General features: G+C 40.0%; 4 protein-coding genes across 12 annotated transcripts; all 4 read right to left on the reverse strand.

The window, feature by feature from the left end:
* Positions 1–488: 488 nt before the first annotated feature.
* LOC130872905 (olfactory receptor 7A10-like) lies at positions 489–1,460 on the reverse strand. The gene has a single exon (XM_057767275.1). It carries the CDS (start codon positions 1,458–1,460, stop codon positions 489–491), a length of 972 nt encoding a protein of 323 aa, XP_057623258.1.
* Positions 1,461–23,000: 21,540 nt separating this feature from the next.
* LOC130872626 (zinc finger protein 883-like) lies at positions 23,001–46,134 on the reverse strand. 4 transcript variants are annotated; one of them, XM_057766789.1, is made up of 7 exons: positions 45,835–46,134; positions 37,508–37,659; positions 35,837–35,925; positions 34,922–35,048; positions 28,119–28,199; positions 27,106–27,173; positions 23,001–26,692 (listed from the first exon to the last, which is right to left on the reverse strand). In XM_057766789.1, exons 2-7 carry the CDS (start codon positions 37,533–37,535, stop codon positions 24,866–24,868), a joined length of 2,220 nt encoding a protein of 739 aa, XP_057622772.1. In that variant the 5' UTR covers positions 37,536–37,659; positions 45,835–46,134; the 3' UTR covers positions 23,001–24,865. The 4 variants fall into 4 exon arrangements, with proteins under 4 accessions (XP_057622772.1, XP_057622773.1, XP_057622774.1 ...); XM_057766790.1 differs by lacking the exon at positions 45,835–46,134 and adding an exon at positions 45,720–45,824; XM_057766791.1 differs by lacking the exon at positions 37,508–37,659.
* A 15,279-nt stretch (positions 46,135–61,413) lies between these two features.
* On the reverse strand, positions 61,414–72,253 carry LOC130872628 (zinc finger protein 26-like). The gene is made up of 5 exons (XM_057766793.1): positions 72,099–72,253; positions 68,354–68,439; positions 66,644–66,770; positions 63,824–63,921; positions 61,414–63,607 (listed from the first exon to the last, which is right to left on the reverse strand). The coding sequence occupies exons 2-5, from the start codon at positions 68,354–68,356 to the stop codon at positions 62,213–62,215; spliced, it is 1,623 nt and encodes a 540-aa protein (XP_057622776.1). The 5' UTR covers positions 68,357–68,439; positions 72,099–72,253; the 3' UTR covers positions 61,414–62,212.
* A 2,700-nt stretch (positions 72,254–74,953) lies between these two features.
* On the reverse strand, positions 74,954–103,913 carry LOC130873241 (zinc finger protein 26). 6 transcript variants are annotated; one of them, XR_009057014.1, is made up of 13 exons: positions 103,735–103,913; positions 103,401–103,479; positions 95,733–95,868; positions 94,673–94,764; positions 93,979–94,087; positions 92,031–92,111; positions 91,272–91,369; positions 90,253–90,379; positions 89,052–89,135; positions 88,444–88,526; positions 85,902–87,243; positions 80,355–81,175; positions 74,954–76,507 (listed from the first exon to the last, which is right to left on the reverse strand). XR_009057014.1 is itself a non-coding variant. In XM_057767921.1 (12 exons), exons 3-12 carry the CDS (start codon positions 95,755–95,757, stop codon positions 81,099–81,101), a joined length of 2,118 nt encoding a protein of 705 aa, XP_057623904.1. In that variant the 5' UTR covers positions 95,758–95,868; positions 103,401–103,479; positions 103,735–103,913; the 3' UTR covers positions 78,567–81,098. The 6 variants fall into 6 exon arrangements, 5 of the variants coding, with proteins under 5 accessions (XP_057623904.1, XP_057623899.1, XP_057623900.1 ...); XM_057767921.1 differs by lacking the exon at positions 74,954–76,507 and having other exon boundaries at positions 78,567–81,175; XM_057767916.1 differs by lacking the exons at positions 74,954–76,507; positions 80,355–81,175 and having other exon boundaries at positions 81,200–87,243.
* Between the last annotated feature and the right edge of the window lie 20,710 nt (positions 103,914–124,623).

The raw sequence follows: 124,623 nt of genomic DNA on the forward strand, positions 1-124,623 counted from the left end.
GCAAGGTTGGAAATTTTCAGGCCTAAAATCTCAGCAGTGAGATCTAAGTGGTGCTTACAATCTTTCATGGTAATTTTCAGCCTGTACAGAAAGATACTGTCTACTAGTAACATACATTCTAGCATGTGCCTCATTAATGAAGCATTTATAGCCACAAGTATTGAATACCTATACATGGACTTAAGTCCTATAAATTAACTATTTCATAATTTTTGTCAAACAATTCATGAGTTGGTATTTTAAAGGTTGTATTGACCTACAAAAATGTAAACATTATAATGAAATCAAGAAATGTGTCACAAAAAAAGGGAGAAGGATAAAACTGAAGATAACAAAGGAGGCATCTCATAAGTTTCAGATAAAGTACTCACAATATAATTTTTATCAAAATAGAGGAACAAACTGAATAGAATTTCTACATGATTAATAAGCAGAATTTCTTTAGCCTGTTGCTTCTATCAGCTCAGAAACCTAAATCAGTGACCTTATCACTTAACAAAAAGTATTCTCCCAAGTGTTTGTAAGGCCTTCTTAATGTCGTTGTTCCTCAAGCTGTAGATGAAAGGGTTCAGCATGGGTGTGACCACTGTATACATTACTGAGGCCACCATGCCCTTCCAAGAAAAGGAAGTTTCATCAGAACTAAGGTACACACCAAGACCTGTCCCGTAGAATAATGAAACCACTGAGAGATGAGAACCACAAGTGGAAAATGCCTTATATTTTCCATCTGTTGATGGAATTCGCAGAATGGAGGAAACAATTTGATAGTAGGAATAAAGGATCCCTGAAAAAGGAACAAAGCCAAGAATACAAGTCACAATATAAAGAAGGATATGGTTGAGCAGTGTGTCTGAACAAGCTACAGTGAGGGCCTGAGCAAGTTCACAGTAAAAGTGTTTAATTATCTGATTCGTGCAGAAGGATAATCGCAGCACCAACAGACTCTGGACCAGAGAGTATAGGCAACTGATGAACCAGGACACAAGAACCATCAGGCCACACAGTTGGGGGTTCATGATTACTGGGTAGTGAAGGGGGTGGCAGATGGCCACAAATCTGTCATAAGCCATCAGAGTGAGAAGAAAAGTGTCCATGCCTCCAAAGACCATGAAAAAATACATTTGGGTGATGCATCCTGCATAGGTGATGGACTTGCTCTGTGTTTGAATGTTTACCAACATCTTAGGGATGGTTGTAGAGATGAAACAAATGTCAGAAACGGACAGGTTGGAGAGGAAGAAGTACATGGGAGTGTGCAGGTGGGAGTCAGAGCTGACGGCCAGAATGATGAGTAGGTTCCCAAGCACAGCAACCACAAACATGAGTAGAAACAGTCCAAATAGCAAGGGTTGATACTCTGCATCTTGGGAAAACCCCACAAGTAAAAATTCTAAAATAATTGTTTGGTTTCCTGTTTTCATGTTGTTGACATATGGGAGAAAAAGAATGGAAAACATATACCACACAGTCTCTAAACTGTCTTTTTATTTATTGAGATGAAAGACACAATAAAGATTTTACTGTTAAAACTTAAGAGTCCAACATATTCTCATTTATTATAACTATTGTCTCACAGTGTTAACCAACCTTTCAGAAACTTGCCTTTTTTTTATCTGTACTTAGAACCACTAACTCTACAAAGTTAAACCACATGAAGACCAGAGAACCTTCAGATTTTTCAAGCCAAAATAGTCGTTTCTAAATGCTGGAAATCCTTTCTCTAGAATGGATCCACTCTGACCTCCAATCTCATTTTCAAAACTTTTCAGTGATTACATTAAATTCTGATCATTCAAAAAGGCTTCGCTTTGTGAGCATGATCATACTCTCTCCTATATCCATTTCTTTTGAAATTTTTCTCTTCTTTTTAAAAATTTTATCTTTCTTAATGCCTGCCTGTTTTCATATATGTGATACAGTTCTTGGCTGTTCAGATGACTCCCAATTCCATCAGGTCTCAATACCAGCTGATTCTTTGACAGAGGAAGATTTCATACTGTTTTGGCAGATGAATTAATGAATCAGTGAACATATGAAAAAATAATTTCCACTTCTGTGGCATCTCACTGTAATCTGGGTATCTGTTCCTCCAAAATCGTCAACAAACACTAGCTTTAAAGAAAACTACTATAGAGAGACAAGGTAAGTAAGAACAGAGAAAATGTATAGAAAAAAACCTGTTTCTACTTTTTACCCAAGTAATTCAATCAATTCTAAGCAGTACATTCATTCCCCAGCACTAACACCTACATGTCTCAACAAGATATCCTATTTTACTTTACATCAATACTTTTATGTAATCTCACCAGGTATCTTCCCCTGAAGTAGCATCAACAATAGATGCTTTCTGAGTCATTAACATACGGCCCTGTGGTTCTTCCCTAAATCTCTTGCAATTAAAACAAAGGTAATTGGAAGAATAAATATGGAAATTGAATGTTAGAAGATATTTACAAAGAATCAATAGTGATGATTAGAAGGATTTGGTGGTGCTTAGGAGCTACATGGACTGGGGTTATAACTCAGCGGTAGAATGCTTGCATGGTATCTGCAGGACCCTACATTTCATCCAAGTACTACAAAAAAACTGTTGTTCATTTCAAGGTTTGCCTACCTTGTGAAATCCTAGCTACGGTAAAAGCAACAACCAAATTATTACTTAAAAGAACTGTAGCATTATAAATAACATCTTCTTAAGTTGCTCACATATAAGAAATCATCTACCTGTTCATTTCCTAATATCTGGTATTGCTGGGAAATTTTGTTTAGTTGTATCAGTAAGTACCAAAGACTTAAGTTAGACTATATAGGATATCGAGCAATCTGGGATGATGGAGTCAGGCAAGAAGTCCAGGAGGAGGGATAATTGACAAAGGAATTATCTAGCTGGAGGTATGAGAATAGAAATTTTTAACAGAGAAAAGGAAAGATCCAAAAGCAAAAATCAACCAAGGAAGCAAGTGTTCTTAACAAAATCCTGTTGTTTAAGTGCACAGTGATAGATGGAATGGTGAAGAATGATGTCACAGAAATGGCCCAGGACTGCAACTCCAAGAATACAAAGAGATACATACCTGGAAGTGGAATGCACAGATGATATATAAAGCTGTGAAATGACTGCCACTGAAGAAATAACATGTTGTGAATTATGATTTTCCTTGTAATTTAGAGCCAAAGATGGGTTTAAGACAGCAGCACTGCAATATAGAGTTAAGACAAAAATACAGCAACATGGAATCATTAGAAATGAAGGTACAAACTCAAATTTTCTTTAACAGAAAAATAAATAAGAAATAAATGTTTGGATAAGTAGAAATTGTCAATATCTTGTTAACTGGATATGTTTGAGAATGAGACACACTCAAGTGAATAAAGAAAATTAATGAGGAGCAATGATTCTCTAATATGTCCAAATCTAAATAGGAAGAGATAAAAAGACTGAATATTGGACTTGCCTCCATTTTTCTTCTTTCACCCACATAATTTCAGTGCTTATGTACTAAAACACTTTGTGCTCTCGCTCTTCAACATCTATACATCCATTTTTCTGAAAAGAGCAATAAAATGCAAGTGGACATAGGCCTCTGCACCTGCATAAAGGATTCTTAACAAACAGAGAAGAAAAAGTTGGTGTCAGAACAAAATGCCCCATCCTCAGCTCCCCAGTCCAGTTCTGGACACCACCTTATGCCTAACACTCATCTGTTTTGGCATATGCAAAGATGCTGATGCAAATTTTATCTTCTACAAATATTTACTGTACTTCATAAGAGTTAGTAATTGAAAGTATTTTGTGAATTCTTCTTATTTGAGAAATGTTTAATAAAAAAAATAATAAGCCCTTACCTGGCAGGAGATATACCATGAAGAAAAAAAAGAGGTTTTCTCAGGAAAAGGATAAACATTGGAAAATCACTGCACTCCAGATTGCTGATCCCTGAGATTTCTCCAAATGTGGAATACTCAACTGCACACTTTGTGATAGTGGGGTACTGCATGCATTCAGCTGTCCCGAAATAAAAAAATTACATAAATCATTTTGGTCTCTGAATCCGTTCTTAGCTTCACACTGTATACTTTTGATAGAGATATGTTTTCTACAAATATATTCTGGTTTTAGAAACTAATTCCTTTGGTAAAAGTAAGTAGACTCTTCTTTCTTGAAGAGAGAGTCTAGTAAACATCATGTGCAAAAGTAAACTAGAGGGAAGAAGGGAGGCTAGTCTATCAGAAGACTGAGATCGTCCCAAGCATATGAGAGTGAAATATAGGTCAAAATGCCTATAGGCTACTGAGGTGATAAGATAGAAGAAATAAGGGATAGAAACTTCCCTGGAAATTATGTACAGTTCTGTTGGTGACCAGGCTCTACCACAGACAATTCATAGTGGTAACTAAGTAACCAAACTGTTATGTCCAGGGGAGAATTTTGGTATCTTACTGTCATGGGATACGTACAAAAAAAAAATCCCTACATATTCTCCTCACCTATCTACCAACAATAATGGATATTCAAAGTAAATGGTCACTGTGAAAATGCAGCTTAAAGCAAATACTCTAATGAGTCTTCTTTCCCAAAAATTACTCATAAGAGTACCCTCTATGTGAAATAACAGGGTTTTCCCTTACCTATGCTTAGGAATTAATACTCTTCCTATAAAACACTTCATTTTCCTTTTCCTTAAGATCTGCTGTACCATATAGGCAAAGCATACTCACAATGGATCAACTCCTTTGAATCTTACTTATTCAAAAAACATTGCTTATGAAAGGTAGAAGATTTTCCCAAAAGAGAAAAGAACCGGATGTGTGGGAAAGAACCTGAATAATTTTCTCTAGAAAGACATGAGTGTGATCAATCTTAGTAACTATAAGAGTTACAGGTGTGCCCTGGGAGTTGTATCCCTCTGAAGCTTATTATACAAATTGATCAATAGTATGTTCATTCCCTGATTGGTTTGGCTCCTCAAGGGCAGAGACTAACACTGGAAAGAGGCTCCAAAATCCCAATTTCTATCCCTGGGAGGATATTAGTGGGTATACCTGTGATTACTCCCTCCTGTGTTCGTTCTCTGTGAAGTGTCACCATAATTTCCTAAGATCACCTACTGGTGATAATTGTCAGCATTTTCTCACCTACAGTTTCCTGCTTTCACTAGCTTTGGATTCTTGGGAATTAACTTAATGTTGGGTCCGTTAGGCATATGTGAAGGAGCAGTGTAGATGGGTCATACAGTAGGTTTTTTGAGCATTCTTCATGCTAGAGCATTTCTAGAGTGACTGTACCAAATTTGCATTCTCACTAACAATGAGTAAAGATTCCGCTTTTCCCACACCTCTCCAGCATTCGCTGTCAGTTTCTTTGTTGACCTTAGCCATTCTGAATGGAATGAGATGGAATCTAAAAGACTTTTTTATTTGCATTTCCCTAATTACTAAGGATAATCTAAGTGGTTTGAGATATTCCTTGGTCATTCTGATTTCTTATGTTGAGAAATTGAGACCACTAGCCCATTTTAGTTGGGTTCTTTATTTCCATGGCTTTGTTTTATTAATTCTTTGTATAATCTGGATATTAATCCTCTGTCAGGTGTATAGCTGGCAAAGATTTGCTCCCATTCTGAGGGGTTCTTCTTTACTACTTTGAGTGCTTCCCTTCACTTCACAGAGGCTCTACTAAACCCTACTTGTCAATTGTTGCCCTTAATTCCTGAGCATATAAAGTCCTATTCAGAAAATCCGTTCCTGTGCATATACTTTATAAGGTATTGCCTATATTTTATTTTAGAAGCTTTAGCATTTCTAGTTGTAAATTGAAGTCTTTGATTTACTTGCAGCTGACATTTGTGCAGGGTGATAGATATGAGTCTAATTTCACTCATCTGAAAATGAACATCCAGTTTTTCCAGCACCATTTGTTGAAGACGCTATCCTTTTTCCAATGTACATTTTTAGACTCTCAGATATCAGATCACTGGGATTTTTGCATGCTCATATTTGGGTCTTTTACTTTATTTCAATGGTCTACATGTCTGTTTTTATAACCATATCATATTGTTTTTATTACTATAGCTCTACGATATGTCTTGAAGTCTGGAATGGCAATCCCTTCAGTATTATTCTTATTACTCAGGATCTTTTATGATCTTTCCTATCAGGGTCTTTCTGGTTCCATCTGAATTTCAAAAATGTTTTTTTATTTATGTAGAAAATGTAAGCATTTTGATTTGGATTGCATTGACCTGTAAATGTATTTTGTAGGATGGTTGTCTTCACAATTTTAATTCTGCTGATCCATAAACATGAAATAGCTTTCAATTTTCTAGCACCTTTCCCAATCTCTTCTGAGACTTGAAGTTTTCTTTTCTTCCCTTTCCAAACAGTTTATTGTTTTCATTTTTAAATCAGCCCATAAATAAAAAGTTAAAAGCACACCTTGCCAACTTCAAAGAATGCAAAATCATATAAGCCTAAGAGTTGCCTTCCATTCTTTCCAACTTCTCAAATGACGCATTATTATCTTCCTTGTCTTTTCAAAGGTGAGAACTTCTGTGTGAACAGCGCTCTTCAAACTTTTCATTTGTTCATTTGGTTTCGGTTTTCCTCAGTTTACAAATATGGTAAACATTATTTCATGTTATTAACTATCAATTTTCAGACATAGCTTTATGTTGTCTTTATATTCTTCTATCAAGGCTAATCCTTTAATGAAGGTTCTTCTGAACATATTCATGAACTATTTTTACGAGATTATGTTTGTAGACCATCCTAAGAAGTACAAATTCTGACCCAAAGGATTTCAGTGTTCTAACTAACCATTATGTTTTAGACAGGTAAATCTGAATTATTTTTCAGTGTTTAACTGAAAAAATGCTGTAATAATAGCCTTTGGCTACAACTTTTAATTTTTTAGCATTCATTCTTTTCTCATTAGTGATTTGAGAATTTCATACAGTATGTTTTTTTCATCATATTCCCCTCATACTCCTACTTCTCCCAGATCCAACTCCCAAATGTATCCTCTTTCTTCAGCTTTTATTAAATAGTTTTAAAATTAAAATATAATTGCACCACCTACCCCTTTCCCTGTCCTCCCTCCAACCTCTCCCACTTTCCCTACTGACTTCCAGACCTTTCTACATCTCCTCCTAACTCCTACCAGAACATTTCTCCCCCTAAAAGGGATTCTTAAAAATCTCATCTCAGAGGAGACCTCTAATAATTCTGACCTTGAAATAGCTACCTCTGGAGAAGAAAATGAAAGGGGAAAAGAGACAAAAGGCCATCAAAAAACTGAGTGCATTCAGTACAGCAAGTATCTGTACACCCCACGCCACCTCCTAAAAGAAGCAATGGGAGCCAGTGGGTTTCACTAGAGTGATCAAGCAGGCCCACCAACAGGGCAAAATGCTGAAATGCTTTCCCATTATCAGACAGGGTCAGGGAGAGGATGAAAACCCCATATGGGAACCCCTCTCATTTAAACTGCTAAAAGAGATTAAACAGGCTACATCAGCCTATGGACCAACCATTCCATACACTCTCACTCTTGTGGAAAGCCTAACCTCCCACTGGCTCACTCCCTAAGATGGATTTCGGCCGGGCGATGGTGGCGCACGCCTTTAATCCCAGCACTCGGGAGGCAGAGGCAGGCGGATCTCTGTGAGTTCGAGACCAGCCTGGTCTACAGAGCTAGTTCCAGGACAGGCTCCAAAGCCACAGAGAAACCCTGTCTTGAAAAACCAAAAAAAAAATTAAAAAAAAAATAAAAACTTAGTTCAACACTGAACCTGATAGAAGAGAAGTGGGAAGTACCCGACAACATATGGGCACAGGAGATCGCTTCCTATGTATAACCCCAGCAGCACAGACATTAAGGGCAACATTGAATAAATGGAACCTACTGAAACTGAGAAGCTTCTGTAAAGCAAAGGACACTGCCACTAAGACAAAAAGGCAACCCACTGACTGGGAGAAGATCTTCACCAACCCCGCAACAGACAAAGGTCTGATCTCCAAAATATATAAAGAACTCAAGAAACTAGACTTTAAAATGCTAATTAACCCAATTAAAAAATGGGGCTCTGAACTGTTGAGAATTCTCAACAAAAGAAGTTCAAATGGCCAAAAGACACTTAAGGTCATGCTCAACCTCCTTAGTGATCAGGGAAATACAAATCAAAACAACTTTGAGATATCACCTTACACCTGTCAGAATGACTAAAATCAAAAACACCAATGATAGCCTTTGCTGGAGAGGTTGTGGAGGAAGGGGTACCCTCATCCATTGCTGGTGGATATGCAAATTGGTGCAACCACTTTGGAAATCAGTGTGGCGATTTCTCACGAAATTCGGGATCAACATACCCCAGGACCCAGCAATACCACTCTTGGGAATATACCCAAGAGATGCCCTATCATATTACAGAACCATTTGTTCAGCTATGTTCATAGCAGCATTATTTGTAATAGCCAGAACCTGGAAACAACCTAGATGTCCTTCAATGGAAGAATGGATGAAGAAAGTGTGGAATATATACACATTAGAGTACTACTCAGCGGTAAAAAATAATGACTTCTCGAATTTTGCATGCAAATGGATGGAAATAGAAAACACTATCCTGAGTGAGGTATCCCAGACCCAAAAAGATGAACATGGGATGTATTCACTCATAATTGGTTTCTAGCCATAAATAAAGGTCATTGAGTCTATAATTTGTGATCCTAAAGAAGCTAAATGCGAAGGTGAACCCAAAGAAAAACATATAGTTATCCTCCTGGATATGGGAAGTAGACAAGATTGCCGGGCAAAAAATTGGGATCTTGGGGGTGGGGTGGGATGGGAGTAAGGGGAGATGGGGAAAGAAAAGTGAGAAGGGGAGGATGGGGGAACTTGGGGAATTGGGATGGTTGGGATAAAGAAAGGATGGTTATGGGAGCAGGGAAGCATATATCTTAATAAAGGGAGCCATCTTAGGGTTGGCAAGAGACTGGAACCTAGAGGGGCTTCCAGGTGCCCAGGGGGATGTCCCCAGTTAGTTCCTTGGGCACCTGAGGATAGGGAACCTGAAATGGCTCTATCTTATAGCCATACTGATTAATATCTTGCATATCACCATAGAATCTTCATCTGGCGATGGATGGAGATAGAGACAGAGTCCCACATTGGAGCACCCTAACAAGCTCCCAAGGTCCCAATGAGGAGCAGAAGGAAGAAGAACGTGAACAAGGAAGTCAGGATCGTGAGGGGTGCACCCACCCACTGAGACAGTGCAGCTGATCTATTGGGAGCTCACCAAGACCAGCTGGACTGTGACTAAAAAAGAATGAGATAAAACCGGACTCTCTGAACATGGCGGACAATGAGGGCTGATGAGAAGCCAAGGACAATGGCACTGGGTTTTGATCCTACTTCGTGTTCTGCCTTTGTGGGAGCCTAGCCAGTTTGGATGCTCACCTTCCTAGACCTGGATGGGGCGGGGGGACCTTGGACTTTCCACAGGGCAGGGAACCCTGACTGCTCTTCGGACTGGAGAGGGAGGGGGAGAGGAGTGGGGAGGAGGGAGAGAGAAGGGGGAGGAGGGGGAGGGAATGGGAGACTGGGAGGCGGCAGAATTTTTTTTCTCTCAATAATAAATAAATAAATAAATAAATAAATAAAAACTTAGTTCATCAGATACTGTCTAGAAAAAGAGGCAGAGGGAGAGGAAGACATGATTTTGCATATGATACGTTCATTGGCACTGGTAATGGTTTGAAATGTCTCATCAATTAAAACTAACAAAAAAAGGCTTTCAGGCAATTTCCCCTGCAGCCCTAGGAACATGGAAGTGTTTATTGTCACCTAATGCTAGTACCAAAGGGCTTGCTACTGTAACACAGAAGCCAGACAAGCCTTTTTGCAAAATTTCTTGCCAGACTGATGGAGGACGTGGAGAAAATGGTTCCCAGCACCAAACCAAGAGAGATCATTTTGAAACAATTGGCCTTTGAAAAAGCTTTTCCCAATATGATGAACTTTTCATCAATATGTCATCCCTGCCCTACCCATAAGCATATGAGGTAGGGACCTGTTAGGACAGATAAGAATGTTGCTGCTTTCTTCAAATGATATTGTACCTGCCCAAATGCTACAGGTGGGGTTTAACCCTGAAAAGGTCTTGGGCAAACATGTCCAGGACAGAACTGAGCCCATTATTCCAAAGGTTAAAAATGATAGATATGGCTTTGGGTACCAAAATTTATCATAGGGGCCACTGTTCCTCTAAATGCTGATTCCATTACATGAAAGTCTGATATTTCCATCTGGGTTGAACAGTGGCCCTTAACCAATGATAAGATTAAAGCAGCTATTCATCTGGTGGAAGAGCAACTTCAAAAATAGTATAAGCAGCCATAATTTTTTCATGTGTTCAGGTAAATGTTACCATTCTAGTGGTATTTTCTTCCACTAGCAGGCAGTGGGTGTGTACTCAGTACAAAGTATAACAAGACTGTCGGGCGGTGGTGGCGCACGCCTTTAATCCCAGCATTTAGGAGGCAGAGACAGGTGGATCTCTGTGAGTTCGAGGCCAGCCTGGTCTACAAGAGCTAGTTCCAGGACAGGAACCAAAAGCTGCGGAGAAACCCTGTCTCAAAAATTCCAAAAAAAAAAAAAAAAGTATAACAAGACTCCATTGTTTATTATAATCTGCATGAAGAAGTCTTTGAAAATTAAGTTTCTTTTTTATAAGAGCCAAGGAATTTTTTACTTTAGGTGTTAGCTTCTGTGGTGACCTAGGATTGGCGTCACCATTGAGAATGTCATATAAAGGTTTGAATACAGTCGTGGGTATTTCTTTATAGGAACAAACTTAATTAATACTTCTAATCAGCCTTTGGATGTCATTTCAAGTTTTTAAATGATCCATTTGTAATTGAAAAGGCTGGGGAGAAACAAAATCTGTGTGGATAACATGCCCCAAATAAGAAAAGGGAGGTTGGATTTAGATTTTTCTCAGGGGCCATCTGAAGCCCAGGTAAAGTTAATTGTTGAGTCAGGAATTATAATATCTCTTGCAATTAAATTAGACTCTGTAGGCATGAGAAATCAATATATCATCATATAGTAAATGAGAGATACATCAGAGTACTTTTTATGAACTTGTAATAGGGTTGCATCTACAAACTTTTGACACAAGGTTGGGCTTGTTTTACTGCCTTGTGGCAAGGGTTTTCATTGATACCGTTGATAAAGTCTCTGGAAATTAGGTGAAGATAAACTAAAGGCAAAACACTGTCGATCTCTGGCACGCAAAGTTGTGGTAAAGAAAAAATCCTGCAAATCTATTACAATGATATTAAAATGTTTGGGGGTGGCCATTGGAAATGGGAGGCCAGGTTGTAATGTCCCCATAGGCTCTATAATTTCATTTATTTTTCTAAGATCCTGTAACAATTTCCACTTGCCTGATTTTTCTTAATAACAATTATTGAGGTGTTCTACGGGCTGGTGGAGGGTTCAATATGACCTTTTTGTGTAGTAATGAGGAGGAGCGGGCCGCTTCCCGCCACCCATTAGGCTAAGCATTCTGTAGGCAGCCACTCCCTGGGCCAAACCTCTTGTCATAACCTTCAAGGAGCAAGAATTGGCCTGAATTCTCTGACCTTTGATCAAAGTGGAACAGATGCACATCCATGGGCTCTCACAATGCCATTATCCTTTTTGCTGCCCTCATTCTTTTATTAATTCATCAATTTATTTTATAACCTGGCCTCAACATTTTCTCCATCCCCCCTCACAGTTCCACCTTCCAATTCCCTCCACCTCTATTTCTATCCAGGAAAGGGCAGTTCCCATATGAGTATCAATAAAACAGGGCCTATCAAGTTACAGTAAGACTGAACACATCCCCTTGTATTAAGGCTGGACAAGGTGACCCAGTATGAGGAGTAGGGTCCTAAAAAGCCAGTAAGAGTCAGAGACAGCCCCTTTCCCACTGTAAGGAGTCTCACAAGAGGACCAAGTTCACAACTGTAACATATATGCAGAGTACCTAAGTCAGTTCCATGCAGGCTCCCTGGTTGTCAGTTCAGCCTTTGTAAACTCTATGATCCAAGGTTAGTTGATTGTATGAGCCTTCTGATGGTGACCTTGATCCCTCCAGCTCCTACGCTCCTTTTTCCTCCTCCTCCTCCTCCTCCTCCTCCTCCTCCTCCTCCTCCTCCTCCTCCTCCGCAGAATTCCCAAACTCTGCCAAATGTTCTACTGTGGGTCTCTGCATCTGCTTCAATCAGTTGCTGGATGAAGCCTGTCTGATGACAGTTAGGCCCAGGTGTCAATCTAGTCTTAATGGGTCTGTAGATTGCAGTATAGTTATACTTTATTTTACAGTTAATATCCACTTATGAGTGAGTACATACCATGTTTGTCTTTCTTGGTCTGGGTTACCTAACTCAAGATGATTTATTTTTATTCCATCCATTTGCTTTGAAATTTTCTGGTGCTCTTGCTTTTTACAGGTGAGTAATACTTCGTTGTATAAATGTACCAACCACATTTTCCTTGGCCACTCCTTGATTGAAGAACACCTACATTGTTTCCACATTTTGGCTACTATAAATAAAGCTGATATGAACAGAGTTGAACAAGTGTCTTTGTGATATGACTGAGTATGCTTTGGGTATATGCCCAAGAGTGGTATAGCTGAGTCTTGTGGTAGGATGATTCCCAGTTTTCTGAGAATTCACCACACTGACTTCCAAAGTGACTGTATAAGTTTGCACTCCCACCAGCAGTGGAAAAGTGTTCCCCTTGCTCCACATCCTCTCCACCATGAACTATCACTTGCATTTTTTTTTCTTAGCCATTCTGACAGGTGTAAAACTGAATCTCAGAGTCATTTGATTTGTGTTTCCCTGATGGCTAAGGATACTGAACATCTTCTTAAGTGTTTCTTGGCCAAGAGATTCTTCTGTTGAGAATTCTCTGTATAGATCTCTATCCTGTTTTAATTGGATTATTTGATTTGTGGTTATTTAGGGAGTAAGGAATATGAAATGCCCTTCTCCATTTCATTTGATTAATTTTGGTTGTAAGTCTACTTTGTTAGATATTAGTAAAGATACACCAGCTTGCTTTTTAGGTGCATTTGATTGGAAAATAATTTTCCAACCCTTTACCCTGAGTTAATAACTATCTTTGATGTTGAGATGTGTTTCTTGTATCCAGCAGAATCTTGGATCCTATCTTAATATCCAATCCATTAGTCTGTGACTTTTTATTGGTTAATTGGATTCAGTGGTATTGATGGATATTAATGATCAATGTTTGTTAATACCTTTTATTTTTACGTTGATGGTGGTAGTTTTCATGTGAGTGTGTGCACACAAATCTACATGTTTCCCTTCTTTGAGTTTTGCTGGTGTGAGATTCTCTATTGCCTATGATTTTGTGGGTATAGTTAACTTCCTTGGGTTGGAGTTTTCCTTCTAGTTCCTTCTGTAGGTCTAGGTTTGTGGATATTGCTTAAATTTGACTTTGTCATGAAATATCTTGTTGTCTCCTTTATGGTAATTAACAGTTTTGCTGGGTAGTCTGGACTGACATCCATGGTTTGTTAGAGTCTGCAAAACTCTGCAAGCATCCAGGCTTTTTGGGTGTGATTCTAATAGGTCAGCCATTATATGATCCTTGGCATTTTTCCTTTACAGCTTTTAATATTCTTTTTTTCTGTATGCTTAGTGGTTTATTATGTGGAGAGGGGATTATCTTTTCTGATATAATCTATTTAGTATTCTGCACGTTTCTTGTTCTTTGATAGAGATGTCTTTATTTGGGTTGGGAAAATTTTCTTCTATGATTTTGTTAAGTATCTTCTCTGGGTTTTGAGCTGGGTTTCTTCTTATGTTTGGTCTTTTCATAGTGTCCCAGATTTCCTGAGTTTTTGTTAGGAGTTTTTTATATTTAACATTTTCTTTAACTGATGAATCTAATTTCCTTTATCATGTCTTCAACTCCTAATATCCTCTCTTCCATCTCTCATATTCTGTTGGTGATGCTTGTATCTGTAGTTCCTGCTCGCTTCCCTAGGTTTTCTATTTCCAGGATTCCCTCCATTTATATTTCTTTATTGTTTCTATTCCCATTTTCAGGTCTTTAACAATTTCCTTTATCTGTTTGCTTGTATGTTGTTCCTTGTTTTTCTTTGAGAGATTTAATGATCTCTTCCAATTTTTAGTACGTCTTTTTCTCAATTTCTTTAAGTGATTTATTCACATCCTCTTTCAGGACCTCTAGCATCTTCATAAAGTAATTTTAATGTCATTTTTTTCTGCTTCAGCTGTGTTGGATGGTTCAGGTCTTGTTGTAGATTGCTGGGCTCTGGTGATGCCACATTGTCTTTTCTGTTATTGATAGTGTTCTTACACTGGCATTTAGTCATCCAGATTTGGGATAGTTTAGTTCCAGGGGTTGATTCCTGCATTTGACTTTGTTAGATGAATGTTTTGTTCCTTGGTTTCTCTTCCCTGCCTGGTCCTCTAGCATAAATGGCCAAGTGTTCTGGTGACTAGTGTGTCCTCCACTAAACAATGACAAACATCCATAACCCACTGAATGACCAAAACCACCCATCCCACCTCTTGGGAATATGGGTATCATATTCTCTTGACTCCTTCCTGTTGTCAGGGATGATGACATCTTTAAGGGACCCTGAGAAAATTAGGGTAATGATCAAATCTTGGGAGAGCTAACTATAATTTGGACCATCTCAGTCATCAGTTTTGAAGTTGTTCTGGACACAGAATTTTGAGGAAATTATGATACAGGCATTCCTAGAGGCTAGATCACTTGGGCTACTTGTCTTTATTCATGTTTTGTCCTTTTGTTTTGAAAACATAAAAATGTTTAAAGCCAACATACATGTCTGCATTAACACAAGTATGGAATGTGCGGTGTGAATAAGTCAGCTAAAGATGATTTGTGTTCTGTGTTAGGGCAGGTAAAAAACATCTGTCAACTTTATAAATCCATTTAGTCTGTATAACCAAACTGTCATGGGGACTCTGTAGCCAGCAAGATTTATCATGTCTCATTCAGTCTCCGAACTATTTCCATGTGGAGAGATCATCACCTGTCTTGTAATTTTTCTTGTTTTTTTCTTCTTAAAGTCTGTAGACAAGATTTTCAAGAAGTCTCCCTGATCAAAGCTGGTCTTTATTAATTTTGAAGAACCTCATAGTTTTTTGTTTCTTGTGGAAACAAAAGGAAAACCTCTCCCCCTAACACAACATATATTTTGACTTCCATTCTGAAATTAAGACATTCTTAAAATATATAAGATGACTTAATTTAGCAGTTTCCATAATCCAGTGTCTCTCAGCAGCTTTTGTTCATTAGCATATAAAAAACTTAAAATCAACAAAATACCATATAGGATCCAGAAATCCTGTGTATTTCCCATATTTATGTGGCCTTTTTAAAATATTACTTTATTTTCTCTTTAAAGACTTTATTCATTTTAAACTATTATTTATTAAACTTTATTATTATTAAATTATTATTTAAAGTATTTTTCTATGACTGTCTATACCCATTTTCTTTTCTTTCTTCAGCATCTAAGCACATTTTGAAGCATATTCTATCTGTTTAGAGGTTTTTCTCGGTCTGTACCTGATTTTCTCCAGCCTCCTCTGAGCATATGAGCCAAATCTTAAACTACTAGTCTACCACTGAGTATAACTCTGCTTAGCAGATGGTTTGCTGGTAACTGACTTTGCCCCCACTCAGTTCTGTGAGAACCTAGCCTCATGACTGTGGATGCCTTCCCTGGAGCCACATTTACCCACCCCAGCTCTGGGAATATTTTTTGTCCACCTGAATCAGGAGTTTGTACCTAGTACCAGCAGCTCAAGTACTCAGCTGCACATCAGGACCTCTTAAAAGAGCCATATCTCTGTACGAAACTGAGTCTAAGAGAACACAGTTTCCAGGAAGTTGCATGTTTGAAATTTTTTTAGTTTTCTCAGGTCAGACACTGGGTGTCATATGTAGCAAGCTTTCTTGCTGAAAGTTTTTTAGATCACCAGCCCCCAAATATCAACACAGCAACTTCTTACTAATTATGAAAGCTTGGCCATTAGGTTAGGTTTGTCCCACTAATTCTTATAACTTAAATAAACCTGCTTTTATTATTCTATATTCTGCCACATGGCTCAGTTACCCCTACTATATACCATATAGCCAACCTCTTCAATATCTTCAGACCTTGTATTTCATGAATAGAGAAGCAGATGTGTCTCTACCTCAAACAAAAGTCTTAGGATACAACAAAGGTTTCAGTTCCTTTAAGGACATAACAGTGGATTACACCCCAGAAGTGGTTTGCCTACAGAATGTTTTGGTCTAGGGCATAAGCATGACTTCTTTTATTTTAGCAACAGAATGTTTAACTATGGATATAGCCCATGACTTTTAACTGGTCTGTTCACTTCCTTGTATCATGTTAATGCAGTTTTTTTCTACCTCCTACTTTGGGGGTTAGTGATATTTTAAGCGATTGGAAATTAAACACAGACAATTTCAGTATTCAATGGAACTCCCTCCCAGTACTATTCTGTTTTTCTGTTTTATTATTTTCACACACATCTTCATATCCTTTACAAATATTTCTAAATCCCCATGCCCCTTCTCTAGTAAGAGGTATTTTTGTCGAGGCTGGTCCATGACAGGGATTTTTATAGGGACTGAATTGAATCCATAGATAGCTTTGGGTAAGATTGCCATTTTTACTATGCTAATCCTACCTTTCCATGGTCATGGGAGATCTTTCCATTTTCTGATCTCTTTTCCAATTTCTTTCTTCAAAGACTTAAAATTCTTGTCACATAGGTCTTTCACTTCTGCCCCAAGATATTTTATATTGTTCCTGGCTATTGTAAAGGGTGTTGTTTCTATGACTTCTTTCTCGGCCCATTTATCATTTGTATATAGGAGGGTTACTGATTTTTCTGAGTTAATCTTGTATCCAGCCTCATTAATGAAGGTGTTTATAAACTGTATGAGTTCCCTGGTAGAATTCTTGAGATTACATATATACTATCATATCATCTGCAAATAGTGAAAGATTGACTTCTTCTTTTCAAATTTGTATCCCCTTGATCTCCTTTTATTGTATTAGAACTCTAGCTAGAACCTCAAATACTATATTAAATAGATATGGAGAGAGTGGACAACCTTGTCTTATTTTAGTAGAATAACTTTGAGTTTCTCTCCTCTTAGTTTGATATTGGCTGTTGACTTGCTGTATATTATCTTTATTATGTTTAGGTAAGTTCCTTGTATCCCTGTTGTCCACAGAACCTTTATCATGAAGGGGGTGTTGGATTTTGTCAAAGACTTTATCAGTATCTAATGTGGCTTTTTTTTTTTTGTTCAGTTTGCTTATATGGTGGTTTCACATTGACACATTTTTGTATGTTTAACCATCCTTGCATCTCTGGGATGAAGGCTACTTGATCATGGTGGATGATGATTTTGATGTTTTTGAACTTGGTGTGCCAGTATTTTATTGAGTATTTTTACATCAATGTTCATGAGGGAGAATGGTCTGTAATTTCTTTCTTTGTTGCATCTTTGGTTTTTGTATCAGGGTATTGTGGCCTCATAAAAAGAATTTGGCAATAAAATTGAAACAGTCAACAATACAAAGAATCAATGAAGCAAACAGTTGGTTCTTCTATTAGACTGTGTCTGTTTATTGGTGAATTGAGTCCATTGATAATTATGAGAGATATTATTGACCAATGATGGTTACTTCCTGTTATTTTTTGGTTTTGGTGGTGGTGATGGTTTCTCTTCGGGTTTTGCTGTTGTGAGAAAGCTATTATCTGTGTTTTCATAGATGTAACTTGGGTTGGGGTTTTCCATCTAGTTCTTTCTGTAGTGCTGGATTTATGGATAGGTATTATTTAAATCTGCTTTTGTCATGAAATATTTTGTTTTCGATGTCTGTGTTGATTGAAAATTTTGCTGGGTTGGTATCCATGGTCACTTGGTATCTGTAAAACACCTGTCTAGGATCTTCTGGCTTTTAGAGTCTCCACTGAGAAGTCAGGTATAATTCTGATAGGTCTGACTTTATATGTTACTTGGCCTTTTTTCTTTGTAACTCTTAAAATTATTTATTCTTTATGTTTTGACTATTATGTGGCAATGGGACTTTTTTTTTTTTTTGGTCCAACCTATTTGGTGTTCTGTAAGCTTCTTGTACCTTAATAGGCATGTCCTTCTTTAGGTTGGGAAAGTTTTCTTCTATAATTTTGTTGAATGTGGTTTTATGCCTTTGAGCTGGGATTCCTCCCCTTCAATCCCTATTATTCTTAAGTTTGGTCTTTTCATGATGTCCCACATTTCCTGGATGTTTTGTGTTGGAAATTTATTGGATTTAACATTTTCTTTGACTGATTAATCTACTTTCTCTATCCTATCTTCAATACCTAAGATTCTCTTTTCCATTTCTTCCTGTGTTCTGTTGGTGATGCTTATATCTGTAGTTCCTGTTCACTTTCCCAGATTTTCCACTTCCAGAATTCCTTCAATTTGTGTTTTATTGTTTCTACTTCAGTTTTCAAGTCTTGAACTGTTTTCCTTCACCTGTTTGTTTTTTGTTTTATATGTTCTTTTTTAATTATTTTTTATTCTTTTTTAATTAAAATTTCCGCCTCCTCCCCGTTTCCCATTTCCCTCCCCCTCCTCCCACATATTGCCCCCTCCCCCACTCCCCTCCCCCTATCCCCACTCCTCTTCTCCTCCCCCACTCCATTCCCCCTCCCTCTTGATACTGAAGAGCAGTACAAATTCCCTGCCCTGCGGGAAGACCAAGGTCCTCCCACTTCTATCTAGGTCCAGGAAGGTGAGCATCCAAACAGGCTAAGCTCCCACAAAGCCAGTTCATGTATTAGGATCGAAACCTAGTGCCATTGTCCTTGGCTTCTCATCAGCCTTCATTGTCCACCATGTTCAGAGAGTCCGGTTTCAACCCATGCTTATTCAGTCCCAGTCCAGCTGGCCTTGGTGGGCTCCCAATAGATCAGTTCCACTGTCACAGTGGGTGGGTGCACCCTTCGTGGTCCTGACTTCCTTGCTCATGTTCTCCCTCCTTCTGCTCCTCATTTGGACCTTAAGAGCTCAGTCTGTTGCTCCAAATTGGGTCTCTGTCTATCTTGATCCATCACCAGATGAAGGTTCTAAGGTGATATGCAAGATATTCATCAGTATAGGATAGGGTCATTTCAGGTTCCCTCTCCTCAGTTGCCCAAGGTACCAACTGGGGACATCTCCCTGGACACCTGCGAGCCAGAACCTGGAAACAACCTAGATGTCCTTCAATGGAAGAATGGATGAAGAAAGTGTGGAATATATACATATTAGAGTACTACTCAGCGGTAAAAAACAATGACTTCTCAAATTTTGCATGCAAATGGATGGAAATAGAAAACACTATCCTGAATGAGGTATCCCAGACCCAAACAGAGGAACATGGGATGTACTCACTCATAATTGGTTTCTAGCCATAAATAAAGGACACTGAGCATATAATTTGTGATCCTAGAGAAGCTAACTAAGAAAGTGAACCCAAAGAAAAACGTATAGTCATCTGCCTGGATAGGGGAAGTAGACAAGATTGCTGGGCAAAAACTGGGAACTTGCGGGTGAGGTGGCATGGAGCTAAGGGGAAATGGGGTGAGAAACGTGAGTAGGGGAGGTTGGGAGGAGCTTGGGGGAATGGGATGGTTGGGATATAGGAAGGGTGGATACAGGAGCAGCAAAATATATATCCTAACTAAGGGAGCCATCTTAGGGTTGGCAAGAGACTTGACACCTGTTTGTTTTTTCATAGGCTTTCTTTGCTTTAAGAAATTTATTGATTTCTTTCATTTTTGCTTTTTTTCTCAACTTCTTTAAGGGAATTTTTTTCATTTCCTCTTTAAGAGCCTCTATCATCTTCAAAAAATAATTGTAAGTTTGTTTTCTTGTGTTTCAGCAGCATCAGAATGTTCAGGTTTTGCTGTTGTAGGATCGTTGAGTTCTGGTGATATTATATTGCTTGCTCTTTTGGTTGAATGTATTTTATTAGATTTAAAAAAAATACCAATCCCAATGAACTAACTGGGGACATTGCCCTGGGCTTCTGGTAGCCATTCCAGGTTCAAGTCTCTTGCCAACCCTTAGGTGGCTCCCTTAACTAAGGTATGAGTTTCCCTGCTCCCCCATCCAACCTTCCTTTACCCCCAATCACCACGATTCCCCCAGTTCCCCTCATCCTCTCCTTCACACTTTTCTCTCCCCATCTCCCCTCATCCCCATCCCACCCCACCCCCCAAGATTCCCATTTTTTGCCCATCAATCTTGTCTATTTCCCATAGCTGGGAGGATATCTATATGTTTTTCCTTGGGTTTACCCTCTTGTTTAGCTTCTTTAGGATCACAAATTATAGACTCAGTGGCCCCTATCCATGGCTAGAAACCAATTATGAGTGAGTACATCCCATGATCTTCTTTTTGGGTCTGGGTTACCTCACTCAGGATCGTATTTTCTATTTCCCTCCATTTGCATGCAAAATTCGAGAAGTCATTGTTTTTTACCGCAGAGTAGTACTCTAATGTATATATATTCCACACTTTCTTCATCCATTCTTCTATTGAAGGGTATCTAGATTGCTTCCAGGTTCTGGCTATTACAAATAATGCTGCTATGAACATAGTTGGACAAATGCTTTTGTCATATGCTAGGGCATCTCTTGGGTATATTCCCAAGAGTGCTATTGCTGGGTCCAGGGGTAGGTTGATCCCAATTTTTCTGAGAAACCGCCACACTGATTTCCAAAGTGGTTGCACAAGTTTGCAGTCCCACCAGCAATGGATGAGGGTACCCCTTTCTCCACAACCTCTCCAGCAAAGGCTATCCTTGGTGTTTTTGATTTTAGCCATTCTGACAGGTGTAAGATGATATCTCAAAGTTGTTTTGATTTGCATTTCTCTGATCGCTAAGGAGGTTGAGCATGACCTTAAGTATCTTTTGGCCATTTTAACTTCTTCTGATGAGAATTCTCTGTTCAGTTCAGTGCCCCATTTTTTAATTGGGTTAATTATCCTTTTAAAGTCTAGTTTCTTGAGTTCTTTATATATTTTGGAGATCAGACCTTTGTCTGTAGCGGGGTTGGTGAAGATCTTCTCCCAGTCAGTAGGCTGCCTTTTCATTGGGGCACCTGAGGATAGGGAACCTGAAATGAACCTATCCTATAATCATACTGATGAATATCTTGCATATCGCCATAGAACCTTCATCTAGCAATGGATGGAGATAGAGACAGAGACCCACACTGGAGCACCGGACTGAGCTCCCAAGGTTATAATGAGGAGCAGAAGGAGAGAGAACATGAACAAGGAAGACAGGACCATGAGGGGTGCACCCAACCACTGAGACAGGGGGGCCGATCTATTGGGAGCTCACCAAGGCCAGCTGGACTGCTACTGAAAAAAACATGGGATAAAACCGGACTCTCTGAATGTGTTGGACAATGAGAGCTGACGAGAGGCCAAGGAGAATGGCACAGGAACTTTCATCTGGCGATGGATCGAGAGAGAGACAGAGACCCAATTTGGATCAACCGTCTGAGCTCTTAAGGTCCAAATGAGGAGCAGAAGGAGGGAGAACATGAGCAAGGAAATCAGGACCACGAGGCGTGCACCCACCCACTGTGACAGTGGAACTGATCTATTGGGAGCTCTCCAAGGCCAGCTGGACTGGGACTGAATAAGCATGGGTTGAAACTGGACTCTCTGAACAAGGCGGACAATGAAGGCTGATGAGAAGCCAAGGACAATGGCACTAGGTTTCGATCCTAATACATGAACTGGCTTTGTGGGAGCGTAGCCTGTTTGGATGCTCACCTTCCTGGACCTAGATAGAAGTGGGAGGACCTTGGTCTTCCTGTAGAGCAGGGAATTTGTACTGCTCTTCAGTATCGAGAGGGAGGGGGAGTGGACTAGGGGGAGGAGAAGTGGAGTGGGGATAGGGGGAGGGGAGCGGGGGGAGGGGGCAATATGTGGGAGGAGGGGGAGGGAAATGGGAAACGGGGAGCAGTTGGAAATTTTAAGTAAAAAAGAATAAAAAAAATACCAATCCAAATTCCCACTCCCTCTCCTCCTCCCATCCCCTCCACACACCCTCCCACCCCACCCCCACCTAATCCTAAGAGACAGTAAGGCACATTGCTTTGTGGATGGTCCAAGGCCCTTCCTACATCTAGGCTGAGCAAGGAAACATCCAAAGAGAATAGAATCCCCAAAAGCCAGTACATGCAGTAGAGATAAATCCTGGTGCCTCGGTCTGCCCCAGCCATACAACTGTGTTGAATGTATTCTTACACCGGTGTTTACACATCTTTATTTCCAATTGATGCGCGTTTTGCCTGTGCTGGCTCTTCCAACTGGTGTGGTTTGCACCTATGTCTATGTAGTCTGCTGTTTTTCCAACTGGTGTGGTTTGCGCCTGTGCTTCTGTAGTTTGCTGGGTTGCAGGGAAGGGTTGGCTACAAGGAGTGTGTTCGGGTTCTTGGGGTTGGGCAGCAGAGTGGATCTTGGTGAGACAAACCTCCGGTGGGCAGCAGTGATGGGGGTGCAGCCTGATGGCAGGTATCTCACCTGCTTGCAGGTTTGTGGGGGCTTATGCCTTTTATTTTCACATTTATTTATTTTGTATTTGTGCTCATGTGTCACAAATGTAGAGGACAGAGGATAACCCACAGGAGTCAGTTCTGTGTTTTATGGGAATCAAACTTAAATTGTCAGGCTTGATGCTAAGTGCCTTTAACTAGTAAGTCATCTTTCAGTCTAAGTCTGTCTTTTGACAGATGAATTTAATCATTCCATTTAAAGCACCAATATACAAGGATCATACACTGTGGTTTTGATTCACACCTATAATGCAACATTTATTTATTATATGCAATAATCAAGTGTCACACATCACATAATAGAATAAATAAATCACAATAGAGAAAATTACAAAATAAACAGCACTTAAAAAGTCAATACTCTTTCATAATACTCTCAACAAATTTAATATATAGAGGATGTACACAAATTTATCAGTGACTATATATGTATGAAAAGTCAGTGGCAGTCAACACACTCAGTGAAAACTCCAGAGCTTTTCCTTTAAAATCAAGAACAACAGTATCCCTGCTTGGAACTTATATCCATCATAATTCTGTAAGTTGAGCCAATTGAGTAAGAGAAATAAAAGGCATCTAAATAATAAAGATAAAAATGTTAAAAAAATGTTTACATAAATTATCATTTTGAATAGAATAAAAACTAGTAGAGCTATCTGGAAAACGGTATTGAAGCTCCTCATAAAACTATATATACACCAACTAAATAATCCAACAAACTAATTATGGGCATACACTCAAGAAATGCTTACAGAGATATCTGTAATCTATGTTCAGTGTAGCAGTTCAATTTGTTTCCAACAATACAGTATGGAAATGACCTAAATGTTCCTTTGTGTAAAGAAACTTTCATAGGGGCTGGGGAGATGAGAAATTGACTCTGTCTTAAGGTGGAAGTCTAGCATGAAATCCAAAGTTTTCCTGACCTCTACATGTACATTGTAGAGCCTACATTCATAAAAACAGATGCATACAAACACATCACATATATACATACATACAAAAATTTTGAGTGTGCATAAAAAGTAGACTGTCTACCCTCTTTTTAAAAAATTCTTTCATGCAAGATAACAGGGATAAAACTAAAGACATTTTGTTATGAAAATAAACCAGGCACAAAAATTAAAAATACATTATCATATTCAAATACGGAGTGTAGCTGGGTGAGGTGGTGTATGCATTTAAACCTAGCACTTGAGAGGCAGACGATCTCTGTGAGTTCAAGGCCAGGCTGGTTCACATAGTGAATTCCAGGACAGTCAGAACTACATAGTGAGATCCTGTCTTTAAAAGAAGGGGATATAGTCAAACAGAAGAAAATTGTAGTTGTGGTTATCAAGAGCTAAGAGTTAATGTTTATGAGTTATTGTTAAAGGTTATATACTTTCAGTTACAAGAAAGGTAACTTAAGAGTGCAGCTGATGAATATAATTAACAATGTTCTCCACCTGGATTTTCTTTTTTTTTTTCTTTGAACCACTTTTATTTGTATTTAAACACAATATGATGACCAGAACCACCTGGATTTTCTAAGGCAGTAAAAAGTGCTTCATAATACCAAAATTACTACATCACATTTTAATTATCCTGATAATTGCTTTATATACATATATTCCACAGAATTTTGTACATCTTGAATCAATATTAACACTGGGAAGTCATTAAGTGAAAATATTAAAATATCTCAAGTATTGAAAATGCAAAAAATGGTCAAAACAAATTTATAAAACTATCAAGAAAGCCAAGTTTCTGCTAGTATACAAGGTCTTAAGACATAGAAGCAATTTTCACGCTTACTGAATGTTGATAACTAATGTAAATAATTACTTTCTAACATTTCTTACTTTCCCAAAGTCCTCCACTGTAGTACTGTAGGTAATCAAAGCACTGAGCAGAAATACAATTTTCCACATTGTATCAAGAGTTTCTCTACCAGACTTATAAAAAAAAAAATCCATGACACAGTGAAGGCTTTCCATCTTTCTGACATTGTATAGCTAGCTTCAAAGTGGGCTCATGTGAACTGGATTTTGAGCATTCTGATGACTTCCCACTCTTTTCAGTTCACAAGGCATCTATGCAACTTCAATTGTTTCATATCTTTGAAGTCAAATATTATATAAATAATCACTTTACAAATGGCTTATACTGATAAACTTTCTTTCCACTGTGAATTTGAATGTACTCCTAAAGTAACAGAACTTTCTAAAGCAGTCTCTCCATTCCTTCCAATCAAAGAATTTATCTCTAGGGTTTCCATGTGTTCTGTAAGATGAGAACTACTGAAAGCTATTCCGTAACCTTTACATTTATAGGCCTTCTCTCCACTGTGAACTCGTACATGTTTACTGAGATGTGAGTAAACAGCAAAAGCTTTCCCACACTCCTTACATCCATAGGGCTTCTCTCCAGTGTGCGTTCGCATGTGAATGTGAAGGTAGGAGGAACATGTAAACGCTTTCCCACACACATTACACTCAAAGGGCTTCTCTCCAGTATGAATTCTCAGGTGTGCAATAAGATAGGAGGAAGAAGCAAAGGCCTTCCCACACTGGTCACATTCATACGGTTTCTCTCCTGTGTGACTTCTTATATGTTCGAGGAGGCCTGAAGATGTAGTAAAGGCTTTCCCACATTCTTTACAGTTATAGGGCTTCTCCCCAGTGTGAGTTCGTATATGTTTTGTGAGACCAGAACGCACAGTGAAAGCTTTCCCACATTCCTCACACTTATGGGGTTTCTCTCCTGTGTGGATCCTTACATGTTTACTTAGATGTGAAGAAACAGCGAAGGCTTTCCCACATTCCTTACACATGTAAGGTTTCTCTCCAGTATGAGTTCGCATGTGATTATGAAGGTAGGAAGAACATGCAAATGCTTTTCCACACACATTGCACTCAAAGGGATTTTCTCCAGTGTGTGTTCGTAAATGCTTAGTAAGGCTTGTGCGCTCAGTGAAGGCTCTGCCACATTCTTTACATACATAGGGCTTCTCTCCAGTGTGAGTCCGCATGTGAATATGAAGGTAAGAAGAACATGTAAACGCTTTCCCACAAACTTTACACTCAAAGGGCTTCTCTCCAGTGTGTGTTCTCAAATGTGTAATAAGGGTTGAGGAAGAAGCAAAAGCTTTGCCGCAGTGGTCACACTCAAAGGGTCTCTCCCCCATGTGACTTTTCATATGTTTAATAAGGCCTGAGGTTGACGTGAAGGCTTTCCCACATTCCTTACACTCATAAGGCTTCTCTCCAGTGTGTGTTGGTAAATGTTTACTAAGACCAGAGCGCCCCGTGAAGGCTTTGCCACAGTCCTTACATTTATAGGGCTTTATTCCAGTGTGAACCCGAAAGTGATCATTAAGGCATGAGGCATTTCTAAAGCATTTTCCACAAACCTTACATTCAAAGGGTTTCTCTTCAGTGTGAGTTTTTAAGTGCTGAGTTAGTGGGTAACACCTAGAAAAGGTTTTTCCACACTCCTTACATTCATAAGGTTTTTCACCAGTGTGGGTACGCCTATGAATATTAAGGTTGGCAGAATATTTAAAACTTTTCCCACATTCCTTACATTCATAGGGTTTTTTTCCAGTGCATGTTTGCCCATTCCCAGCATGGCTCATAGGTGGGTTAAAAGCATCACCACACTGTGCCCATTTAAAGAGTCTGCCTTCACATGTCTTAAGGGCTTGCTGAAATTCACTAGATTTGAGGACTTTGGCTGGTTTACATGTTGTTTGGTAAGCAGCACTTGCAGCCAGACTGGTGTCTTTTCCACACTGGCTTAACTCAGGACCTTTGTCTGCAGAAGAGGCTTCGTCAGGGTGCACAGGAAAGGCTTGTCCATGCTGAACACAATCATAAATGTTTCCTCTGTTTTCAATACCTATGTGTGCCGGACTACATGAAGGCTCTTTGATGATTTCTCCAGGTGGCTTAAAGTCACAGAGCTCCTTTCCATCATAGCTATTTGACTGTTGATTAAAAGGAAATAAGATACTAAAACTTTTTCAAATTTATTAGTATATCTTACTCATCTAAGATAAGAACATGATGATGATGATGATAATGTTTCCCATAATTACATGTATATGACTTAATGTAAATTTAAAAATCCTATTGCAAGGATCTTATGCCATCTATTCTAATTCTGAAAGGTTTCCTGTGTTTTCATAAAATTGTTTTAAAAGTCCAATATCTATAAGTAGGAATATGTGTTTATGGGAACTCAAGTTTCAAACTAGGATTAGAACATCCTTCTAGACTCTATGAATATAGGCTATTTCTCTCTAATACTTCTTTCTTTTGAAGGATTTTGATGAAATTTACATGAAATACCTAGCATATCTCAATGACGAAAACATGGACTAGCTCTTGTGACTCTTACCAGCTGTGTCTCATTTGACATTTTTAACTGAAACGTTGTCCCTCTGGTGTTAAGTCGCATAGCCCATTCTGAAGTTAAACAACAACAAAAAACATGTAAGTGCATCCACAGTGAAAAAGAAACATTAACAGTTATACAACTCATATCAATTTGTTTTTATATTAAGCAAGTTAAAAACAAAGTTATGTTAAATGTTAGCAATTTGGCTAGGTCTAATGTTTTACAGGCTGGGATTCAGGTCCATGTCAGAATAAAAGGGCTCCGAAAGGCCAGAGAGATGGCTCAGAGGCTACGAACACTTGCTGTTCTTATTCAAAAATAAATAAATAAAACACTCAGATTCAGTCCCCAGCAACCATATCAGACAGTTCACAATTACTTGTGACTCCATTCCAGGAGACCTAATACCTTCTTCTGGCCACCACAGGCATATGTATGCTTATGGCACAGGCCCATAGTCATACACATAACAAAAACAACAGCTGGGCAATGGTGGCACACACTTTTAATCCCAGCACTTGAGAAGCAGTGGCAGGTGGTTCTCTGTGAGTTCAAGCTCACAGAGTGAGCTCCAGGATAGTCTCCAAACTTTATCTCAAAAAAAAAAAAATTAAAACAACAATAATAAATATTTTTAAAAGAGGCCCTGAATCCAGTAGTCAATAATAATGATGATAGTGATAATAATATAAACATAAAATACAAAGAAAATAGGCAGTTGAAATTTAAAAATGAGTAATTTACTTACTCTGAAATTTAAATGCACTGGTAAACAGGGAGAAAAGAAGGAAAGATCTGGACTATTGAGATTGTAAAAAAGTCTACAGAGATGGAAGTAATAGAGTTTAGAGATATAAAGATCTCCTAAAACTCTCAAGTCCAATAGCCTCAGCCTCCTGATTGAAGCTTTCACTTGTTGGTAGAGCACTTGCTTAGCTTACCACGCCATCCACAGAATTGGGGTGGGGTGGGGTGTTGCTACTGTATTCCAAGTGGACTGAACTCCCATTTACCTTGGTGAACTCCTCTGTCGATTACTCCAAACTCTTCTGTCTCCAAACAAGAGCTTGAGATGGGTTTGATGAGCTGACATCCTATACGAAAAGAAAGACACATTCATGAAAGCAGATCAAGCAAGAAAGGATATACCTTTCCATGACTTAGAAACAACGGTTCCAATAACAACAATGAAATGCTGCTAAAGACCCCACTGTGTACACACCCCTTAAAGCCTAAAGTGATGGTTACAAGGATAAGACAGAAACACTAATATTGAACCAGTGGGACAAGTTCCCCAGGTAAAAATGTTGGACACTAAGTATGACTACCTGATTTACTTGTCTAGGACATGGTAGAAGGAAAGAACTGACTCCCACAAATTGTGTATTGACTTTTAGATGTGCACTGTGACAAAGAATAACTGTAGACATTTTTAAGCACTAATATTAACCAAATTGAAAAGAAAGTGAAAGAAAAATTTGAGACAGGTTTCTTCACTGTGTCGCTCTAATTGGCCTAAAACTTTGAGGACCAGATTAGCTGTGAACTTATAGAAATATGCCTGTCAGTCTGTTTGGATATTCACCTTCCTGGACCTGGGAGGAGTGGGGAGGACCTTGAACTTCCCATAGGATAGGGAACCCTGACTGCTCCTTGGACTGGAGAGGGAGGGGAAAGGGGAGTGGGGGGAGGGGAGGGAAGTGGGAGGAGGGGAGGAGGTGGAAATTTAAAAAAAAAAAAACACTAAACAGGGACGGGTGCTGAGGGCAAAGGGGCCAGCAGGAAGTACTTTGCTTCAATAGCCTGTCTGCAGCAAGATAGGCCCTATCTTAGCAGGGTTCCTGGCCACCAAAGGAACCGGATCCTGTGCTGGGGGACCCATCAGAGTGGTTGGTGAGTGTGCTCTTGACCTGCGGCAGGAGCCCAGAAACAGAGCAAGGACACTCCTCGACCCTCTTCACTCCCTGGTCTTTCAGCAGGGGCTGCTCCCCTCTGCTGGGGCCTCTCTCTCCCTAACCCATCCCAGTTTGCACCCAGGAACCTCCTCCCTTCTTCCTCCCTTCTGGGGGGCCATGGGATCTGCCAGCTTAGCCTGTTTGGGCGCTGGGACAGGATGCTGAAGGCAAAGGGGCCGGCGGGAATTGCTTTGCTTCAATAGCCTGTCTGCAGCAAGGTAGGCCCTTTGTTAACGAGGTTCCTGGCCACCAAGGGAACCTGATCCTGTTGCATAACATCCATAGGATAGCATTTGAAGGAAGAGATGGGCAGGTGCCAAGGCAAGAATTCCTCCACCAACCTGAAAAACAACATGAAAACACCAGGTCTTGAACACCCTAATCCAGAAGAAGGGGAAAAAATTGACATTATGAAAGTGATAGAGTCCCTTAAACAGCATGTAAAAAATGCCCTTATAGAAATGGATAAGAAGTATAACAAAAAATTTGAAGAAATGAATAAATACGTAAATGATACCCTGAGAAACCAAGAAAAAACAATCAAACAGGTAATGGAAACAGTTCAAGAATTGAAAACTGAAATGGAGACAAGGAAGAAAACACAAACCGAGGGCCGACTGGATATGGAAAATCTAGGGCAACAGAGACTATAGAAACAAGCATAACTAATAGAATACAAGAGATAGAAGAAAGAATGTCAGACTCTGAAGACACCAATGAGAAAATAAACGCACTCATCAAAGAAAACAGCAAATCCAACAAATTCTCATCACAAAATATTCAGGAAATATGGGACACCATAAAAAGACCAGACCTAAGAATAATAGGGAGAGAAGAAGAAGAATTACAGCTCAAAGGCCCAGAAAATTTATTTAACAAAATTATGGAAGAAAACTTTCCCAACATAAAGAAAGATATTCCTATGAATATTCAAGAAGCATACAGAACACCAAATAGACTGGATCAAAAAAAAAATCCCCTCGCCATATAATAATCAAAACACAAAACATACAGAATAAAGAAAGAATATTAAGAGCTGCAAAGGAAAAAGATCAAGTTACTTATAAAAGTAAACCTACCAGACTTACACCGGACTTCTCTATGGAAACCATGAAAGCCAGAAGGTCCTGGATAGAGGTACTGCAGAAACTAAGAGACCATGGATGCAAGCCCAGACTACTATACCCAGCCAAGCTATCGTTCACTATCAATGAAGAAACCAAAATATTCCAAGATAAGAACAAATTTAAACAATACGTAGCCACAAATCCAGCCTTACAGAAAGTAATAGAAGGAAAATCACAACCCAATGAATCCAACATTGCCAACACTGCCTATAATAACTCAGACAACTAGTGACCCTTTACCAGCACAAATCAAAGAAGGGAAACACACAAACTCTATTACCAAAAACAAAAGAATAACCGGAGTACACAACCACTGATCATTATTATCACTTAATATCAATGGACTCAATTCACATATAAAAAGGCACAGGCTAAGAGATTGGATACGAAAACAGGATCCAACATTCTGCTGTTTACAAGAAACACATCTCAACCACAAAGATAGACATCTACTCAGAGTAAAGGGTTGGGAAAATGTTTTTCAAGCAAATGGACCTAAGAAACAAGCGGGTGTGGCCATACTAATTTCTAACAAATCTGACTTCAAACTAAAATCAATCAGAAGAGATAGAGATGGTCATTTTATACTCATAACAGGAACAATTTATCAAGATGAAATCTCAATCCTGAATATATATGCCCCTAATATAAAAGCACCCACTTATGTAAAAGAAACATTACTAGAACTCAAGGCAGACATCAAACCTCACACACTAATATTAGGAGACTTCAACACACCTCCCTCACCAAGGGACAGGTCAATCAGACAGAAACCTAACAGAGAAATAACAGAATTAATGGAGGTAATGAATCAAATGGACTTAACAGACATCTATAGGACATTCCACCCAAATAAGAAAGAATATAGCTCTTCTCTGCAGCTCATGGAACCTTCTCGAAAATTGACCACATACTCGGTAACAAAGCAAACATCCACAGATACAAAAATTTTTAGTGACCACATGTGTTTTATCGGATCACCATGGATTAAAGTTAGAATTAAACAATGAGGCTACCCCCAGAAAGCTGACAAACACATGGAAACTGAACAGTCAACTGCTGAACCACACCTGGGTCAAGGAAGAAATTAAGAAAGAAATTAAAGTCTTCCTTGAATTTAATGAAAATAAAGAGACAACATACTCAAACCTATGGGACACTATGAAAGCAATGCTAAGAGGAAAGTTCATAGCACTAAGTGCCCACTTAAAGAAAACGGAGAAAGCACACATTGGAGACTTAACAGCACACCTGAAAGCTCTAGAAAAAAAAAGAAGCAGACTCACCTAGGAGGAGTAGAAGAATGGAAATAATCAAACTGAGGACTAAAATCAACAATATAGAAACACAGAAAACAATTCAAAGAATCAATGAAACAAAAAGTTGGTTCTTGGAGAAAAATCAACAAGATCAACAAACCCCTATCCAAACTAATCAAACGGTAGAGAGAGAACACGCAAATTAATAAGATCAGAAATGAAAAGGGGGACATAACTACAGACACAGAAGAAATTCAGAGAATCACTAGATCTTACTACAAAAGCCTGTATGCCACAAAACTGGAAAATGCAAAAGAAATGGACATCTTTTTAGATAAGTACCATATACCAAAGTTAAACCAAGACCAGGTGAACGATCTAAATAGACCTGTTAGTTGCAAAGAATTAGAAACTGTTATCAAAAATCTCCCTTCCAAAAAAAGCCCAGGACCAGATGGTTTCAATGCAGAATTCTACCAGAACTTCCAAGAAGAGCTAATACCTATGCTCCTTAATGTATTTCACAATATAGAAACAGAAGAGTCATTGCCAAATTCCTTTTATGAAGCTACAGTTACCCTGATACCAAAACCATACAAAGACCCAACCAAGAAAGAGAATTACAGGCCTATCTCACTCATGAACATTGACGCAAAAATTCTCAGTAAAATACTGGCAAACCGAATCCAAGAACACATTAGAAAAATTATCCATTATGATCAAGTAGGCTTCATTCCAGAGATACAGGGCTGGTTTAACATACGCAAATCTATTAATGTAATCCATCATATAAATAAACTGAAAGAAAAAAAACCATACGATCATTTCATTAGATGCTGAAAAAGCATTTGACAAAATTCAACATCCCTTTATGATAAAGGTCTTGAAGAGATTAGGGATACAAGGGTAATATCTAAATATAATAAAAGCTATTTACAGCAAGCCGACAGCTAACATCAAATTAAATGGAGAGATACTCAAAGCCATCCCACTAAAATCAGGAACACGACAAGGCTGTCTACTCTCTCCACACCTCTTCAATATAGTTTTGAAGTTCTAGCAATAGCAATAAGACAACATGAGGGGATCAAGGGGATTCGAATTGGAAAAGAAGTTAAACTGTCGTTATTTGCAGATGATATGATAGTATACATAAGCGACCCCAAAAACTGTACAGAAGATCTCCTACAGCTGATAAACTCCTTTAGTGATGTGACAGGATACAAGATCAACTCCAAAAAAATCAGTTGCCTTCCTATGCACTAAGGATAAGGAAGCAGAGAGGGAAATCAGAGAAGCATCACCTTTCACGATAGCCACAAACAACATAAAATATCTTGGAGTAACTCCGACCAAGGAAGTGAAAGATCGATTTGACAAGAACTTTAAGTCTTTGAAGAAAGAAATTGAGGAGGATACCAGAAAATGGAAGGATCTCCCTTGCTCTTGGATTGGGAGGATCAACATAGTAAAAATGGCAATTCTACCAAAAGCAATCTATAGATTCAATGCAATCCCCATCAAAATCCCATCAAAATTCTTCACAGACCATGAGAGGTCAATAATCAACTTTATATGGAAAAACAAAAAACCCAGGATAGCCAAAACAATCTTATACAATAAAGGAACGTCTGGAGGCATTACCATCACTGACTTCAAACTCTATTACAGAGCTTCAATATTGAAAACACCCTTGGTACTGGCATAAAAACAGAGAAGTAGATCAATGGAACCGAGTAGAAGACCCGGATTTTAACCCACAAACCTATGAACACCTCATTTTTGATAAAGGAGCTAAAAGTATACAATGGAAGAAAGAGAGCATCTTTAACAAATGGTGCTGGCAGAACTGGTTGTCAACCTGTAGAAGAATAAAAATAGATCCATATCTATCACCATGTACAAAACTCAAGTCCAAATGGATTAAAGACCTCAATATCAGTCTGAACACACTGAAGCTGATAGAAGAGAAAATGGGAAGTACCCTACAACATATGGGCACAGGAGACCACTTCCTACATATAACCCCAGCAGCACAGACATTAAGGGCAACATTGAATAAATGGGACCTCCTGAAAATGAGAAGCTTCTGTAAAGCAAAGGACACTGTCACTAAGACAAAAAGGCAACCCACTGACTGGGAGAAGATCTTCACCAACCCTGCAACAGACAAAGGTCTGATCTCCAAAATATATAAAGAACTCAAGAAACTACACGTTAAATTGGTAATTAACCCAATTAAAAAATGGGGCACTGAACTGAACAGAGAATTCTCAACAGAAGAATTTCAAATGGCCAAAAGACACTTAAGGTCATGCTCAACCTCCTTAGCGATCAGGGAAATGCAAATTAAAGCAACTTTGAGATACCATCTTACACCTGTCAGAATGGCTAAAATCAAAAACACCAATGATAGCCTTTGCTGGAGAGGTTGTGGAGAAAGGGGTACACTCATTCATTGCTGGTGGGAATGCAAACTTGTGCAACCACTTTGGAAATTGGAAATCAGATTGTTTTTAAAAATTAAAAAAAAAGAGAAAGAAGAAGAAGAAGAAGAAGAAGAAGAAGAAGAAGAAGAAGAAGAAGAAGAAGAAGAAGAAGAAGAAGAAGAAGAAGAAGAAGAAGAAAGAAGAAGAACAACAAGAACAAGAACAACAAGAAGAAGAAGAAGGAAATATGCCTGTCTCGATTTCTTGGAGTACTAGGATAAAAGGCACGTGCCACCAAATCCACACAATTCTTGTTATTATAGAGAAAAAGATTACACTAGTGGTTAAATATTTAAGTATATCAAAATCACATGGAGGGACCATTAAAACAGAGATGATCAGTATTCTTGATTCAGTTGTCAAAGATAGTCTTAAAAGGTCTTTTTAGTAGAGCAGAAGAACAATATTGGTGATTTTAGGACTGTCTTTAAAACCACAATTGGTTAAAATACAATAGGGCAGAGTTAGAGGCCTGTTTCTCCTCTCTCTCTCTCTCTCTCTCTCTCTCTCTCTCTCTCTCTCTCTCTCTCTCTCTCCTGTCTTTTGCTTTGTTTTCTTTTTCAGATAGAGTCTATGTAGCGCTGGCTGGCTGTTCTGGAGTTCAATATCTAGACCAGGCTGAAATCAAATACACAGAGAACCTCTTGCCTCTGCCTCCCTAGTACTGGGATTAAAGGTGTTATTTTTCTATTCTTCTGTTATTTTTAACTGTCCTTAGAGCTGCATAACCTATTCTAAAAAACAGAAAATTCATAGGTATGATAGCTCGCAGCTAAAGGTGCTTGGTGCCAATTCTGACAACCTAAGTTCCATCCCTAGAATCCACATGATAGGAGATGACTCCCAAAAGCTGTCCTCTGAACTCCACTCGTGGACTATGCACACACACACACACACACACACACACACCATAAAATAACAAAATGTAATTATAAAAATACACATATTTTGTTCTATAAGAGTCTATGGAATGAGGGGAACCTCACCTAATGTGGCCAGGTTCTGGTAGTTCTCCAGCATCACCTCTCTGTAAAGGTTCCTTTGTTTTGTGTCCAATAAAGTCCATTCTTCCTGGGTGAAGTCTATAGCCACATCCTCAAAGGTCACTAACTCCTACAATCACACACACTTGGATTTTAGCCAACTAACATCTCCATCCAAGTTCACAGGAAATTGAAGATGGGAAACTCAATTACAAAGAGTTGGGAGTTCTCCAGCAGTCTATGCAAGAGTTTAGTGAATAGCCCCAGGCACTCTTTATATCTATCTCACTACTATTAATTTTCACTTTTATATCTTAATTTTAAAGACAGGTTGGCCAGATTGGCTGACCCTAAACTCTCTATTTTCTCACCTTTACTGACCCAGTGCTAGGGATAAAGACATACACCATTGTGCCTAGACTCCACCCTTATGTCTTTATTGACACATCCCATTACCTCACCCATCTCATTTACTTCCTTCTATTTAAATGTGTTAAATGCACTACATACACTTGACAAATGAGGATAGGTGAATAAAATCTTTCAGAAAGGGGAACATTCATCCTCTTTATCAACTGTCAGAACACAATAAAATCAAAAATACATAAGCAGTGTCATGGGTAAAGATTAATCACAAATTACTGAAACACTGGGATGATATTCACAGTAATCCTAAACCAGTATAAAAGCTTAGTTTTCTCACTAACATGATAAAATATATGACATGAAGCAATTTCAGGAAGAAAGGATCTATTCTGGCTTACAATTTAAGAGAACATAGTCATGAAGAAATACAACTAGTCACTCAGTCCTTGAATAAGGTTTTATTTCCTCCCAGAAACTCTGGAGAAAAATCTCTGCCTACATGGAAATGTGTCAGCCTTATGGGTCTAATGGCAGGATATAGTTTAGTCACACCTGGTAACTACTTGTCAGGCAGTCGGATACTATCCTGTCCATCTCTGTCTTTTCACGATGAAAGTAGCTTGGGTCCCTAGAAAATAAACCTAATAGGAAAAAAGAAAGCAAAGTTATCCATAATTCTCACATTTACAAACATGGATGTCATCCTATCCTAGTTCAAAATTCCCATATATTCCAACACAGGAAATCAATCTCTCAAGCTCTCTGTCTCTCTGTCTCTGTCTCTCTCCCTCTCTCTCTCACACATACACACACACGCACACAGACACACACAACTCATCTTATTGCATCTCATTTCATAGACACACGGGGCTGCCACACAGTACCAGAGTAGTCATCCTCAGAAAAAAAAGGAATGGTAACCACATTGCCCATGACAAGTATATCGGTCTTATTTTACAGGTAAAAAACAATAGGTCCTAGAAACAGGGCCTATTACCTGCACATGGGTGAAGGGACTCATGGATAAATCAAGTGGCACTCATTATCAGCAAACTGGCTTATAAAACAGGCTTCAGCAACCCTTGCCAACTTCAGTCATCTGTATTAATTATTTTTCTTGTTGCTATGATAAAAAAAAAAAATACCCAACAAGAAACAACTTTGGGGGCTGAAAAGATGGTTCAGTTATTAAGAGCACTTGTTGCTCTTACAGAGGATCTATGTTCAGCACCTACACAGTAATTCACAACGATCCATATCTCCAGCTTCAGAAGATCTAATGCCCTTTTATGACATCCACAGGCACCACGCACAAATGTGGTCCATAGACACACATGGAGGCAAAACACAGGTAAAAAAATAAAAGAAAAAAAATCTTTTAAAAAATAAAAAGAAAGCCGGGTGGTGGTGGCGCATGCCTTTAATCCCAGTACTCAGGAGGCAGAGGCAGGCGGATCTCTGTGAGTTCGAGGCCAGCCTGGTCTAAAAGAGCTAGTTCCGGGACAGGCACCAAAGCTACAGAGAAACCCTGTCTCAAAAAAACCAAAAAAAATAAAAAATAAAAAAATAAAAAAAATAAAAAGAAAGCCGGGCGGTGGTGACGCATGCCTTTAATCCCAGCACTCAGGAGGCAGAGGCAGGCAGATCTCTGTGAGTTCGAGGCCAGCCTGGTCTAGAAGAGCTAGTTCCAGGACAGGAACCAAAAGCTACGGAGAAACCCTGTCTTGAAAATCAAAAAAAAAATAAATAAAAATAAATAAAAAAAATAAAAAGAAGCAACTTAAGGAAGAGTTTATTTTGGCTTATAGTTGAAGAGGATATAACCCTTAGAATATACTGGAACACTTATCTTCCAGAAACTGAAAGACACATCTGGGCAGTTCACTTGAGTGGCCAAGATGATCTCTTTCTACAGAAGGCATGGCAGCAGGAGTAGGAAGCCGGCTGGTTACATTGCATCAGCAGTCAGGAAACAGAGAATGAACAGGAAATAGGACTAGGCTAAAAAAAACCTCAAGACCCACCCAATACTGAGCTACTTTTTCCAGCAAAGCTCTACCTGAAAGTTCTACGACCTTTTCAAACAACACTACAGGCAGCACCCACATGTCATTGGGTGACTTAGTGTTCAAAGCACAGATGCATCTCTGACCTGGCAGTAATCAGAACACCAGCACCTATTCTATCTGTGCGAAAAGCACATAACGCATGAGCTAGACTTACCGTGGGACAAACTGATGGCTTCCATCATGAAAGGATGATGGTGAAATACACTGGAACACTCTCTTCCAGAATTTGAAGGACACGTCTAGGCAATTTATACATATAAGGGGCCAGTGGTGATCTTTCCTCTTTTTACATGGTGACTTGCATTCCTGAAGACACGGATCATTCATCAGAAAACCTTATCTACCAATAATCAAGCATCATAATTAGCTCTTTCTCTTTCTGATGGTGATATGAGCAAAAGCCACTAAGAATGATAACACATCAGCTGGAAAGATGGCTGAGCAGTTAAGAGCACTTTCTGATCTTCCAGAGGATCTGAGTTCAGTTTTCAGCACCCATGTTGGATTGATCACAACCACCTGTAACTCCAGCTCCAGGTGATACAATCACCCTCTATTTCCTCTGTGGGTACCTTCATACACATGGAATACACTCACACAGACACACAGACAAACACACTCATAGACATAAATAAAAACTTAAAAATTAATTATCCTAAGGCATCAAGGGCTCCTATCATTAGTAGCATTTATGTTTAAAAATCTAGATTCAAGGGGGCTGGGAAGATGGTTCAGTGGATAGAGTCCTTGTAACTCTTGCAGAGGACCTGGGTTCAGTTCCCAGCATCCACATGGTGGCTCACAACCATCCATAACTCTGGTTATCTTCTTCGGACCTCCACAGGCACCAGACACACAAATAGTGCACACACATGCAGGTAAAACACTCATACACAAAACAAACAAATTTTTTGATGAACAAAAACATCTAGATTCAGAACCAGCAAAATAACTCAGCAGGTAAAAGTGCTTACTGCTAGGCATGATATCTGAGTGCAATCTCTGGGATCCATTTGGTAGAAGGAGAAAATTAACTCTTGAAAGTTATCCTCTGACCTCTACTCATGCTGTCTGTACACAATCCAGTAACACAAACTCAATAAATAAATTTATAAATGGGTCATATAACAAACAAACAAGACTCAAAAAGAAAAAAGAACATGCAATTGTTCCAATCTTCAACTTAGAGATGAACTAAAGCTTTAAGCACTTTGACCCTCAATTCTCATCTGGAAAATAGCACTTCTCAATGAGAGGAAGACATTCCTTAGAAAAGGACTTGTTTTCAAAACTAGGACAAGTAGAGAGGGTGCTATTTCAGGAAAAGGGGAAAGGTTAGGAAACTCTAACAGAAAATAAAGCACTACAGAAATAGACTAAAAACACTAGAAAAACTATACAGGGCTACTTCCAAACTTAGAGATGAGAAAGTTAGGTAAGGTCTGTGTAGAGTGGGAAAGTATGTAGGCCATTTAGATGTCTGTCTTATCAGTTAAATACCAAGGAGAAAAGAAAGAATTGTTAGTCTCTAGAGATACAAGGCATTTGACTTATTTTTTTGTTATTTATAACAGATAGATGATGTGGGATTCCCCTAGCTATGCTGTGAATACCATTGGTTAATAAAGAATCTGTCTTAGGTCTGGAAGGGAAGAATAGAAGTAGGTGGGGAAAACTAAACTGAATGCTGGCAGAAAGAAGACAAAGTCAAGGAGAAGCCATGTAGCCACCGCCAGGAACAGATGAGCCAGAACCTTGCCAGTAAGTCACAGCCACGTGGTGATACACAGATTAATAGAAATAGGTTAAATTAAGATGTAAGAGCTAGCCAAAATGAAGCTAGAGCTAATAGGCCAAGCAGTGATTTAATTAATACAGTTTCTGTGTGATTATTTTGAGTACGGGCAGTCGGAAACAAACAAGTGGCCTCCTACAAAAGATTTTTTCTTTGTGTGAAGTGACTTCTCAGGGTGAGCTGGGGGTGGAGTGGGGTGTTCCTGATACAGAGTCACCACGTGGCACTAGGAACCAAACCCAGGTCCTCTGGAAAACCTGCAGTAAGTACTTGACCAGAGTCATCTCTCTAGCACCTACATATCAAGTCGGTTTGTAAATGACAAAAACTGACTTTATAACGCTAAAAGCTGAGGCAGCAGAGGACAGTAAGTTCAAGGCCAGCATGGGCCAAAAAAGAAAAAAAGAAAGAGAGAAAGAAAGAAAGAAAAAGAAGAGTCAATTTTATTCATACCTTATTTCTTATTATGCTGAGCATGTATTTGGGGTATTTTAGGGTAATAGGTACTGTGACTATTTAAGAGACACATGTTTTAATTTGATAGGATGAGCCAGGCATGATGGCATGTGTTGTGGTTTCCTGTGTCTTTGGGAGACAAGCCACGCCCACTTCCATTACCTCTGACCTTGGCGCTGCCATCTCCCTCTCCTCTCTTCCTGTTCCCTTGGCTTGCGCACGTGTGTGTGTGTGTGTGTGTGTGTGTGTGTGTGTGTGTCCCTCTCTCTCTCCTCTCAGTAATAAAGGCTCAGCTATGATTTACACTATCTGTCTGTCACGTGTCCCTACCCACGCGCCCGCTCGCCACTGGACTCTGCACCCGCCCACCCCGCTGGGGATCCGCCAGAGCTCGCTGCTGTTCCGTGAGCATTTTAAGAACAACAGCATGTGCCTTTAATCCCAGCACTCGGGAGGCAGAAGCAAGTGGATTTCTATGAGGGAGAGGGATTTCAATACTATGTTGCCCAAGCTGGAAGAAGTGATCCCTTGCCTCAGCCTCCTGAGTTCCTTTTATTACACACAAATTTAATATGCAAATTTTCTATTTAGAATGAGATTCTATTATGGAACTTTTATTTTTATATGTATATTTAAACATATATATATAACTTATTTATAACAAAATATTCTTATATACACTATATTCAATTACCCTGTATTTTCAACTCTAATACCTCAAGACCCAATATCAAAGTTACTAGGAACAGTGTAGAGTACAGCTCAGAAGTGGGACACTAACTCAGCATATTCAAAGACCTGGGTTTTGTCCCCAGCACTGAAAAGGAAGGGAGGGAGCACGAGAGAGTGGGAGGGAGGGAGGGCAGGAGGAAGGAAGAAAGGATGAATGGGTTTAGAGCTCTCATTATTATCGCTCAATCTGCTACGTGCACTGTAAAGCCAGCAGGAGTCTGGTCTCTTCTCTCACTGTGGTTTTGTTTTGTTCTGTTCTCTTCTAGGCTTTTAGTCCAGGATCTTTCTCCGGCAGAAAAGACAAAATAAGGAAGGAGATGGGCCTGGCATCCCAGAGGAATCTCTCCCTAGGATGGCCCATACTCTCAGTATAATAAGACTAGCACCCTATTCCTTTTCTTATTTTCACAGGAATATCTCTTTTAAAAGAACTGCTACAAGGGTGCAGTTGAATAGGAAGAATAAAACCTAATGTTCTGCAACACTGCAGAGAAACTGTTTGACAACCATTAATCAAAGATTCCAAAACAACTAATAGGGGCTGAAGAAATGACTTGGCAGTTCAAAGTGCTTGCTGTTCTTGCAGAGAGAAGACTGAGGTATAGTTGCATAGTATTTGTGTTTTAATAAATAAAGCTTGCCTGAAGATCAGACTGAGGATGGATACCCCAACATTACAGAAGAACTCTGGATGACTGTCCAGGCAACCAGTTGTTTCTGTCATTTCTCACATTTTTTTTTTCTGCATCTGGTAAACATGGAAAACTTTCACTATAACTATCTGGTCTTCAACTACCTCAGAGACCTGGGAAGGAAATGATATTAATTGAGTAAGCAGTTAAGAAGTACAAGCAATCAACTTCCAAAAAATGTGAGAAATGACAGAAACAACTTATCCCAGCACTAGACAGGAATATGAAACAGGAGGAGACAGATCTCACGCTCAGTCTCAGTTTGAAGATTCATGGAGACAGGATTGTAACCCGCCCTGGCGGGTCAGTTAGTCTAAGGTTGTAACCCGCCTGGCAGGTCAGTTATTCCAGGGTCCCGAAGAGGTGCTATCTGAAAAGACATGGGCGGGAGAGAGGAAGGAGGCCAAGCAAGAAAGACCTGTTGTCAAAGCCTCCGTTTATTAGCGTAATGGTTGTGGCTTATATAGCCCCTGGATGAAGAATTTGGGTTGGGATGGGGGCAGGGGCATGGCCAGGGCAGGAAGGGATCTTGCAGCAATGGTCACGAGCCGACACTTGGTCACGAGTCAGTGACGAGGACACAAGTGTTGGTCAGGAGGTCACGAGTCCTCGGTCAGGAGTCGACACACCTAGTTCTCTATGCAGGCGGAATCTTTCCTTTTGTGATTCCAACCACAAACAGTTCTCTAGATAGTTGGAATGTGGGGCAGGTTCCGCTAACAGATAGCTCTCAAGATAGTTGGGTGTGGGGTGGGCTCTGCCAACAAACAGTTCTCAATACAGTTGGGGTGTAGGGCTCTCTGCAAACATCCCCAGGACAATGGTCCCCGCCATCATCCCTGGAAAATGGCTCCTGACACAGGATCGTCCATTTCGGACTGAGGTAGAGATTAAGAGGCAGTGTCTAATTGTTTTGCTTTTCTGATCTTCAGGCTGAACCCCAATATCTGTCTCTGGGTTTTTATTATTCATTCTATACTGAGGTTTAGATCTCAGAATTCATATGTGGGCTCACAACTACTCTTCTGACTTGAAATGGTACAACTACAGGCAAAACACTCATATTAAAAAAAAAAATAAAAATAAAATACTTCCAAAAAAAGACAGCTAATATGGAAAGGATTTTCAATGTTCCTAACACAAAAATGTCTGAGGTTGTAAGCAAGCTAATTACCTTCATCTGTTCATTATATATTGGACAAAATGCTTCTAAAATACTACATCATACACCAAAATGCATAATTCCTATGCATAAAGAAAAAACTAGCAAATAAAATCAGTTACTAAATAATAAAATAAATAAAATTACTTGTATTTCTAGGTCTTTAGGTACCAACAATTCTTTCCTTTCTCCTTGGTATTTACCTAAACACCTAAATGGCCTACTTAAACTCCCAATCTAGAAAGACACAATCAACACCAAGAAGAACAACACTATTCTCAATTTCAAGTTCTTCATTTGATAATAATTTAAAGCTAGTGAGTTTTAGCATGGTACTTTTATGTGTCAAGTCTTATACATTGCCACTTGACTCAGGTTACTTTGTTGTTTTAAACTAAGGGAACAGAGATGTGTTTAAATTTTAACTCTTGCTAAAATATACCACTTAACAAAAAATGTATGAGTTCAGTCAATCTTGTTTTCAGATTATAGCATGCCTGGGGAGACCACTAAAATTAAGTATACCCCAAAAGTATCAAGCAAATGAATAAACACAGAAGAAAACAACAGACATATTCTACTTGAACTCTATCCTTGCTTAGATTTCCCACAGTCATAGCCTGCATTATAGAAAAACATTCCATATTGGACATAAAATAAAATCAAAGACATTCCCACTTCCTGGCTTGGTAAAATGGCAGCACAGGTCCCTAGTTAAAACATCTAACAGAAAATATGATAAAATAGGGACTCCAGGGTTAAATTTTATACGAGAAACCATTCTATGAGGGTGATTATCTCTATTGTTTCTACATCTTTGGCCAGCTTTGCTTGCTAAAATCCAAACATAAAGGGAATCTATTAATGGCTTCCTATAACTCTAACTTGGTGGTACCACCACCTAGCCCCCAGAAGCAACACTCTTGAAGAAATTGCTGATTCCATCCATTCAATACCTAGCAATTACTGGACTCCAATCAATTGTGCAGTGCTCTCCCAACATGTTCTATGCTTATTTCAACAGCCTCTCAGCTGGAGTTTGCTTCCACCTCCAAAGGGAAATAATATACATTTTCCAAGCTACCTGTCATCAAGCATTATCATTGCAAGCAAGAGCTCAATGAGACCACCTTCATCAGGAACACAGCATAACAATACACTAAAGAGTAAATGACCTAAAGTAAAGGGTGAACTCTGCATACTAACAAGAAAACATGTCTGAAAAGACAGCCAACACTGATAAGAACATCGGTCAGGAGCCAAGAGAAACATGACAACATATGAAAAAAAAATTTGCAGGCATGTCTTAGCTCTGAGACAACAAAGAACAACATACAGATAAAATTTCCATCTTTTCTCTGCCCTCCAAAACCCCAAGTCCCCTGCACCTTGACACACAGTCTCCATTTCTGTAGTAAAGGACAATAGCAATGTGCTTCTATTAAAGTTGGTCTCTTCTTTCTTTTATTTTCATGTTCCCTCCACCTATCCTGGTCTAACAATAACAACCTTTCCAAGGAGACTCAGATGACACACTAAAATAGATAGCCCCAATACCTACTAATATTTTGGGAGTAAGGTGGGATCACTGTCTTCCACTCCCTTCCCTCCCAGTATGACTAACTCCAACATCTAGTATTTTGAATTAAATCATCATTCTTTTATTCATTTGGCCTATTTGCATACAAAGACAGGAAAAACATTGCCCCTTATGAGTCCTCATCAATTTACAGTTACATATTTATTTCCTTGGTTAATATTAAGCTTTTCCAATTGTTACAAGCTCTCTAAGAATGGCTATAGGCTGGATTGTGTCACTTTGCCATAACCAACTATTCATGTATACAAGAAATGAACAAAACATTTAAATGTGTCCAGAGGGATGTACATTGGTGGTACAGGAGTTGCCTCATATGTACAAGGCTATGAATTCAAACACTTGCACTACAAAATAAAAAAAACACAATATCACACAGTACACAACTTTCTGAAAGAATGAGGGAGTGTTTCAAAACAATACAACAGAATAACTATAACCATTGCTCTAAACACAGAGAGCCTTAAGGACATAATCACTTTCAATACTATAAACCTTCAAAGGGAATGAGAGAGATGGCTCTTTGAAAGGAGCAGGCTTACAAATAACTAACTCCAGTTCCAGGGGATCCCTCTTCTGGTTTCTTCAGGTACCCACACACACTTACACATATAAGCCCACAGATAAATGCATATAAATAAATAATAAAATAAATCTTAGAGAGACAAAACTACCTTTGATGATGTCTTAGAACCAAGAACAACCAAAAGCATATTTTTGAACAATATGGAGAATCTTTTTCCATAAAGACCACACGTTAATGACATTTTAATCTTTTTATTATTTTTTAGATTCATGTGTTTTATGTATTTTGGTTGCATGTATGTCTGTGAACTATGAATGTGCCTGGTGCCCAAAGAGGTCAGAAGAGGGGGTTAGATCACCTAAGACTGGAGTTATTGATGGTTGTGAGCTTCCATATGGGTGCTGGCAATAGAACCTGAGTCCTCTGTAAGAGCAGCAAGGGCCTTTAACCACTGACCCATCTCCCCAGTCCCTAATTTCCTTATTTTATGATGCATTACCAGACACTTAAAGTTCAATTACCAAGCCTGCAATTTTCAAACTATTTCCTTTGAAACAGATGAAATCTGAAGTTTAAAAAAAGGCCACACTTATATCAAAGATTCTATAAGGCTAATTAGAACTCAATGAGTGTTACAGATCTAGAGCAAAAGTCATCTGGGACTACGTTTAGTCTCCTTAAAATCCATCTAATGCTACCTCTGTATCTGATGTAACATCATTTCAAATGTCAGGTACAACCTTTGATCTGTATTCTTAGCAGAACACTAGCTTCCACCAGTCCAAAGGGTAACAACCTATTATGGCCTGGCTATAACCCATCTTTCACCTGGTGTTTCCACCATGGTTTTCACAATGCCTTGATTTATGACTTTTGGTCTAGAACTACAGAAAGTTCACATTGCCAGGTGCAGTCACCTATGCTTTTAATCCTAGCACTCAGAAGACAGGACAAACTCTGTTCCGGGCCAACCTGATCTACTTTGGGATTACAGTGTTACTCTTGCTGTGTAGCCTGACTGGCAGAAAAATAAAAGAAAAACAAATCATGGAACCACTTCTACATTAGAACATGTTATTTGGGGCAACAAATGTTCTCGGGACATGGTCATTATTTGATTTAGAATCAACTCTTACTACCTTTGAGGTGAGAGGTTTTTTGGTTTGTTTTTGTTGGGTTTTTTGGTTTTTTGTTTTTGTTTTGTTTTGTTTTTTTGCATCAACACGGCTCGCTCACTCACACACACACGCTTTTTTTCCTTCAGAAGCAAACCAATCCCAGTACTTCAACAGTCTCCACCCTTTGACTCCTGTGGGCAGGGCCTAAGAAGTTCAGATGGACAGAATGACTGAATACTGTTTTGCTGCTTTCAGTACACACAGACAACTAAGAAAGCGGCTTCTTACCCAAATGTAAGTGAGCGTTGGGGACAAATAAGGGGCGTGCGAAGAGGACGCCGAATTTCTGAAGATACATTTGTCTGTAAATATACAGGGTGCCAACGCTCTCAACAGCTCTCACCTGCACTCATCTGAAGGTGCCGGACCCGCCAGTTCCTGAGGACGCAGGACGGAACCAGCCGCGCGGCGGAGATACGGGTCGCGCTCGCGGTCCGCAGAGGCCGAGGAAGCGCCGCCGCCGTGGGCCAAGCCCGCCTCTCCCTGGCCGCCTACCGGGCACCACCTTTGCGGAGCAACGGAACTCAAACTCCCGAAGCTCGCGCCGGAAAAGATGGAGGGTAACACCGACAGCGCTTCCGCTTCCGGCTCCAGGCCGGAGGAGCGATTCCGGCTCCTGCTCAGGCGGTTCGGAAGACGTCTTTTTTTTTTCTTGGCATCACCAAGGTCTAACCCAGGTTGACGCCACTGAGACGGAAAAAGAACTCCGCGACCCAGATCTGTGCGTAAGAGACCCACTAATGTCACTTCCGCTTTCGACCCCAGTCTCAGGCTGCAGGTGCCTCAAGTTTACCCGGAGACCAAGTTTACGCCCCTTCAGGCAGGGAAATCACAGTCTTTAGAGTCTCAGCTGGCCTGACGGCAGAACCAGGCTCACTAGCCTTGTTTAGGCGACGGGCAGGCCAAGAGAGGATGCCTGGACACCGGACCTGTCAGAGCCCTCAGGCCGCCAGGAGTTGCTCTTAGAGGCTGAGTTTCAGTCCCGGTGTACTCATTCAAGTATCCAGGTACTTGTGTCTCCAGTCACAGCACTAGACGAGGAACACGTGGTTAGAAGTAAAGTCCATTTATTTCAAAAACGCAAAGTGCCTCCTCCCGTAAGTATGTGAGGTCTTTTTTTCTTATGTAAAACCCAGTAAGGAAGTCTTTTTCTGCCAACTGGTTGCTTTTGTATGTTAATATTGGTGTAGCATCTTCCAGTCTCTCCTGTCACAATACTCTTCTAGTGACTGCCCGTGTTCCTAGAGTCCTAATCTAGGCAGGCTAGAAAGCTGAAATGAGAGGAAAGGGACATGAGAGGAAGGCCTGAAAAGGAGGTCTGCCTTGTTTGTCCTCTGGTTAGGCTGAGAAAAATTAAGACACCCTATAGGCTCTAGGGGTTCCTACTATTATGATTTTGCTAAATAGCCCTGTTGTTAATTTGTCTTATGTGGTGGTTTGAATAAAAATGGCACTATTAGGGGGTGGAGCCTTGTTGGAGTTGGTGTGGCCTTGTAGGAAGTACTTCCCTAGACGGTGGGCTTTGAGATTTCAGAAACTCAAGCCAGGTCCAGTGAAGCAGTTTTTTTTCCAGCTCCCTGGGGATCAAAATGTAGAACCCTCAGCTACTCTAGCACCATATCTGGCATGGACTGAATCTCCGAACTGTAAGCCAGCCCCAATTAAATGTTTTCCTTTATAAGAGTTGCGATAGTGATGTGTCTCTTCACAGCAATAGAACCCTTCTAAATGTTTATACCCATATATTGATGCTGCTCTCAGCTTTGTCAGAGAAGCTTCCTGTTGCAGTGGGCTCAAGTCCAAATGGATTAAAGACCTCAATATCAATCTGACCACGCTGAACCTGATAGAAGAGAAAATGGGAAGTAGTCTGCAACACATGGGCACAGTAGCACAGACAATAAGACAATAAGAGCAACAATGAATAAATGGGACCTCCTGAAACTGAGAAGCTTCTGTAATGCAAAGGACACTATCATTAAGACAAAAAGACAACCTACTGAATGGGAGAAGATCTTCACCAACCCCGCATCAGACAAAGGTCTGATCTCCAAAACATATAAAGAACTCAAGAAACTAAACTTTAAAATGCTAATTAACCCAATTAAAAAATGGGGCACTGAACTGAACAGAGAATTCTCAACAAAAGAAATTCAAATGGCCAAAAGACACTTAAGGTCATGCTCAACCTCCTTAGCGATAAGGGAAATGCAAATTAAAACAACTTTGAGATACCATCTTACACCTGTCAGAATGGCTAAAATCAAAAACACCAATGATAGCCTATGCTGGAGAGGTTGTGGAGTAAGGGGAACACTCATCCATTGCTGGTAGGAATGCAAACTTGTGCAACCACTTTGGAAATCAGTGTGGTGGTTTCTCAGGAAACTGGGAGTCAACCTACCTCAGGATCCAGCAATACCACTATTGGGAATATACCCAAGAGATGCCCAATCATACTACAAAAGCATTTGTTCAACTATGTTCATAGCAGCACTATTTGTAATAGGCAGAACCTAGAAACAACCTAGGATCCCCTCAGTAGAAGAATGGATAAAGAAGGTGTGGCACATACATACTTTAGAGTTCTACTCAGCAGTAAAAAACAACGACATCTTGAACTTTGCATGCAAATGGGTGGGAATAGAAAACACTATCCTGAGTGAGATAACCCAGACCCAAAAAGAGGAATATGGTATGTACTCACTCATAAGCAGATTCTAGCCATAAACAAAGGACATTGAGCCTATAGTTCGTGATCCTAGAGAAGCTAAATAAGAAGGTGAACCCAAAGAAAAACATATAGTTATCCTCCTGGATATTGGAAGTTGACAAGATCACCAGGCAAAAGTTGGGAGCAGGGAGGTGGGAGTGAATTGGGGGAAGGGGTGATAGGAAGAGAGAAGGGAGAAGGGGAGGATTGGGGAGAGCTTGGGGGGAATGGGATAATTGAGATGGAGGAAGGGTAGATATGGGAGCAGGGAAGAAGTTATCCTAACCAAGGGAGCCATTTTAGGGTTGGCTAGAGTCTTGGCTCTAGAGGGGTTCCCAGGTGTCCAAGGGGATTTCCCCAACTAGTTCCGTGGGCATCAGAGGGGAGGGTACCTTTCAGGTACCTATAGCCACACTGATGAATATCTTGCATATCACCATAGAACCTTCATCTGGTGATGGATAGAGATAGAGACAGAGACCCACATTGGAGCACTGACTGGACTCAGTTCCCAAGGTCCAAATGAGCAGAAGGAGGGAGAACATGAACAAGGAAGTCAGGACTGCAAGGGGTGTGTCCACCCACCGAGGCAGTGGGACTGATCTAATGGGAGCTCACCAAGGCCAGCTGGACTGGGACTAATAGAGCATGTTATCAAATTGGACTCTCTGAATGTGGCTGACAATGAGGGCTGACTGAGAAGCCAAGGAAAATGGCACTTAGTTTTGACCCTACTGCATGTACTGGCTTTGTGGGAGCCTAGCCTGTTTGGATGCTCACCTTCCTAGACCTGGATGGAGGGGGGAGGACCTTGGAATTCCCACAGGGCAGGAAACCCTGACTGCTCTTAGGACTGTAGAGGGAGGGGGAGGAGGAGTGGGAAGTGGGAAGGAAATGGGAAGAGGGGAGGAGGTGAAAACTTTTAATAAATAAGAAGAAAAGATTTTCCAATCAAAGAACTCAAACAAACAGGTGTAGTTATCTTAATATCTAACAAAATAGACTTCAAACTAAAATCAATCAGAAGAGATGGAGAAGGATACTTTATACTCATCTCAGGAACAATTCATCAAGATGAAGTCTCAATCCTGAACATCTATGCCCCAAATACAAGAGCACCCACATATATACAAGAAACATTACTAAAGCTTATACTGCACATCAAACCCCACACACTAAAAGCAGGAGATTTCAACACCCCACTCTCCACAATGGACAGGTCAACCAAACAGAAACTTAACAGAGAAATAACAGAACTAACAGATGTCATGACTCAAGTGAACTTAACAGGAATCTATAGAACATTCCACCCAAACACAGAATAATATATCTTCTTCTCAGCACCTCATGGAACCTTCTCTAAAATTGATCTCATACTCAGTAACAAAGCAAACCTCAACAAATAAAAAAAAAAATAGGAATTACCTTCTGTATTTTATCTGATCACCACAGTTTAAAGTTAGAATTTAACAACAACACTAATTGCAGAAAACCTACAAACTCATGTACATTGAACAGTGTTCATTAGAACCACCCCTGGGTCAACGAAGAAATAAAGAAATTCAAGACTTCCTAGAATTCAACAAAATGAAGGCACAACATACCCAAACCTATGGGACACTATGAAAGCAGTGCCAAGAGAAAAGTTCATAGCATTGAATAACTACATAGAAAGTGGAGAAATCTCACACTAGCGACTTAACAGCACACCTGAAACTTCTAGAACAAAAAGAAGCAAACTCCCCAGGAGAAGTAGAAGACAAGAAATAATAAAATTGAGGACTGAAATCATAAAATAGAAACAAAAAAGACAATACAAAGAATCAATGAAACAAAGAGCTGGTTCTTTGAGAAAATCAATGAGATAGACAAATCCTTATCCAAACTAATCAAAAATCAGAGAGAACATCCAAATTAACAAAATCAGAAATGAAAATTGGGAAATAACAACATGCACTAAGGAAGTCCAGAGAATCATTAGGTCATACCACAAAATTCTGTATTCCACAAAATTGGAAAAATATGAAAGAAATTGTCAATTTTCTGGATAGGTACCACATATAAAAATTAAATCAAGACCAGGTGAACAATTTAAATGGACCTATAACCCATACGGAAATAGAAGCAGTCATCAAAAGCCTCCTAACCAAAAAAAAGTCCATGGCTGGATGGGTTCAGTACAGAATTCTATGAGAACTTCAAAGAAGAGTGAATACCTATACTTCTCAAAGTGTTCCACATATTAAAAAGAGAAGGAACACTGCCAAACTTTTTTTTTAAAGACTTTATTTATTTATTTATTTATTTATTTATTTATTTATTTATTTATTTATTGTGTATACATACATGCCAGAAGAGGGCACCAAATCTCATTATAGATGGTTGTGAGCCACCATGTGGTTGCTGGGAATTGAACTCAGGACCTTTGGAAGAGCAGGCAATGCTCTTAACCTCTGAGCCATCTCTCCAGCCCACTGCCAAACTTTTTATGAGGCTACAGTTACCCTGACACTGAAACTGCACAAAGACTCAAAAAAAAAAAAGAAAGAAAGAAAGAAAGAAAGAAAGAAAGAAAGAAAGAAAAAATCACAGACCAATCTCACTCATGTGCCTTTGAATGCATGGGCACAGGAAACCACTTCCTAAATATAGCACCAGACACTGAGAGTAGCAATAAATAAATGGGACCTTCTGAAACAGAAGTTTCTGTAGAGCAAAGGATACATTCAATAAGACAAAAAAGTAGCCCACTGAATGGGAAAAGGTCTTCACCAACCTCACATCAGATAGAGGACTAATCTCCAAAATATATAAAGAACTCAAGAAACAAACAATACAATTTTAAAATGGGGTACAGATCTAAACACAGAATTCTCAACAGAAGAATCTCAAATGGTCAAAACACACTTAAGGAAATGTTCAACATCCTTAGGCATCACAGAAATGCAAATCAAAAGAACTCTGAGATACCATCTTACACCTGTCAGAATGGCTAAGATTAAAAACACCAATGATAGCTTATGCTGGAGAGGATGCAGAGTAAGGGGAATACCCCTTCATTGCTGGTGGAAATGCAAACTTGTATAGCCACTTTGGAAACCAGTACAGCAGTTTCTCAGAAAATTAGGAACCAACCTACTTCAAGACCCAGAAATATCACTCTTGGGCATATGCCCAAAGGATGCTCAATTATACTATAAGGGCATTTGTTCAACTATGTTCATAGCAGCATTATTAGTAATAGCCAAGAACTGGAAACAACCTAGGTGTCCCTCAATCAAAGAAAAAATGTGGTACATTTATACAATAGAGTACTACTCAGCAGTAAAAAACAATGACATCTTGAAAATTACATGTAAATGGATGGAACTAGATAAAATCATCCTGAGGGAAGTATTTCAGAGCCAGAAAGACAAGTATGGTAAGTCCTCATTTATAAGTGGATACTAGATGTAAAGCAAAGGATAAAGAGCCTATATTCCACGATCCAAGAGAAGCTAGGTAACAAGCAGAGCCCTAAGAGAAACATACATGGATCTCCATGGGAAGGGGAAATAGACAAGATTTTCTGAGAAAATTGGAAGCATAGGGGTGAGGGAAGAAGGAAGGGCAGAAGGGGAGGAGGAAGGAGGGGGGAGGAGAACTTGAGAGAGTGGAATGCTCAAGATGGGGGAAGGACAGAGAGGGAGAGCAAGGAAAGAGATGTCTTGATTGAGGGGACCATTATGGGGCTAGTAAGAGACCTGGCACTAGAGAAATTCCCAGAAATCCAGAAGGATGTCCCCAGCTAAGACTCTAAGCAATTGTGGAGAGGGTGCCTGAACTGGCCTTGCCTTATAGTCAGATTGATGACTATCTTAAATGTCATCATAGAACCTTCATCCAGCAACTGATGGAAGTAGATGCAGAGATCCACAGCAGAACACTTGGCTGAGCTCCCAAAGTCCAGTTGAAGAGAGGAAAGAGCAATCATATGAGCAAAGGAATTAAGACCATGATGGGGATGCCCATTGAAACAGCTTACCTGAGCTACTGGGAGCTCACTGACTCTGGCAGGACAGCGAGAGAACTAGCATAGGACCAAACTAGGCCCTCTTAATGCGGGTAACTGTTTTATGGCTGGGGCAGACTGTGGGGCCACTGGAAACAGCACCTGGATTTATCCCTACTGCTTGTACTGACTTTTTGGAATCCATTCTCTTTGGAGGGATACCTTGCTCAGCCTAGATATAATGAAGAGGGCGTTGGTCCTGCCTCAAAGCAATGTGCTAGACTTTGTTGAATTCCCCACGGGAAGCCATAACCTCTCTGAGGAGTTGGGGGGAAGTTGGAGGAAGTGGGAGGAGGGGAAGGAGTGGGAACTGGGATTGGAATGCAAAATGAGAAAATATATTTTAAAAAAAATAGTTAGGCCGGGCGATGGTGGCGCACGCCTTTAATCCCAGCACTCGGGAGGCAGAGGCAGGCGGATCTCTGTGAGTTCGAGACCAGCCTGGTCTACAGAGCTAGTTCCAGGACAGGCTCCAAAGCCACAGAGAAACCCTGTCTCAGAAAACCAAAAAAAAAAAAAAAAAATAGTTAGGCTGGAGACATGGCTCAGAGGTTAAGAGCATTGTCTGTTCTTCCAAAGGTCCTGAGTTCAATTCCCAGCAACCACATGGTGGCTCACAGCTATCTGTAATGGGGTCTGGTGCCCTCCTCTGGTCTACAGGCATACACACAGATAGAATATTGTATACATAATAAATAAATAAATATTAAAAATAGTTAATTAGAAAGAAATAAAGAAGGAAAGAAAGAGAAAGAAAGAAGGAGAGAGAGGAAGGAAGGAAGGAAGGAAGGAAGGAAGGAAGGAAGAAAAGAAAGAGAGAAAAGAAAAAAAGAATGAAAGAAAAAGAAAGAAAGAAGAGAGAGAGAATGAAAGAAAAGAAGGAAAGAAAGAAAGAAAGAAAGAAAGAAAGAAAGAAAGAAAGAAAGAAAGAAAGAAAGAAAGAAAGAAAGAAAGAATCATATGAGCAGAGATCAAGACCATGATGGGGATACCCACTGAAACAACTTACCTGATCTAATGTGAGCTCATGGACTCTGGCAGGACAGCGAGGGAAACAGCATAGGCCCAAACTTGCCTCTTTTCTACTGGACTTTGGGAGCTCTGTATCTGCTTCCATCAGTTGCTGGATGAAGGTTCTATCATGACATTTAAGATAGTCATCAATCTGACAATAGGGCAAGGCCAGTTCAGGCACCCTCTCCATATGTACACTATCATTGCTTGGTGAGATTCCATTTATTACATTTATTAATTGCTGATCTTAGGGATTGTACTATCAGTGTTCTATTCAGAATGCCATCTCCTGTGCCAATGTGTTTAAGGCTATTTCCCAATTGCTATTACATCAGGTTCAATGCATCTGGTCTTATGTTAAGGTCTGTGATCCACTTGTACTTGAATTTTGTGCAGGGTGATAAATATGGATCTATTTGCCTTCTTCTACAATCAGATATCCAGTTTGACCTGCATCATTTGTTGAAGATTTTTTTTTCAGTGTGTATTTATGGCTTCCTTATCAAAAATCAGGAGTCTGTAGATGTGTGAATTTATGTTTGGGTCATCAATTAGATTGCATTGATGTCTGGTTTCATGACGATACCTTGTTCTCTTTATTGCTGTTGCTCTATAGTATAACTTGAAGTCAGGGATGGTAATTCCTCCAGCATGAATTCTTTTATTGTTCAGGATCATTTTAGCTATCCTGGGTTGAGAAATTGACTTTTCAAGGTCTGCAAAGAACTGTGTTGTTATTTTGATGGGGACTTCATTGACTCTGCGGATGGCTTTTTGTAGGATGGCCATTCTTACTATGTTAATTCTACTGTTAAATGTACATGGAGATCTTTCCATCTTCTTATATCTTCTTCAATTTCTTTCTTCAAAGACTTGAAGGTTTTGTCATAAAACCCTTTTATTAGATTGTTTAGACTCATCCCATATTTTATATATTTAAAGTTATTATGAAAGGGATTGTTTCCTGTTTCCCTGATTTCTTTCTCAGTCCATTTGCTACTAATTTTTCTTGAGTTAATCTTGTATTCAGTCTCCTCATTGTAAGTGTTTATTAGCTTAGATTTCCTCTGTGGACTTTTTAGGTCACTTATATATACTATCATATCATCTAAAAATAAAGATACTTGGACTTATTCCTTTACAATTTGCATCCCCTTAACCCCCTTCAGTTTTCACATTTCTCTACCTAAAACTTTGCATATTATATTTAATAGATATGGAGAGAATGGACAACCTTGTATTGTGTAGTTGGAATTTTCTTTGGGCCACCAACCAGCTCCCAAATACAGATATGGAGACTTATTATTAATTATGAATGCTTGCCCTTACTTAGGCTTGTCCACTAGCTCTTTTAACTTAACCTGTTTCTATTAATGTACATATTGTGTCAGGGCTTTTTACCTTTCTTTCATTTCATATGTCCTACTTTCCTGTTTCCTCCATGTCTGGCTGTCTGGACCCTGATGTCTTCATGTTGTCTCTTTTCCTTTCTTCCATGGGACTAAATTCTTCCTCCTACTTACTCTCTCTGTCCAAAAGTCCTGCATATACCTCCTATCTCACTATAGCTGTTCAGCTTATGGTTAGATGAATCAGATGCCTTAGGCAGGCAAGGTAAAACAGTCACACATCTTCACATAGTTAAACAAATGCAACACATTAATTTGCATATTTAAACAAATATTCCTCAATAATCTTTTTCCTGGTTTTAGTGGAATTTCTTTGAGTTTCTCTCCATTTAATTTGATAGGTTGCTGTAAATTACCTTTATTAGATTGGTCCCTTGTATCCCTAATCTCTCCAGAACTTTGATTGTTCGTTTGTTTTTCAAGACAGGGTTTTTATGTGTAGCTTTGGAGCCTGCCCTAGAACTCATTCTGTAGACCAGGCTGGCCTCCAACTCATAGAGATCTGCCTGCCTCTGCCTCTTGAGTGCTGGGGTTAAAGGTGTGTGCTACCATCACCCAACTCTCTCCAGAACATTTTTATCATGAAGGAGTGTCTATCAAATATGTCTATCAAAGACATATTCTGCACCTAATGAAATGATGCTTTTACTTTCAGTTTTTTTATATGGTGAGTTAAATTTATTGATTTTTATATCTTGACTCATCCTTACAACTGAGATGAAGCCTACCTGATCATGGTAGATGATCTTTTTGATGTGTTCATGAATTTGGTTTGTAGTATTTTATTGAATATTTTTGGACCTATGTTCATAGGGAAATTGGTAACTTTGTTGAGTATTTATGTGGCTTGGGAATGAAGGAAACTGACCTCATAAAAAGAATTGAGCATTGTTTCTTCTGTTTTTATTTTGTGGAGTAATTTGAGTAGTATTGGCATTTAACTCTGTAAGTCTGTTAGAATTCTGTGCTAAAACCATCTTGCCCTGGACTTTTTGTTGCTGTTGTTTTTGAGACTTTTAATGACAGCTTCTATTTCATGCAGGGTTATGGGTCTAATTAAATTGGTTATCTGATCATGATTTCACTTTGGTAAGTAATAACTATTGCCTTGTTGGGGTTTCCATTGCTGTGATGATAGTGAACTAAACCTCTGACACTGTAAACCAGCCCCAATTAAATGTTTTCCTTCATAAGAGCTGCCATGATCATAGTGTCTCTTCACAGCAAGAGAAACCCTAAGATAACTGTTGAGAAAATTATTTCTTTTATATTTTCCAATTTTTTGGAGTACAGGTTTTTAAAGTATGTTCTTATGATTCTCTGGATTTCCTCAGTGTTTGCTGTTATGTCCCCTTTTCATTTTTGATTTTGTTAATTTGAATATTTTCTCATACTTGGTTTGGATAAGGGTTCTTCCGTCTTGTTGATTTTCTCAAAGAACTCTTTGTTTCATTGATTCTTTGTATTTTTCTCTGTTTCTATTTTATTGATTTCAGCCCTCAGTTTGTTCATTTATTGCCATCTACTCCTCTTCCGTGTGCTTACTTCTTGTTCTAGAACTTTCAGGTGTGATGACAAGTTGTTAGTATGAGATCTCTCTAATTATTTTGTGTAGGCACTTAGTGTTGTGTACATGTCTCTTAGCACCACTCCTATTGTGTCATGTGAGTTTGGGCATGTTGTGTATTTATTTTCATTCAATGACAGGAAGTCTTTAATTTATTTCTGTCTTGATACATTCCCCATTAAGTAGAGAGTTGATCAGTTTCCATGAGTTTTTAAGCTGTTGTTTCTGTTGTTGATGATATCCAGCTTTAATTTGTGGTGATCTGATAAGATTCAGGGAGTTATTTTAGTTTATAGTGAAAAGCCTGTTTGCGTCTGTTTGCAATTGCTTTTAGATTAAAGATTATCAGCAATAAAAAAAAGAGAACTATAGTGTCTTTTGGCCATTTGAATTTCTTCTGTTGAAAAGTCTATGTTCAGCTCAGTGCCCCATTTTATAATTGGATTGATTAACCTTTTACGGTCTAATTTCTTGAGTTCTTTGTATATTTTGGATATCAGACCTTTGTCAGTTGCGGGGTTGGTGAAGATCTTCTCCCAGTCAGTGGGTTGCCTTTCTGTCTTAGTGACAGTGTCCTTTGCTTTACAGAAGCTTCTCAGTCTCATGAGGTCCCATTTATTCAATGATGTCCTTAGTGTTTGTGCTGCTGGGGTTATACGTAGCCAGACCCAAAAAGAGGAACATGGGATGTACTCACTCATATTTGGTTTCTAGCCATAAATAAAGGATATTGAGACTATAATTCGTGATTCTAGAGAAGCTAAATAAGAAGGTGAACCCAAAGAAAAACATATAAGCATCCCCCTGAATATTAACCTTCATCAGGCGATGAAAGAAGACAGAGACAGAGACCAACATTGGAGCACCGTACTGAAGTCTCACGATCCAAAGGAGGAACAGAAGGAGAGTGAGCACGAGCAAGGAACTCAGGACTGCGAGGGGTGCACCCACACACTGAGGCAATGGGGATGTTCTATCGGGAACTCACCAAGGCCAGCTGGCCGGGGACTGAAAAAGCATGGGACAAAACCGGTCTCGCTGAACATAATGGACAATGAGGACTACTGAGAACTGAAGAACAATGGCAATGGGTTCTTGATCCTATTGCACGTAATGGCTTTGTGGGAGCCCAGGTAGTTTGGATGCTCACCTAAACAGACCTGGATGGAGGTGGGTGGTCCTTGGACCTCCCACAGGGCAGAGAAACCTGCTTGCTCTTTGGGCTGAGGAGGAAGGAAGACTTGATTGGGGGAGGGGGAGGGAATGGGAGGTGGTGGCGGGGAAGAGGCAGAAATCTTTAATAATTAAATAAATTAATTAATAAAAAAAAAGAGAGAACTATAAACTTGCAAATTTTGCAAAATAATCCTAACTACCGCGCTTGCATCCTGACCACAGTACCCTGTTCCACTCATCCTCAGGAAGCATCTGGTGCCCAGACTGAGACAGATAAAGTTTGTGGGAAACGTCAACATTTTATGGTATTTCTAGAAAATTTAAGGGAACAGATAATGTGGCCCAGGTCTGATTTAATATGCTTATGTTATGTCCAATCATTTTGTACCCCATACCCATTATGCTAACCATGCTAATGTTGTGGGTTTTGCCTATTAAAGTTTTCCAGAATTACTGTTTGGAGTGCTTTACCTCTTTGGAGACTAGAGACATCCGGTGGCACTATCGTTAACGTTAAAAGCCTCTTGCTTCTTGCATCTGCTGGACTGGTTAATTGAGTCGTGGGGCTTCTCCCCCTTGGGCCTACACCCAAGTGGGTGAGGGTCTTTCAATAGTATCTGTTGATTCTTTTTCTTTTCTTTTCTTTCTTTCTTTTTTTTTTTTTTTTTTTTTTTTGTTTTGTTTTGTTTTTGTTTTTCAAGACAGGGTTTCTCTGTTGTTTTTGGAGCCTGTCCTGGAACTAGCTTTTGTAGAGCACGTTGGCCTCAAACTCACGGAGATCCACCTGCCTCTGCCTCCTGAGTGCTGGGATTAAAGGTGTGCGCAACCACAGCCCAGCTATGTTGAGACTTTCTTTTGACCAAGTGTGTGGTCGGTTTTGGAGTTCCATTCTTTTGTATGTGGGTAAAATACTCTGTAAATATGTTAGATCCACTTAGTTATAATGTGTTAACTCCAATAACTGTTTAGGTTTTGTCTGAATGACCTATCCATTGGTGAGAGTGGAGTACTGAATTCTCCCACTGTGTATGAAAGTCAATTTGTGATTTAAGCTGTAGTGTGTTTCTTTTTACAAAAGTGGGTATGGTTGTTTGGAGCATAGATGTTAAGAATTGAGATGTCAAGTTGATGGATTTTTCCTTTGATGATTATGAAGTATCCTTCCTAATCTCTTTTGATTAGTTTTGGCATAAAGTCTATTTTGTTACATATTAAAGTAGCAATGCCAACTTGCTTCTTAGGTCCGTTTGCATGGAATATCTTTCTCTAACCTGTACCACTGAAGTAATGTCTATCCTGATGTTCAGATGTGTTTGTTAGATACAGCAGAAAGGTGGATCCTAGCTTCTACCCATTCTGTGGGTAGTCTGTGTCTCTTTATGTCAGAAAATTAGGCTCATTGATATTAAGAGATTTCAATGATCAATGGTTGTTGATTCCTGTTATTTTGTAGTTGGTGGTGGTGAGTGGTGGTGTGTGGGTGTGAGTGTGGTTCTTTTTTGGCTGGTGCAGGATTATTTATTTCCTGTGTTTTCATGGGTGTAGTTAACCTTTTCAGATTGGAGTTTTCCTTCTAAGCACCTTCTATAGGGCTAGATTTGTAGATAAATGTTGTTTAAATTTGACTTTATCATGGAATATCTTATTTTCTTCATCTATGTTGACTGAAAGTTTTGCTGGGTATAGCAGTCTGGGTTGACATCTGTGGTCTTATAGAGGATGCAGCACATATGTCCAGGCCCTTCTGACTTACAGAGTCTCCATTGAGAGGTCAGATGTAATTCTAATATGTCTGCATCTATATGTTACTTGGTCTTTTCTCCTTGAAGCTTTTAATATTCTTTCTTTGTTCTTTAGAAGGTGAACAATGACATGGAAGTGTAAGCCAAATAAACCGTTTCCTCCCCAAGTTTACTTTAGTCACAGCAATAGTAACCCTAAGAAAATAACCTTCAAAAAACTCATTGCCTCAATTCTACCAAGTTAGACTTGGGTAGAATTATTTTTTTAGTGTTTCATTCATGTCCAACCTGAAGTGAATAGACATTTATTTCTGTCTACCCAGGAAAAGTTAAACATAATTAACATGCAAACATGTACCTATAAAACCTAATATGGGGCTGGAGAGATAGCTCAGTGGTTAAGAGCACTGACTGTTCTTCCAGAGGTTCCGAGTTCAATTCCCAGCACCCACATGGTGGCTCACAACTATCTATAATGAGATCTGGTTCCCTCTTCTGGCCAGTAACCAGACAGACAGAATACTGTATACATAATAAATAAATAAATCTTAAAAAAATAGAAAAAAAACCTACTATGACTTGGAGAGGGTCAGTTGTATGGCTGTGATGGGTGGGAAGACATACAACTGAGGCTGGTGCATGTAAAGGTGGAGTTTCCATGAGGTCAGTACTGATAATGACTCTATTTCCCCATTTGCCTTGCTGTAGACTACGCTATAAATGGTTGTATGCTCCCTGTGATGGGTGATAAAACATGCAACCAAGGTTAAGCCATCTGAGATTCAAGTACTCTTAGGGTGAATCCTGGGATAACCACTTTCTTCTACATGGCATAGGATGGCGTACTCTCTTGAAAAGAGTACTGGATACCCCCTCTCCAAATGGCTGATCTATAACAACATATAATACAGTATCTGAAAGTAAGACATATGAACCCTGATTATCTTACCACTGACATATTAGGTTGTCCACTGGTGAATTAATAATGGCATGGCTATTGTGAGCACTGTCAACTGCTTCAGAGTTGGATTTAAGGCTACTGCACATCGATGAGGAAAGCTTCTTTTTTGCAGATGACAATGGTTACTATGGAAATTCCTAACTAGTCAAGTTAGCTGCTGAAGTGACTGTTAGAGAGGCTTGGTGGACCAGTCCTCTGTAATCAACTGTAAACAGATGAAAATAATCCAGAATCTACATATCACCCCCATTCAAAGTTCAGACAACATTGTATAGGATCAGATGTGAAGAATATAAGAGCTAAATGAAAGGTTGGAGTATTGTGCAGCTACTTTCTCTGAATAGAAACATCCCCTCCCTCCTAGAGAGAGGAGAGACATGCAAAACTCAACAAGCTAAGGAAACAAGATTCAGAAGTTAGTTCAGAAAGCTATGAGATTCCCAAGGGTACTTCACAAGGATTATAAAACAATAAACAACTACTAAGTAGAGACTCTCCTGCGGATGTTGCCTACAGACTGGGCAGAGAGGTTCAAGAATGCAGCTTTCATGAAATGAAATGTTGCCCAGGGTGGGCTTTTCAAGTGTGAATCACCCATACTCCTGAAAGTAAACCTAAGTCACTATTTAGTCTATTGCTGTGGGGAGCTGGAGAGATGGCTCAGAGGTTAAGAGCATTGCCTGCTCTTCCAAAGGTCCTGAGTTCAATTCCCAGCAACCACATGGTGGCTCACAACCATCTATAATGGGGTCTGGTGCCTGCAAGCATACACACAGACAGAATATTGTATACATAATAAATAAATAAATATTTAGTCTATTGCTGTGAAGAGACACCATAATCAAGACAAGTATTATAAAAGCATTTAATTGGAGGCTGGCTTACAGTTCCTGCTATCATCATGGTAGTATGTGGGCAGATGTGATATTGGACAGGTAGCTGAGAGTTCTATATCCTGATCCATAGGCAGAGTGAGACTGGGTCTGGCACAGGCTTTTGAAGTATCAAAACCTACACCAACACATCCCCCACAGAGGCCATATCTTCTAATCTTCTCAAATAGCACCACTCCCTGGTGACTAAGCATTCAAATATATGCACCTATGGGGCCATTCTTATTCAAACTACCAGAAGCCCCTAACCCTTGTTCCAATAAGTAACCCCTCAATAAGTTCAGTGACTCACCAAACTCTATCTGGATGGAATAATTTCTTTCATCTGTCCAGGGCCCCTAACTGGGGTGAATAGCTGTTATTCCAATTGCCCCCCAAAAGCTAACACAACACAAATCATTAGTACACATACATTGAAGTATTCAAAACACTAGAAGTACACCTATAGAGACACCTAAAAATTCCATGGTTCTGTGCACACAGGAGATTTGAAAATATATGGAAGCATTTGCCATAGTTCATATATGTAGTTTGTCTTCAGTGTGAGTCACACATTTCTTTTAGTTCTACTATTCTCTACTGTGAGATCACAGGTGAGCATTAATTAAACTAGTTAGCAGGCATGTAACTGCTAGACTTATCACAAATCAGTAGTGTTTTTCTCTTCTGCAATTGTTCACATAGATAGGGTGACTCTCCTGTGCGCATGCTCATGTAGCTACAAAAATTGGACTACCTAAATTTTATACCACATACTGTACATTCAAAGGGTGTCTCTCCAGTATGAGTTCTCGAATATACATTAAGAGAGGAGGAGGAAACAAGGCCTTCCCACACTGTTCACAGTCAAAGGATTTCTCTCATGTGTGATTTCTTAGATGTTAAAAATATGAGGAAGGAGTGAAGGCATTCTGACATTCTCTGCATTCATCTGACTTTCTCCCATTGTCAGTGACTACAATTGTAGCAAAGCCAGTGTGGCCACCAAAGACTTTTCCACAGTCCTTACACTGATAGGATTTTAGTCCAGTGTGAATTCGGAAGGGCATCTTAAGGCATGCAAATTTCTAAAATTTTGTACATATCTGATATCCAAAAGCTTCTCACCAATATGAATTTTAATATGTTGAGGAAGTTAAGAAAACCTGATGCTCTCCCACATTGCTAACACAGATAGGGCTTCTCCCCAGTGTCCTTATGTGTCTGTTAAAGCATGGGCACTCACTGAAGGCTTTCCCACAATCCTTACATGTATAGGGTTTCTCTCCCTATGAGTCTTCATGTGTCTGCAAAGGTAGGTAGACCGTGTAAATGCTTTCCCACACACTGGACACTCAAATGGCTTCTCCCCGGTGTGAATTCTCAGGTGCACAGTGAGATACGAGGAAGATGCAAAGGCCTTTCCACATTGATAGCATTCAAAGGGTTTCTCTCCCGTGTGACTTCTTAAGTGTTCAATAAGGCCTGAGGAGGTACTGAAGGCTTTCTCACATTCGTTACACTCATAGGGCTTCTCCCCAGTATGTGTCAGTACATGTTTGGTAAAGGTAGTCCGTCCAGTGAAGGCTTTCCCGCATTCCTTACATTGAAATGGTTTTATTCCAGTGTGAATTTGGAAGTGTTTCTTAAGGCATGAGGAATTCCTAAATGATTTTGTGCACACCTGACATTCAAAGGGTTTCTCACCAGTATGAATTTTCATATGTTCAGTTAGTTGATAAAAGCTAGTAAATGCCTTCTCACATTCCTTACAATCGTAAGGCTTCTCCCCAGTGTGTGTTCGTAAATGTTTATTAAGGCATGAGCGCACAGCAAAGGTTCTCCCGCACTCCTTACAGATGTAGGGTTTTTCTCCAGTGTGAGTTCGCATGTGAATCCGAAGGTAGGAGGAACGTGTAAACGCTTTCCCACACACTGTACACTCAAAGGGCTTCTCTCCAGTGTGAGTTCTCAAGTGTGCAGTAAGATAGGATGAAGAAGAAAAAGCCTTTTCACACTGGTTACATTTAAAAGGTTTCTCTCCTGTGTGACTTCTAGAATGCTCAGTAAGTCCTGACCATTTACCAAACACTTTCCCACACTCTGTGCACTCATAAGATTTCTGCCTTTTATGACTTTGTACATGTGTAGTCAGGCCTGAGTGTGCAGTAAAGGCCTTCCCACGTCCCTTACCTTCAGAGCATTTCTCTGAAGCAGAACAATTTGTGGACTGAGTAAAAACTTTCTTACTTTCTTCCCATTCATAGAAATTTTCTTTACTGTGAGCTTTGCTGTCTGCCTTAAGTTGCAACTGATTAACAAAGGCTTTCCCAAAATCACTGCATGCAATGGAATTGCGCGGAATGCGTGTCTTCTGGTAAACAATGCCTGGGGTCAGAGCAAAGGCTTCTTCACATTGAATCGACACAGAAAGTTTCTCTTCAATAGAGGCTTTCTTGACTGAAGGAAGTAAGTCTTTTCTAGACCAACTATATTCAGAAATATTTTCTGTACTGCAAATATTCATATGTGTCTGAAGGTATGGGTGTTCACTGAAGAATTTTCCAGTCTCCTTAGAGTAACAGAGCTCCCCTTCACTGTGGCTTCCTGCCTGTTGACAGAGAGATGAATGAGTACTAAAAATTTTTTCAGACTTATACAGGATGTTCTAGGGGTAACTCTAAAGCACCATGCTAGGTAACTCAAAGCTTCATGCTAGGAAACAGATTCCTGTAGGCAAAGGCTACATCTCTCAAACATCTTTTATTCATGCATAGAAATATCACAGAATTCCAAATATTCTTTGGCCTTGGAAACAAAGAAATACCTTTGTTAATCTTGCCAGTTGTGTCTCATTTGATATATCTGGCCAAAAACTCTCCAGCTGAAGTTCTGTCTCTTTTGTCTCAAGATTCATTTTCCTTTCTGAAATAAAACATTAACAAAAAATACACATACAATCATTTATACAATAAAATATGATGTTGAGTATTTATTCTGATATTGAACATGCTAAGTTAATAAAGCAAAGATAGAATTTAACAAATTTATTATATAATTGAATCCAATTATATAACTGTGATTTGGCAGTCATAAGGATCTAGGGTCAAAATAAAATTATTTTTTCTATTTACATTTATTTATTTATTTAGTGCATGGCATGGCACAAAAGTGGAGGTTAGGAAAAAAATACTAGAAATGATTCTCTCCTTCTACCATAATGTGAGTTCTAGGGATCAAACGCAAACAGGCTTGGAAGAAAGCAACTCTACCTACTAAGCAATCTCAGTGGCCCAAAAACAATTATTTTGGGTAACACGTGATGGTAAACAAGAGTAATATGATTTGGGGAAGAAAGCAGTTAAAACTGCAAAAATACAGATATGAACTCAAAGTGTAAAAGGGAAGATCACTGTTGAAATTTTAGCCTGGATATGGGGCTGGAGATATGGGTCAGGGGATAGGAGGACTTGCCACTTTTTCAGAAGACAAGGTTTCAATTCCCAGCATCCACACAATGGCTCACAACTATCTGTAGCTTCAGTTCCAGGAGGTCTGATGCCCTCTTCTGGCTTCTGTAGGTACCAAGCACATAAATGGTGTACAGACTGACATGCAGGCAGAACACACATACACATAAAATGAAATATTTCTAAATAACTTTTTTAATTTTAAAAAAAGTGTGAAGAAAACAAATAATGCAGTAAACGATGCTGAAAATCCCTCAGAAGCTGCAGTGCAAGGACTGTGGTGCTCAGCATCAAGACGGCCCTTTGTTTTCACATTTATTTATTTTGTATGCATCTGTGTTTGTGCATGTATACACATGAATTTAGGTTTGCAGCATGTGGGTTCAGGAAACCAAATTCGGGCAGTTAGGCTTGGCCACAAGCTTCCTTACCTGTTGAGGCATCTCATCAACTCCCAGCTTGGTTTTCAAAGGGGTTTTTCCCATCAGTGGCATTGAGAATGAATTTGCTCAAAATAAAATGTATTCATATATAAAAAAAATTCCTATGACTAGAGAGACGGCTTAGCAGTAAGAGCACGAAACCTAGAGTCAGTTGCCAGCATGCACACGGCAGCTCAAAACTGTCTAACTCCAGTCCCAGGGCTCCACAGTACCGCACACATGGTGCACAAATATACATGTAGACAGATAAAAATAAAAATAAAGGAAAAACTTTTTCCCAAAAAAAGGTTCCTCATACTTCAAAATATACTGACCTTGTCAATAAGAAATTATTTTAACCCATGATCACGCTGGAGACTGTCTTGTTCCACTATAGTCAACAAGTTTACTTCCTCCAACAAAGAGGTCAGGCTGGGTTTGACAAGCTGTACTCTGATATATAGAAAATGATATATCAATGACAGATGCTCACAAAAGGGATGACAAACTTTCCCATGAAGGAGAAGTTATATTTCAAATGAAACATGAGAATTATTATCTTTTTTGAAATAGGGTCTCAGGTAGCCAGGCAAGCCTTGAACTCACTATGTGACCAAGGCCGAGCTTGAACATCTCCTAAGTACTGAAATTATAGGCATGCAACACCATGCTTAGTTTTATGCAGCACTGGGAACTAAACCCTTTGTGTATGTTAGACAATCACTTTACAAATACTGAGACATACCTATTCCCTAGACCCTCTTATATAAAGATTTACTTTTACTTTGTGTATATGAATATTTGCCTATATGTATGTATGTATACCAGAACAAGGTGTCAGTTCCTCTGAGATTGGAGTTACAGATAGTTATGAGTTGCCATGTGGATACTAGGAACTGAACCTGGGTCCTCTACAAGAATAGCAAATGCTCTTAATCACCTAGTCATCTCTCCAACTCTTGGAATTAGTTTTAAGTAGTTCAAAACGCAAATATTCAATATTTGGGCTATATTTGATTCCTGATATTACATTCAGGCCTAAACATAGAGTAAAGCCAGGCAGTGGTGGCAAACACCTTTAATCCCAGCACTCGGGGGTGAGTTCGAAGCCAGCCTGGTCTACAGAGCAAGTTCCAGGACATCCAGGGCTACACAGAGAAACCCTGTCTTTAAAAAAAAAAAAAAAAAAAAAAAAAAAAGATGGAAACATTACTAAGATTTTTCTTCAAATTGGATGTAACAGAAATGGAGAAAGATCTTAAATCTCATAGGAAATGACTATACCAATACTGTTTAGTTTTTTTGTTTGATTGTTTTGAAACATTGTCTTGCTCTGCAACCATGGCTGGCCTTGTGCTTGTTACACAGCTCAAATTGGCCTTGAGTTTGTGGCAATTCTTCTGCCTCAACCTCCTGCATGCTGGGATTATAAGTGTGTACCATCATGTTCAGCTAGTTGTTACCGTGTGAAACAGTCACACGGGAAAATGTGACAGCAGGTGACAGGAACACAAATGGAGAGTTTTCTGATTCAGCATATCAAAGATAAAGCTGTACATGTCTAAGGAAATGAGAGAGATGTTACTAACTGACCCTAAATCCACACTGTTGACAACTGCCAATAACAGATTAAAATGTTCTAGGACAATGACAATGTCTCTCTTATTTCCCACTATATTCACAGTTACATCATCAATCTTGAAAAATACATATTTTTCTTCCTTAAGATGCTACAGGAGACAATGGCAGTCTCACCTACTGTGGCCAGGTTCTGGTAGTTCTCCAGCATCACGTCTCTGTAGAGGCTTCTCTGAGATCCATCCAATAAATTCCACTCTTCTTTGGTAAAGTACACAGCCACATCCTCAAAGGTCATTGAGTCCTAAACCATCACATACATGGCAGTTTGAGCAAAGTGACATCACCTATGTTCACTGGAGAATGCAAAAGTGACCCACATGCCTGTAAAGGGGTCTACTCCTGTATTCTATCCCAGAGCTCAGATAAGACATCTCTATCCACACTCATTCTGAGGACCTCATATAATCAATCATCTGACCTTCGGAACCACTTACTCATAAAGTTACACTTCTACAGCTCACACAGGGAGCTCTTCTCAGCCTGTTGATCTACCTTGTAGATACTCATAAGCACAATATAAAGACTTACTAAAAATGGGGTAAGAGATGGCATATCAGGTAAGAGTATTTGTTCTTACAAAGGACCTGGATTTGGTTCCTAGCATATACACTGTGCTTCACAACCATCTGTAATTCCAGTTCCAGAGGATCCACTTTTCTCTTCTGACTTCTATGGGCAGCAGGCATATACATGGTATACATACCTATATACATGCATGCATACATACATACATACATACATACATACATACATGCCAAACACACATACACAAAAAATTTAAATTTTAAAAAGATAATTTGTTAAAGCCAGGTGGTGGTAGTGCATACCTTTAATCCCAGCACTCAGAAGGCAGAGGCAGGTGGCTCTCTACGAGTTTGAGGCCAGCATAGTCTACAAGAGCTAGTTCCAAGACAGGCTCCAAAGCTACAGAGAAACCCTGTCTCAAAACAACAAAAGAAAAAAAAAGATAATTTGTTAATGATATATGGGTGCATTCTTGGAGAAAGATATCTGCAACTTCCTTATCATCTGATATTAAACTTAGAAAAATAAATTAGGTTGTCAGTACCAGAAAAATTAAGAATAGCATGATTACTAAAACACTAAGGTAATTTTCATAGTAATTTTTCACCAATGTGAGACACACCTTCCCAGGAAAATCCAACTAAGAATGTAGTTTTGACATGTTCTTTGCTGTCACTGTTGTTCTGATGAGCTGTGGGTACAGTTCTACTTACAAGGAAATGTTTTCTCTGTTGATCCAATTATCACATCTTTTGGAAAGACACCAATAAAATCCATGCTATTATTAGATAACCTCTATATCTTTCATTATTACAGTACTTCTTCAGAAACATCACTCCATCTTGTATGAATTTCATTTCTCAAATAACTTTCTATGTCTCAATTTTCTACACTGGAATTCTTAGTCTTCTGTGAATATACAAAATAAAAAGTATTCTAGTGGTTCACATCTTTAATCCCAGCACTCAGGAAGCAGAGGCAGGAAGATCTCTGAGTTCAAAGCCAGCCTGGTCTACAGACTGAGTTCTAGGACAGACAGACAGACAGATGGACGGACGGACGGCAGGCAGACAGATCCTAGTGGTTCACATCTTTACAGCACTTGGGAGGCAAAGACTATCTGTCTCTGAGTTCAAAGTCAATCTTGTCTATATAGTGAGTTCCAGACTAGCCAGGGCTACATAGTGAAACCCTAGAATAAGCAAAAGGAAAGAAAATTTAAAAAGAAAGGAATACTGGGAGCTGACAGTATAGCTCAATGACAACACAGAGAAGGAAAAGAGCCTTTGTTAAACTTACCATTTATATATCTCAGAAAATATGTCCTCTCAGCAAATCCTGTTGATATATTAAATGTTTGAGTTTGTTTAAAGCATTTTCCTGTTCTGAAATTTTGCAAACAAAAAAACAAATTTCAGCTTGAAGACAGAAAAGGTAAAGAAATTAAAAATTAGTTGGAGGTAAAACTTATAGTCCTATTTGCAGTTGTTTTCAAAATAAAGATAAACAGAGTAAGGGCCATGAAACATCTCAGTAGGTAAAGATGTTTGCTGTAAAACCTAATGTCTTGAATACCCAAGACCCACATTATAGGAGACCAGACTTCTGAAAAGTTGTCTTCTAACCTGTCTATACTGTGACATGCATGTGCACACACACACACACACACACACACACACACTCATTATACTTACAACTATACTGAACTTATGAACGACCAGTTCTGTCCTCTCGTTCTGTTCTTCCTATTGTTTTTTTTTTTTTATTAGTATTATTACATTCCTGAGGATGCAATTCAGGTCATTTGGATAAGCAGCAAATACCCTTACCTACTGACCATTCCACTAACCTTCTAATTATGTCAACACTGACATGCTACTCACCATCTAAACAAAGAATGAATGGCAAGTTAAGGAGGCTCTTAAGGAAACAGATCTCACAGACCCTGAGCCTGTTCCCTACTATAATAAAAACAATACCTAAATGTGGCAACAAGCCATCAGTGTAGTGCTTAATGTTCTGTCACAGACTGTCTCATCTTTGGATTTATGAGTTACTGGACAATTGCTTTAAAATTCTCTCCTTCAAGCTCTGCGAGGTGGCATATGTCTATAATCCCAACATCTGAGAGAAAGGGGTAAGCAAATCACTGAGTTTGAAGCCAAGTTGACCTATATAGTGAGTTCTAGTCCAGCCAGAGCTACACAGTGAGATCCTATCTTGAAACAATAAAATTATACAAAACAAAACAAACATATTCTTCAGGGACGGGGATAGATGCTCAGTGGCTAAGAGCACTTACTGCTCTTATAAGGATCCAGCTTCAGTTCTTCAGATGGGCCACAGTTGCCTGTAATTTTGCTCCAGGGGATTTAAGGCTGACTCTGGCCTTCTCAAGCACACACTCAAGTGCAGACACACACACGCACACCATCTTGGAACTCTTTTCTTGACAGTTAACAAAAACATAAAAGAGGAACGTGTCTATTTGTATAAAACAAGGCCTTGTCAGAATATCTCTTACTTCTATTACTCACAGTGAGCTGATTTCTTAATGTTCGCCTAAGAATTCTAATTCCTTAATTTCCTATCTGTGGAAAATTCACATTCTTGCTCTGCTGTTTTCTCCTAACTTAAATCATTTATTGCTTCTGACAGTTACAGAATGAAGAATGTTTTTCTTCTTTTTCCCCCCACATAGAAAATGACTCAGGTATGAAATTCAGAGCAATCCCTGGTCTGTCTGTCTCACTCTATAAACATAGTCTACGACTCCAGAAAACTTTTAGCATCTCCTCTATTTTCCTATTTATATATTTCTAAATTTTTTTAGATTTATATTATTTCATGTGTATGACTATTTTGCCTAACTAGATGCATGTGCACATGTACAGCCTGGTGCCCCAGGACTTCAGAGGAGGGTGTCAGATCCCCTGAACTGAAGTTAGGGATAATTGTAACCCACCATGTGGATTCTGGGAACCAAACCCAGGTTCTCTGCAAGAGCGACAATTGCTCTTAATACCAAGCCATCTCTCTAGCCCCTCTCACTCGTATCAGTTTAAATGTTTAAATATTCCTTTTTCTTGAGTTCACTATTTTCATTCAAAAACAGAAAATAATACTGTCCTCTATTTCTAAATCCTAATCAAATTATAATAATAAATGCATCCTGTTAGTTAGATGGTTTAATAAGAAGCAAAAAAGAATGTATGGGGGGGAGCTAGAGAGATGTCTCCGTGGTTAAGAGTAATGGCCGCTCTTCCAGAAGACTGGAATTCAGTTCCTAGCACCCACGGAGCAGCTCACTGCCATTTTCAATTTCATTTTAATGCCCTCCTCTGGACTAAGAATGGTTCTAGGTTGGTAGTGGAGAAATGACTCAATAGTTAAGACACTGGAGGGCTGGAATGATGGCTTATTGGTTAAGAGCACTGGCTACTCTTCCATAAGACCCAGGTTAGACTCCCAGCACCCATATGGCAACTCAGAAACCACCTGTAACTAACAGGAGATAGGATGTTCTTTAATGGTCTCCAAAGGTACTGCACTTACTTAGTACACAGACAGACAATGTGGTAAAAAAAAAAAAAAAAAAAAAAAAAAAAAAAAAAAAAAAAAAAAACACCCATACACACAAAATAATAATTTTCTTTTAAAAAGAGCACTGACTGCTCTTGTAGAGGGCCCAGTTCAATTCCTAGTACCTACATGGTGACTGGTGGCTCACAACTGTCTGTAACTCTGGTTCCAAAGGATCTCGCTTCCTCTGGCCTCCTCTGGTCGGTACTACATATATGTGGAGCACATACATACATGCAGGCAAAATACACATAAATATAAAATAACAGTGTCGTCAAAGAAAAAATAGCTTTCGGTAGACTTTTGTCTCCATGTTTTAAGCAACTGGTTATAGGAAACACAAAAAATAGAAGAACCAATCAAACACAGCAGGAGGAGGACTGGGCCTATAGCCTTGAAAGTTTGAAAGGCATTAGGTTCAACTGCCAGTACCATAAAAACAAATAAGCAAAAAAGGAGAAACTCAGAATGGGTGATTCTTCTGAAAGAATGAATGACTCGTTCAAAAAATGTAACAAAATAAAAACAGTTGCTCTTGGTTCAGAAAGAAAGACATAAGTAATTACAAGATCTGAGCCTTGAATAGATAGAAGAGACATAAGAAACATGAAAAAGTATACTTAGCGGGTCTGGAGAGACAGCTGCGTGCTTAGAGAACACTGGCCCCTTTTCCAGAGCTTTAGGTCTCAAACCCTCGGACAAATGGCGCGGTGCCTATTTAACATATCATTTAAATATTCCAAACATTGTGGCTACCTGCCCCTTTTGTACCCCTGACCTCCTGGGCTGTACCTGCTTCCCATGTCCACTCTGGACTCTCCCAGATGTCCCTGCTTCCGGCTATGCTCTCCCACATAGCTATATTTTCTCTTCCACCTACCTAGGAGCAGGTATGCTCCTTTCCTTTTCTCTCTCTCTCTCTCTCTCTCTCTCTCTCTCTCTCTCTCTCTCTCTCTCTCTCTCTCTCTCTCTCTTTTTCATTCACAGAGAACCTGAATTCACTTCCCAGCACCCACATGAATACTTGCAGCCATCTATAACTCCGGTTCAACGGATGCCCACTTCTGGCCTCCACGGATACCAAGCATGTATATGATGGAAAGATAGGCATCCAGAAAAAAAACACCTATACTCATAATAAGATAAAATAAATTTAGATGTATTTTGGAAGCAATGTGGAGAAATTTAGCTTTACTCAGGCTACTTATTAGTAACGTTGTTGAGCCAAGATTTTGTGACGGCCTCCCAGGCTAGCCTCAAACGCCTCATCTTCCTAACCCCGCCTTTTCAGTGCACACATGTGTTCCGCCACATGCAGCAACAACGCAGTTTTCTTACTTTAAGACCTATGCTGCTGGGGCTATAGTTGCCTCAGTGGAGTGTGCACACTGCTCTTGCAGAGGACCCGGGTTCGGTTTGGTTCCCAGATTTCGCAGTCGCCTTAAGCCAAAAAGACGCTCACCTCAACCAAGTGAACACTTCCGATCCTCCAACTCCTGAAGACTTAAGACCAAAACCCAACGTGCGTAAATCCTTTTCCTTTTGGAAGAAAACGGAATGGGGGTCGCGCTCGCCCGCGAACAGCCCAAGAAAGCGCCGACGGCTCAGAGGAGGGCACCCCTGTCACCCAGGAGAAGCAAAGAAACTACAAATCCCAGAGTCCGCACCGGAAGAAACCGAAGGAAACAACCGACAGTGCTTTCGTTTCCGGCCTACGGCTGCAGGACCGGTTCCGGCTCCATCTCTGGTTCTACTTCTCGTAATTTGGAAACCCGTCAAAGAAATTAGAATTCCCTCCCACAAAGGTGCAGTTGGCCCTCGATGGACCGGATGCAGGGAAGAAAAGCAGTCACAGTTACGATGGTGGTCCGGGCTGCGGGTGGGGATCACCCACTAGCGGGACTTCAGAGGCAGGTCCAGTGCCAGAAGGCAGGGAGGTTAGAAGACGGTGTGCTCGCAGGTCGTTTCCACACACTGGATTAGCTCCAGTGTTGAGCGTAGGACTCCATAAAATGAACTAAGTCCTATTTAATTATTCTGCCTTTTAGATCGTGATTTCTCCTCTTTATCTTGACACCGTCTCTGTTCCAACAGTTGAGGCGTGGAGTTTTCTGTCCTATCGGGATGGACCCAGTGCACATGAGTCCATAACAGAATTGTTATGAAGAGACACCGGAAGTAGCTGGAGACATGAATTCTTTCCGGTCTTTAGACAAGCTGAATTTGGTTAACAGTATCTTCACTGGGCAACTTAAAACCACCTGTAATTCCATCTCCAGATCTCCGCACCCACTCTCCTCTTTCCCTCTCCCTGCCCCTCCCCTTCTCCCCAATTTATTCTCATCCTCCCTCCCCCACTCCCTCCCTCTGTCTCTCGTCTAACATTTAATTCTGGTTTGTATGAAATTTGCTATGTAGATATATGTAGACCAGGATCGCTTGTAACGCACAGAGATCTACCAATCTCTGCTTACCGAAGATTTGGAATTTGAGTAGCTACTAAAAACAGAAAAGACTAAACAAAAGAAAAAACCTTGATTGGTGAGTTGGATCAGCAGATAAAGGTGCTTGCTGCCAGCTGAATTCAACCACCACATTGTGAAGGGAGAGAACCAACTCGTCCTCTGACCACACCACACGGACACGCGCGCCCGCACACACACACACACACACACACGGGATAAACTGCCAGACGGTGGTGGTGCACACCTTTAATCCTAGCACTCGGGAAGCAGATGGATCTCTGTGAGTTCGAGGCCAGCCTCATCTACAGAGCTAGTTCCAGGACAGGCTCCAAAGCTACAGAGAAACCCTGTCTCGGAAAAAAAAAAGGGGGGGGGGGGAGAACGGGGGTTAATTGATACATTTTTAAAGGAATATATTAAACAGAAACTGGGCAAATTATCAGAGAAAGCAGAAGAGAACTGACACACACCCCGGGATAGGGGTCCTTTATAGCAATTGGAGACATTATGGGGGCCAGTTAAGTGGAATTATATTTGAGAAGTTTTTTAAAAACAGCTTACTGTCTTGATATAGTTGACCTTTTAACACCATTTGCCCTCCGAAGACTGACCATTTAAGATGAGGTCCAAAATTAGAAGGAAGCCTGTTTGTTTGCTAAGGAAAATTTTTTCTTTTTTAGGTATTTACTTATTATTTATGTCATGTGTGCGCCACTTCAAGCATGGCTGTGGGGGTCAGAGGGCAAGGAGCAAGCAAGTCAGTTCTCTCCTTTCACCATAGCTCCTACCTACCGGTGCTGGGTACTTCCCACTTATGAAGGAGTGTTTAAACTTTTTAGTGCTTTTCTGGGGAGGTGCCGTTTTATGAAGTTAATAGTTATAGTAACTGATTTAGGCCAGGAATCGTGGCACATGCTTTTAATACCAGGATTCTGGAAGCAGAGGTGGGTAGATCTGAGTTCAAGACCAGCTTTATATCTACATAGTGAGCTCCAGGCCAGCCAGGTCTAGTGAGAGCCTGTCTCAAACTAATTAAACAAGAAGTAACTAATAAGGGCTGGGGAGAACTCAGTGGGTAAGAATCCTTGCTCAGAAAGAGTGAAGGCCTGGAATCTCCCGGGAATCACTAGAAGGTAGGAATGGCTGCATGTGGGGCTCATGCTTATGGAGCTTTTCAGCTGCAGCCATGAGCGTCTCATTCATGTCCACTGCCGTCTTTGAAACACTGCGCACTGGATCTGCACAGGCTTTGTGCTTGCTGGATGTCCACAGGTTTGCCAGGCCCGCCTTGCAATTTGGGTACTACAGTGAGTTTTCAAGCTGACCTTCCTCTGTAACGCCTTCACTTTTTCATTTAGCTTATTCTTTGACATTGTTTTTGAAGATTTTTGTTTTGTTTTTTGAGACAACAGTTTCTCTGTGTAGACCAGGCTTGGCTTCAAACTCACAAAGATCCACCTGCCTCTGCCTTCCGAGTGCTGGGATTAAAGGCGTGCACTACAACTGCCCATTTTTTTGTTGTTGTTGTTGTTTGTTTTGTTTTTGAGAGAGAGATTTTTAAAAGATTTAGTTGGGTGTGATAGTGACAACTTAAATCCCAGAAGCAGAGTCAGGCAGATCTCTGAGTTTAAGACCAGGCTGGTCTACATCGTGAGTTCCAGGCCAGACCCCTGTCTCAAAAATAAATAAGCAAAGTCTATGACTGTTTTATCTTAAGTTACTTTTCTATTGCTGTAAAGAAACACCACAACGAAGGCAATTTTTAAAGAACAGCATTTAATTCTGGCTTTGCTTACAGTTTCCACGGGTGAATATATAACCATCCTGGCAGGGAGCATGGTGGTAGGCAGGAGGCATGACACTGAATAGTAGCTGAAAGCGTACATATTCAGACTACTACGAGACAGAAAGACTGAACCTGGCATGAGATTTTTTTTTTTTTTTTTTTTTTTTTTTTGGTTTTTCGAGACAGGGTTTCTCTGTGGTTTTGGAACCTGTCCTGGAACTAGCTCTTGTAGACCAGGCTGGTCTCGAACTCACAGAGATCCGCCTGCCTCTGCCTCCCGAGTGCTGGGATTAAAGGCGTGCGCCACCACCCGGCTTGGCATGAGGTTTTGAAACCTCAAAGCCCACCTCCAGTGAGACACCTCCTCCGACAAGGCCACACCTCCTGATCTTTCCCCAAACAGTTCCACCAACTAAGGAACCAAGTACTCAAATGTATGAGCCTATGGTGGCCATTTTCATTCAAACCACCACATTCCACTCCCTAGCCCCCAAAAACTTGTAGCCATCTCATAATACAAAATCCACTTTCCTGTGAGTTCAAGACCAGCCTGGTCTACAGAGCTAGTTCCAGGACAGGCTCCAAAGCCACAGAGAAGCCCTATCTCGAAAAACCAAAAAAAAAATCCACTTTCAAAGATCCCCATAGATTCTTATTGTCTCAAGGCTATCTCTTAACTGCAACCCCCTTCAAAATCACAAAGCACATTAATTACTTCCACTATATAACATAGACTACATTACCATTCCAAAAGGGAGGAAAGGGGGCATAGTGGGGAAGTAATAGTCAAAGCAAGACTGAAACCTGGCGGGGCAGACTCAAATGCCATAGCTTTATGTCCTGTGACAAAGGGCGTGATAGATCACACCTCTCTGGAGCTGGTTCCACTTGGTGCAGGTCTCCTCGATAGGTATTCTATGGCTCTGGAATCTCCAAAACCTTGGGGTCTCTAACATAATCCAGAATTACACAGCTTCACACAATGGTCTCTTTGGGCCTCCACGGCTTTCTTTAACCACAAAGGAAGGTTCCACAACCCTTTAACTCCTGCATCCTCTTGACTCTAACTCCAGGACCACGTGGTTGGTGCTGCCAAATTCTGTTTGACTGGGCTGGGAACCCTGACCCCTTCCTTGGATTACATTTACAAAAGCTTTGATTTGTTGACACTTTATTTTGTTGAATAAGCTTTCTTTTGCTGGGGGCTGGAGAGATGGCTCAGCGGTTAAGAGCATTGCCTGCTCTTCCAAAGGTCCTGAGTTCAATTCCCAGCAACCACATGGTGGCTCACAACCATCTGTAATGAGGTTTGGTGTTCTCTTCTGGACTTCAGGCATACACGCAGACAGAATATTGTATACTAAATAAATAAATAAATATTTTAAAAAAAAAAAAAGCTTTCTTTTGCTATACAGAAGATTCCTTAGGTATTTTCTGTTTACAAACTGGAAATCTGGTTGGGTGGAGGCTAGCCTCAAGGGCATCACTCCCTTTACTCCACTTCACATTGGGCCTTCCTCTTTGAGCACAAGATTTGACTCCAACATAAAATTTCCTGATGCTCTTTTTCTTCCTAGTTTGTATTTCTTTTTGTTCCACTTGCGCTTTTTCATTGTAGATCTGCATAAGCGTGATCACAAAAACTTTGTCTTAGTTACTGTTCTATTGCTGTAAGGAGACACCATGACCAACACATCCAAAAGAAAGCATTTAACGGGGAGTTTGCTTATAGTTTCAGAGGGTGAGTCTATGACCACCATAATGGGAAGTATGGCACCAGGCAAGCACGGCACGGCACTGGAGCACAAGTGGAGAGTTTGCATCTGATCCACAAGTAGAAAGCAGAGGGCTCTGCAAGACCTCCTAATTCTTCCCAAGAGCGGTCTATCAACTAGGAACCAAACATTCAAATATGAGTCTCATTCAAACAACCACATGCTTGTATGTATGTATGTGCACCAGATATGTACTTGGTGCCTATGAAGGTTAAGAGGGATGAAGGGTGGGGGGCACTGGATCACCTGAAACTGAAGTTACATGTGATTGGGGACTACCAGGCAGGTGTTGGGAACTGGATCCAGGTCCTCTGCATGATTACCACTGAGCACTCTCTCCAGCCCCACCCTGACACTCTTATACATGTATAATGTATTTTGGTCATTTTCACACACTCATTACTTTCTCTCATCTTTCTCCCAGTCCCACTGAACTTCTTTCCTCCTTCTATTTTCTTTGTTTTTTTTTTCATTTGTTTGTTTTTGTTTTGTTTCTTTTAGTGACCCACTGGATTTTAAGTGTTTTATTTCTGTGTATATGGTAGTGCACGTGAATGCCCCCAGAACTAGTAAAATGGAGTAGCTTTCATGAGCGCAGAAGGGGGTTAATTACTGAAGCACGGCAAATTACAGGTGGGTAACTACTGAGGAACATAACTTCTCCTTTCCTAGCAACCCTAAACTGTCAGTAGTTCCTTAGAGGGTTTTTATTCATTGACTCCGTTATTGGCCCCTACAAACGTTAGCCTTATTAACAGACTGTATTTGCATCCAGGATTCAGTCACAGTATAAAGGACCTATGCTGTGAGACTGCTCCTGTCTAGCTAAGCCCCAGAACTCAAACTGTCATGTTGTTCAAGCAGACCATCTCTATGAGGAATCACACTCCCGTGTGCTTTCCTGAACTCAATGGAATTGTCCTTTGTCAAAGCTGAGGAGTGGATTTCTCTACTACAGACCTCATGGCAGGACTAGAGAAAATAGTCAAGAGTCCTCATACCCTGTAATGCCTCAGGCTCTGGCCTTCACCAAACCACTGTATTATATTAAATATTAGCCAATATAGATTAGAATGCTTACTGCTCTTGCAGAAGACCTTGGTTCCACCCCTAGCACCCACATCAGGCAGCTCACAGCAACCTGGAACACCAGCTCTAGGGTATCTTATGTGCTCTTCTGGCCTCTTTGGGGACCTGCATGTATGTAACGACCATAAATTTATGCAGGTACACACATATGACATATAACAATCTTTTTAAATGAATTATTAGCAAAAATAATTGAACAATCACTTCTTAAAACATGGTCAATAAATACATGGAAAAAAATGTTCAAAATCCTTGGCTATCAGGGAGAAAAAAAGACTTCACTAAGATTCCATCTGCTCCCTTTCAGAATGGTTTGTCCAAGAAAACAAAAAAACAAGACGTAGTGTGGGTGAGATGAGCCAGAACCCTTGTACACTGTTGATGAGAATGGAAATCAGTATGGGGGCTGCCCAAACAACTGGAAGCAGAACTATGGCTGATTCAGCTGTACCACTTCACTCCTGAGTATACACCAAAGGAGGCAAGACTGCATACCCATGTTAACAGTAACACTACTCAGAATAGCCAACTTAAAAAGTCAGCTTAGGTGTTCATTAATAAGTAGACTGAGCCGGGTGGTGGCGCATTCCTTTAATCCCAGCACTTAGAAGGCCGAGGCAGGCAGATCTCTGAGTTCAAGGTCAGCCTGGTCTACAAGAGCTAGTTCCAGGATAGCTAGGGCTGTTACACAGAGAAACCCTGTCTCACAAAACAAAAAAAGAAAAAAAAGGGAAGGAAGGAAGAAAGGAAGGAGGGAGGGAGGGAGGAGAGAGAAAGAGAGAGAGAGAGAGAGAGATAGAAAGAGAGAGAGAGAGAGAGAGAGAGAGACTGAGAGATGAATCAGCAGCTAAGATTGCTCTTCCAGGGGACCAAAGTGGTCCCCAACATCATTACTGGGTGTCTCAGAACAGCTCCAGGAGATCCAATACCCTCTAGTAACCCCCTTGGGCACCCAAATGCATGTGGAAGACACATGTACAGTGGGAAAATGGGGGGAGGGGGGGATCCACAGAATGGAGCTTTCTTTAGCCATAAAGAAAAAAAATTAGGTAATTAGTAGGAAAGTGATGGAACTAAAATGCATAGTAAGCAAAATAAGCCAGATCGAGTGACCAATATTGCATTTTCTCTCATGCACAGAATCAAAGAAAAAAATTTCTTTAAAAGTATGAAAGAGGAGAAGATGGAGGTTGTGGGGTGCATGTGAAGATGAGCGAAGTGCACTTATACACATCTGAGTATTTCAATGTAGCTCTGAACGTAGTTTTCTTGCCTAGCATGCTAATAGGTCCAGGTTCAGTCACTCCTTAGAACCACAGTACATTGGGGGTAGAGATAGGATTCAAAGTTCAAGGTCATCCTTGACCACCTGTCAAGTTTGAGGACAGTCTGGAATACCTAAGACCCTATTTCAAATACACGTGTTTATGCGCACGCATACACGCTAAGCTATGTGGGTTCACTTATCAAAATTTCTGGCAGTGTTTAAGGAAAGATTTGAAGTCATGGATTCAGAGGGCAACATCGATCATGACAAGAAAGGGATGGTAGCTGGAATGGTTATGTGGCAGCAGGAGCTTGTGGGAGAACTGTTCACATCTTGGCAGATCACAAGTAGAGAGGTGGGCCAAAATGGTTGGCAGGTAAAACCTTCAAAGACCCACCCCTACCCACAGCCTTCTAAAACGGTGGCATCAGCTGGAGGAGACTACACATACAAACACATAGACTTGTAGGGAATATTTCATTTTCAAAGCATACTAGCTTCAAACAAAATTCAAAATTTAACTATCTGGCTTCAATTATACTATACTGGCTACTCTTCCAGAGGACCTAAGTTCACTTCCCAGCAGCCACATGTAGGCTTATAATCATCTGTAACTCCAGTCCCAGGGACCTGATGCCTTCTTCTGACCTTCTGGGCAGCAGGTACATACCTGATGCATAGAAACATATGCAGGCAAAACATACACACAAAAACAAAACAACCGGGCAGTGCTGACGCATGCCTTTAATACCAGTACTTGGGAAGCAGAGGCAGGTGATCTCTGAGTTAGAGGCCAGCCTGGTCTAAAAAGTGAGTTCCAAGATTGCCAGAGCTAGTGAGATATACTCTGTCTCAAAAAAAAGTCTACATTATCACACACTTGGAATCTAAAAAATAAATTGAAGTCACAGAAGTAGATGACAACAGTGGCGGCCAGTGGCTAAGATTTGGGAGAATCTTCAAGAGATAACTATTCAAGAGAGCACACTTTCTGTCAGTAGTGTCAAGACAGCACATTCACCTCTGTGACAGCAGGGAACAATAATGTGCTGTCCACTGAAACCGGCTAGCACGGTAGGTGCTGGTAAGGTGGGCTGCTTTAGTTCCTGACAAATGAACACTCTGTGAAGCCTGAGGTGGACTTTCCTGGTTACACTCCAACAGAGAAGTCCCTGCCACCCAATTACCATTCTGAGAGACATATAAGCATCTATCTCCAGGGCCTATGGAACTCTGTGTTCTTTAATTTGCTAAGACATTAGGTGTCTTCATATCAAATATAAAAGATAATGCTGTGGGCTGGCAAGTTGGCTCAGCACACAAAGGAAGTGCTTACCTCCAAGCCCAAATACCTGAGGAGTTCAATTCCCAGGATTCACAAGGTAACAGAGAAAACCAGTTCCTGAGTGAGTTGTCCTCTGATCTTCACACACGATGTTGTCCACCCCCATTCCAAATAAATTAATGTAATAGAAAAGAACTATGTCAGGTGAGGAATATATTCATTAGTTTGCATCTACAGTCAGTAAATAAAATTAGTGCCAGTTCTAACTATATTAATATAATGCAGTATTGTATCTTTGAGCCAGAATTGCAAGCTGGATGTGTCTAGACTATACAATGAGACCATCCCTCAAAAACTAAAGAAACTCAATCCTGCCTAAGAATTATTTTAAAAGTAAAGCTTGTGAAATCTCTCATAAAATACCCTGTGAAATTAAACACGAAGTATTCTCTGGCCCTTAGAAAGTTATGTATAGATTTATTAGATCCACTTGGTCTCAAGTCTTAGTGATTTTAAGACTCAATGTTATTATCAATTCAGCACTGAAGAGTACTAAAGCCATCTTACACTCTCATCATAGTGTTATTTATTCCTCTCTACATGTACACTAATATTTGCTTTCCATTCTTAGTGTTCTGTTTCTGGGATCACACCTTTACAACCATGATACCCTTACCTCTTTTTCGGTCTATTTATGCCCTAACAAATAAAACGAGTCACTTACTGGAAGCACAGATGATTTTCTAAACATCATCAGCCAGGCATAGTGGGCCACTACTGAAGCCACTTGAGAGGCTAATGCAGGAGCATCATTAATTTGAGGTCAGTTTGCGATACACAGTGAATTCTAACGTGAATTACACAGCAAGACCCTGTCTCAAAAACAAATAATGAAAAATTATTATTTATTAAGACAATTTCAATATCCTGGTCACTTCACAAAGTTTTAAAAGGACCGCACAAATTGTGTTCAAGAATGAGTTTATCAGTGGGATGCAAAGATGGTTTATGCAAATAAATGTGATACACTGAATGAACAAAATGAAAAACTGTACTGCAGAAAATATATAGAATCATGTAACAACACAGGATATCAACTGATGGTGACAACAGTCAATAAATTAGACAGAAACTATAATGGCAGCACGGGTAAAACAAACAGTTATCATTCAGTGTTACAAAGCTCAAACTTGTCAAGGACAGGCGCACCTTTCCATCAATTCAGCAAACACCGGGAAAAGCCTAGCTGGAGCAATTAGGGTAAGAAAAAAGAAAAAATTTTTTCACCCAAGGAAACAAATCTGTTTCAGGTGACAGGGTGTCAACATAGAAAATTACTCTGTGAAAAAAAATTTAAGAAACTCATAAAAGTTTAATGATTTTCTAAATCAACACAAAGTGTCTTTACATACTACAAATTTAAAAAGCAAAAATATTATACACCCTATTGAACTGCATAAAATGAGAATAAAATTAAACAGGGAAAATCTAAACCACTATGAACAAGACTATAAACAAAGGCAAGGCATCCTATGCACACTGTTAAAATGTCCATCCTATCCAAAGTGCTTTGTAGATTTATTGCTACCACATTAGCAAATCAAATGGCATTCTTCACAGGCTTGGGAAAAAATTCCCAAGTCATAAAAAACCAAAACCTTTCAAATTAGCCCAAACTCAAATAAAAACAAAAGTTTTAGGTTAAACAGTGTGTCACAGGGCTAGAGATGAAGCTCAGTTGGTAGAGTATTCACTTAGCATGCACTTGATACCCAAGCACTGCGCCAAAACCAAAACAAAAATGGTGAGTGTAGTGGTGCATGCCTGGAATCCTACCACTGGAGGCAGAAGCAAGAGATCAAAAGTCCAAGATCATTCTTGACCATTTAGTTATTTCAGAGTCAGTCTAAGCTCCAGGAGACCTTTTCTCAAGGAATAATTACAAAAGAAAAATACATTACATAGGCAGTAATCAAACAGTACAATATTGATATAGACAACGAAACAAAATAGTTTAGATATAAACTTATCATTGCTAGGCATAGTGGCACATAATTTTAATCCCAGCACTCTGGAAGGTAGAGAGACAGGTGGATCTCTGTGAGTTTGAGGCTAACCTGGTCGGTTTCAGAGTTACACAGAGAGATTATCTCAAAAACTTTATACAAGCCAGGTGGGGATGATGTATGTCTTTAATCCCGGTACTTAGGAGGGAGAGGCAGGAAGATCTCTGTGAGTTTAAAGTCAGTCTGGAATACAAAGTGAGTTCCAGAACAGCCAAAGCAACACAGAGAAACAACCTCAAAAAAAAAAAAAAAAAAAAAAGAAAGAAAAGAAAAAAGAAAAGAAAGGAAAGAAAAAAGTCAAAACAAAACCTTTATACAGTCAAAATAATTTCAAAAATGGGTTTAGAACTATAGCTTGAGGGTAGAGTATGTGCCTAGCATTCATGAGGCCACAGGTTCAATTTCTAGCACCAAAACACAAATGCTTATAACCAAATTTTCAACAAAACTATCAAACCATAAAAAGGATTGTTAAACAAATAAAAGGAACTGATAAAAATGGATGCACAAGCAAAACTATACCACTAACTATGGTGTGTGTGTGTGTGTGTGTGTGTGTGTGTGTGTGTGTAACTCAGAGATCAAAGAAAAAAGGAAATAAAATTAAATAACAGTAAAAGAAATACAGTTAAGCTGGGTAGGCTGGTTCATACTGAAAATCTCTGTACTCAGAAGGCCTGGGGAGAAACTGCTGCAAGTTTAAGATCAACCTAGTCCACACAATGAGTTCTATGCTATTATAGATTACATAATGAGACCACCTCCAACAAACAAAACCCTGAAAATCAAATCTTAGAGTGTTGACACAATAAAACTCCAAAAAGAATGCTGCTTGACACAGCAGCAGAGAATTTTGGAACTGACATTAAAAGCACGGGCATAAAAAGCAAATATAAAAAATTAGGGCAACATCAAACTAAAGATTTTACAAAGCAGAGCAGAAAACAAATCTGAAATGGCAGGTGTACAGACGGAAAAATATCAGCGATTCATATATAGTACAGCGGGCCTATGTCTAAAACAGCAACTCAGCAACTTCACAGCAAAATACATATACACTGATTTTAAAATTGATAACTGAAATTAAGTTTAGCAAAGACATACAAATGGCTTAGATTAGAAAAATGCAAATCAAAACTTATGAAACCATCTCACATTTTAAAATGGCACATAGAAAGAAAAAAGTAAAAAGATAAGCAATAAAAAGAGTAGGTATATCATTGGGAATATGACTGATAGCCATTACAGAATAGTCCAGACATACTGAATTAAAAGTACACCTATCATTACTATAACAAACCCACTTTGGGGACTGCATCTGAGGACATAAGATCATTAATTAAAAAGAGACAGCTACACTAACATTCAATGTAGCAATACTCCCAACAGTCAAGGTATGGAAATAAGTATCCATAGACATACCAAAGGATAATTAATGTCCTAAAACAATTAACTGACCATAACACAGCTCTACCTTGAGGACATCAAGTAAATCATATAAACTCATATAAACAGCTAGGTATGATGGCACATGCCTGAAGCAGAAAGGCTGGGAGTTTGGGAGTCAGTTTGAGCTACAAAGTAAGACCCTGTCACAAAAAATAAAAACCTAGGAATAGTTAAAACAGATACTACATGACTTAACAAGTAGAAGCTAAAGAAAAGCTAAACTCCAACCAGAGAAAGGGTAGTGGCTACCAGAGACTGGGAACTCAAAGAAAGGGGTTGTCTTGGTCAGACCCAAATCTTCTTATGTAAGTACGTAAACACTATGTGACATTACTTTAAAACAGTTAGTCAGGTATGATAGCTTGTATCTGTCATGTCGACACTAAGGAGACTGAGCCAGAACTGCCAGGAGCTCGAGATCAGTCTAGACTACATGATTTTCATACTCGTCTAGGTCAAAAAGTGAAAAAAAGACAAAGGGGAAGAGGGGCGCATGTGACAACAGACGAAGTAAGTAGTGACTGTGTTCATTAGTTCACAATGCCGTCATGGGACATATACTAGACACTAGGTATAAACAATCGTTTCCAATCCCATCAAACAGAAATATTTTAAAAAGGAAAACCTATAATGGAATTTAGAAATTTATAATTGAAGTCATAAAAATACACAAATATAGAAATATTCAAAGTTCATCTAGAAGCACCCAGGAAATCCATGTGTTGCCATCCAAAACTTCAAGACATTGAAGCAAATCCCCTATTACACATACGTGGTTTGTGTTCAGTCTGTAACCACCACATAAAGTCAAAGGTAAAGTTATTTCCCAAACTTCAGTAAGATTTTTCTCAACTGTGAGATTACAAGCGAACTAAGAAACTTAAAAACTATGACATTTCTACATGTCTTGCATCAACACACATGGAAACACTAAAGATTTTCATCTCCTATACTACAAACCTTGACAGAGTTCACCGATCTTGGGATTTTGATCTCTCCCATATCCTTAAACTCAGAGCTTCCTCAGAATGAGTTGCTTTTACAGCAAACAGTGACAACTGAATGCTTTCATACATTGATTATTATAAGACTTTTATAGACTGAATTCTGATTGCAAAGGATGGATCAAGGGCTTCTAGAACAATTTTCTGAGTACCTTACATTCAAAGGCTTTCCCCCCAATGGGGATTTTCATGTTCATTAGCATCAGCAGAAGCAGTGAAGGATTCCCTGCATTCCTTATATTCATACGGTTTCTCTCCTGTGTGTTTCCGTAAATGCTTATTAAGGCCTGAGTGCTCTGTAAAGGCTTTTCCACAGTACTGACACACATAGGGTTTCTCTCCAGTGTGAATTCGCATGTGAACTCGAAGGTACGAGGACCATAAAAATGACTTTCCACATATTAAACACTGAAAAGGCTTCTCTCCAGTGTGAGTTCGCATGTGAACAGGAAGGTAGGAAGAACATGTAAATGTTTTCCCACATACTGTACACTGAAAGGGTTTTTCTCCAGTGTGAATTTTCAAATGCACATTAAGATAAGAGGAAGAAGCAAAGGCTTTCCCACAGTGGTCACATTCAAAGGGTTTCTCTCCTTTGTGACTTCTTATGTGTGCAATAAGGCCTGAAGAAGTGCTAAAGGCTTTTCCACATTCTTGGCATGCATAGGACTTCTCCCCAGTGTGATTTCTTAAGTGTATAGTAAGGCCTGAACGAGCAGTGAAGTCTTTCCCACAGTAAGTGCATTTATAGGGTTTTACTCCAGTGTGAATTCGAAAGTGGGTCTCAAGGGAGGAGGAGTTTCTAAAGGATTTTGTGCACACCTTACACTGAAAAGGTCTCTCCGAACTGTGAGTTTTTATGTGTACAGTAAGTTGAGCAAAACTAATAAAGCCTTTCCCACACTCCTTACATTCATAGGGCCTTTCACCAGTGTGTGTTCTTATGTGTTTAGTAAGGCATGAGCGCTCAGGGAAAGTCTTCCCACACTCCTTACACTCATATGGTTTCTCTCCAGTGTGAGTTCGCATATGAATACGAAGATAAGAAGACCGCGTAAATGTTTTGTCACACTGCTTACACTCAAAGGGTTTCTCTCCAGTGTGAGTTCTTAAATGTCCAACAAGAGATGAGGAATGAGCCAAAGCTTTCCCACACTGATAGCATTCAAAGGGCTTCTCTCCTGTATGAATTCTTATATGTTCAACAAGGCCAGAGGATGTACTGAAGGCTTTCCCGCATTCCTTACACTCATAGGGCTTCTCCCCATTGTGAATTAGTACGTGCTTAGTAAGGCCTGACCGTGCAGTGAAGTCTTTCCCACAGTAATTACATTTGTATGGTTTTATTCCAGTGTGAATTCGGAAGTGGGTCTTAAGGCATGAGGAATTTCTAAAGGTCCTTGCACATACCTTACAACGAAAGGGCTTTTCACCAGTGTGAGTTTTTATATGTTCAGTCAGCTGAGCAAAGCTGGTAAAGGCTTTCTCACATTCTGTACACGGATAGGGCCTCTCTCCAGTATGCTTTCGTAAGTGTATCGTAAGCCAAGAACGACCACTGAACGCTTTCCCACATACTTTACATTCATAGGGCTTTTCTCCGGTGTGAGTTCGTATGTGACCTAGCAGGTAAGAGGAACGTGTAAATGCCTTCCCACATATGTTACACTCAAAGGGCTTCTCTCCGGTATGAGTTCTCAAATGCGTAGTAAGGTAAGAAGAAGATGCAAAGGCATTCCCACACTGGTCACACTGATATGGTTTCTCTCCTGTGTGACTTCTCATGTGTTCTGTAAGGCGTGAGGGTTGAATGAAGGTTTTCCCACATTCCTTGCACTCATAAGACTTCTCTCGAGTGTGCTGTCGTAGATGCACAATTAAACTTGAGCGCTCAGTGAAGGCTTTCCCACATTCCTTACAGTCATAGGGTTTCTCCACGGTGTGGCTTTGCATATGGACATTAAGGTAGATAGGATGTGTAAAGACTTTTTCACATTTCTTACATTCATAGTATTTTTTTTCAGTGGGAATTACAACATGCTCATTATGACTTACAGGATGAGTAAAAGTTTGTCCACACTGACTCTTTTCACTATGAGAAGAACTATGTGCCTCAAGTTCTAAGTGATTAAGGAAAGTTTTCCCACAGTCACTGCATTCAGTGGATTTTCCCAGAGTGCACATTTTCTGTGAAACATCTGGAGTCAAAGTGAAAGATTTTACACACTGGTCCAACTGAAAAATGTTCTTTTCAGTAGAAGTTTCTTTAAGTGGTGGCAGCAAGTCTTTTCCACACAAATTACTCTCTGAAGTGTTCTCTGTATTTAGCCTACTAACGTGAGTCTGAGGGTATGAATCTTCACTGAAAACTCTTCCAACTTGCATAGAGTTGCCAAGCACCCCTCCATTGTGCTTTCTTCCCTATTGACAAAGGGTAAAAAAATGATTAAAGGCTTGTTCAGACTTGCAGAGAATTCTGACACACTAAACTAACTTATGCTGAGTATGCTGGTTTACTCCTGCAGTCCCAACACTCTGAAGGCTTAGTCTACCTTGAGTGATAGTGAGCCCATCTGATAAAAGGGGTAAAGGAAAAAGAAAATGAGAAAGAAAAAAAAGAAGAAAATGAGAGAAAGAGATAAGAGTTCCCTTGCCTGTAATAGCTATTTCTATCAAGTATCTTTCATTTGTATCTATTTTTATTAGTGAACTGCTAATCTACCCTGAACTGGGACAATAAGTATACTTGTTCCCCCAAGGAGTATGGCTGCTGGTAGGTCAACCATGCTCTAGTGTGTGGCCATACACACATCAAGGAGTGGTTTGGTTAGTACAAATTCAAATTGGTAGATTACTTATGCTTTAAAAGAAAAAAAAAAAAAAGGATATAGAGTTGGTGGAGGTTACCGGGTCTTGGAGGATTTAGAAGTGGGAGGTGAATATTATCAAAATACATTTTACGTAGCCGGGCGGTGGTGGCGCACGCCTTTAATCCCAGCACTCGGGAGGCAGGCGGATCTCTGTGAGTTCGAGGCCAGCCTGGTCTAGAAGAGCTAGTTCCAGGATAGGAACCAAAAGCCACGGAGAAACCCTGTCTCAAAAAATCCAAAAAAAAAAAAAAAAACAATACATTTTACTAGATATTTTCAAATAACAATGTTTTTTTAGAAAGAAAGGAAGGAAGGAAGGAAGGAAGGAAGGAAGGAAGGAAGGAAGGAAGGAAGGAAGGAAGGAAGGAAGGAAGGAGGGGGGAAGAGAGGAGGGGAGAGGAAGAGGGGAGAGGAAGAGGGGAGGGGAGGGGAGAAAGAAAGAAAGAAAAGAAAAGAAAAGAAAAGAAAAGAAAAGAAAAGAAAGGAAAAGAAAAGAAAGGAAAAGAAAAGAAAAATATTCTGGGGTTGGAGAGCTGCCTCAGGTAAAAAAGCACTTGCTGCTCTTCCAAAGGACCCAGGTTAGTTTCCCAGCACCCACATGGTCACAACTGTCTATAACTTCAGTTCTGGGGAATCAGATGCCCTCCCTAGTCTGTTCTCCAAGGCCACCAGAAATATACATGATACACAGACATATGTGCAGGCAAAGTACCCATAAACATAAAAAGTAAATTTCATTTGTGAGTCTTACCAGTAGCTTTCCATTTGACATATCTGACCAAAATATATCCTCCTCAAGTGCTGTCCCTTTTGTCTTAAGGTGCATTTCCCATTCTAAAGTGAAACCAGAAAATATATATATAAGGATTTGCACAACAAATGAAAGGTTACATTTTTAAAAGCAGGCAAAAACTCACATTATATGGCCAGGTGTGGTGGTGCACACCATTAGGAGGCAGAAGCAAGCAGATATGTGAGTTCAAGGCCAGCCTGGTCTATAAAGTTGAGTTCCAGGCCAGAACTTCATTTATGTTTTCTTTCATATTAAAACACATTAAACAATAAAGCAACGAAAGATTAAAGCATCTAAGTCTAAAATTTGACCAGCATAGGATATGGTGTCAGAGAAATAGTAATAAACAAATTTTTCTATTAAAATTAAATGGGATGGTAAATAGGATAATCAGAGAAAAGGGGAAACGGTACATCACAGACACTATACGTTAGCTTTTCCTATTAAAATTGTGTTCCAAGGACCTCAGTCTTCAGATTCAAGGTGATCTTCTAACAGTTCCTTTGACACACTTCCAAACATATAGAACTTGACAATAACAAGAAATGTTTTCAACAGATACTAACCTTGGAGAATTCCTTGCTCCATTATTGTCAACTCTACTTTCTGCTCCAACCAAGAGATCAGGCTGGGTTTGAACAACTGACCTCCTAAACAGAGACAGATACATCACTGCAGTCTCAGACATACTCCACAATGACAGGAAGCTACATTTCTCAAGAAATACTTAAAATTATTAACAACTCAAAATACAAATGTTCATGCTATTGATGACAAGAAGTTTCCTGTGACCCACCAAATCCATTCATAACTAAATGCACATTTAAGAAACACCAGTGAGGACCAAGTCTGTTGATGGATACATGCAATCTCTACGTGTAATCTCAGCATTCACAAGGCTGAGGCAAGAAGGTCACGACTTTCAGGCCAGTCATGGCTACAGGGCTAACTAGTGAGAAACCAAAAAGTGGCTGAGGATACAGTTCAGTAGTAGAGCACTTGCCTAAACTGTACAAGGTCCTAAGTTCAATCCCCACTACTGCCAATAAATAAATAAATACTATTTAATGACGTGTAATATTCCTATGACTTCGTTATTAATGAAAAGTCTATGTTTTAAAATAATGTAAAATAAAATGCACTAAACTATTTCTTCCAATAAGATCTAGTAAAAGTAGAAAAAATAATCTTTATCTTATCTTTAAAAACAGATTCATAAAGATTGCTAAATCAAAACAACAACCAGGCTGTAATTCCAGCTCTCAGAAGACTGAGATAGAATACTGAAAGCTTGGGGCTGGAAAGATGGCTCAGAGGTTAAGAGCACTGACTGCTCTTCCAGAGATCCTTAGTTCAATTCCCAGCACCCACATGGTGGCTCACAACCATCTGTAATGAGATCTGGTGCCCTCTTCTGGTCTGTAGGCATACATGCAGGCAGAACACTGTATACATCATAAATAAATAAACCTTAAAAAAAAAAAAAAAAAAGAATAGTGAGAGACTTAAAGCCAGTCTGAGCTATAGAGTAAGACCCTACCATAATACAAAAACAAGTCAAAAGGAGAATCTCAAAATAACACTATTAGTATAGTAATAGTTATGCTACTAACCACCATTTGGTTTAAAACTACCATGATGGAATAATTATATTAAGGAAGGGATTTAATCTGTTATTTCTCACTGTTCTCTGAGCTGACATCACATTCTAGAACACTATTTATTTCTGTTAGTTTATGAAGCTAGAACAAATGTTGGCAGTCTCACCTACTGTGGCCAGGTTCTGGTAGTTCTCCAGCATCACATCTCTATAGAGGCTTCTCTGAATTGGATCCAGTGAAGTCCACTCTTCCTGGGTAAAGTCCACAGACACATCTTCAAAGGTCACTGCATCCTGAAAGAGGAAGTAACATACATATTTAGAAGTCTAAGGTCCCTATAACCTGTCTCAAGTCTCAGTATTTCTAGAACATCTCTCTGTCCACACTCACTCTGTACACACTGTATACTCATGGATGTTGGGACACACTCCCAAGACATTTCAAATTGTTATGTCATTACAAGTGAATTTACTGCTTTAAAAGGGAGATTTTCATCGTTATCATTTGTCAGAACACATAAATAAAAATAACTAACAGAACTCAAGACACATGATTACTAAAATATGGAGATAATTTTCAAGGTATTCTGATGGAGGTGGGTCTTGTATTAATCTGTTGCTTTCATTAGTTAATTAATAAAGAAACTGCCTAGGCCCATTTGATAGGCCAACCCTTAGGTGGGTGGAGTAAACAGAACAGAATGCTGGGAGAAAGAAGCCGAGTCAGGAGTCGCCATGATTCTCCCACTCCAGACAGACGCAGGTTAAGATCTTTCCTGGTAAGCCAGCTCGTGGTACTACACAAAATATTAAAAATGGGTTAGATCAATCTGTAAGAGCTAGCCAATAAGAGGCTGAAACTAATGGGCCAGGCAGTGTTTAAAAGAATACAGTTTCCGTGTAATTATTTCGGGGCATAAGCTAGCCATGCGGGCGGCTGGGTGCCGGGGACGCAGCCCTGTCGCTCATATTACAACAGTATTCCCTCACCTAAATAAGGCATGTGCCTTTGGGGAAAATTCAACCAGGGATTTGTCATGGCATGGGTTTTTGGTTTGCTATGAAGCCAAGTTTACCTATGAGAAAATGTCTTCTAGGCCAGTTTCATATTAACTTTAGATTTTAAAAAAACTGCCAATCTTGGCTAAGTACATAAAATAGGAAATGCACTTTTAATTGAACTTACCACCTGCTGTGTCTCCATGAAGGTATGTCTTGTCAAAAAACCTTGCTCTAGTGTTAAATCTTTGGTTTGTAGATGTTTTTCCAATTCTGGAATTAAACCTACAAAATAAGATTAGATTTAAATAATAGAACAGTATAGCAAAGAAGTTAAAAATGTCTCCATGCTTTTGTAAATAAACCTGGTAAACAAACTGGAGATTTAGAGGAAAATTCGCTAAATATTAATTCTGTCGAAATTAGTATGTGGTGGTAATAAAACAAAAACATATCACCAGAGAGAAAAAGGAAGAAATATCAAAGTACAGCATGGTACGGTGATGCAATCCCAGCACACACAAATCTAAGGTTGGAGAACCAACTATTTAAAACTATACCATAATGAAAAAAGAAAGAGAGGGAGAAGCATTTGAGGCAAATCCCAGGATATATAATTGAAACTGTTCTACCACAGCACACACATAAACAACATAGAGAGACAGATAGATGAAAAAAAGAAAAGTAAATAAAACAATGAGCTTGGCACTCCAGGAGGAAGACAGTGAGTCTCTGAGTTCAAGACCAGCCTAGTGTACAAAGTAAGTTCCAGGTCAGTCTGTGGGACACACAGTAACGCAAAAAAATGAAACAAGCAAAAGCAAAAAGCAATTAACTTGAATCATAAAATGCTATTCCATGAGATCAAAGAATTTTGGGAAAGACAAAAAGGAGAGTTGATAATGATGTATGCCACTGATCAATATTATTCTTCACAAACATTCACCTTGAAGAACTCCTCTCTGTGCGGTTACCAATTCTTTTGTCAAGCAAGTCAAAGCACTGGGCTTGGTAAGTGTCTGACATCCTATACATAGACAAAGTTGCATTAATGGAAGAGATGGCAAACTTTTCTATGATTCAGGTCTATAATACATTTTTTTTTCCCAATACAAGGTCTCATGTAGCCCAGACTAGCCCCTCAAACCTATAAATCTACTGGGATTACAGGCAGGCAAAATCAAATGCAGCTTTTGGTCTACAATTCTAATAAAAGTAGTTAATTATTTCCGAAAGATTAAAAAGACAAAGCCTTATTCCATGATCCCAAGAATCTCTGACTACTGAAATACAAATCAATTTCATATCCACATTTCTGATGCTCTAGCATTTTAATCAAACAGACAAAAATAAATCCTAGGCAATAAACAATTAACTTTTTTTTTTTTTTTTTTTTTGGTTTTTTGAGACAGGGTTTCTCTGTGGTTTTGGAGTCTGTCCTGGAACTAGCTCTTGTAGACCAGGCTGGTCTCGAACTCACAGAGATCCGCCTGTCTCTGCCTCCCGAGTGCTGGGATTAAAGGCGTGCGCCACCACCGCCCGGCATAAACAATTAACTTTATAAGTATTATAGTTCATCTAATTCAGATAAAGTCATAAGACAAATAGAATACTAACTAGAAATTATTATTCCGTGTATCAAAGGTGGAAATATAAACATACATTTCAACAGAACTAGGTGATCCACATTTTAAGAAATACCACCATGAAATAATTCATCAGGTAAAAAGTTTCCCACATAACGCTGACAACCTTAGTTCAATATGCAGAACCCACATCTTGACTGACAACATCACACTTGGGAAGAGGGAACCTCAACTGAAGAATTACCTCCATCAGATTAGCCTGTGAGCATGTTTGCAGAACTTTTATTTGATTGCTAATTGATACAAAAGGGCCAGGTCTGTATAAGAAAAGTAGACGCAAGCCAAAGGAAGTAAGGCAGTGTTCCTCCATGGTTTTTGTTTCAGGGTCTGCCTATAGGTTCCTGCCTTGACATCCCTTGATAATGGACTATAACCTTAAGCCAAATAAACCTTTTTCTCCCCAAGTTGCTTATTTACTCTGTTTTATTACAGCGGCAAGACTAGTACACCAAATACTAAGAAGTTAGGAGCAATGGCACACAGCTGTAATCCCACCCAGCACTCCTGCAGTGAAATGAGAGGCAGAAACAGGAGAACTGGCCGGAAGTGCAGTGGCAGAAATGAGAATGAACCTCCCTTCCACAGGTGGAGCAGAGCACTGACCCCCTGTGAGAAGCCCTCTGATTCCCACAGGGCGCTGCTGGCACATGCGCACCTGCACTCACACAAAACAATAAATAAAAATAAACTTTTTGGTTTTGTTTTTCTAGACAGAGTTCCTCTGAGTAGCCCTGTTCGTTGTCCTGAAACTCACTCTGTAGACCAGGCTGGCCTCGAACTAACAGAGATCCACCTGCCTCTGCCTCCTAGGTGCTGGGATTAAAGGTGCACATCCATCACCACCCTAAATCTTTTTTTTTTTTTTTCCGCTTTTTCAAGACAGGGTTTCTCTGTGGTTTTGGAGCCAGTCCTGGAACTAGCTCTTGTAGACCAGGCTGGTCTCGAACTCACAGAGATCCGCCTGCCTCTGCCTCCCTAGTGCATCTAGTGCATCCTAAATCTTAAAGAAAATAAATAGCTAGTATGCTAGGCATGCAGCACAGTAATGAAGCACACAGACAGCATTTACAAGGCACTGAAGTTTGCTATGCATCCCCATAAAACTAATATCATATGTTTAAATATATTAGAAGAGAAACTGCTATCACTGTTATCAATGGATTTGACAAAGATCCTAAACACACTAAGTCCATGTGTCAGCTCCACATGAAGGAAGCATCTGGCATACGAGAATAACTACCAGCTTACCTACAGAGGCCAGCTTTGTAGAGTCCCCCACTGCCACATCACTAGGTATGCTCTTCTGAGTTGGATCCTTTGTAGTCTGCTCCTCTTGAGTGAAATCCACAGCCTCACCCTGAAAGGTCACCAAATCCTTAACCACCCAAAAATACCTGCTTCAACCAAGTTAATATCCCCACCAATCCTCTCAGGAGACTAGGGATGGGGAACCCAATGACCAGAGAGAGCTGCAAGTTCTCCCACTGCCTACCGTGGGGCTTGAGGGTCCTAGATAGGCTCCTCTGTATTCACACCTCACTCTGTCCATTTACTCTAATCATGGAACCGTAATGACACATTCCAAACGTTTTCACCTCACCACACACTGGCCTTTCTCATCTTCCTTCTTTCTTAATAATACTCCTGGACATACTGTATAAATGGGGTAAATATGAAAAACAACGTCTTTAAGAAAAATGAAACTTTTGCTTTCTTATTATTTTTAATATATATTACTATATATTAAAAAAAATTTAAAAACACCTGGCATTTGGCATCACAAAAACACTATACTAATACAATTACAGCAGTGTGAAAAAGTTCCTCTCCTATGGTAATTAGTCCTTGTCAGGGGCTTTATTCCCTTTGGTAATCCCTGGAGACAAACTGGTCTGCATGGAAAGATGTATACCTCCATATGCAATGAGGTTAGTCTTCATACCTTATTACAGTTTCTCAGGCAATCAACCAGTATGCTTTCCCCCTCTGTTTCTTCTCCTTGGCTGCAGACTTGGTCCCCAGAAAGAGGACTTCCTGGAAAAAGATACAACAATCCAAAGCTGCCAAAAAGCCCACATTCAGAGAGAGTGAGAAGCGGGAAAGAGAATTAGAGAGAGAGAGTGGGAGAGGGAAGTCTGGAAGCATATGCAAAATAATTTATTTCACAATAATAACTCCAGAAAATCTTTTCTACCACTATTTTGTATTTCATAGGTGACTTTTCAAGGACATCAAAATTTCTCAGTGTATAAACTGATGGCCAAAAAGTCATAAATCTATCAATTTTGAAAACAACATTTGTGCCTCTGTATGTAACTGTACAAAAGCTACCAAAATATGAATGATGTTTACTTTGAGCAGTGTGGATAAAGGAAAATTTTGATTTTAATCACATTTTCTGTTGTAATTTTAAAAATAGTTTTACTCTATGAAATAATAGATCTTAAATGAGCTTATTTCCACTCTTCTCTCCCACTGCAAATGGTAACTATGAGGTATAAATACTACATTCAGTCTGCCAGTGGGGTCATTTCACAGCACCTACTAACTTATCACGGTGCATTCCTTGGATACATATAATTTTTGTTTACCATGCTTCAGTAAAGTTGAAAACTAGAAGAAAAAAGCCCACATTCACTGTGAGGATGGGAGTTCATCTGTTTGCAATTAATACATAACTCAGTTCACTCAGATAATTTGCAAATATAACTCTAGTAACCTACAATGCCACAGCAGCAATTATTACAGCAAGAAGATGCAATGGTGAACTGCCTTGCCCACCAAGAAAAATACATCAGTTTTGCTTTAAAGCCAAAGAAAAGTAAGTTCTAAGAAATATAACTCTAGTTTGCCTACAATGACAAAAATCAGTTATGGGTTCTGCAGTGTCTGTTCCCAAGCACACACTAGAGGGCACTCCACACATACCGGTAGATCTCTGCCTCTACACTGGGTAGGAGGGACCTACAACAGATCCTCTCAAAAATAACAACAGGACTCACCACAGGACAAACTGGTAACGTCCATCCTTTGAGTCTAATGGTAAAATGTGTAATCAAATTCTTCTGTGACTCCAAGGACACACCAGGGAAACTCAAGTATCAAAGTGGAAAATGATGATATTCATTTCTCTTTAATCTGCATCAATCAAAAAGCAACACTTAGCAGTCATCAAGCTCTCTACAGGTGAGATCATGAAAACCACTAAAAATTTATACCTTGTAATATGGATTCATTAACAGCACCTGCACTGACTGAGGATTCGTATATATTTGTTGTATAAGAAGAAAGATGCTCCATGGGCTCATGTATTTGAACACTGGTCCTCAGCTGGCAGTCCTGTTTAGAAAGATTATGGAACCCGTAGGAGGTGGATCCTTGCTTGAGACTATACCTCGCTCAGGGTGGCCTCAAGGCTTTATAAGACTCATCATCCTACCGGGCGGTGGTGGTGCACGCCTTTAATCCCAGCACTCGGGAGGCAGAGGCAGGAGGATCTCTGTGAGTTCGAGACCAGCCTGGTCTACAAGAGCTAGTTCCAGGACAGGCTCCAAAACCACAGAGAAACCCTGTCTCGAAAAACCAAAAAAAAAAAAAAAAAGACAACATAAATGAGGTTTAGTTTACAGCGTTTAACTCATTGTCCCCCTCTTTTTAAACGGCTAAATAACATGTCTTCTGGTTGTCAGTGAAGAAAACATGTTTTTGCGAACTAGAGAAAACATGTTTTTGTGAACTAGTTGTGACCCCACCCTGCCTGCTGACTAGAACGTTAGGTGTTTTCCAACAGCCTGCAGGTAGGTGCTTCCCTGTCCTTCACCTGGCCCAGGCAACTGCCCATCCCGCCTTTGACATAACCAATCATAGTAAATGCCCTTAAAATGTGCCAATCCCTGCGGTTGACAAACAACCCACTGTACCCCCCTCCCTGAATATGTATTTTTTTTTTTACCTTTAAAAGCAGCCTATAATAGCTAGTCAGGGCTTCTCTCCCTCGCCTGGCTGAGGAGCCCGTTTGTGCAAACGAGAATAAACTTCCTCTTGCTTTTGCATCAACTGACTGTGAGTGGTTCCATGGGGCGGCCCTCCCGAGGAGTTAGCATCCCAGAGTTGGGGTCTAACAGTCAGTTTTATCTCAAAATAATGTCAGTGCGTTAAACCAAAATGTTTGTCCTTGAACTTTCTCAAAATTCATTGGGTTTGCAAGAATCAGTGATGGGATATATGCAAAGAGTCTTCTAGTAATTTTGCCAAAGAGCTATGATCAGACATATATACCCACGCTAATAAAAGACACCAGTTCAGGACCCAGAGGACTAGGCCTGAGAAACCCATTTAAAAGGGCCATGTCAGCAAGTGCTGCCAGACACAGAACCAAGAAGGAAAGCTCCAGAAAGCTGTCTTAAAAAGAACAAAGAAAAATTCAGTCCAGATTTTCTGGCTTAGGGTAACTTGCCTTTGGCCAGGTTTTGATGTCAACCTGACGGTCACTATCAGGAAGCAGCATTCCTACTTGGATCTTCTGACTTAAAATATGACTTTTAAAAGAACAGCCAAGGTTTGATGTCATCAGATAAGATCTGACCAGCGTTATGGAGAGCTTACGATGGCAGGCAGCAGGATTATTTGAGATAAAGAACAGAGGCTCAAGAAACAGTAGAACTAGGATGGAAAGGAATAAAAGAAAAATGTAAATACAGGGAAGGAGATGAGAAGCTAAGGAGCTGGGACCACAGCTATGTGATATTCCTATCTTATGATGTACCAAGGCAGTGACCTGAGCGGTTTAGTACGAGCCTATGGAATACCTCTCCTTACCTAAAGTCTATTCGGGCTAACAAAAACTGCCTTGAAATGTGTATCTGGTCTCTTTATCTAACTGCTGGATATGGGGACCTCAATGAACAGCATCAAGTCAATCATTTATTTTCAGGTTTAGGACACAAAGATTTATCAAATTGAGAATCCTATGCTACATTTTATACAATTCTTGAAGGCTTTATACAATCTTTGAATCATATTCATTTCAGTGCTGGGACAAAAACCATGGATGCTAGGCAAGCCCTGACCCATATATCCAGCCTCATTAGTAACTACTCTGATTGAGATCCAAATTTCCAAATGCAAGTCAAATTTAAATAGTAGGAACAAATTTTAATTCATTATTTTAATAATGAATTTAATATTTTAATTATTTTATAATGAATTTACTATTTTAATTCATATCTTCTGTATGATAGCATATGTGGGGAATATTTTAGGGCAATGAGTACTGATACTGTAAGAAGTCAAAGCAGGGACCTATTAAACCTTTTCCCCTTCATGTTTACTATGTAGTCACTTGCTCTTCATCTTATTGTAGAAAATCTCAACATACACTACATCTTCCTAATCACTACGTAACCTAAAGGCCAATGGTGCACACTAGTAAACTCAGCACTGGTGTGTGGGGTAGGATCTTAAGAGTTCACGGTCATAAGGCTGGAAAGATGGCTTAGTGGTTAATGAGCGCTTGCTGCTCCTACAGAAACCCAGGTTTGGTTCCCAGCATGCACATGGTAGATTACAATTATCTGTCAGTTTCAGCTCTAGGATACTGATTCAACACTGGCTCTGAGGGCAACAGGCACACATATACATGCAGACAAAACACTCATACTTTTTTACGAATTCAAGAACAGCCTAGTCTATACAAAACCCTGTCTCAAGAGGAAGAAAAAAAATGAAAAAAATTAAAGCAATCCTAATTCTCAATTCACAACCCCCGCAAGAAAGTCTGGAATTCAAAATGCCCATGGACCTTAATAAAGACCTCGTCTCAAAAGTCCTCACTCTATACTTTGCTGCTGAACAGATTTTCCATGGGCCCTTAAAGGCAACTTACCTACTTCAAGGATCTCTGATTAATACATAAAATGCTTTACCCATCTCACAGATGTTGTTGTACCTCAACTGACCGGATTACCAGGTGAAATTCTCCTGTCTCAGGTAGAACTAGAATTCACAGCCTTCAAAATCCAAAGAGCCTACTCATTACAACAGAGGAAAATACAACCTGGTGCCAAGACCCTGCATGAATCCCACGAAGCATGACAGAATGTATCTATGTTGCCCTTTGCTGTGGGATAATGCTCTTGTACACTGTAAAGATTTGTCACTCGTACTGGTTTAATAAAATGCCAGTAGCCAGGCAGGAAGTATAGGCGGAGCAAGTAGACTAGGAGAATTCTGGGAGGAGAAAAGGCAGAGCCGTAGTCATCATCCAGAAGCAGAAGACGAGAATGCCTCACTGAGAAAAGGTACTAAGTCACATGGCTACACATAGATAAGAATTATGGGTTAATTTAAGTTGAAAGTGTAATTAGTAATAAGCCTGCAATAATAGGTCAAACAGTTTATAATTAATATAAGCCTCTGTGTGTTTATTTGGGACTGAATGGCTACAGGATTGGGAGGGACAGAAACTTCTATCTACAACCCTTGGCTTCCTCAATGTTCCTTTCACAAGGTTAACACCAGGTGACTCTATGGCTTCCTGGATTACATCTGAGCTATGCTGCTGTGCACTGCTGCCTGTACTCAGCTGACCGACTCTGAAACTCCCCCTTCCTAAACAGAAAGGGCCTAAAGAATCTACAAATGAGTTCAACTTTTTGACATGGCAACACAACAATATTGCCACTACAAAGTTCACACTTGGGACTCATGCAACTGAATTACAAAAATGAAGATCTCATGTTTTAAGTTTATAATTTTATTTTGGGAAACATAGCTACTTCCAAGGCACAGACTGAACACTGGCACAGCCAGCTGAAGGCAAACCTACCACCACTCCCAGTCCTAGTTATAGCAGAGCTGCTTACATTCACTGGGTCTTGCTTAAGCTGATTTGCTGGTGACAAAGCAGGGGTAAAAGAGATATGGGGTAGATAGAGTGAGCAACCCTGAAGAAACTGCTGAGTGAATCAGAGACCAGAGGGAGCACTGCCTAGTCAATCTCTCTGGTGAAGCAGAGAGATTACACCACGTCATTAGCAATGGTGCCCTGGGGTCTGCTATCCCCTACAACTGCTACCTTTCCTTACATATACTTCTCTACAAACCCCAGCCCTGAGTTGAGGTCTACAAATGGAGCAACAGAAACCAGTAGATGCTGCAGCATTTGTCAAGGTCATCCTTGTTTTCTTTGTAGTGCTGGGGGTGGAGCCCAAGACCTTCTACACACTAAGCAAATGCTCTACGAATAGGCTCAATATCTAGCCCCTTATGGGGCCATGTAGACTACAAGGACCTTGTCAGGTAGAAAAATCAAATGAAAAAGACACTTTAGCCACCTATTGATTGAAGTCATTCTAAAGATTTTATATCAAAAGAAAATCTGAAATATCTTTAAAATAGTATAAATAAATTGATTTAATTTTGATGTATGTTACCCCAGAAAGGGACAAGAACCTAAAAGCACCAGCCCTTTGTTACCATCCTCTCCACCCACACACGGCCCCACCCCACCGCCAAGATTCCATCTTTAGCAAGGCATAGTAGTACATGCCGTTAATCCTAGAACTTGGGAGGAAGAAGACAGATCTCTGAGTTTGAGGCCAACCTGGTCTACACAGAGAATTCCAGGGCAGCCAGGGATACACAGTTAAGACCTGTCTCAAAAAATATATATATACGCGCCACACAGGCGGTGGCACATGCCTTTAATCCCAACACTCAGGAGGTAGAGACAGACAAATCTCTGTAATTCAAAGCCAGCCTGGTCTACAGAGAGAGTTCCAGGTCAGCTAAGATTGTTACACAGAGAAACACTGTCTTGAAATATCAAAAATTAAATAACCCTAACCATAGTAAATAAATAAATATACGCACACACACAAACAAGACTGCATACACGGGCACACACACATAAACAGGATTTTTATCTTTAAAAAATGTGACTTAAAAGAAAAGCAGCTCTAAGTTTTGAGAAACTATTAGACATAGACCATGGTAATTGATACCTACCCCCCCCCAAAACACACACACACACACACACACTAAACAGGTCAACAGGCCTGGGTATGGAGGCCCAGGAAGAGAAAGACGTGTGGATCACTGTGATTACAAGGGCACTCTGGTGTAATAGTGAGCCTTAAGCCAATCACTGCTACATAGAGAAACCCTGTCTCAGTAATATTAGTAATGATAATAAGGTTAAGGATATTTGAGTCAGCTGACCAATAGCGAGTTCTGAAGCCACATGGAAGTGTTTTTTTACATTGCTATTTTTAACCCAGAAACAATTTATCAAAATTAAAATACTTTTAAATGTACACAAAATTGCAAAATAACATGCCTTTTTCACTGGAGACATTTGATGTAAAATAGTATAAAAATGTTTGTTCAATCATTTTTGTCCTATTTTTGAAGTCACCATATTGAATGATACATCATGAAACTGATGGTTATGTATCTAGGGAATTTCCCAAAGGATCTCTCTTCCACTGGTACATATACTTTGTCTCATGCGGGAGTCTCTTCTTTTTGTTGACTGGGTAGAACAGCAATCTCTACCATGAATGCTTAAGTTGGTTTATTATAACTGTCAGTTAAAGGAACGTGAACCCAGCCATTGAAGTTGTCAAATTTCTTTAAAGTTGTAAAAATCATTTCCTACTTGACTGAGATTTTACTTGAAGTGTAGCTTTCAACAGATTTGTGGTCTGCATTAATACACATATCTTTACTGTTATTTTCCTGAATTAGATGTTCACTAAATGAGTTTGATAGCCATCGGATTGCCAGTTAAGTTTCTAAATTGTCATCTTGCCAATTCACTCCAAACCTAGCTTGCACAATGACAGTGACCAAACGGCTTAAGACCAAATTTCCCTTACTGTCCTTTCCACTAATTAGGATCAATACCAGGACAAGGTAATGTCTTGTTTAGTGTGGGCTTTTATTGTTAAGTTTGTTTTTGTTTTCTGAGAAGCGTTTCTCTGTGTAGCTCTGCCTATTCTGAAACTCACTTTGTAGATCAGGCTGGCCTCAAACTCAGAGATCTGCTTGCCTCTACCTCCAGAGTGTGCTGGGATTAAAGACATGCACCACCACGCCTGGCCAGCGTGGACATTTTAAAATTATTCTGGGCTACCAAAAGTCTGGTTCTCAGGGCCTAAAAGGCCAGGCACAGTGGTCCATGCATGCTTGTAATCCAAACACTAGAGAGGCTGAAGCAGGATTGCACTGGGTTACACTGAGCGTCAGGCTAGCCTGGACTACAGACCTTGTCTCAAAATGAGTAAATAGAATAATAATCATAATGGAACTGGAGAGATGGCTCAGAAATTAAGAGTACTGGCTACTCTTTCAAAGGGCCAGGATTCAGTTCCCAGCACCAACCTGTTACTCCAGCTACCGGTGATCTGATATCCTCCACGGAAATTCCACTCACAGGGAGCACGGATCTACACTCAGACAAAACACCCATACATATAAAAAGTGAAAGTTTGTTTAAAAATATAATAATACTTAATAAAGTAGAAGAGAGATGGCAGAGTGGTTGAGTGATGCTCTTGCAGAGGAACAGGTGTTTCTAGCAGCAACAGGTGGCTCACACCTACCTGTAAGTCCAGCTTCAGGAGATCAATAATTCAGCCTCTACAGAAAGGCATACATATACACAAAGGTACACACACACCTCGTTTTAAAGATTTCTTTTTTAATGTTTTGCCTGCATATACATATGTGTACCACCTGAGTGGCTAGTGACCCTCCAGGCCAAAAGAGGGTGTCCAATCCTCTGGAGCTGGAATTACAAATGGTTGTGAGCCACCTCTTGGGTGATGGGAATCAAACCCAGGTCATCTGCAAGACTAACAAGTGCTCTAAAACACAGCCGTCTCTCCAGCCCCAATAAACTTTGTTTTTAAAGCAAAGCCTACATGAGGGACTATTTGACAAAAGAGAGGGTGGGAAGACGCAAGAGATTGTAAGATCAAAATGCAGAGTGGAAATGTATAAACACATAGTGAAACCTATTGTTTTCCTGCAATTTAACACAGAGATCCTAAGTTTTCCTGACACATGCTCCCCCACAGAGAAAATAATTAAGTTCAAATATACTACTTTAGAAAAATAAAGCCTCATCGACTCGTTAATAGAGTTCTACTTATTCAATCATGTGTATGTACTAATTTGTACCACATGAGTGTAAGTGCCTGGTCTCCCCATCCCCTCTTAGCTGGAGTTACAGTTAGGAGCCACTAATGCGAGAGCTGGGAACCATATTCAGGTCCTCTGGAAGCGCCATGTGAGCTCCTAACAACCAAGCCACCTCTCCAGTCCCAAATTCCAGTGTTTTGTAAGCCAGTGCCAAGTTGCCTGTTTTTCACTTGTGACCACTTTATAGTTGGGATGAAAAGAAGGGGAAGGGATGATTTGCGGTCTGCACACCCCGAGCATTTAAATTTTTCTCTTTTTGCCAAAATGGTGCATGGTAGATAAAAACAACAACAAAACCGAACTGATGGAATGTATCTGTTTCCAAAACGGAAGGATGCTTAAAATCTAATCGCTGGCTTGAGACGGGCTAGAAAGACAGTGGAAAGAGAATATGGAAAAAAAAAAAAAAAAAAAGCCCCTCACCCCAAGATTTTTCCTGTCCATCAATTTCACCCACAGCTCACCAGAGTAAGTGCCAAGATGGCCAGGTCCGTAAGGGATGGGGCGCCAAACCGGGCTCCAACGGCGAAAATCCTTTTCCTTCTGGAAAAGCAAAATTTTTATAAGATTACCTTAAAGGCGTCCGAGGCAGCAAAGACTATATTCGAAGACACAGGGTGATCAACGCACACTTTAAGCGAGATGGCCCCCGGCCGGAGCCGGAGGACCGTTGGGCCCGAGCCTCTGAGGGGCGACCGGGCGAGACGCGCGGCCCGGGGACGAGCGGAGTCCCCACGAAGGCCACCACCAGGCCTGACTCCCCACCTCGGGCACCGCCCATCCCCTTACCCGTCTCACCAGAGCCCGTCCAGCCAGTCCGCCACCGGGGAGAAAAGAGAACCGGCCGCGCTAAGCCACACCGGAAAAGACGGAGACGAGCTGCGGCTCACTTCCGCTAGCCGAGTTGGAATCCTTCCGGAATAGAAATTTCGGTTCCTGGGACTTGGGTTCGGTTGATCCCGAAGCGGAGGTTTAAAAACCGGGCCAAAGGAGGAGACTAAAGTCAGAGCAAGATTTCTGGGCGAGGCCAGCCTTTCCCGATGACCAAAACCACGGCGAAGTTAAAAACACAGCCCGGGAAGTACGGGGTCTCAGAAGGCTCACAAACCTTTCCTCCTCTTGGGTCCTGTTCTTCCCGTGTTGATTAACCGGATCTGTGAACCGGCGGCCTCTCGCCCCCACTCAGCCACAAGAGTCTTGAGTTTTTATATTCTGGACACCCTGCTAAATTCTAACCGTTGGTGGTGAGACGGGCTAGAAAGACAGAAAATGAAGAGGACATGAAAAAGGAAGAAACCCCTCTCCCTGAGACTTCTGATGAAAAAATTAAAATGTAAACACAAGTGATACAGCCAAAACTTGCTTACAGTGTGTTTTCGTAAAGACATCTCAAACTGATATGTTAAAGACAAATTTAAAAACAAAATATCAGAGCCAGGAATGGCAGTGCACCCCTGCAATCACAGCACCCGGGGGCAGAGGAAGACAATCTCCCAGAGTTCGAGGTCAACATGATCTATATAGCAAGTTCCAGGCTAGTCGGGGGCTACATAATGAGAACCCGTCTCAAAACAAAAAAATGAAAATAATTGCAACGAAGAAAATTTGCTTACTTCGAGCCAAAATGCCTACAATCTTGAATTTCACTGTATTAGCACTCCTCTCAACCCAAATGTGAACAATGCACCTCATAAAACCATTGAACAATTTCATTTGCAAATGGAAATTCATCAAGAATGAGTAAACCAGTCATATATTGTATTTAATTTTTAAATGATATTTAAATTTTAAGCTTTGCTTAATCTTTAAACCTTATTATAAGTCACATCCTTTGCAAAATAGAACTGAGAAAGTCACAGATCATTCATATATGCACTGATATATCTATATACATTGAAGACACACCTAAATGAGATGCCCTGTAAAAGCCCACACCTGTGTCTGAGGATTGTGTGCTGTCTTTTTCCTTTCTGTCCAAATGTCAGTAGTGAGGGATGCATCTAAACTGCCACTATCAGCAATCTGTGGAGCTTCCTTAATTTTTAAAATTTTATTAAAATACAGTATTTCATCCCCTCCCTCTTTTCTCTCCAACCCCTCTGAAGTCTTTTTAAATTTTTTTTTTTTTTTTTTTTTTTTTTTGAGATGGTCTCACTATGTAGTCCTGGTTGGCCTGGAATTCTCTGTGTGACCAGGCTGGTCTGGAACACCCCTAGATTTCCTGCACTAAAGGTGTTCGGTCACATGTCCCAGTCCTCTTCTTGCAGTTTTTGTTGTAGTTGTTTTGTTTGTTGCCTCCTGGGGTCAAGGAAATGGGAGACCCACAGAAGACTCCAACATGGGCAGATTTGGGCATCATAGGCTGTACTGCTGCGTGACAAGGTCAGTGCATTTTTATATCACAGTAAGAAGTTAACACCAAACCTCCATAGTAGATTTAGTTTGTTTTGTTTTGATTTTGATTTTTGACACATTATTTTTACATGATACACTTCCCAATTTCGAGGGGGAAAGAGTTTTCACATTTGTGTGCTCTCAACGCAGTCAGAGGGAGCCAACACTTTGAAACGGCTGACTTGTAAAGTCCATGTAAATGTGCAGCCGCCCAGGGACAACTTGGAAAAGTACAGATCTCACACAGTACCCAAACAATAGATTGCCAGGTACTAGACAGGCTGCCGACAACGGGCAGCTACAGTGGCTCAGAGCAAAGAGAAATCAGCCTTCTTGGGTAGGAGGTTGGAGACATGGGCTATGTTGGGGCTTAATGCCTACTCTTATTGCCTGGCATCTCCAGTCCTGTTTTTCTCTGAGTGAAGTATGCTTTCCCTTCTCAACACTCCTTATCTGTTCTATGCTTCTGTTTCTGCCCCATTGAGTACTTGCTTTTTGTTTTCTTTCCAGTTACACTTAACATGGAAAGGGTAAGGGAAAGGAACAGGCTGATGCATTCCCTCTCTGAGTTTTGTCACCTCTAACACCATAGTTTTTATAATTATTTATTTATATTTTATGTGCATTGGTGTCCAGCCTACATGTATGTCTATGTGAGAGTGTCAGATCTTAGAATTACAGACAGTTGTGTGCTGCCATGTGGGTGCTAAGAATTGAACCGGGGTCCTCTGGAAGTGATGTGGGAGTCCTCTCTGTGTGCTGTGATTACCATTAATGAATAAAGAAACTGTCCTGGCCTGTTGATAGGGCACACTTAGTTAGGTGGGGAGAACTAAACTGAATGCTGAGAGAAAGAGGGCAGAGTGAGAGAGACTCTATAGAGCCTCCACTGGAGATAGACGTGCTGAAACTTTGCTGGTAGGCCACGACCTCATGGTGATATACAGATTAATAGAAATGGGTTAAATTAAGATGTAAGAGTTAGCCAATAAGAAGCTCGAGCTAATGGGCCAAGCAGTGATTCAAACAATATGGTTTCTATGTGATTATTTCGGTTCTAGATGGCCAGGATGAACAAGCAGTTCCTCCTCCAACATGGAAGAGCAGTCAAGTGCTCTTAACCACTGAGCCATCTCGCCAGCCCTAGTGCCATAGATTTTAAAGTTTGATATTTTTATGTATTTATGTCTGCATGTATTTTATGTGTGCGATTTGTATGCCTGGTGTCCTGGGAGGTCAGAAGAGGGTGTTATATTTCCTGGAACTAGAGTTATAAATGTTTCTGAACATGTGGTTCTGGGGACCGAACCCAGGTCCTCTGCAAGAGCAGTAAATATTCTTAACCACTGAGCCAGCTCTCCAACCCCTAACAGCATAATATCTCCTTGCCCTTCAAGGCCAACTAGGTCCCAGGGGCATCTCTCCAAATGCCCAGTAACTGTGGAGATTCATCTGTTTTCTTGCTCAGAAAGGCCATGGAGGCCCCACCTAGTGAACTTTAACCATATCAGTCTACAAGAAGCTCAGCACACACACACACACACACACATACACACACACACACACACACACACAAATGTTCTCCATATTTCTAAGCAAAGCCATGGTCAAGCAAGACCTTTGGGATCCTCGCAAGAAGAAACCACTGGCGGAAGGGAAGCTAAAGAGAGGTTCCTTCCGAGCTCAAGTGGCCTCTAAGGACTAGATTTTCAACTGGCCTTGACAATAAAAAGTACATGATTAATTTTTGGTCACCCACATAGTTTAAAACCCAATAGGAAAGTGTAAATAAAGACTAAAATTATCATTATGTTTTCTCATGATCTCAACCTTCCTAATGGTTTGAATATTTTAGTACAGTTCCTGAAGTTGTGGTGATCCCAACCATGAAATTATTTTTATTGCTACTTCCAAACTGTAATTTTGCTACCATTATGAATCATAATGTAATATCTGTGTTTTCAGATGATCTTAGTCAACCCTTATGAAAAGGCCATTTAATCCCCCCCCCCAGAAGCGTTACAACCCACAGTTTGAGAACTCCTGGTCTAAGGGTTCATACTCCTAGACATTAGCTTTAAGCTAATGTGGGCTATTACTGTCACTAGTGATTTTCTTCTTGATAAGAAAAATGCTGCCCGGATATAAGACTTTATACATGTCACTGCAGCCAAGAGAGGCAAGACCACATTTTAACCTAAAAATTAAATGATGGCTTTCTCTTCTTTCCCTCTCTAGACGCCATCTGGGAGGGAACTCATACGCTTCTCAGCACTCCACAGTCATCAGAGGACCTGAAAGCAGATCCTGGGTCCAGCACTCCGGAAAACAGCCTTAGAGGCCAAAGACGAATGAAGAGAAATCCAATAGATGGATGCCCTGTGATCCTCTCAATATGCTTTCATGAACTTTGATTGGGGCATTTAAAAATTATTCTCTGTGCCATCTCCAGACTCTCTGCTTAGGACACACTATCCCTCTTGCCCTAACTCCTCCCTCACATCTTTTTCCAAGTATCAGTCAAGAGCCTCCTTATCTTCATGCACCTGGCTGTTATAAAAATGAAACTAGGAGGCATTTTTGGGGTCTTTTAGATAGGCCTACTGGAGGGGTACCCTGCCACGCCTGGTGATCTCATCCATCATAATGGAAAAAGCCAGATAAGTCTTTGTTTATACTCCATAATAGAGGTTAGGACAACTTCTTGACGGGGTAAGTTTTGAACATTGTATGACAAAGAGTTGGGATTTGTAAGGAACATTTTTCTTATAAAAGTTAGTCAACCCAAAAGTGTTGTCGGGGTTTCTGTCCTGCCCAGTTATCACAATCATTAAGTCCCAAAGAAATCACACAGAGGTCTATATTAGTTATAAACTGATTGGCCTAGTAGCTCAGACTTCTTATTAACTCTTACAACTTATATTAGCCCATTACTCTTGTCTATGTTAGCCATGTGGCTTGGTACCTTTTTTGGTGAGGCAGTCACATCTTGCTTCTTCTGTGGCTGGGTCACAACTGCAGACTAGGACTTCCTTCTTCCCAGAATTCCCTGTTCTCATTGACCTACTTCTACTTCCCGTCTGGTTGTCCCACCTATACTTCCTGCCTGGCTACTGACCAATTAGCATTTATATAAAATATAATTGACAGAATACAGACCCTTGTCCCACACCAAAAGCTCGAATTTCCTCAGTCTCCTCCTCCCTCTTTGCACTGATTAGCCAATTTTATCATTTTGTGAAGTCCAGCTCCCAGCAATAGAATGAAATGCAGTCACCCCATGTCAGAGATAAAAACAGGCCATTTTGGCCAAGTGTGAACACTAGCTAGTATGGGTTCTGGTACACCATTTTTGCAAAAAGAAACCATCTTGCTAAATTACTTTCACTTCATTCACATGTTACTTTGCATAACTGATGTGGGATTCCCCTCTGCATGCTGTGAATACCATTGGTTAATAAAGAAACTGCTTTGATCCCATAGCAGAGCAGGGCAGAACAGAGCTAGGTGGGGAAAACTAAAACGAATGCTGGGAGAAAGAAGGGCAAAGTCAGAGTGAAGCCATGGAACTGCCTCCGGAGACAGACATGCTGAAACTTTGCTGGTAGGCCATGACCTTGTGGTGATGCACAGATTAATGAAGATAGGTTAAATTAGGATGTAAGAGTTAGCAAATAAGAAACTAGAACTAATGGGCCAAGCAGTGGTTTAATTAATACAGTTTTTCTGTGGTTATTTCGGTAGTCTGGGCAGCCGAGAACAAACAAGAGGCCTCCCTACTACATGTAACACTATAGCATGAATAATAAAAGCCCAGAAACAGATATTGGGGTTCAACCTGAAGATCAGAAAAGCAAAGTAGCCAGTCACTGGCTCTTTTAACTATATTTATCTAATCTTCAACCCTCTCAGAGACCCAAGAAGGAAATAATATTAACTGTGTAACCAAAAAGTTTAAGTAAGCAACTTCCAAAAAATGTGAGAAATGACAGAAACAGTAGGCTGCCTGTGTAGTCACCCAGAGTTTCTCTTCAACATTGAGGCTTCCATCTTTGGCCTACAGGCCTAGCGTATCCAACAGACTTCTCTGTGAAGAAGGATATTCTGAAGGGTTGTCCCTCCTTGTCTCGACAATGTTTGGCAGTCACTTTGTGTACTGCTTGTCCAATTAGGACAGCATACTGTCAGCAGTTCAGGCAAGGGCATTTTCCTTCCCAGTGGCTTACTTTTACTACAAAGAAAGTAAACTTCAATGCCCATTATCTTCTCTGAAGTGGAATGGTACTGCCAGGAGCAGACATGTCTCATTGTCATAACATTGTCATGAAAAAAGAGCTTATGTTGTTAAAACATCTTAAATGCCATATTCTGTAGATCTCTGAAGTATTTGTATAGGGGAATGTGTTACAACTGTGGAATTGCAGAGATATCCTGACTTATGAGAAGCCAGGTTATACTTAGAGCCATATTAGGACAGCTCTGCAGGCATGCAGCCGCAAAAGGACAGCTCTGGAGGGGTAGAGCCACAATAGATCAGCTCCTGGAGTCAGGAGCCACAATAGGCTAGCTCGGCCCAGGAGAAAAAGTATCCTGACTATCAGAAAGCCAGGCTACCTGAGCTGGGATGCAGTGGGGGATGGTCTTCCAGCAGGATATAGCAATCCTGCTCTTCTCCTGGCAAGCCACTACAGCTGAGTTCTGCTCTGTTCCCTCAAGGGAACATCCTAGCAGAGCTATCTTCTTCTTCTCCAGCTCCAAGATGTTACTTCCTTTGCTAGAACTCTGCTAAAGGGAAAACCCCTGCAGAAATGTAGCAATCTTGTCTGGCTCTGGCAAAAAGTTTTTAATTTTTCTATTCAGACTTTCTCAGCCCCCCTTAAGGAGCTTCCTATTCTGCTCTGCCTTGATCAGGCCCCCTAAGGGAGCGTCTCAGCAAGGTTTTTCGGCTCAGTCCCCTAAGGGATGTTCCAGCCTGGTTCTTCTATTCTGCACCCGTGAATGAAGATTGTCACCCAAGACTCTTTTGAGAAAGATTTATTTGGGAAGGAGGAGTCCAGGAGAGTGGCTGCCTCTGCCAAGGAGTGATAAAGAGTGGCCATTAACTGAACAGGCAGAGAGGCTTATATAGGACTTCTTAGGGGCAGAGTTTTACTAAGGAGAAGAGGGATTGGTTAGTTAGTTGGTCATGGGCAGAGATGGCTCAGACTTAATGACCAAACTGTGTTTCTTTCATTAGTCCTTTTTAGCTTTTTGACTCTAATCTTAAGACCAGGGCATATTTCTTTCACTGGCTCTGATTCTAGGGACAGAGTGTGTTTCTTTGACACTAGTTTCAGAGTCAAGGCATGTTTCTTTGATCCTGGGTTCAGGGATAGGGATGTTTCATTCCCTGACTAAGATCTCAGATACAGTGTGTGGTTTCTTTCACTAGCTCTGAGTTTGGAGTCAGGGTGCTAAGTGATTGGTTGGTTTCCTACTCCTGTTGTCCCTTTTACTCTACAGTTTGAAGATGACCTGTCAAGACTATAACTCTGCTTGAAAACATACCTAATGTACTACAAATTCAATTGTAATAGGTGACTAATTACTAACCTGCATTTCTTTATTGTCCTAAACAGCTGGTAATAACTTTCATTAACTAGAAGTTTGCATTGCATTGTAAAATGAGCTGTATAAGTACAACAGCTTGAACAAGATTAGAAATGTGTGTATAGTATGTTTTAACAAAATTAATCTCAAATTGTATCAATATACAAAATTTGTATACAATACACAAAAGTCCAATCCAATGTAAAACATTTAAAATTAGTAGTTGTTTTTTAAAAGTAGACTGAATAATTTTTTATCTTATCATATCTATATTCTCCCTTTTTTCTTTTCAGATTAGATTCAATAATCTACCATTTTATCCTATCATATCTATATCCCCCTTTTATTTTTTGAAACAAGAACTTTGAATCTAATTTCCTTTGTGCAGCTTTTTCCTGACCATTACCAATAACTACTTGTAACCAATCCCCCTAAACAATGACAAATGTCCATAACCCAATGAAAGACACAAACCACCCACTCCATCCCTTGGGAATGTGGGCATCGTGTTCTTAAATTTACTTCCTGCTGTCTGGGGAAAACAGTATCTTTAGGGAATCCTGAAAAGAAAAATTTGGGTTAATTGTCAAGTCCTGGGGGAGGTAGCTCTATCATTTGTTGTCTAGGCTCTGTGTAATGGGAAAGTGCAGGGCTTGTCTCAAGTCCTGCTTAGAGTAGTCTGTGAGGCTGGACCACCTCACCTAGTCACCTTGAAGTTGTTCTGAGCATTTTGTAGTTCAATAGCTGATCTTTAGGTGGTGTTTTTCAGTTTAGTGGTGCTATTATAGTCTTGGAGGAATCGTCGCTGGGGGGCCCCATCCTCCTTTTGGAGACTTCAAAGGTAGCTGTTAGGCATGCTAATGGTTCACTGCAGAAAACTGATAGACTCAAACCAAAAGTCATGTAGAAAAAGATTTCATCTTTTTCTAGAATTAGTTAGTACTCTGTATGACCATTAATATGACAAAAAGTTTAATATATATATATTAATTTTATAAATCTTTTACCTTAAGAAAAACTGTTAAAGAGTCAGTATAAAACCAAAGAATTATGAGATTGGCAACAATAAAATAGTCCTTAAAATTTTGTTTTTCTTCTGTCCCATATCAGGTAGCTCTTCTGACATGACACAGAGATTTTGAATTTCACTTTAATAAGCATACTTTGGTATAGAGAAGGAAAGAATCACACTCCAACTTCAAAGCCAGCTTTAATCTTTAACTGGACTGGGATTACAAAAAGACCATTTGCATTATATGTCTACAGAGAACAGCAGAAACAAACATTTGGAAAGATTTATGAAATTGTGTCCTGTTGGTAATGTGATACACCAATAGGCCAATTTACTTTTTTTCTGTGGACATTTTTTCTGGATGATTTGACCTTTTTGACCTTTTTTTTTTTCCAGATGTCACATTTATCCAGTAGTCTTCAGATTCTTTAGCTGGATGTCTTTTTTCTCCTGAAAAGACAAAAGAAAACAAACAAAATCCTTTCCCAACCCTAACTTTGGCAAGTTATATCAGATCAAATAAAAAGCATTTGTTATTTTTATAAGTTAGTTTGGATTAAATGGCCTTGCTGTTTGATGAACTATCATCTCTTCTAATTAAGAGGTGTCTCTTGTTCAAATCAAAACTTTATCATGTTTTTATAATTTACTTATTATTTTATATGCATTGGTATTTTGCCTGCATGGATGTGTCAGTAAAGATATTGGATCCCCTAGAAGCAAAGTTACACACAGCTGTTAGCTGCCATGTAGGTGCTGGGAATTGAACCCAGGTCCTCTGGAAGAGCAGTCAATACTCTTTACCACTGTGCTATTTCTCTAGTCCATCTTTATCAATTTTGATAGTATTTATAGCTTCTATTCTCCTGTGGAAATGAAAGCAAAAATGTAACACATGTCCTTGTTTCCATTTTGAGGTGAGTACATCTTTAAAGTATATCACCTGATTTAATTCTATAGTTTTTCTACTATCCAATGACTCTCCATGGTTGTTGTTTATTTCTTGTTATCATTTAGAAATTCAAAGTTAATGAAGCATTATTTAGTCTATTTCTGATATTCTTTATCTTTGCTCTCTGTTTACTTAACATATCCTTTAGAGTTCAATTTGATCTTTTTATATAACTGCCTGCCCAGTAGGATTGTGTAGTATAACTGCAATATGCTTTATGTTATAATAAGCAAACAACTGTTTCATTTTCTTAGAGACATATGCTGGAGCAATGTCTGTCTTTATTTATACAGGTATACTGATGATGGCCATAATTTTGAGCAGATGTGTGATTACTGAATCAGCCTTTTCTAAAATCAAATCAGTTGTCCATTGAAAACCTGAATAGGTATCAGTGGTGTGGGGTACATAATTTAGTTTTCTAAATTCTCCAAAATAGAACACATTCATCTGCAAATTTCATTTCTTTGAGTACCTTTTGGGTTACTTCCTGCATGTCGTGGTGTTTGGTTGTATAGAAAACAAGTAGGACATTTCCTGATAATTTCCTTGGCTTGTTGCCATGTGATGGAAAGTCTTTTTTTTTTTTTAAATCTCTGCTATTGACATGATGGTTTTTTATTAGTTCTCTTATAAGTGAAATTATCTGGCTTTGGGGATAGTTGTTGTTAATTTCTCCAAAAAAAATTACTACAAGTCCTTTACCAGGGTTCACTTTCTGACAATTTGTCAATTTCATCATTATTAAAAGGTACCTAATTTCTGTTGGGTCTATTCCTGCTAACTGACGAAGTCTCAATTTTCCTCTTAGAATTAATGCAGAGACCTTTTCTACATAAGATTTTTTTTTTTGAGACAGGGTTTCTCTGTGTACCTTTGATACCTGTCCTTGAACTAGCTCTTGGAGACCAGACTATCTTTCCCTGTCTTGGCAAGATTTGACAGTCTTTTTTCTTGTATTCTGCTTTTTCTGTCTGGACATCAATCATTATGTCAGCAGTCAATGCATGGACAGTTCCTTACCCAAAGGCCAGTTTTACCAAGAAGAAAACAAGCTCCAAGTGGAATGGCTTCAGTGTTCAACATTCTCTTGGGAATATATCAGTGCTGCTAGGAGCAATCGTATCTCACATCAACAGAACCCTGAGTTATTTAAATGCCATGTTCTACAGCTCTTTGAAGTGGTTGAAGATTACCTATCTATGCAGAATACAATCTCTATGTATCTAAAGAACCTCATTAATCTAACTATAAGTATGACAAACATGAATGACTATTGACCTATAATTCTTTATACTTATATAACTTAAAGACTAAGACTTCGTATAGAGTATTAAATAATCTTTAAATAACTGTGCAACAAACGAGGACAATGACCTCAAAATTTAAACAATGTTTAAGTATCTTGATCAGAGGTAGAAATGTATGTTGCGATATGATAAATATATACTAAAATTGTATCAATATACAAAAATGTTTTAAGTAGAGGTAGAAGCATACATGCATACAATATGATAAAATAACTTTGCCTAGGTGTACAAAAATTGTAGACAGAAACATATTCAATATAATTTGAATTTGTATCAATATTCAAGAATCTATACCAATATAAATTGCCTATAAATAATAGCTCACAAGTATTCACTCTATTACTCACTATTATTAGTGTGATAAGCTCACACTAATCTATCTATTATCCCATCCGATTTCCTTATCTTAAAGAGAACCTGAGCTGGGGCTGGAGAGATGGCTCAGAGGTTAAGAACATTGCCTGCTCTTCCAAAGGTCCTGAGTTCAATTCCCAGCAACCACATGGTGGCTCACAACCATCTGTAATGGCGTCTGGTGCCCTCTTCTGGCCTGAAGGCATACACACAGATAGAATATTGTATACATAATAAATAAATATTTTAAAAAAGAGATCCTAAGCTTACATAATTTCCACCCCAATCCCCAATCTTATACCAATTATAATAAACCCCTAATTGATGTCCCTTTCTCTGAGAACAAACTTTGTTTGGAAAGGGGATGTCATCTTCTAGATTTATTTCCAGCTGTCATGGGGTGATGTTCTTTCTATAGGATCCTGAAAAAGTAAAATGATGGTTATGTTTCAAGATTATTGTCCAATATAATTGCAAATAGTCTTTGAATATTCAGTAGAGTTTTTCTGAGGATCCTATTTGGAGTTCTGTCCAGAATGTTGTAAAAAAAAAAAAAGTACACCAAGTTGGAACCATCTTGAGCAGCTAGTACCCAAAACAGGTCTTATAGTAGTGCTATCAGCATTGTGATGTTATATTAACCAGGTGGAATTGTTGTGGGGTCCCAGCTTCTTCCTGGAAACTTTAAAGATTACTGAAGGAAAATTTATTGTTCATTGTGGAAAACTTAAACATTACTTATACAGAAGGGTAAGATAGAGACAAAAATAGATATGAAGAAAAATAATTTTTTTAATTCTTTCTTTTTTCTATTCTATACCAAATGACTTCTGACATGAGACAGAAACTCTGAATTTTTCTTTTATTAACATGTTTGAATTTAGAGAAGGACAGAGCTGTTGTCCAATTCCAAAGTCAGGTTTGATTTTTAAGTGAGTCATGACTATTATTATAGTAGGTAGCATATAGAGAGAGATATAGCTGTGTGTGTGTGTGCGTGTGTGTGTGTGTGTGTTCAGTGATTTTTACCCTCAGATAACCTGCCCTCAATAGTCATAATTCTCTTTGGTTGGTGATCCTATTTAGATAATTATCTTCTCCTCTTTAGGCATCTAGATGTCCGGGGGCTCTTGACTTTCTGAAGATGAGAATTTTCCTGCAAAGTCAAGAACAGAACCCTTTGCTTACCACCTGTATGGTTGTCACCTCTGTGAATGAGCCATCATTTCTCTTTCTCAAGAGGTTTCTCTTTTTCAAACCAAATCTTTATTAATTTTGATGGTATCTATAACTTTTCTTCTGCTGTGGAAACAAGAGTGAAACCCCTTCCCCAACATAACACATCTCCTGTTTTCCATTCTGAGATCAACACATCCTTGAACTACACCAGCTGATTTAATTCAGAAGACTTTTCTATTATCCAATGTCTCTCTGCTGCTGTTGTTTCTTTCTCATTAGTGTTAAGAAAATTCAAGGTTAATAAAGCATTATGTAATCTATTTGTGGAGGTATTTTCATCCCTTCCTGTTCAACATATCCTTTATAGTTCGATTTGATCTTTCTGTAACTGCCTGACCTGTAGGATTGTTTGATATACCTGTAATATGCTTTATATTGTAATAAGCAAAAAACTGTTTCATTTCCTTAGAGACATGTCCTGGACCATTATCTGTCTTTATTTGTGCAGGTATACCCATGATGGCCATAACTTCTAATAAATGTGTGATTACTGAATCAGACTTTTCTGAGCTCAAAGCAGTTGTCCAGTAAAAACCTAAATAATTGTCAATAGTGTGGTGTACATATTTTAATTTTCCAAATTCTGCAGCAAAGTGGAATATATACATCTGCCAGATTTCATTCCTTTGAGTACCCTTTGGGTTACTCCCTGCAGATAGTGGTGTTTGGTTATAGAAAGAGCAAGTAGGACATCTCTTTATAATCTCCTTAGCTTGTTGCCATATAATAGAAAACTCTTTCTTTAAACCTTTGCTATTGACATGATGTTTTTATAAAATTCTGAGGCCTTCAACACACTTAGCTTTGGTCTTTGATCATTTATAAAAGTCTGCCAGAATATATGCTTCCTATTTCCTATTGGAATTTTTTGATTCATCCTCCATGTTTATTTCATCATCCAGAACAGTATGGTTCTGTATTTTTCAGTTTTCCTGGTGAAACATGTCCTCCACAGTGACTGGGAATGACTGGGACACTTTTGGCTTGGAGGCCTGTGAGAGGCCCCACAAGGAGTTTTCCAATGATATCAGGTGCCTTGTCTGTCTTTTGTTTATCTGCACTCATTGGTCCAATGTCTACATAATCCAGAAGGTTCATAACTTTTAATTTTGCCATTCTCAGAGGAGACATTATTTCTACGAATTCCTTGTCTACAATCCCTTCTCAGGTGTCCTATTCTTCCACAATTAAAACATTGGCAATTTGATGTCTCTTCATTCCTTTGGAAATTTCTTGTCCTATCCAAGATTCAGTATTATAATCAAAGGTCTCAGTGTCCATTGTATGTAGGATCCATTCATCCATTGATGCTGATCTAACCTTTAAAGGCCCAAGTATCTTCTTGCATTCTAATTTGGCATTTTTTTCTTCTTCTTTTCTGTTTTTGGATTTTCAAGACAGGGTTTCTCCATAGCTTTTGGTTCCTGTCTTGGAACTAGCTCTTATAGAGCAGGCTGGCCTCGAACTCACAGAGATCCGCCTGCCTCTGCCTCCCAAGTGCTGGGATTGAAGGCATGCACCACCACCGCCCGGCTCTAATTTGGCATTTTTAAAAGCCAGAGATTCAATAAGTACTCAGCTAGCACCTGGGTCTGTACTCCTATTTGTACAGCCTTAGTTAGTCTTTGTAAAATGTCACTAAAGGGTTCTCTTTGACCCTGTTTAACCCTGGCATATGATTCAATTTATTTTCCTAGTTCTTGAATCCTGTCCCAAGCATTTAAGGCTGCTTTGTGGAACAGGGACAAGATTTGTTCATCATAAAGAGCTTGAGCCTATAGGTCAGCATAAGTACCCTCACCAAGAATTTGATCTTGGGAAGTCTTACATCCTTTTTCTTTTCCCTGTACTTCTAAAAATTTTGCTTAATTTCTTTTATATCATTCATTTCTATAGGTATCCATCTACCTTCTTTGGCTCCTTTTGGGCATTTAGAACTTGATGCTTTGTCAGAGTAGACTACATATAAGAAACCAAAACTTTGGGTAAGTCATCTCTGACATGTACTGGTGATGTTAAATCCTGTCCTTGTACCTTCTTTCCCTGTTCATCAGTTCCAATAATTTCCTTAAATTGTTCCCAACTTTTTACTATTGTCTTTTGTAAAGCCTGACTCTCCTGGCCTGTATATATTTCTAGTGATTTCATTGAGGCATCTAGCCTCTTGTCCTCATTCTGCACATGTGATTCCAAGATCTGAAGTTTTTTCTTTAAAGATAACACCTTATCCTTGGACATTATCTGGATAGTGTGTAGACTGCCTTCCTGGAGAGATACTCTGTCTGCTGACCTATCATAACTTTTTAACAGATTTTGATTGTCAAATTCAACAGTATGACTTCTTTCAGATAATTTCTCCTTTAACATGGACTGAATTTTGTCTGTCAAATTAATGTTAACCTTTTCAATGGTATTAATTTTTTCATGTAACTTTTGATTTTCAATGGTATTAACATTAACATTTACATTGTAAGGGTTGAGTCTGGTCTCAGCCCCTACCTGGGGTGCCAAAGGTGAAATACTTCTTAGGAGTGAAGGAGGGGTAAGATATTTCTATAGTAACTTCACACACATTCTGAGGGTCATGCTCTTTATTGTTCTGTTCTTCATTGCTCTCTCTTGTTCTGCAATAATCTTGTCTTATTCCTAATTCCTCCTAGCTTCTTCTTCCAGATATTTTCTTCTTCATTTTCCCACATTCTTATTTTTCCTACACTCTTATCCTTTTACATTTCTGCTCATTTTTGTCAGCTTCTCCCTCCAGCTACTACTCTCTTAGTCTAGTCTCTCAAAATCTCTCTTTTTCCATAGGCTTGAAGCAATAGGTAATAGTTGCAATGTTAGCTTTTCATTGGTCAGAAGCACATTTCTAGGCTAAGCAATAAGGGCAGAGCCATTGCCATGGCAACATAAGGTCCCAAAGCTGTAGGAGCAAAGCCACGACCAGACAAGGAGACACAGGGCCAAACGACAACTTTAAAACACAGCTCCATTGTAGAAGACCAGCAAGTAAAGAGCTGACATGCTTTAAGGTTAATGTGAGGTTAGCTTGGATCAGCACTTTCCTATCTGTTGGCGGAGGGAATGCAGGACACTCTTGTTCTCTGTCTCTCTGAGAACAACTTTAGACATGCCATAGTTTTTTCCTTGGGCATCTGTGAATGCCTCAGTAGAGGTCTCTTTGCCTTGACACTACCACTGACCAACTGTCTGTCATGGAAGATAATTGAAGGAGGACAGACTTCTAAGTTTATATAAAGACCTGTTTGAGAGATGTTGACCGAGGTGTCTGTCCTGCCTGGTTCTGCAGCCATTAAGTCCCAAAGAATCACACAGAGGTCTACATTAATTATAAACTGATTGGCCTATTAACACAGGGTATTTATTAACTCTTATAACTTATATTAGTCCATAATTCTTGTCTGTGCTAGCCATGTGGCTTGGTACCTTTTTCGGTGAGGCAGTCACATCTTGCTCGCTCTGTGTCTGAGTGGACGACTGCAGACTGAAACTTCCCTCTCCCCAGAGTTCTCATCGCCCCACCTATACTTCCTGCCTGGCTACTGGCCAATCAGTGTTTATTTAAAATACAAGTGACAGGGTACAGACCTTTGTCCCACAGAGAGAATAGGGGTATTGACTATAATTTCTTTCTTGCCAAAAATCACATATTGCTGGGAAAGTCATCAAATATACCAATGCACAGGAGAAATTGTCCCCAGTAAACAGTTAACACACTGTAGTACTGTGGGAAGAATCCCCAAGCTGAAATGTGAGGGAAAGAGCTCTTCACACTAGAAATCTGCAATGAGGACAGCTAACGCATTCAGAAGGCAGTATACCTTATCACCCTACTCAATAAAATCTATCTCCATGTGATTTGCATCTCTGATGGGTTGACCCCTGAAGTACCACTGAGCTCTCACTGAATAATTCTGCAGTCTGCAGCACTACCTGTGACTCCCAACTGTCTGGAACTCCAGTTCCCAACACTGTCTTTTGCCCTCTGAAGGCAGGATGCATACAAGTGGTGCACAGGCATTCATTCAGGCAAAATACCCATATACATCAAATTTTTAAAATAACAAAGAAAGGAAATTCAAATTAAAGCAGTGTAACAATGGCAATCCAAATATCCATTTGAAATATTTTTAATTTTATTTAAGAGAGGAGAGAGAGAGAGAGAGAGAGAGAGAGAGAGAGAGAGAGAGAGAGAGAGAGAGAATGTGCGTGTGCATCCTTTGGCACTGTAGAAGAGCTTTACACCTTCCTATCACTCTTGCTCCTGGAATCAAAGGGGCCATACAGTTTTCCTTTCCTGTGTGTGTGCTGTGACTTAGCCTGCCACCACCTTTAATTGTTGGCAACCAGATAAAATGAGATTAGTTTTGCATATCTTGTGTGAGCTGTGATTATGAGCTAGCCTTGGATATTGTCCTGATGGTCTGAAATAAGACCTGTGAGCCCTTACAGGATTTCCTCACAGGTGCCAAATTTGTGAGTCATGGTTGAAATCTATGTATCGGCCAGGTAGTGGTAGTGCACACCTTTAATCCCAGTGCTTAGGAGGCAAAGGCAGGTGGATCTCTGTGAGTTCAAGGCCAGCCTCGTCTACAGGGCAAGTTCCAGGATAGACTCCAAGCCACACAGAGAAACCCCGTTTTGAAAAACAATGAAAACTAAGGGAGAAATCTATGTAATACAAGTAACACCACATTCTCACAGTCCAGACCTACCCACCCCAGAAACTGATTTCAGGTAATAAATATTCAAAATGTAGTTGATCTTATTTAATGAATTTTACTAAAAACCTTGCTTGACACTTTTTTCTTTTATTGCATTTCTGTTTTTCTGGTTTTTGTGTGCATGCAGACATGTGTCTTGGTGTGATATGGGGGTCATAGAACAATTTACAGGCATTGATTCTCTCCTTTCACAAAGTGGGTCTTAGAAATCCAAATCAGATTATTAAGCATGGCAGCAAAATCCCTAGCCTATTGATCTATCTTGCCGGCCCCCTTGCTAAACATACTCAAAACTCTTGTATTCTTTGGGGGAGGGGCTGTTGAGACAAGCTATTATGTAGCTCTGGCTGTCCTGGAGCTCACTATGTAGGCAAAGCTGACCTCAAACTCCCCGAAATATACCTTCCTCTGCCTTCCAAAGTTTTTCTGTTTGGTTAACTGGTTGTTTTTGAGATAAGGTCTCTCTATTAGTCTGCCCTTGAGGCCTTGGAACACAAAGATCTTCCTTCCTTTACCTTTCCAGCGCTGGAACTAAAAGCACAGGCTTCTAGTGCTTGGGCCGGCCAGTTTCTACATGATGCCACCCACATAAGGGAATGGGCATCAGAGCTCAGGTTTGACTTATGCTTCTGTAGGACATTAGACCCAGTACACTGTGCTTATCTCTGGTTACTATCTACAGGAATTAGCTGGGAAAAATTAATGGATAAACCCCTAAAAATACATAAGAACTGTATTGGCTTTAAAAAGGGAATCCAGGGCTGGAGAGATGGTTCAGTGGTTAAGAGCATTGCCTGCTCTTCCAAAGGTCCTGAGTTCAATTCCCAGCAACCACATGGTGGCTCACAGCCATCTGTAATGAGATCTGGTGCCCTCTTCTGGTGTGCAGGCAAACATGCTGCATATATATAACAAATAAATCTTTTTTTAAAAAAAGGGGGGGGGAATCCATGTTTAAAGCCAGACCTCATATGACTGCAGCTACCACAGATGGTATCTGCAGAATTAGCTATGTTGAACTGGGTCAGACACAAAAATTATAATTTTCTCCTTTGAGGATTGGGCTGCAATCTGTTAATCATGTAGAGGAAGAAACACCCAAGGTTGAGGTTAGTCCCAAACTGGGACTGAAGGCAGGACCAGGTACCATTTCTGCACACTAAATGATACCCAGAAAGAACTCAGGTACGGAACTCTACATAGCTAAGGATGACCTTGAATATCTGTTCCTCCTGCCTCCATCTCCTGAGTGCTAGGATTACAGGCATGAGCCGCCATGCCCCATTTTATGCAGTGCTGGGAGTGGAACCCAGGTCTTTATACATATTAAGAAAGCATTCTACCAAGTGAGCTACATTCTCAGCTTCTAGAAAGTTTTTCTGACCCCCATCAGTATTCTTAGAGCCTCTGCCTTGATTCTTTCATAGTGTGGAGTCTGCCCATGCATAGAAGAATCTCTGTTTCACAGGCCTTCATGATTCTTCATCTGTGTGAACATTGTAATGAATTATTATAGTCCTTGATTACTTTGCATTTTCAATTACTTGTATTTGTGGTATAGTCTAGTCCACTTTTTATTGATGGGATAAACACTAACAATCAACAATGATAAAAGCTATTTGGGGGAGGAAAGAGTTTATTGAACTTAGACACAGTCTGTCATTGAGAGAAGTCTAGCAAAACCAAGGTTCACCAGTGTAAACAGCTCAGTGTCCAACATCTAGGAACCAGTCTTGATCTTCTGGGCTCCAAAGAGCCTGGGCAGCTCCACTTTTTCAGGTCTGCCATCCACAGCACACCCAACTTGTGGAATAAACCTGGCCTGACTCTACCAACCTGCTCCCTCCAGTTGCTGGGCTGGGGGTCTCTACTGTAACGAGGCTGTACCTTCACCAGTGGCCTTTCTTCAGGGACTGACTCTGCCAGGAGATGCAACCCTTGGTCACTCTCCATGACCCCTCCATCCTGTAGTCTTCTTTGTCACCCAGACCATTACCACACGGGAAACTTACACATTAACAAGTACAGCCGCCAGCTTAAGATGCAGTCTGGACTCGCTCTGGACCACAGCTTCTGTGTGCTGACCCCTGAGGGATTGCTCCCAGATTTCACCTCGAAGATGCTGGTGTCCTTGATCACAGTTGATATTTGGGCTCCAGCTAATTAGCATCAGTTGTCCCAGTGAAGATCACTTCACAGGCGCTGGTCTCTTGTTAGGATGACCTTCATCTTAACAAGTCAGATGGTCTTCACCTCCAGCTGACCAGAAACCACAGATTCGCGGTTCAGACTATCACATGAATAAGAGTTCTTTGCTTTCCTCCAAAACTTCATAATTCAGGCCTCCACCACCAGCACCTCTCTCAACCCTCCTGTCTCCCAAGATCCCCTAACATCTCAGTAAGCTCAGAGGATTCAATAGTTTTTTTCTAGCCCAAAGCTCCAAAACCTTTCACTATGCTCCCCCAAAACAACATGGTTAGGTGCAGCAACACCCCTACGATCCTGGTACCAATTTCTCTTTTAGTTTGGTTTCCTGCTGCTGTGAGAAACAAAATGACCCAGAACAATTTGGGATGGAAAGGGTTTAATTTAGTCACAGTCCATCACTGAAGGAAGTCAGGGCAGGAACTCAGAGGCAGGAACCTGGAGTCAGGAACCGAAACAAGAGGTCATGGAGAAATGCTGTAAACTGGCTTCTCAACTTGCTTTTTTAGACCTTCCGGGATCAGCTGCGCAGAGGTGGCACCACCTACGGTGACCTGGGCCCTCCCACATCAGCCGTTAATCAAGACAATGTCCCCCACAGACAAGCTTACGGTCAGTCTGATGGGGGGGGGGGCAATCCCTCTTCCCAGAGGACTTTAGTTTCTGTCACGCTGACGACAGCTGCCAACACACCGCGCAACTGCTGATGTTTTCTTCTGCACATTTCTGTGTTATGGTTCAGTCTCATCTGGGCCCTGTAAAAGTGCTGATCTGACCAGGCAACCCCCAAGAGTTTATTCAGAAAAACAGTGTAGTACCACTAAGAATACTAAGAGAGGATGAGGAGCTATTCAGTGGACAGGAGCTATTACCACATAAGCCGGAGACCTGAGTTTGGATCCCGAGGACCCATAGACAAGCTGGCAATGGTCACGTGCTCCTGCAACCCCGGAAATGGTAGGGGAAGGAAACCAGGAGGATTGGTGGGGTTTGCTGGCTTAGTCTAAAAACAGCAAAGCTGAAAGTCCCTGTCTCAAGGGGATAAGGAAGAATTTGATAGAGAAGGACAGCCAACGTCCTCCTCTGGCCTCTGAATGTGGTCATGGGTACGTGTAGCCACACACACACATATACACACACACACACACGCACTTGCATGCACGCGCGCACACACACACACACACGAAATACTTTTTTAAAAAAAAAAAGTAGTTTGTATCAATGACACACACAAATCTGAACCTTAGGGCTGTCTGCGAAGCCTGAGGACCTAAGTTTGATCCTTGAAACCTACAAGACAAGAGAAGGTCCCACTCCCAAGTTGTCCTCCAACCTCCATATAAGTGCTCGGTCATGTTCACATCCTTAACAAATAAATATAAAATTAAAAAAGTATACCTTATATCATATACAACAATAAACTACAAATGGATGAGGAATCTAAATTAAAAAAAAAAATACACTGGGCAGTGTTCAAGTGTGACCGCTAGGTGGCAGTAGCCCAAAGCATAATTTGGGCAGTTGGAACAGATGGTGCAGACTCCCTCCACCCTGGTAATCAGAGCGCAGAAGTGGGTAGACTAGAACTGCCAGCAGAGAAGGCAGTCAGGGAGGAGGCTTGCATGACTATCTATCCAGGAGTTTCTGGGTCAGATCTGAAAGCGTTAAGTGTTTGGGCTCTTCACAGTCACAGGGTTACCCTAGCCATGGCTAACAGGTCTGGGGCACAATTTCAATGACTATAAAAAGCAAGATGAAGAGACTTGAACTGGGAATGGCTACCAGGTGCCCAGGGCAATGTCCCCAGTTAGTTCCTTGGGCAGCTGAGGATAGGGAACCTGAAATGAACCTATCCTATAGCCATACTGATGAATATCTTGCATA

This window comes from Chionomys nivalis, chromosome 4 (genome assembly GCF_950005125.1).
Source record: "Chionomys nivalis chromosome 4, mChiNiv1.1, whole genome shotgun sequence".
NCBI lineage: Eukaryota > Metazoa > Chordata > Mammalia > Rodentia > Cricetidae > Chionomys > Chionomys nivalis.

Excerpts from the sequence above, each read along its gene's own strand:
- LOC130872905 (XM_057767275.1), bottom strand. The coding sequence starts at position 1,460 with ATGTTTTCCATTCTTTTTCTCCCATATGTCAACAACATGAAAACAGGA.
- LOC130872626 (XM_057766789.1), bottom strand. The coding sequence starts at position 37,535 with ATGATGGAAGCCATCAGTTTGTCCCACG. Across the intron at positions 35,926-37,507 it reads AGCCATCAGTTTGTCCCACG|GTTTATTTTCTAGGGACCCA; the intron begins GTAAGTCTAGCT and ends TTTTCCTATTAG. Across the intron at positions 26,693-27,105 it reads TGTCAAATGAGACACAGCTG|TCAAATAGCTATGATGGAAA; the intron begins GTAAGAGTCACA and ends TTTAATCAACAG.
- LOC130872628 (XM_057766793.1), bottom strand. Across the intron at positions 63,922-66,643 it reads CCAGAACCTGGCCACAGTAG|AAAGGAAAATGAATCTTGAG; the intron begins GTGAGACTGCCA and ends GTTTTATTTCAG. Across the intron at positions 63,608-63,823 it reads AACTGGCAAGATTAACAAAG|GCAGGAAGCCACAGTGAAGG; the intron begins GTATTTCTTTGT and ends CTCTGTCAACAG.
- LOC130873241 (XM_057767916.1), bottom strand. The coding sequence starts at position 95,757 with ATGGACGTTACCAGTTTGTCCTGTG. Across the intron at positions 91,370-92,030 it reads ACAGAGAGGAGTTCTTCAAG|GTTTAATTCCAGAATTGGAA; the intron begins GTGAATGTTTGT and ends CTTATTTTGTAG. Across the intron at positions 87,244-88,443 it reads TGTCAAATGGAAAGCTACTG|GGAAGAAAGCACAATGGAGG; the intron begins GTAAGACTCACA and ends CTTTGTCAATAG.